General features: G+C 53.5%; 1 protein-coding gene and 2 long non-coding RNA genes across 9 annotated transcripts; 1 reads left to right on the top strand and 2 right to left on the bottom strand.

Moving 5' to 3' along the window:
• Window positions 1–35462: 35462 nt before the first annotated feature.
• Window positions 35463–104045, bottom strand: Chst15 (carbohydrate sulfotransferase 15). Of its 7 annotated transcripts, none has more exons than XM_078024693.1 (8): window positions 103905–104045; window positions 61609–62619; window positions 60592–60931; window positions 58275–58421; window positions 54709–54865; window positions 42472–42628; window positions 39607–39754; window positions 35463–37953 (listed from the first exon to the last, which is right to left on the bottom strand). In XM_078024693.1, the coding sequence occupies exons 2-8, from the start codon at window positions 62152–62154 to the stop codon at window positions 37763–37765; spliced, it is 1686 nt and encodes a 561-aa protein (XP_077880819.1). In that variant the 5' UTR covers window positions 62155–62619; window positions 103905–104045; the 3' UTR covers window positions 35463–37762. The 7 variants fall into 7 exon arrangements, with proteins under 7 accessions (XP_077880819.1, XP_077880823.1, XP_077880828.1 ...); XM_078024697.1 differs by lacking the exon at window positions 103905–104045 and adding an exon at window positions 103148–103380; XM_078024702.1 differs by lacking the exon at window positions 103905–104045 and adding an exon at window positions 86800–86971.
• Window positions 104046–104170: 125 nt separating this feature from the next.
• LOC144367636 (uncharacterized) lies at window positions 104171–108701 on the top strand. The gene is made up of 2 exons (XR_013427174.1): window positions 104171–104418; window positions 107181–108701. It is a non-coding gene; the product is annotated as an uncharacterized LOC144367636 (long non-coding RNA).
• A 2796-nt stretch (window positions 108702–111497) lies between these two features.
• On the bottom strand, window positions 111498–120697 carry LOC144367632 (uncharacterized). Its single transcript, XR_013427173.1, has 2 exons — window positions 117224–120697; window positions 111498–113401 (listed from the first exon to the last, which is right to left on the bottom strand). It is a non-coding gene; the product is annotated as an uncharacterized LOC144367632 (long non-coding RNA).
• Window positions 120698–141494: the final 20797 nt, after the last annotated feature.

Raw genomic sequence — 141494 nt, 5'->3', positions numbered from 1 at the left:
GAATGCACTTCAACCATAAAAAGGAACAGCCTCTGACCTAAAAAACACCATGCCAAGTGAAGGGAAACCAGACACAGGAGAACACATGTTGTGTGATTCCTTTCAAGTTCAATGATGGAGAAGGCACACTGGGGCTGGGAACGCAGCTCAGCAGTAGAGTGCTCCTGACATGGTAAGGCTCTGGGTTCTGCCCCCAAAAGCAGAACAACATCAACCAAAAAGAGATGGGCAAATCTACAGAGACTGCCTGCAGGGTAAGACCAGAGCTTAACAGGAAACAGGCACAGGGGACCTCACTGCTGGGTATAAAAGATTCTAAAACTGATTTTTGGCAATGGTGACGCCACTTGATAAAGCTAACAAAAATCTTTGAATTGTACACCTGACACAGTTAAATTCTATATGCAAAATGACCTGGATGAAGTTGTTTAAAAACAGAAGATATGAGGGCACCATCCAGGCCTGCTCTGAAACCCCCCCAGGTTCTCCTGAAAGCCATTCCCCTCACGCGGATGGATGTAGTCAGCATGGGAACCAGAGGAAGGACCCTGGCTGCCAAAGTCACTCGGAGAAGAAGGCTCCCTAGGCGAGAAGTGAGCCGCCCAGGAGCCATCCCTTGCCTGGACGTTGCTGTTAAAGCCGCTGCCTACACACACTCACAGGCTCCCGGCCCACAGGGGTCCGTCTGGATGGCCTCCTGGTTCTTTGGCCACTCTCCCCCTGGAACCGTGATTTTTAAGCCATGAGCTTTATCATCTTCCTCACTCACTGGTCCTCTCTTCCTCCCTACCCTCCCTCTCTCTGCCTCACCCCCTAGTGGATTTACTAGGAATTCACACTCCTTTCTGTTTCAGGAGATTGTCAGTATATCACAGGAGAGCAGAGAGCTGAAACCAGTTCTTGTAGTTCCCAGAAAGAAACTTTAAAACCAGACACCAAAAGCCATGCAAGAGGACTCTGTTAAGTGTGAAACTGAAATGAGGCTCGAGCATAGAGCACTCTCCAGGGAGCGAGTGGCTCACCTTGAGCGAGGAAGACCGAGGAAACTGCTGTCTCCCAATCTATCGCTGATTGGCGTCTGCTTGAGAACGGGGGTCCACCAGTCAGGGGTGCAACTCCACTTCCAAGTCAGGCATGACATGGACTCTAGTCGGTCCTCTCTGGAACTGTCATGGTGGCCGCCCCATTCAGGTGGCTTCATCTACAGTCAATCCTGTTAATGTGGGCATTGGGTCAACGGCCCATCAGAAGTTACCTCATTACACCCACATTACTAAACAAACCTCCATTCCAAAACACACGGAGACACCAGTGGCCAAAACTCCTAGCTGTGTCCTGACCTCAGTGGACCCTGTCCAGCGTTAGTCCCATTCACCCTTTCTTGACCTATTTCCCCAATTAGCTCCTCTCCTTTCAATCGGTTCTCATCTGATGTTTCTCTACAAGTTATCTGCCACAAATTATTTACTTATCTACCTTGACAGAAATTTAAATAAAACTTGAAGAGCAACTCCAAGAAAATCCGTGACCTTGCCACGCACATGGCTGCCCATGACTAACGACCCGACAAGTAGAGGAGGGGTACTTCTCAGGGTAGACCTGGAGGCAAGGGGCTTCTCCCTGTGACGTGAGGCTGGAGTGGTAGAGTGGACAGGTGGGAAGCTTTGGGATCAGACTGCCAAACTCCACTGGAGCTGCAGGCCCAGCAGGGACCCCAGCCTGTCCATGGGCAGGGGCCACGGGCAGACGGGGTCCTGGCAAACGGGCACCACAAGCCTGTTCCATCTGAAGCATCCGAGCTTTCCTGCTTCTCCAGAGCCAAACTGGTTCGTGGGTGGTAGGAGTCAAGAACATTTCTTTGAGTCATGGATGAGAAAGGTATTGAATATCAGCACGGAAGCGATACGGAAATGGAAAGGCCTCCAAGTGTGCGCGTTATCTCCAGCGAGCAAAGCAATTTTTCAAGCACCATTGAAACTGTGGAGGAGAAAAATCCTGGAAAGTCTCTGTGGCACAGGCAACGGCCGACAGAAGCCAGCTTTCCAAGCTCGGTGCTGCTCGGGAAGGTGTGATGCGTCCCAGGCATTTTCCAGGTTCCGAGCATTGGCACCGTGTGGCTCTGAAGTCCCAGAGTCCACCGCCCTCCCCCGCCCTCCCTGCCCTCTCTCTGCATAGCCCCGGCCACAGCCCTACACCTGGTGGCTTCCTCCTTCCTTTCCTCCACCCACCCTCTACCCGCAGCCAGTGTGACTGTCTTTAACCCACGTTTATAACCCTATCATTCTCCTACTGAAAACCTGTGGAAGGTCCCATTATCTGAGGAATGAGGCTCTTTGCTTGGTGGGACAAGGTCATCCTATTTGGTGATTTGGGGTGTGCCCTGCACAGATTTAGGGGCGTTCCCAGCATGATGCAGGTCAACCCCCATCGTGCTACAGGCCAGGGCCTTCTGAGAACTGAGCCAGGGCAAAGGCTCCCTTCAAACCAGGTTCTTGAGATCAAATTAGATTTCGAGTGTCACTCAGAGTAACAGGTGTGAGGGTATCAGAAGGACAGGAAAGGGGGAAAGGGACTCTCAAGGGAAAGAGTGAGTCCTCCAAAGAAGAGAGGCTCAGCAGAGCTCTCCTGCCCTCAGTCTTGTTAAGAGCCCCAGGGAAGTTTCCAGAGAATCTGGCACAGTCCCAATTCTTGATTTTTAATTTTTTTTTTTTTTATGGTACTGGGGATTGAACAGAGGGGTATTTACCATTGAGCTACATGCCCGACAATTAAAAAAAATATATTTTTTTTTGAGACAGAATCTTGCTAAGTTGTTGAGACCCTCACTGAGTTGCTGAAGTTGGCCTCAACTCTGTGATCCTCCTGCTTCAGCCTCCAAAGTCACTGGAATTATAGGCACACACAGCAACTATCTCTTCACTTTTGATTGACAGCCAGATGACATCAGACTTTGAAGTCCCCACAGTCATGACAACTCTAGGTCACTTTGGCCCAGGCTGATTGGTTCTAATTGGAACCCGTAATGTTACAGATTTTACGGTTAGGAGGAATTATCCTCCCTCAGTTCTGGGATTTGATCTGTGTAAGGGTCACAAAAGCCCCCACCCCAGGAGGGTAATTTGTATCCTTATCAGCATGTCGGAAGTGCAGAAGGAACCAGAGGGCAACAGGCCAGGGCCCTGAGGCAACTGGGCAGACCAAAATGCCAGAGTGGTCTGGGAAACAAGAGGCAAAGGAGGAAAGATGATAAATTTGAATAATTCTCCCAGTCTCCTCTCCCTCCCACCCCACCCACACCGCTCATCCCCTGCCCAGTCCTTCCCGGGCCTCACCTGTACACCCCAGGCTGATAAGACATGCTGGTTCAACCTGTGCCAACCTCCTGGGAGGGGCCTGGAGTGGCAGGGTCAGTGGGCTGGGGCCCAGTGGGAACAATGCGCAGGCCTCACACTGGCCCGGGAGGTCACCATGATATACAGCAACATTCCTGAGGCCCAAAGAGCCAAGCGGAAGGGTGCCTTCAGCCGCCTGAAGCCGAGCACAGAGCCTGCCTGGCCGGAGACAGCAGAATGCCTGACCCACCAGCCTTGGCTCCGCTCACCCCGGAGAGACAGTGGTAAATCATGTCGCCAGGGAGATCAAATGCCGCCACAGAGTCAGGCCAGAACATGGCTCTTTCACTCTGCCAGATGATTAGGATTCCCCAGACGGGTCTTCAGTATGGAAGGTCAGACACCTGTGTCCACACAGCACACACCCACCCGAGAGTGCAGGCCAGCAAGGCTGGGGGCGGACGGTGACAGGCTGGGGTGACCAGGGCTACACACAGAACCAGCAAAGAAGATGAGCTCTTTCTGTCTTTATTTTTCCTCCTCCTCCTCCTCCTCCTCCCCCTTTTTTGTGAAATTGCTAAATTACAAGGCCTTTTGTTCTATACTGGGTTTCTAAATCCTGGGTTTTTCTTGTTTTAAATGAGGAACAGACCATAACGGAGGCATTTTGTTATGGAGATTAAATGCAGACTCACCCAGAGAAATAAACCAAGGGCAGGCCTGGCCCAGGCTGCCACAGGGAATGTGCCTAGCAGGCCCTTCATAAGCCAGCTGCTGCGGCCGCCCATTATGCACAAAGGGGGGATTTTCCAAACACTTTCTCAATTAAGGGGCCAGGACTCTGGCAGATCTCCCTGACACAGCCCTTATTGCTGGACCTTTCCTTTGTGTCCCTGTCATTCCCCTATGGGTCCACTGGATCTTCCCTTTGGTATTTTACTACCATCAGTTGGAGGGGAAAAAAAGAATTGATATTTAAACGTGTGACAAATAAGCATTAATATAATGATTCAATGCAATAAATGGGGGGGGGGTTAGAAATTCCAGGTTCAAGTGTCTCTGACACTTATTGCTGGGCAGGTGACTTTGCCTCCTGGGCCTCAATTTTCTCACCCATATAATGGGAACAAGAATGAGATGACACTTACACAGGGACTGGCAGCGTGTGTCAGTGCCTGGGTCTTGGCATCCTAGGTATCGCCATTCTAAGCCTGTCACTGAGTCCCAAGAGATGCAGTTTCTTGGGTTGGAAAGGACCTGGAGGCCGTCTAGTTCAAAACTGCCACTTACAGACGAGACCCATCTCAGGAAGCTGGGAGTGGGGCTCACTGGGGCCAGGTAGCAGGGAGGTGGCAGCACCTACTATGAGCACCTACTGTGTGCCAAGCCCCACAGTTGTCATCTTGCCTGCACTTGGGGCTCCAAGCCTGGCCCCAGTTTTCCCTCTGCCTGGCTGCCCCTTCCCCTGCCAGTGTTCATGCTTCAGGCAAATGGCATGACCCCAGCAGGTTCAGCTTGTTCCTGTCACCAGGCCCTAGAAGGCATTCTCCGCCCTGCCTCTGCACGCCCATGTCACCGACATAGGAGTTGCCGTTGAAAGTAACAAACCCCCTTGCCATCAAGCTAGCAAAAGGGGCTTTTAGCACAGAATCACGGGTTAGATCATGAAATTCAAGGGCAAGACAAAATTTGGGCTTCTAGAAGACCTAGGACCAAGACCTGGTGTGCCCTGCACACCCGGCGATCCTCTAGTCTCCTCAGGACACCTCTGTCACTATCTTCCAGAAGCACTCCACGTGTCTCATCTCAGCTGATTCTCCCATCACCCAGTAAGGACGGCTGGGCTCCATTTCTCAGGGGGGATACTGAGGCCCGGTGCAGGGACTGGTCTGTCCAAGCTCACACGACCCACCCCTCAGGATGGGAGCCTTCCAGCTCTCCTCCCGTGCTCACCTCCATTTCTCTCTGCCTAAGCACTGGCTTGAGAGGACACAGGCTAAGCCTGGAGAAAGGGAGGGAAGCTGGCAGGTTACTTATCTGGGAGAATTTGACTCGCAACCCACATATCTGTCCCCAGAGAGGGAGAGGGCCACTAAAGTGGAACTTTGCAAATGGGTGGCCCTAGCAGTGTCTCTCTAAATGGGTTTTGGCTGACCATCTTCTAGGATGGCAACGGAGCTCAGTCCTTCCTCAGGCGCTGGCTGGGTGCCCCCTGAGGCTCCACCTCTGCAGAGCACGCGTCAAGGCACCACCACCATGGCAAGTCGTGGCTCCAGGCAGAGGGCCCCACCTGCCTGCAACCCCAGCCCTTCTCTAGGAACTGGATGCTTACAGAGCCCCTCAGCAGAAAACAGGGAGCCCCCCTCCCCACTTGTGCAAGCTCCAGACTGCAGCCCCCTGCTGCTTTCTTGCCCTGAGGACGCTGAGGGAAAGAGGCCTCTCAGAGATTCCGCCTCCTCTTTGTGTCTCTCTTTAATGAAGCAAACCAGATGGAGAAAACTCAGAAGAAATGTTTTAGGAATAATGACTTTTTTGTTGTTGTTTTAAAAAACCCTGCTCATTAGAAACAAAGTCAAGCAGTCTAAAAAGAACCCAAAGATCCCTTCAAAGCTAAGGGAGGAAGCCGTACAAGAATAGTGATAACCTGAGTTGCTCTAGGTGCCATGGCTGCGTGTTCCACGTGCCACGTCCTGCTAAGAAAGACCCATGAAATGCCCCCTTTCTCTCCTTTCCCTTCAGACGCCCTTACTGGTTCCTTTAACACCTGTGCTGTGTTCGATAGAGAACTTTGGGGACTTTTTGAGTCTTGATTCCAGAACAGAATGGATTTTCTCCACTCCCACTTCCTCCCAAGCACAGCACCTCACTTCGGATGTCTGCAGTTTGATTCCTCAGTGTTCCCTCAAATGCCTTCCCAAAGAGGGTTTCACATCACAGTGAGCCTGCGTGGCCCTTCCTTTGTCCCCAAACTCTGTAGAATTTGCCCTTTACCCTCAGGCACGGACACCCCCAGGTGGGGGGCGTTGCTTCCTCTGGTTTCATTTGACTCTTTCATTCATGAGACTCCACCTTTCGATCATGTCAAAAGCATTGTGTTTCGGCATCCTGTCTCTCTGCTTTTCTCTTTCTGGCGTACAATGCACTCCTCCGAGTTGAAGATTCAAGTCCTCCCGCTGGAAACCCCTCTTCTCTTACTCCCTCCTCTCCCTGGGAAACAGTCGTCTTGGCCTTCTGCAGAAATCATTTGCTCTACAATCATTTTTGCATCTTTTTCTGTGGATTTATATTCGTGTGACTTTGTCAAACTTGTGTGCTCGGGACTTGGGGGCTCTGCATGTGCTGCGTGTCCCTGTCTCTCCCCCCTGTCCCTGTCCCCTTCTGTTGTCAGAGCATCTCCGCTGAGCTCTTACCCGGAGCTCTGCTGGGCGCGGGCTCTGGTCCTTTGCCCGCTGTTTCGTGGCTTAGGGGCTCGGGATCTTTGCTCTTCCTTGTTGCAGCCCTCTTCTTTGGAGGGCGCTCATCCGGGTCTAGCAACGCTCCTGTCCTCCCAGCTTGTGGGTGGTCCGCCCTCTTCCTGGGTCTGTGCACAGGTTTGTGCTGGTTCCTTTCTGTTTCTCGCTCGGCTTGAACCAGCTCCACTCTCTGTTGACAAAATGGCATGAGTGGCAGCAGGAGACACGGATCGTGGAATTAGGCTGGCCTTGCTGGGCCAGGGCTCCCCCCAGTCCAGGGCTGCAGAAGGTGTGACCTTCGCCAACACCTTCAGGCCAGGGCTGAGATCCGCTCCCCTCCTCCAGCAGATGCCCCTCCTGCAGTTTCCCCGATGGTCACCCACAAGGAAGCAGTAAGTCGCCCGCTTCCTCCCCAGCCCCTTGGTCTGCTGAGCTGGGTCAGGGTTGCCCGGCATGGGAAGGGCTCTGGGCCTGGCCTTGCCACACCCTGTGTCCTCCAGAGGGAGGCAGCTCAGAAAAGGGGTTTGCCGGAACCTACTTGCCCTTGCACCACATGAGGATACGTGGGAAAGTGCAATCTGTGAGGCCGGGACCCTCACAGACACTGGGTCTATTGGCGTCTCGACCTTGGCCTTCTAGATTCCAGAACTGTGAGCTGTGAGTTTCTACTGTCTATGAATAACTCAGTTTATGGCATTTTATGCTAGAAGCTGAGCAAACTGGGACACTCTTCCGTCCAGCTCCCAAACACCCTTTCTCGTTCCTGTTCTCCTTGTCCTCAAGGGTCTGTGCTCCCTTTAACCCCTTGTTATATTTTTGGTGAAACTGGGGTGGGAGTCAAGATACACTCACCAGTTTGGTCTGCTGCCTGGAACTGGCCATCCATTCCACCTTGTTTCCAAAGTACTCTCCATAATCAGAGTCCACCACACCTGTCCTGCCCTCACTACGCCTCAGAATTCCTGCCCCAAGTGAAAAGCCGGTCCTCTCCCAACACCTCTAATTTGCAATTTCACATGATCAAGATCCATCCACCCCAACAGGACATTTAGGGCCTGGGCCGGTGTATGACTCTTGAGGACATAGCCACGTGCCTAGATGTCACAGTTACAGGTGAGGCAAACGAGCTGCCGAATACAGACCACCCTCCTACACTGACAAATGTGTCTGTGTAACAACCCACAAAGCCAAGTTCAAATGGAGACTCCTTGGCCTCCTTGGAGTTCTCAGTGGAAAGTCCAGGGCAGCAGCTGCTGGCCCCAGTCTGTTCCCCTTTTCTTTCCTACCTGGCTCACCCTGGACCACCCACCATGCACACCTGGGTTCCCCCCTCCAGCCCCTCATATCCAGGCTCTTCTACCCACCCCTGAAAATAGCCCACATGGCCTCATTTGGGGCCTAGAGGTACTCACACAATAGTGTGGCCCACCTGGGGCCCATGGGCCCGGGGCAGGGGGCAGGGGGACTGGCACAGGTCCTGAAGCACCTTGGACCTGGGCTGGTTAATTTTAATGTATGCCTGGATATTTGGTTAAATGCCATTCTGGGTTATCTGTGAGGGTGCTTCTGGTGAGATCAACACTTGAATCAGTGGACTGAGTAAAACAAATCGCCCTCCCCATGTGGGTGGCCTCGTCCAAGCCATCGAGGGCATAATAGGACCCAAGGCTGAGGGAGGGAGAATTCACTCCTCCACCTGCCTTGGGCTCAGACATTGGTCTTCTGTTGCCTTTAGACTTGGGCTCAGATTGGAACTCACACCATGCGCTCTCCTGGTTCTCCTGGTTTCTCCCTCGGGATGAAATTGGAACCCTAGCGTGGGCTCTCCTGGCCTCCATCTCGCCATCTGCAGATCCTGGCACTTCTCAGCCTCCATGACCACATGAGCCAATTCCTTATAATAATTCTCTATGTATAGAAATCTCTTTTATATAATATGAATCAATCTCTCTTCGTGTATGTGGAATTTATCATAAGTAATTATGTATGGATATGGAATTTATTATAAAGAACTAATATCTGTCTGCCATTGCTTCTGTTTCTCTGGAGAACCCAGAAAATTTGGGGCCATTTGGATGGAAGCTTCCAAGGTTCTAGAAACTGGAGCATTGTCTAGAAGGAAGGCGTATAGGAGATGAGAACATGCCACCCCAAAATATGCCTTTTTGGCATAGAGACTATTTTGAGCTGATTATTTTGAGAAGCAACAGACCCAGGAGAAGCTCTGAATACAGGGTAAAATTTGCCCTTCGGTAAGGGAAATTTCCATCCCAAGGGACATCTCCATTGGTCAGTGTGCCTCCTCTGCACCAGGGAGAGAAGGATGGTTTACCAATCTGCAAACCTTGCTCTCTGTGGGCCTTTTCCTGGCACCTCCACATACCCAGCCTTCTGCTGGTACCTTGCCTTTGTTCAGGGGACAATGGTGTTTAAGCCTGAGTTCCCAACCACCTCTGTAAGACTCACCTCTCCAGGGATTTTCCATGTGTGCATGAGGTTGCTGTGTCATTAAGCTTCCATCTCTCCAGGGTCCATTCCAACCGAGAAAGGTAGAGAGATTATTATTTGTCATTCCCTACAGGGGCACGGACCCAAGTAGGCATGTGGACTTGGCTTTTGGATTCCTGGACCCCAAGGAGAGGACATAGCTAGAGGAAGCGCAGCGGGGGCTTTCAGCGTGAAAGCCAGTCACTGTCTTGGGTGACTTTCTAATCTCATGTCTGGGACAAAGGAGATAAAAAGCTTCCACTTCACACCTGGCTCCAAGAAACACATTTCACAAAGATTTTACAGCTTCCAACCTTACAGTACCTTCCAGCCTTCCCCTAACTCTGCCACCTCCGTCACCACGGTAACGCACTTCCTCAGGGAACAGAGCCCAGGAGGTGGGAAGGAAGGCTGTGGGCTTGGCTTTGCCTGGGGCCTGGTCCTCTTGTCTTCTGTGTGGACGCACCACGTCCACCTCAGACCCAGTGGAGTCCAGCCTGGTCTGCCTTCCTGATAGCTAATGGCCATAGGCCAATGTGCCACTTCGTAGTGACATAGAGCAAGGCTAACCTTGTCTAAGTGGTAGTGCCCAGCCATTAGGATTTTGGAATCAGTGATGTTAATTTTCAGTTAATTCGGGGACAATGTTTCCCATTAAAAGGTGTCAGCTGAACCGCAACAGCATAGGGACAGCCTCCCATCAGTGTGAATGGAATGTCTTTAAGTTGAATCAACTTAGCTTTGAGAAAAACTCGTTACATTTTCTTCCTGTTTCTCATTGTGCCTTAGGCCAGGGGAAACTTGATTCTTTTCCCAATTTTTCCACATAGACCAATATTTGGAAATTACAACTTTAAAGCATGTAATGGGGGGAAAATTAAAAAGTCATTATGCGAACACAAAGGCGTGCCCATCGGCAGTCGGCTGGTGGGGAGTCTGCAGAGAAGGGAGGGGATTCCAGGCCCGCCCCCTTTCAGCAGAGCTTCTCCCAGTGCTGTTGACGCTGGGCGTCAGAGCTCGGCCCAACCACTGGCTGCCCTCCTTGGAGTCCCAGACCCGTCTTCCCAGGTAGCATCTAGACTGCACCCTCTCTGCAGTGACAGGGTTCGGTTTGGGTTTGGGTCTCTTCTTCCCTCCTCTCTGGCCAGAACCAGGGGATGCTCCTCTCACCTCTCTGACTACCGCAGGCTTGTCCTGCCACGTGCTGTCTCCCTCCTGCGCGGCCCTCACTTCCCTGACCTGGATGTTTGCAGCTTAGCCTGTGAGCCTCCCCAGACACTGCAGATCCTCCCTGTTCCCTGCTACTCAGCCACTTCCAGCCATTCCAGGTATGTCCACTGGAGAAGAGCTAATACTTAATGTCACACTCTGTCACAGCGCGTCAGCTTCTGTCCTACAGAGGAGCCTGCTGCCCCCAAGTGTGGTGGAGATCTCTAGTCCAGGCTCCGACTCCCTTCTCCCTTAGGAAGACTGGGGCCAAGGCTGGCCGTGGACTTGCTCTTAGACAAGACCAAGTGTAGCTTCAGATTTTACGCCATGTGGGGTGCATGCACAGAGCCCGGCTGCCTCTACTGCACTGGCAGAGCTCTGTCTATAAGCATGATAGTCCCGGGGCAGTGTGGGGATTTTATGTGTCTCTTTGTGAAATAGATTAATATTCAGCACAAAATTCTCTTCCTTTTGAAAACTGCCCTCTTCCCTGCCACCCATCAGTCACACCAGCCCTGGCCCCAATGGCTTTGGCCTGTCCTCAAGACTGTCCCCTGTGATTTGCAAGTTAAACCAAATTCTGTCCTTCAGGACAGAAGCAATCGGTGCTCTACCTTGCCTTCTGCTGCTACTGTTGGACGGGGTTCTCCAGTTCACTTTTCTGAGTATTGAGAGAGTTTCTAAATGGTGTGCCCTTCCCTCCCCGAAACAAGCTAGCCTCCAAATGTAATGGGGCTGGGAATGTAGCCCCATTGCCTGGCATGCGTGCAGCCTGGGTTCGATCCTCAGCACCACATACAAACAAAAAAGATGTTGTGTCTGCCGAAAACTAAAAAATAAATATTAAAATCTCTCTCTCTCTCTCTCTCTCTCTCTCTCTCTCTCTCTCTCTCTCTCTCTCTCTCTCTCTCTCTCTCTGTCTTAAAAAAAAAAAAACAAATGTAAGCCCCCCCAGTGAGAGTGCGAGACAGTGACCATTGGCATGGCTTAGCCCTGAGAGACCCACGTCTGTGACCCCTGGGTCTTGGGCAGACCTGGAGGATTAGTGGCCTAAGGAGAAGAGGTTACTGCTGAATCACCAAATATGAGAGCCAGGAGGTCCCCCAACCCTGGATCCAAAGATTTCCAAGTGCTTTTGAGCAGCACCACCCTTTTGGCAAATGGAAATTTGTATAAAAAGCATTGAATGGATCCAACTTGAGCTGCCAGGGGCAGAAAGTGAGGGCCTGTGGGAAGAGTGGGCACCTGCCTCACTAGGACTTCTTGATGCCACCTGACCCCCACCCGACCCCTACCCAACCCCCAGGAGAGGATAGCTCTAATTTACCCCAAACCAAAGCTCCTGCAAAGGACTTTAATCAATGATGAAAGCAGATGAGAAGCTGCAGGACCCCCCAGGGGGATTGAGGCACCTCCCCAAATTGGTGACTTCAGGGCTCAAACTAGTCATTTTCCAAAGGGCCACTGAGATGTGCAGCCACGGCTGTGGCAGAGCCTCCTTCTCCCTCTCGCACTCTCTCTTCCTGGATCCAGAGAGATCTCAGGGCCCCAACCACAGGAGGACACTGCCCACCCCTGGCCTTGCTGCCCCAGAGCCCCCAGCCCTGTGTGGTAGCAAGGACGTCAGCACCTGGAGTCCTGGCACTGTTCTCCAAGGGCTGTCCCTGGAGGACAGAGTCCATAGCTAGGGTCCAGGGTGGGGCTCGCTCTGCTTTAGAGCCAGGGGTGTCCTGGGCTTCCCACCTCGGCGCTCTCTCTGCAGCCCAGGGAGAATCACACCCACTGCGCCTGGCCATTAAGGGAGGCTTCTGGCCCCCTAACTAGGGATTCGGACCTTCAGGGCTGGGTTTGAACAGATGGAAGAAAATGCAGGGAAGTAGCTGTGGTCCCCGAGGCTACACTTGGCCCTGCACCCGCGTCCCTGAGATTCACCTGGACCTTCTGGAAAGGTCCATGGATTTGCAAGGTCTGTTCACACCTGGTACTCAGACTTTCATCATCTCATGAAATACAGCCTCAGCATGGTGGAGGGCTGATCTCCTTCCCCATCAGGAGAGGCCAGGCTCCCAGCTTACCCTGAGTCTGGAAACTTCCATGTTTACCAACCTGTACTTTGCTCCTGGCCATCCCTGCAGAGCTCTGGAAAGGAAGCACACAGCCACCGAACCCTCTGCCCTGAAGGTGGCCTGGGATGAGAGGGCTCATCAGCAAGAGCAGGTTTCCATGGAAACGTGAATCCAGAGTCAGAAGGACCTCTCAGTCTGCTCTGAGCCCCCCGCCCATCTCCACCTGGAGGCCAGTTCTCCCCACCAGGCCAGGCCAGGCCAGGCTGATGGTGGCTCAGGGCACAAGGACTCGGTGACATGATCCTTTTGTCCCTCACTCTAACCAACCAGACAGACAGGAACTCTGTCAGAGGACGGATCAGAGTCCCAAGTAAAGCTGCTGCCCAAGGTCTGCCTGCTGGCTCCCGGGGGCAGGGAAGGAGAACAGGTCTGACTCCCCCGCGTCAGAGGGCGCCTGCAGCAGCCTCTGCTCTGGTCTCCACCCTCCCCAGGAAGCAGCACCCTCACCGAACCACTGCCACTGCTCAGAGAGGGCCGCGCTCCCCTCCGACCCCAACCTGGGCCTCCATGACCAGCCCCGCCCCCACCGTCCCCGCAAGGCCCCGCCTTTGGCCCCCTGTGAGCATACGTTTCTCCCAGGGGCCACCTTTGTCACTGACCCCCTTGTGCTTGGGCTGGGAGGACAGCTTCTGGTCTGCTCAAGGACCTCAGGTGGTCAATGCCTGGGCTTTCCACACCCGGGCTGTGTCACTCTTGCTTGGCTGCTTGTCACTCAAACCACCAGCCGCCAGAGCCCTTTCCTTTTCAAATCTGAAGGGAACCCCTGTGGGTGACAAAACCAGGGTCATCCATTACCTCAGCAGAATAGGGGCTCTCGGGTCCCCCTCTCTTGAGCAGGGAGGGAGGAGTCAGACTGTGTGCCCTCCCCTTGTTCCACACCAGGGTCAGCAGGTGGCCTCCCCCCAACACCCCCACTCCCACCCCCACCAGTCCCGCTTCCCTTCCAAGGGGCAGGTCTTCAGAGCCTGCCTGCTGTGCACACGCCTCCTGAGTACAGGGGTCTTCCTCCTGCGCTGCCACCTCAGGGCATCAGTTGTTTGCCCAGAATTTCCAGAAATGTAAGTTGAGTCAGCAAGAGAGAGGAGAAAGCTGGGAGGACCGGGACTGGGCCCTGCAGGCCCCAGTGACCTGGGGCAAGTGTCCCCCTCCCCAGCCCGCTCCCTGCTCTGCTAAAGAGACAAACCAAACCACCTCCAGCTCCACTGCCCAGCCATCTTTTTGTAATTAATACATCAGCTGATTATATGCGTCAGAGGAAACCAAACAGAATGAGGAGGATGAAAACCAAAAGGGTTTGGGTTGGAATTCATACAATGCACACGCCCTAGGATGGGGCCAGGATGAAAAGCCTCTTAAAATATGAGCACACAAAGCAGGGCCCCAGCTCTGCTGCTGAAGCAGAGAGGAGCCTGAGCGGCTCCCAGGGCCTGCGTTGGAAAGAACGGCCTGCTGCGCTGGGCCTGCTGCGCTGGGCTAGGTGGGGTGGGCCTGCTGGGCTGGGCCTGCTGCGCTGGGCTAGGTGGGGGGGGGGCGGGGGGGGTGACCAGGCCTGCAGGGAACCTCAGGAGCCAACCTGGCCCCGGGGATTAAGCCCAACAAAGGAGCCTTGTACAGTCGGAGCTCAGTTTCTTTGTGCTGTGACCCAAAGGAAGGCCTTTGTGTCTGCCTCTGGACATCCATTCCTTCTACCCCATCCACGCCCAGCCATCTCCTGGCTAAGTGTCCACTGCCTGTTCTCATCCAAGGTCACCAAGGAGGGCAGCAAGGGAGGCTTTCTGGCTCCTGGGAGCTCTCAGTGAACTTGCATACCTCTGGGGGATTCTGGAATGATCCAGACCTGGGTATAATTTCAGACCTGTGTAACTTTGCCAGAGTCTGGAATAGAAACTCAACCTCTAAGCATTTGCAAGAAACAGCAAGAAAACTCAGCCCTCCTTCCTTCCACAGCACACAGGGAATGAGAGCTCCACACTGAGAAAATGCAGCAGAACACACTGGCTAGAGTGGCCAACAGGCCCAGGAGGCTCCAGTGGTCACTCTGTGCTCACTTGTGATTGGGGTGGCCAGCTCTCTCCACCGGCCCCACCTGCCCAGCATCTTGAGGTCCACTGGAAATCCCAATGGGGAAAGAAAGTTTTCCATGGTTTAAGAAAACTGGGTATATCTATGTCTCTCTCTTGCAGATCTTGTGTGTCAGGCTGTCTAGGCGTTTCTCAAATTGTCCCATTTTACAGATGAGGAACTAAGGCCAACATGAGAATCTAAGGCACAGGTGTGAAATGAAGGCACGGAGAGGTGAGGTCACATGGCTACCACGCATAGAGCTGGGAGCTCAGGTAGTCTGTCTCAGAAAGACCAGGCCCAGGCAGAAGGGGGTCAGCAGGACTGGCTGGAGGCTTCCAGGTCTGGGGCTGGTTCAGAGCCACAGACGCTGTAGGGAGCCATGTGAGGGGTCCCAATGGGCAGTACAGAGAGGAAGGGCACCAGCTTGTCACAAGACCCCTGCCCAAAGCCCCCAGGACACAGCTCAGCAGGGCCAGTTCCCGCAGGAGGGGAAGGGGAGCCAAGCTCGGGCCGGGAGCCTGAGATCTGACTTTGGTGGGGAGGAAACTGAGTCCTGGCCAGGCCGGCAGGGAGCAGGGCTTAGAAAGAAGCCCGGCCTCACATCCTGGGGATCTTCTGGAAGGAAAGGGAGCTGTCGCAGCACATTCCCGGGTCCAGGCTGCCCTCTGCTGGCCTACTCAGCCTCTGGTGGTCTGGTCTTGGGGGGTTCTCAGATGACTCCGAGTTCCATGCTTATAAACGGGGAGTGGCAGTTTGGAATGTCGGTAACCCAGAGTTCTGCGGATTTTTATTGTCCCTTCTGACCCCTTATTTAAATCAAGAACTTTCAGTTTCTGCAAATTGGATGAAATATGTGAGTGGAATATTTTTGGTCACTGCTAGGGGCAGGGAGAGGAATGTCTGGGCAGAGAGTAGAAGGACTGGACTCCAGTATATTGGGGTCCATTCAAGTTCATATGGACACGAGACTGGCTCTGCATGGGAGTTAGATGCCCTTGACCAGGGCTGGCAGAGCCTTCACATCCAGGACCTTTGATGTGGGGCAGGGCTCAGGCTACAGAGGCAGAAGCTGGAGCTGACAGTCCAGACCCCAGGACCTGGAAGGCTTGACTCAGTTTCCACCCTGCTGGGAGCAGTCTCCTGCTGGTTTGACTGAGATGTCTCCCTCTATTAACTTCATTAAGTCAGACGAGGTATTGGTCAAAGCTGTTTCACAGTCACTAGGAAACATACTCTGGTCTCACAAGGCAATCAGAGGATCTGAGTCCAGCTGATCTGCATCTGTTACTGACTCCCCACTCCACCAATCAGATCCCGGACTGACTTCCAATCAGCTGCTGGAATTTGAGCAATGGTGGCAGAAAGAACAAGGTTGCTTTCCCTTGTCCAGGACCCTGGACTCACCCCCACCATGGACTAAAATCTGAGCAAGACTGAATTTCCAAACCACAAGCCTAGAGGCAATTATTTTTCTCTAACTGGTCTTTGGAGTCCAGCCCTCATTTAACTAATGGCCGCAATACCCTCTCGTCACTATTGGGCACACCTTGGAGACTCCAAATCTCTTCTCGTCTTTAGAGACACTGGGTCCTTCCATGGTTTGTCCACTCCTCAGGATTAAGGATGCTGACCTGCTACAGATGCCTCCTGTGTCTCCCCACAGGCCAGACTTTCCCATGCATGAAGCTGAAAGAGAATTGTCACTGTCATCTGCTGCCCTGACCTACACCTTTGGTGTGGAGCCTCTTCCCACAGCCAAGATTCAAACTTTAGAGTGAAGTTCAAATTGAGTGCTTGAAGCCACAGGCAGCTGTGGCTACTCTGCAGGCCAGCACAGGTGGGGACATACCCATTATCTCAAGAAGTCCGGTGGACAGCCCTGCTGCAGGCTGGCTCAGGGAACAAGAGGTGCTATACATCTCCCCGAACCTACTCCAACACCAGTACCTTCCTGGCAGGCAGGGGATTCTCTCTGAAGTGTAACTCAGCTCAGATGGCACCTGTCTTCAACTCTCCCTTGGCCTGTTCTGGTGACCAGAAAAACTCAGCTTCCTCAGGACCCCACAGTCAGCCAACATTCAGCCAATATCTGTTGAACACAAATCAGGACCCAGGAAAATGTGAGCAGAAGTCACAACCTGGGAGCCTAGAGCCCAGATCTCTGCCTCTGAGGAGCTGTGTGTGGTTGGAGGTGTGGGGACCTGATGATAAATGAATCCAGAGGAGGCAGCAGAGGAGGGCAAGGGGAATGGGAATGCTCCGGAGGGGAACAGGTGGCCTCACTGCCTGGTGACAGGCAAGCCCTTCATGGAGGCCCAGGCTGGCAGCCTGGGTATTTGAGGAGTCATGGGGCCAGCAAGAAGGCCAAGGAGGGAAGGTAGGCCATGCAGGCTTTGAAGGGCCACCAGAAGGGCTTGGACTTTCATCTGAGCCGGTGGGGGTCACGGCGGGCTCCAGCAGAGCGCAACCCCCTTTACATTTGCAAGGCTCCCTTGGGCAGCCGGCAGGGCAGGGACTGCTACAGAGGCCCGTGGCCTGGTCACCAGAGAAGGGCAAAGGCCCTGTGGATTTTCATCACAGCAGGGGAGGTAAGAGGGGGTCCGTGGATCCCAGAGGGATGGGTGGAGAGGGAGGGGAATAGAGTCCAGGCTGGCTCTGTGCTGGGCCTGAGCCTGAGTGGGGAGAGGCAGCCCGAGGCAGGCGAGTGGTGGGCCTGCAGTGGGCGCCAGCTGCAATGCCCAACACTCCATAGATGGCCAGCTCAGGGCAAACAGGCAGACGCTAGAGCCCACAGTGCTGCCTGGTAGCTGCCCTGGAGTGCTGGCCACATAGTGCCACATAGGTAGGCCTGCTGGTCCCCTCTCTCCCTTCCCCATCTTCCAATCTGGAGCTCACACCTTCTTTCCCCCAGAAATGCCCAAGCAGCCCCTGCCGCAGCTCCTCTCTCATGCCCAGTGCCCTCAGTACCCCGGAGAAGACCTTGGCCGCTTGCATACTGCTGTCCAGCATCCGTAAGATGGGCATCCCCAGTGCTGGACAGGGCCTGACCTGCAGGCAATCAGGATCTATCCTGGCCTCCTTTGGTCCCCTAGGCATTCCACACAGGTGACCATGTGGTACCTGACAGGGAGGCCAGGGAGCCACACGACCCTGGGGAAGAGGAGTCCTCTTCCTTCACCCACAGGACCCAGCCCACACAAGACTACCACACCCACGCAGACACCGCACACACCCACGCATGACACACCATCACAAACACAACTCCACACGGCAACACGGCCTGCACACTCGCAGAGGACACGCCACGCCTCACACTCACGGGCTGGACCCTCTTCCTTCCCTCCGCCCTGCCCACTCCTGCAGGAGACCTGGAGCCCACCGGGTGCTCCCAACGTGCCCTGGCAGAGCGCAGCGTGGGAAGTACTGATGGTGAGTTTGGTTTGTTTGGGAACGGCTTTGAAACTTCTCTCTCGAGCAAGGAAACTGCAAAGTTCTCTGCCTCTCCCCCAACTCGAGGCAGCCCCCTGCAGCTCTCGACCGCAGCAAAACTGAGAAATGCAGCAAGGCAGAAATGGACATGAACTTGTCACCCAGGCTGCCTCCCTGGAGCCTGAGGGAGGAGAAGGAGAGGCCCCCGGAGGAGGCTCTGTGCTCTGGGCCATGCCAGGACTCCTGTCTACGCAGCGTCCCCCAAGCCTGCTGCCTCTGGGGCTGACTGCGTGAGGTGGAGGCCTCCTCTCCTCTGCTGGAGGGAATGGTCAGTTTATTTGTAGGCTAATTAAAAAAATAATAATAAGTGCCCTCTGATTCCCAGCCAGGAAGCAGTACTCTAGAGGTGGGGTCACTGTGCCCCATCCCCCCTGCCCCCCACTGGACACACTGGAGCCACCCTGCTGAGGACCAGGCCTCAAAGAACCCAACCAGCCTCCACAAGTCGGGCGTCCACACGCCCAGGCCAGCAGTTGTGCAGTTCTCCACCATCTGCAGCAACTGAGGAGGGGCCTGCTCACAGACACACCACTTCCTGCCGTTCTCTAGTTACTAGAAGGTTCCATAAAGTTCTCCTCCCTCTGAATACACTCAGAGCCAGATAGATTTAAGTCCAGGTGTGAGGAGGAGAGGTGGCATGCAACAGGCCAGGGAGCGCTCACTCTCTCCTTCTCCAGCCTGTAGACACTGAGGCCACCTAACCAGGGGCACCTGCCAGACCTCCACAGTGGCCCGTGGTCCTGGCATCCAGAATCCACAGCTCAGGCAACTGGCCCTCAGCAGAGGCAGGACAGGAGGGTTGGCCACAGCTCCTACTGTGTGACCTGCAACTGGGTGACCCTGACTGAGGCTCTGTGGTCCCCCTAAGGCCAACCCATCCTCTGGGGTGGAAGCAGTCAACTACTGTATTGGCCCTCAGATGGCGTGACTCCTCGGGGCAGGATCCCCTCACTCTTTCCTTCTATGAAGACTTCAGGACCATTTATCTAGTTCACTCTTTGTGTGTCTGTATTTGGACTTGGCATGCTCTGCTAGGGCAGGAATTAGCTTTGGATCCTTATAAGCCCAGAGTTGCTTATAAATTCCTAATTTGGGAGCAGCACTGCTCCGATTCGGCGGCTGGCACCAGCCCACCAGCTCCTGGAAAGGCAAGATGCTGCAGAGGCTGGGGACAAGGAGGCCTGGCGCCCTCCCCCTTCGCTCCTTCCAGTGTGTCTCATCTCTCACGGGTGCTTTTCGTTCCCCGTGTTCGTGGCCCCTTTGCTGGGCTCCTGTGGAGTGACAGCCCCAGTCCTCTGAGCCCTGCTGTTCCCTGTCCTCTTTCCACCCCTCGCCAGAGCCATTTCCTGACCTTGTGGGCTCACCTGAGTCCGGGAGGGAAGTGACTGTCGATGGAGGGAAAACCGTGTCTCTTCTGGAATCCTTGCTTATTCCTGGACCGAGGCTCTTGAAGTTAAAAACTAGGAATTTTCCTCCTATACACTTTATGTGTGGCTCCCGCAGGGGGCAATGTGGTCTCCTAACTCACAACTCAAAGGGCTCTGCAGAGTTAGGAGCCTCACCCTCCCCCCATCCAGTGCTGGGCTGGGTGCGGCAGGCTGCCTGGGCCCTGGCTGGCTCGCACGTCCTCTCTGCCTGGGAATGGACTGGACATCACGCCTGCTCCTCACCTTCCCCACGCCCACACCCACCCATGAGACACCTGCCCCGTCCCCGACCCCCACGTGACTTGCTGTGGAATGGGATGTCGGCAGACGGACACAGCAGAAGGTGGGCTGACTTCGTTGCTCTGGGCCCAAGATGAGGCGGAATCTGGTGTCAGGTGGACCCAAGTAGACCAGGTCTGCTGTCCTAGCCATGTGACCTTGGGCAAGCTGCCTAACTCCTCTTACCTCTGACATGAGCTTACAGAAGCTTATTACTATAAGTGCAATAGTTGCCATTTATTGAGCAAGTGTGTCTAGAACAATGTTAAGAAAGTATAGACCAATTATTAGATTGATACATAACATAGCTCTGCAAAGCACGCATCTGTTTTATAGAGAAAACTGAGGTTCAGAGAGGTTAATACAACACACAGTACATGCTAAATCATTTTATTTTGTGTGTGCTTTTCTTTGAATAGCATATGTAACTGACCATATGACATGATCTCAATGAAGCCAAATTAGAAATGTAGCAATGAAACTGGAAAAAAAAAAAAAAGGATGATGTATGAATAGCACTCTCCTCTATGTACTGGATGTTGGAATTTTTTTCTTTATTTTTTATTAACTTAAATTTTTATAAATATGTATTATCTTTGCAATAAGATGCAGCTCCTGGTGGAGATCTTGCCTAAAGCTCCAATGCCCTGGGTTCAATCTCCAGCATGGCAAAATAAATAAATAAATAAATAATAAAAGCAATAATGTTTTTAAAAATTCCTCTTGACCTGGTATCTAATGGAGCCCCTTATCTGTGGGTGATGACAACATCCTGCCTCCACCTTTGTAACTGTGGTCTGTGTCAGGCTTCCACAGCCTGGAGGGCTGGTCACAGTGGACCGCTCCTAGAGGGACACTGAAGTGCTATGTGATAGTGAGGCCGCACTAGGTCGAGGCAATGACAGGCCTGAAACCAGTGTGGCTCAGACACAGAAAGAGACTGCGTCGCTCAGGGCTTGCTGAGGACCAGTCCTCTGACCCAGAACAGCCCCAGAGAGCAGCTGAGGCCCCTGGCTGGGAAGACCAGGATTCCCAAGAGGGCTGAGGCAGGAGAAGTGCTCCTTTCCCCAGGGAATCCTGGACAGGGGCCCCTGAGCTGCTTGAGGGAGCAGGGAAACCATCCAAGGCCTCAGGGGGCTTCTAGGTCTGGAAACACCAGATTCCTGGGAGTGGGGAAGCCAGAATCCTATAAGATGGGACTGAGACTGAGCCTCAACTCTCAGCCAGTTTTCAAGACATTCAAAGATTTCTGGAGTTGCACAAAAGGGAAGGTAGGAAGGTTAACACTGACCCCGAGTGAGGCTCTCTAGAGCTGTGCTGAGGGCACAAGAAACAGAAGTCAGAAGGCATCATGGGGTGAAGGCCCTCGTGCACACCCCAGCCTCTCCCCAGGGAACCCCAAGGCTATGCTCCTGGAGCAGTGTGAGTGGGGGGCAGAGACACCAGGGTGAGGTCTCTCGGTCCATCGACCAGAGCAAAGGATGAACACTGTCCAGCAGGCAATGGGCATCTGCAGGCCTCCAGGAGACGGGACCAAACAGTCAAACACAGGGAAGTCAGACAGCAGAAAGGGCCAGGAGAAGCAGGGGTAAGATAATAAAGACCACAGAGGAGGGCTGGTCACTGTGGACCCTCCTAGAAGGGGGAAGAAACAGAGATTCATCTGAGACTGTAAAACTATGAAAGGAATCAAGTGGAAAATCTGAAAGCTAAAAAATGAAAAAACAGATCAAGAATTCAGTCGGTAGATGGAATGCTGATATGTTCTCATCAATAATCTACTATTGATAGATTGAAACTAGCAACAAACAGGATTCGTGAAGAGGAAGTAAATCAATACAAAAATGCAGACTGAAACACAGAGAAAAATAGGAAATCAGGAAAAGCACAAAGGTCGTGGTGAGGAACAAGGTGCAAAGACCTGATCTATATGTGACTCAGCCCAGAGAAGGGGAGATAGCAGGTAAAAAGACTCTCAGACAGTTTTCCAAAACTGAGGAAGACATCAATCCACAGATCAAAATCACTACATGCTTCCAGCAAGATAAATACAGAGTAAATCGTACCTCACTGTGGATGAACTGCTGAAAACCCAAAGACAAAAAGAAAATCTTGAAAACAGCCAAGAGAAAAGAAGCATTTCCTTCCACAGAGCAAACAGACTAAGTTTGTCTTTCTAACGGAAACATCATGTGTTAAGTGCTGGAGGAAGGGATGCCACCCTGGAACTCTGCACCCAGTGGAAACAGCCTCCAAAGATGGAGCCGAAATGCTGGCTTTTAAAGAAGGCAAAACAGACTTTGTCACTAGCAGACCCCGTCTAAAACAAGACAGAGGAAAACCTGAACCACGTGAAGCAATTAAGAGCTGCAGAAAGAGGGAGTATGTAATTATAAATGAATATGATGATACCATACACCAAAAATTATATCTTGGGACTGCGATTATGGCTCAGTGGTAGAGCGACTGCTTAGCACGTGTGAGGCACAGGGTTTAATCCTCAGCACCACACAAAAATAAATAAATAGTTATTTTAAAATTATGTGTTGTGAGATTTAAAAATTCGTGTAGAATTAAAACGTGTGACAACTGTAAAAAGAAAAGAGTAGGGGCAATAAAGTGTTTTAAAACTTTGTATGGAAGAAATAATAACAGCCCTAAGTTATATTAGACAGCAGTGATCACGATGCAGTAATATTCAAGGTAATTACAAAAATAAAAATAAAAGAATATATGAGTGCCAACTTTGCACAGGGAAACAGAAGAATAAAGCTGTCAGGAGGCTAAGAACCAAGTCACAGAAAAGCAACATGAAACAGGCGCAGCCGTGGTAAAATGTCAGCTGTGAATCCAAATAGATCGATGATTATTCTCAGTAAAATTGGACTGAATACTCCAAGACCCAGATTGTCGGACAGACTCTGGTTTCTTTTGTTTCTTTGTTGTTGTTGTTGCCAGAGCTCAAAACCAGGGCCTCACGACGAGGGCCAGGTGCTCTACCACTGGGCTGCACCCCAGCCCACACAGACTTCTTTAAACCTAAATGATATGTAGGTTACAAGAGGCTGCATTAAAAACAAGTTAAAAAAAAAAAAAAAGATGTAAGTAAAAGTTGGGGAAAGAACTATCCCAGATAAAAGAAAACCAGATATGCTAGTATCAAAGTAGACTGTGGGCAAAAAAGCGTTTTTAGAGATAAAGGAGATGCTTTATCGTGAGAGCAGTGTCTGTCCACCCAGGCTACAAAAAGTCAGTGACAGGTCCGCAGCAGCAGGAGCAGCAAGGACGAGGAAGCAGGAAGGACGCAGATAGGCCAGGAATCAGCCTGACCTGCCGGGCACCCAGTCCAGCCACGAGGGAACACACATTCCTCTCTTTTTTATTATTATTATTTAAATTTATTTTTCAGTGTTGGGGCTGGAACTCGGGGCCTGGCGCCTGCCAGGCAAGCGCCCTGCGAGGGAACACACATTCCTAACCACACACATAGCAGGGAGTCAAAGGAGCCAGATGCTGACCATAAAGCAAGCCTTAAATTCCAAGGGATTTAAATCATTTAGAGGTAAATCCTTGGGCCACTGTGAAATTAATCTAGGAATTAATAATGAGAATTTAATTAGAAAATCTCCTTCCCACCCTGGCAGCCAGCTCTGCCCCGAACACCTGCCGATCTCTCCGTGATTTATGGGAGAGTTTGAAGGAAGGAAAGGTACAGGAACTGCAGCCAGGGTGGGAAGTAGGAAGCAGAGCTACGGGGCCACCAGCCACCGCAACAGCCCGGTGCCCAGAGGAGAAAGAAATCGGCTTTGGCCACAGCGGGCAGAAGTCAGGGCTGGAGAAGGCTGGCCACCTAGAGGAGCACCAGAAAGAAGACCAAGAGAAGTACCCAGAACAAAGCCTGACCCAGAAAGTACAGGGAAAGTCTCAAATTCACCCCACCCTAACAAGAGGTAAAGTTTTAATTTTTACCCACAGCAAAGTAAGGAAATTCCAGACCCCCCCAAAAAAATATATATATATTTTTTTTTATATAAAATCTCATTTTGTCAGGGCAAATCCTTAGCTGCATGGCTACAGCAAACACGAGTCCTCTGTGAGGGATGCCACTGTCCTGGCCCCGTGGGACTCCTGTGGCAAAACTGGCAAAACCACCAAGAGACATGAAGGAGTTTCACAGCCGTGTTTAAAGCCCCTCACCCCTGAGTGTGAGAAACTGAAGGGCAGAATCCTATGGAAGGCAATCTTACCTGAGCCCATCTCGGCACCCTTTGGGCCTCATTGTCATTGACATATGTCATCCACTTTGGGGGAGATATCAGAGCTCTAGCCTCCCCATCCTGCCCAGAATGGGCTGGCACCTCCTTTCCTGAATCCAGGGTTATCGTGGGTTAAGCCAATTTTGAGAGAGGAGCCCTTGGCTGGACCAGTAGCGGGAATCCTGCTTCACGTTCTGAACATGAACGGAGCCCGTGCTCTGTTCAGGGCAAAGCAGCTGGGTACCGGAGAACAGGCCACAGCTGGGCAAGCATGTGACAGCAGTGACCCGCACAACCTCCATCTACCCCACAGCACCCTTCCCCTTAGGATCCCGTCCACTGGCCTCATGCTTTCCCAGAGTGGAACCGTTTTCTGGAAAGATCCAGAGCCGGGGGAAAGCAGCGGGTTTCCTGTGGATGCAGATTGTTTGAGACATGCTGCTTGGAACTAAAGGACTCCGCAGCCTTAGCCTCATCAGGGGTCTTCAGAAAATAAGGTGTGTGGGGGCCAGGACCGTGGGTCATGGCAAAGAGAGCTTGGGACTTGAGACCCACTGGCACCGGGAGGTGAAGAGGACCCAATGTGGACTACCATGATCCTATGACACCCTACATTCTGTCCAGGAGGACCTCAAACAACTCAGAGAGACCCAGGAGCACCAGAGGTATGTCCTGGTTCAGCTGGTGTAGACTTCTGGGACTGAGGGCAAGACGTGGTACCTCCTGCCCTCCATGCCACAAACTGAGGTGCCTGAATGTCCCATGGGCTGTTGGCTGTGGCCAGTAACCCTGTGCTCACCTGGATTCACGTCATCTCGTCCACTGGCCCCAAATGTCTTACCATGTAAGAGGGAAAGGATGAAACAACCCGCTCCCCTCCCACAGCACCACCCAGCAGCAGCCGGAAGATCCAGGTGTGGTCTTCTTTTGCTCAGGATAGACCAGGACCTTTAGCTAAGGTGCTAAGCTTCATAATAATCCCTCTGCATTATTGAGTCCTTTTATGTTTTATGCATTAGAGAGGATGTGCATTCTCTGTTTTCATCAACATAACAACATATCAAGTGTCCCAAACATCATTAGTGCTAAATATTCATTGGTTTTACGTGGTGAGAGAGGAGTGATATAAATGGTAACTCTCCAGGAAAGGAGTCCACGTGGTAGAATTTTCCAACCTCACTTAGTCATAAAGCAACTTGAGGCAGCTGGATATTTTAAGGATGGCAAATTGAAGCTTGAGCGGATGGCATAGGATTGCATCAAGAGAAATATGGTGTCCTGTGAGGAGTGGTCCAAGAGGCATTTGGAAATAGGTTGAGTTGAAGCCATCATGGGGGTGCTCGTGCCACTGTCCTTGAAAGTAGACACTCGTCATGTACTCAGGATGGCCAGTGACTCCTTGGGGAAGCTCTGGTTTATCCTTAGAAGAGAGGCATCTCCTTTACCACTCTCCAAAGAAGGCTGTGATGATTTCCCAAGAGCATGGAGCTTCACCTGCATCTCACTCCAGGCACATGTGCAAGGTAAAAAGATGCTTTTCCCCAGGTTTAAGGCTTAGCTTTGTAACACAAAGGGGCAGGTTTTATGCAGGACACATTTGCATTTGGTTCTCTGCCCAAACCACACACACATGAAACAATGTGTATATATTTTTTTCTATCTGAGTAAAACAGTATTTCATGGATAGGATTAAAGTAGGTCAAATGAGTGGAAATATTTAGACACAAATGTTTCAGTATATAATAATAAGGTAGTTATATGCTGTCAGACAACAGAAATATCTGGTTACAATTTATTATATGTCCCAGGTACTGCGCTAGGCACTTTAGATCCAGAAAGGAAACCTAGAATCTAGTGGCTGCTGAAATGGGGACACTTGCTGCTTCTCTTCTCTGCTGAGGCCTCTGTGGTTCTCTTTTGATAAAAGGGCACAGAGGCCAGTATTCCAGAGAGGGAAGGCAGGCAGAGGGGGCTAGGGCTGCCCTGAGGGCAGGCGATGGGTCCTCAGCCTGGGGGGCTGGGACAGGGGGCTAAGAGACTGAGGTCACACACAGCACTTTCCAAAAACGTCTTTCAGGAGTGACCAGTCTATTGGGGATTTTCTCTGACTATGGGACAGTGTTTCTTTGAGACTGTTTGTGGGGCCTGGCACGGGGATTTATCTGGGGCAGCTCAGGGAGTCTGCAGACACTCCTGGGCCTCACTGTAAGCAGCGTCTCCAGGTCCTCTGTCCCTCATGGCTAGAGGGGAGAGCAGGTGATGGGAGGGAAAAGGAGAGACAGGTGAGCAAAGCAGCTCAAAGCTGCAGGGGACAGGGACATTGGGTCTGCCCTGTTAGACTAGCACCAAGCAGGCTGACTCCCAGGTGCCCAGGTGGCAGTTCTGCAGCAGGTCTGAAATAGGCTGGACAGGGACTCAGGTGACAGGGACTCAGGTGACACAGGCAGTATGGCAAAGGTAGGCGTGGAGTCCCGCAGCCCCGGTGCCTGCTGAGTTCCTCCCTCCCATGGGGAACAGCTGCATCTGGACACTGAGGTAGACAGAGCCTGCCTGCACTGGACCAAGAGGCCGCACAAGCAAGTCAAGGATGTGGCCTGGAGACCACGCCATTCTGCAGGAGGGAAAAGGAGAGGCCAGGGCAGAGAGGATGCTGGGAAGGCACCTAGAGGGCGGAGCTTGGGCAGCAGGGAGAGGTGGGTGCCTTTCTGGGCAGCAGTGGAACTGGCCCTGGCCCCAGGCCCTCCCGTCCCACCCCCACAGGGCGGGTGACAGTTCCCTCAGCAACCCTCCTCAGCCGTCCACAGTCCTGGGAGGGTGCCTGAAGCCACAACATGACTGACCCAAGACTCAGTGTTCTGGGGAGAGAGCGGGAAGGGGAGGGCCCAAGGGAGGGAGGTGGAGGCTGGAGGTCGGACCATTGCCAAGGACACCAAAGGGTCTCGGCTCAGTCCATTTGTAGCTGTGCTTTGGGGCCTGAGATGGACAGTGCTGGACCTCAGAGTCAGGCCAGTCTCCTGAAGACCCTCTCCCAGCCTCCCTTTGCTATGGGCACTGTGGTTGGTTTGCCTGGCCCATAGGCTGCTGGGAACTTCTGCTAAGAGGTCATGTGGAGCAGCTCAAGACCAAGATCCATGTGGGGCCACTGCTGTGGGGTGGCCACAATAGCCCCTTCCCCTTCCCACATCTGGGCAGCTCAGAACCACACCCCTCATGAATGGAGACCTTCGTCCTTGCACCCTCAGACACCTTCTCGCTGAGGTTATTCTTAGCCCAGGTCAGAGGTGACTCAGAAATCAGTGGTGGCTCCTATGTGCAGTCCAGATGCCTGAAGAGCCTTGGTGCCCCATCCTGGCCCCAAACCAAGTACCAAAGGCTTCCTGTGTGCAGTTTCTGAATCCGCCACAAGAGGACAGCACAGGGCTGCCTTTCTGTGCCTCCTAGTCCCTGGGAGGTACTTTGCAGAAGGCCAGATGGCAGGAGGGGGCTGCCACTCTAGACCCCCACGCTCCTTTCCACACACTCTCTCTGAAAAACATTCTAGGAATTTAAGTGAACTGGGGAAATGGCTAGTTTTCAAAAGGCAGTAAAGAGGCAGGTCTGAAGGGGCCTCTTAATACCTCCATATTTTCACTCCATCAGAAACTGGGGAAACTGAGGCTCAGAGAGGTTAAATCCCTCGCCTGAGGTCGGTCAGCCCTTTCCCTGGCCCCCAGCTTAGTTCTCGCTTTGAGCACCCGCTGTTCCCTCTTAGGAACAGTGTGCACTGCGGGGTGTCAGGGTGGGGATGGGGCAAACCCACACAGCCCATACAGGAGGCGGTGGCCTTGACCTTGGCCTTGGGGTGCAGCAGGAAGCTGACTCCCTTGAACAGGGTGGGGTGGGCACTCCGGTGGAGCTAACAGCTCGGGCACAGGCAGAGAGGGTAAGGGTGGAGGAGACATCTGGGTGTGCCGGATCCCTGCAGGCTGCCTGGTCTCTGCCTTCAGAACCATACTGGCTCACTTGCAAATTTTCCTGAATTCCATTTTATTGAAAGTGCAGAATATGGCAGGAGTCTCTGGATTATCTCATGTGGAGGTGGAAGTAAGCAAGTGGTCACCATGGCCACCGTGCAGGCCAACTGCCCCTTTGCAGGCTGGAGGCCAACTCTGGGGAGGAAAGCAGCCTCATCCCATTCCTGTGGCAGCCAGAGCCGCTGACCTCAGGGGCTAGTGCTGACCTCAGGACTGTCTGTCCTCTGGCCGCCTGGGATTCCTCCAAGATGGCCTCATCTGGAAGTATGGGGACCACAGAGCAGCCAGTCCCACACACTCAGGGGCTCCCACCCGGGTCAGCAGCACACAGCTCAGCCTCCTGATGTCTGGGTGGAAGTGGGACATGGGAGGGACTTGAAAGAGATGGTTGAGGACAGAGTGGACTTTCCCTGGCACACAGTGGGGCCAGGGATGAGCGAAGCCCCGCTGCTGCAGTCAGTTCTGAAGATGCCACCCAGCCTGACCTCAGTGTCCACTGCCTGCAAGGGCCTCACTCACTCTGGCCAGCTCAGTCTGGAAGCCTCCACCTGTCTCCTTGGGAACTTTCCATAGACTCAGAGCTGAGAAGCCAAGGTCGGGACTAAGCCCTGGAGAACAACAAACCTACGCTCAAGGCCCAGCTCAGCCTCTCCCTAGCTCCGGCCTGGGCCACCGAGTCTCAGTTCTCCCACCTTTTCACCTCATCCTGGGACCACAATGAAGGTCAATGAAAGATGTACAAGTGTCCTTTGACGGCCACTTGGTCGATAATAGCTGGCACCGTAGCAACCCTCTTCCTCCCCAGAGCTGGCTTCCCTGAGTGACAGACACTTTCACGTCCCCTAAAAATTCTGGCTGATGCTGGGAGCATCCTCAGCTATCCTGGTTTGGGGCCATTCTGCAAAATGCCCTCCAGTTGATTTCGCATTTCCTGAAGTCAATAATGTCTGTCCCCAAGGCTTTCTTAATGCCCCTTGTTCTTAATATTACAAATGCACTATTTAATTAAACACCACATCCATCAGCAGTTTTCAAACCGTTTAGCCCCAAGGCTCCTTTACACCCTGAGCCACACTGAAGATGCCAAGGAGTTTTGGTACCGGTTCACATCTGTGGATAGTCACCGTATCAGGGCTGAAGCAGAGAGATTGTCAAGCAGAGCTGGACACTGCCCAGTCGTCATCAGAGCAGACCGGGGCCTCTGGAACACTTGGCTTGTCCATTCATGGGAAATGTAAGGGCAATGACATCTTAGAATGATCTTGAAAACAACCTGAACTTGCAGATTCTCCTCGAGGGTCTCCAGGGTCCCCAGGACCTAGGAGAACCACTGGAGAACTATCAGTGCAGAAGCTCAGGGAAGCCCCCGCACAGCTGGGAGAGAGCCACACAGACCAGGAAGGGCTCTGCCTCCAGATTGCTGAGCTGCGGCTTCCGGTTCAGATGCTCCTTTAGAGAAATGGAAACCGGAAACCAGTGCTGATTCAATATGATGTGGTTTCTGACAAAGTTCACCCAAAAATCCTGTCTGTAGACCCACGCTCAGAGAAAAGGCTTTGGCAATATACCAACAGACAGACAAAACAAATGGACTTTAAAGATTTTAAGTAAAAACGGAACAGGAAAGGTGGCTGTGGTTAAGCAGGGTAGGCCCCCTGCCCAGTGCACTCAACTCAGGGCATCCCCAGATGCTGCAGGGTGACAGTCCACTCCACCCTCAGAATGGACACCAGCCTAATCCCTGTGTTTCATCATTTTAACTTTGGCCTTGCCTTTGGCCTCCTTCGAGGCCTGCTGTATTCTTCACTTACTCGCGAGCATGGAACTAGAAGTCAGACTGGCTGGGTTCCCATGCCGGTTTCTAGCTGTGTCATCTTGAGGAAGTCCCCTAACCTCTCTGAGCCCCAGCTTCTTTCCCTGCCAGATGGGAAACTACAGATAGGCACTCATGCGTCCTGGCTCTAAGGCCAGCCGCCTGTGCACTTGTGGCCAGTGATGAGGGTCTTTGCCTTCTATCCTAAGTGAGTGGGCGTTTGGTCAGGGTTTCAGAGGAGAGAGTGACATGGTTGGGGGGATCCCGGGGGGAGAATGGCATTGGGGGCACGAGGGAGGCCCGGGGGGATATTCTGCGGGTGAGTGAGGCCAGCAGTGGGGGGGCTGGTGGCTCTGAGCTGTGGGTCTGTTACCCCCCCCCCCATCCACCACGCATGGGGCCCACTGCAGCACACGGGGCCACACAGAAGCTCAGGGAGGGCCAGAGGCAGAGGCGGCAGTGGCCCCCAGCCGGCTCCTGGGTTGTCATTCTGGGAGGAGCAGCGGGCGAGCCGGGGAGTCATGAGGGTGAGGACGGGCTGGTGCTCATTTTACCAGGCTCCAGGGTGCAGGACCCAGTGGTCTGGCCCCAGGCCCTGAGGGGCGGGGGAGGGCCCCACGAGCCCCACAGAGATGGTGGGACCTGGCTTCACTCTGGCCGCCTTGTAGGTGACCCGTTCACCGGGGTCCCAGCCAGCTCTGGGAGGGACGTCCCTCAGGGCCCACAGATCCCCAAGACATCAAAGCTCATCAGTATGAACAAGGACCAGGGTTGACTTGGGGCGATGGTCAGGATCAGGGGGCAGCAGAATGGGGGTCTCTCAGGTGGGAGGAGAGGAGCCTGGGAGAGGGGTGGGGTCAGCGTGGTCAGGCTGGGTGGACACTGGAGCACACGAGGTGGGAGGGAGGCGGGTGGGCTGCGGCTCAGAGTGGGGGAGCAGTGCTGGGTGCAGCTCAGGACTTGGGCTGCCCCTGATGCCTGTGGGGGCTGAGGTGGGGCCACGGGTGGCCAGGGGACAGGGACAGACACTGGTTCTGCCACTCCAGCTGGAGAAGCTGCCCCTCACTGCAGGGGCAGACAGCGTGGGGTCCCCAGCCAGAGGCAGCAGAGGCTTGGGAGTGCAGGAGACCCTCCGTGGACAGGCGTTCCTGCAAGAAGGCCAAGGCCTGGACCACAGGCACCTTGACCTTGAAGATGTGGAAAGAAGAGGAGGCCACCGCGGAGGCTGGAGGACAAGTCACGTCCTGAGAGGCTCAGATGTGGCGGGGGGCGTCCACTGGAGTCCCCAGGGACAAGAGGCTGTGCTAAGCATGGCATCTGCAGTGACACTGCCATCTGACGGGGTGCACTACTGACCACAAGTGAGACCCCCCAGGGGAATTCCTGTCTTCTTGGGAGCAGACCTGTAACCAGCCACTGTGCTCCATTATCATACTTAGAATGTCCTCGGTGACTCTGAGGACATTTCTTGTCCCTGCTGTTAAATTAGTACCTAAGAGCTTCTAGTCTGACCCACCGTCCGGCCCTTCAGGGGAAACCTCGACCATCTCAAGGCAGGAGAGAGTGATGGAGGCTGAGGGTGGATGAGGGGCCACGAGACCCCAGGACATAAAACAACAGCATGGTGACTTCCCCGAGGACCACAGCTGGGGGACCCAGGGGGGCCTAAAGCTGGGGCCAGCCTCGCCCTGCCTGGGGATGCTTGGGCCACAAGCTGCAGCCCTGGCCTCCTTGGTCTTGGTCCCTGAGGCAGACGGACAGGCAGACTCCAGTGCCTCGTGCACAGTAGGTGTTCAGGAAATATTTGATGAGAAAATAAATATTAGTTGTTCGTATGACTCCCAGCTGGGCTGTGTGCCCCGGTGCCTTTGAGGCTGCTGGGCAGGGCTGAGCCCAGAGGGTGGGGCAGTCTGCTTCTGTTGTGACTCGGGTCTCAGGGGACTCAGAAGCAAGAAGCAGCCTGCCTGCACATGAGGCTGAGGCCACTTGCAGGCAGCCCAGGGCAGGGACTGCACCTCTGCTACCTGGATCTCGGCAGGGAGCCTTGGAAGAGCAGAGTCATGTTCATTTCCGCCTCGGCTGCCTCTAGGCCACACCTAGACCCCTGAACAGGCAGAAAGCTTTGGCCCAGTAGAGCACTGGGCATTGAAATGGGGCTGGGGGGGGGAGGGAGTCTTGATATTCAAGATGCTGACAGGCTGCTGAGGATGGGCCCAGGGTGCAGAGGGTGCACCGTGCATGGAGCACCAAGGTTCAAAGCATTGACTTTGAAATTATAAGTAAAAAGGTCTGAGTTGACATTCTGCTCTTTTATTCTGGACACTTGTGCTATGGATCTCAGGGTGGTGTGCAACCCCTCTGACCTTCAGTGTTTACCTGTTACCTCTGACGCCCCCTCATGAGCACTGTAGACCCATGGGTACAGAAAGGGCCAGTGCTGTGCCCTAGGTTATGGGAAGGCCATACCAGGCCCTGCACTGGGGAACCTGACCTCAGCTCACCTGGTGCCAGACCCAGGTCTCCCCTTTCCCATGTCGTCCTTCTCAGGGCAGAGTTCAGTGGGTACAAATTGCCTGGCCTTTTAGGTGGAAGTGGAGGTGGTGGACCCCACCTACCTCTTCTCTGAGCTGCTGGGGGGTCTCCTTCCTCTGGTTGCCATCTCACGATGGCGCTGCCTGGGGCAAGTCACGTGTCTGGGGAGGCCCAGGTTCAGCGTTGACACCCACTTCTAAAACTGACGGGGACCTGCGTCTCGAGGGACCTTCTGGAGGACAAACAGCTGGGGGTGCAGCCCAGAAGGTCCCCCAGAGCCCCAGAGCCTCTGCACTCACCAAGGGCCCTGTGGGAGCCTGGGGTCCTGGATGCTGCCCCAGCCAGGGGCTTTCTAACCGGGAGAGCAGGCCCCTTTCACAGCCTTCTCTGTACCCCAGACAGCACTGGGCACTCGGGGGCAGCTGGCATGTGCTACCAGCATGAAATGGAGTCCTCCTCTGCTTCACAGGCCCAGCAGCGAGGAGGAGCACAGGGGCAGCTCAGGGCAGGCCAGGCCAGTGGAGGACAGGGGGCACCACTGCTCTGCCACACTCAACTCCCTGGGTGCACGGGTGCCTGCGGGTCTCCGCCTCTGCTCTCCTGCCCAGTCTACACCATGCAGGCTCCCCAAGGATGGCGACTCGCAGACCCAAGGGCCCAGACCGCACATAGCTCCCACCCTAGTCTCTGCCAGGAACCTGCCCAACAGCAAGTCTGCTCAGGGAAGGACAGGGAGGATCAAGGTGCTGGCCAGGGCAGCCTGGGGCCATCGGCAGAACCGATGCCAGTGAGCTTGGAGGTCAGCTTCGCAAAGCACGAGGCTGGGCCCAGGTGGTGGCAGGCCCTGAAGTTCCCCTGGGGACAGGAAAACATTCTAACTATTCTTGAGACTTTCACAACTCAACAGCAGCTTGAGAAACTAGAGACCTCCTGGGAACTGTTGGAACTTCGCAGAAAGTGAGGAACAAGACGGAGCTGCAAGCGCTCGGACATCCTCCTTCCAGAGCTGGGGAGAGTGCCGGGCAGCGCGGGCATCTTGCTCACCGTGCAAACCAGGCCATCTTCTGGGGAGTGGCGTACACCGAAGGCTTATGATGTGAACTTGAGGCTTTCTGATGCCAGTCATGGGACAGAAGGACACACACCCAGGAGCACACACCCAGGAGCTCGGCCCTCCAACATCAGCCATGGCCCACATGGCCCTGGGCACCCCTCCCGACTTGTCCTGCAGCTCACTGCGCCAGCCTCCTGCCGTGGGCTGCACGGTGGCCTCCGCAGATGTCTAAGCTCAACCCCCAGGGCCCCTAAACACCTCCCCTCGCTTGGCAAAAGGGAGTCTGCAGGTTGGATCCTGAGGAGGGGGATGAGCTCAGATATCCAGGGCCCAGGGTCATCAGGAGCGTCCTCCCAAGAAGCAGAGGATGAGTCAGGGAGGACCCTGTGGTCCCGAGAGCAGAGGGAGGCAGAGGCGGAGGGGGACACAGCAGGAAGACAGGGAAGGGGACAAGAGCCAGGCTGTGGCCTCCAGCAGCTTGGAGAGGCCAGGACAGAGTCTCCTCAGAGAGGAAGCCCGACTGAGCCCAGGGAGGCTGAGCAGGGACTGTGGCCTCCAGAACCTCAGGTAAGAAACCTGCGTGGCTTTAGGCCACCGAGATGGGGGTGACTTGTTACCGCAGCCACGCCAGGCGCTGCTCTCCTGTCCAGGCAGTACCCACACACTGGCCCTCTGGTGCCCAGCAGGGGAGCTGGCTGAGCCTCGTTTTCCTGCCTGTCCACAGAAGTGCCGGCCACACAGCGTCCCTCCCCACAGGAGGCCTGCAGCCTGTTGTCGGGGAGGTGAAAGGTCCTCCTGGGAGTCTTTCCTGAGCCGGTTGGGCGGGGGTGACCTCTGAGCACAGAGTTTCAGAAGAGCTCTAGTTGAGGAGTCACACACCAGCCCTCAGCCACACACCTGGCCTGTCCTGCTCCGGATTCCCACCGCCCTCTGTCTCATGCAGGTATACAGCAAGAAAAGCCTTCCTGGCCCATGCGGGGGCTGGGGGGGGGGCTTTTCCAGGCCCAAATGCCATTGGCACCCCACCTTTAGTGTACCACCATGGGATCAGTGCTGGAAAGAGGTGACAATCCTGTTGTCTTCCCAGAACTGGAGAATCACCCAGAGTCCTTGTCGTGCCATGGATGGCCCAGGCTATTAGAGCCCCAAGTGTGGGGCAGATTTGTGTCCCCTCCCCAGATTCACGTGTTGAAGTCCCAACTGATAGCACCTCAGAATATGGCTGTTTGGAGACACAGCCTTTGAAAAGGTGATGTAGTTGAAATGAGAACATTGAGGTGGCTTTTGATCCGATCTGTGTCCTGCCCAGAGGAGGAGGCCATGCATGGAGGGAGGACCACGTCCCGAGCCAGCAGGAGAGTGGCCTCACAACTATGGGAGAGAAGCCCCTGGAAAAGCCACCTGCTGGTGTCTCCACCTTGAACTTCAGCCTCAGAATGCTGTTCAGGCCACCCAGCTGTGGAACCTGTCACGCCGGCCCCAGGACACCCTGCCCTCCCTCAGGCCTGCCCACATCTCAGCAGAACACCAAGTGTCTAGTGATAATGACGTGCACCCAGAGACACCAGGGCTCTCAAATGCACAGCCCTCAGGGGCAAGGAGGGCTGAGGAGTGAGGCCTGTTGTCACCTGACACAGATTCCAAAGGAGGCTCACCCTGGATAGGGCCCACCTCTACCCTGACTTACCCACAGCTGGACCCTGGCAGGAGGCCCTGGAAACACCCGAGTCCTGGCCTCTGCCCCTGAGCTTTCTTCTGATCCTGGGTGTGGCCATGGCCACCTCTCATCAGCTGCCCTCCATAAGCCCCTTCCCACAGTGAGCAGGCACCTCCGGCCAGTGAGACGCCAACCTGTCCACCACTTGCTCACCCACACAGGACACCGTGGAAAGAACAGACGGCGTGCTGGAGACGGGGAGGACACGCACGTTGTAGGCACAGTCACATGGGTCCATCTTTAATTATGTTAAATCTTAATAGAAGCACAACACCACCGTGATTCACGCGACACCTCACACAACCAGAGGCTGCAGTGGGCACACCCGTGTGCCGTGTCTTCAGTACCAGGTCGTGAGGAACCTTCCATTTCGCTTTGGTCTGGGGTGATGGGCTGGAAAGCCACCGCCCAAGGATGGCATCTGTGCTGTCAACAGGAGCCAGGCCTCGACGGAGAGAGAGCAAAGGCAACAGTTGGCCCCTGGAGAAAGGCCTGGAGGGAAAAACCATGTCTGGATGGCACTGGGCGGCACAGAGAGGGGGCCTGCATATACAAAAGAGATCGGTAATGAACCAAATAATATTGGAAATAATACCTTCGTAATACTTCTGTAAGAAGCAGAGTTACACGACATGTTATTCACATGCATAGGAGTGCATAAGAAAGACCCCTTGTTGAAATCATGGCTGACATTGAATAGCAAAATATGTATTGGAAATGACAAGTTAATTGGCAGAGAAATTAATCTGTAAAGGCATTGTGTCCAGAGAGGAGGCTTCATCAGCAACAGGACTGAAGGGAACCCACTCAGCAAATGCGCCCACACACACGCGCACACACACTCTGTATTCCAAATAAATACACACACACACTCCGAAGTGATATCTCCCTAAAGCATCCTGTGCTCAGGCCAGACTTCCCCTCTGGCGGCTGCTGTGAGGGCCTTCTGCAAGAGAAAGGTGGGGATTGTCCCTGCAAGTGGTGATCAGGACACACAGCGCCTTCAGTAGCAGAAACAGCCCCGGCTGCAGCAGTGCTCAGAGCAAGCCGTACCCCAGGCCATGGGTGCAGGACAATGAGCTCAGCATCCCTTTTGCAGCGGCAGGAAGACGATAGCAATAGGGTCAGATGGCTGAGCAAGTGCACATCCTGGTGCCACCAAAGCCCAGCTGTTTCACGCCCGAGCGCCAGTTGGGTATGTCGTGTTTGCACTTTCTGACTCAGAAGATGGGACTTCAATCCGAGAACACGGGTTCACAGGAAGCTTCCCTTGACCACAGGAGTGCAAAGCTTCCTTGTCCCACCTCGGGCTGAATGCCAAGCAGGCCCAAGCATTCTTTTCCCCGTGACTTCCAAGAAGTGACAAGACCTTCGGCCCATCCATTGTAAACCAAAGCTGCCTAGAGTCCTGGAAAATTCCATTAAGAACATTGCTCCTAGCAATCTCATTCCAAATTCCAGCATACTACATCAAGCCCAAGTTTAGCCTGTGCATTGTTTCTGAATCAGGACACCAGAATCTTGCAGCTCCTTAATGAGAGAGGAGCCGGAGAACTCGGATAAGGAACTCGTTCCAGAGAGGTTCCGCGAGGGGCAGAGCCTCAGCCAGCAAGGACCCAGCACTTGAGCCCCTCCAGTTCTCTGAGGCCCTGCATGCCTCAGGACTTCAGTCACTGAGACTCCACAGAGGGCTCAGCTCCTTGAGGATGCAGGATTCCGGCATTCAGCAAAAATTCCCCTTCCAAACATAAACGGAATTTCTTGAGAAAACATCTAAAGAGGCAGGAGGGAGAGCTAGGGCTAGTCCAATGCAGGAAGTGGTTTGTTAACGCATCCATTTTCTAGTTAAACATGAAGTCTACAAGGGCAGAACGCAATGCTGGAGACGAACAGCTGCCAAAAACAATTCTTTTCTCTTGGAAACTGTGAATAGGGTTTATGTCTGATGTCACTGGAGAGCTGACTTGGGAGTAAGAGGAAAAGAAAAAGATTCCATTCTCAAAAGAGGTTCCATACTCTGCCCAGACGGGGTGAGCAATCCAATCAAGAGTATCGCAAAACCGCCCGTGAGCATGAGAAGTGTCCATTCCGGCCGGTCCAAGGCGAGAGTGCTGGTGCTCCACAGGATCCCAGGACTGTCAAACCCTGGATTCAGGCTGTCCTGGAGGTGGCTGAGCAGAGTTGGGCTGTGGCCTCCCCAGGCCTCCTCTCTGCACTGCAAGCCCATCCCTCCCCAGGGCTCCAGGTGCTCACAGAGCAGAACTCAATTCCTGCCCACCTGCAGCTTCCAGCAGCCTCCGGAGGGGCTCTGTGGGGTCAAGGGCTGAGCTACTGAACTTCACAAAGGAAATTCTGGAATGGTTCTAATTAACAGGTGCCTGGGGAGGAAAAGAAGATGGAGTCTCCCGGTTTTCTCCACACTGTGTAAAACAGTTCCCCACCGAGGGAGACGGTTCAAGTCATGGCAATGACAGGGACGCTGAGCCCCGTGCCTACGGCCAGGACTAAGGTCTCACTGTGTCTTCCATGCAAACGCTTCATCGGCGAGGATCTGCACCAGCCGAGCATTGAAAGGCCCATAGAAGTCCTGCAAGATCTTCTGAGTGACCGGCCACATGGGCCCCAGGTTCCGGTCCTCTGGACGCCGTGCATTGGACGCAGGGCTCTTGGTCATCAAGGCCTCTTGCTTCTCACTTAGGGGCCCTGGAATAAAAGGCAAAGAATCCCATGAGGCCAGAGGCAGGGCAAGCGGCAAAGGGGACTGTGCAAAAATCCCAGCTCTGCTCTGTGCCGAGAAAGGGATTTCCTTCAAGAGGAATGTGTTTGGGGCTTCAGATTCCTGGCTGGATCCATTTGGAGGAGATGGGGGAGGGAGGTGGAAATACCATTAAGAAACAGCAAAGGAATTCTGGGCTTCAGGACAGGCTCACCTCGGGGACTTGTCTCCAGCTCTGATTAAAGGGCTGCTTTCCCTGGCAGCAGCCTGTTCTGAGCACTGTGGACCCTGCCAGGCACAGTCCAGGGGCTTAGTGTCCTGCTGGCTAGCCGCTGGGATTCTGCCACGTGGGCTCCTGATGCCAAGGGCCCCTTTTCACCTGTGTGTCTGGCTGTGAGGTGGCCATGGGGGGGTGGCAGGCCACCTGTGCCCAGAGTCCCCGCTGGCTGCACCTCCACCTACAGCAAGTACATCATGAGGAGACGCCTGTGACGAGCTGGCAGTGCTGCCAGCTGAGGCTGCCACGTGGGACCAGCATGGGGACCCAGGATGCTCACTGGCTTCAACCCACCCGTCGTTGGTCAGGCCTCTGGAGCCCGGGCTCTCGGGATCTGGATAAGGTCCTTAGCAAATCCCAGTGCCCTAGTTATGCAAGATAAAAAGTACTTACTGTCCCTCTTAAGGACAAGACCTAAGCTCATTAAGGTGAGGGAGTCTTCAGGTGGCCAAATTTTTAAAAATGAATAACTGGTTCTAGTCCTTAGAAAGAAAAGTGACCACACTCCAACACATTACCAGCTCTCCCAAAAGGAGAAAGAAAATCAAACGACCCAGTGAGGCAGATTCATTTTAAGAAATATTCAATTAACAGAATTCCCAGGCAAGGTCCTTGGGGTCGCAGGAGGCACTCGGGGAAGGAGTCGGCCCGTTCTGACCCTGCCTCAGCTTTGGCCGCTCTCCTTGGGTGACAACACACACTCAAGGATGTGTATGTCCCTGCCAGCCATTGCCAAGGGAAGCAGTGTGGCCTGGGGCACAAAGTGCCCTGGGGACTTGGGCTGGTCTCCTCGAGCTCAGGGTAGGCTCACCCTCCCAGAGCTGCGGCCAGTGGCCAACCGTCACCAACTCTGGCTCCAGGGATCCCCAGCGACTCTGAGACGGTGCAAGGGCCAGTTCCCTCCTCCACACCCCGTGCCTTCTGCAGGGATATTCCAGCCACCAACACTGCCCTGTTGGTCCTTCAAAGCTCAAACCACACACGCTTTCTTCCCAGGAACCTTCTACAATCCTTCAGCAGCTGGGGTCCCCAGTCGTCAGCACACACCTCCATGACAATAGTGACCTTCCTCCATGTCACGCCGCCAGTTACTCAATGAGTACAGCAGTGGCCTCGTCCTCTCCTTCTGCTGGAAGGCCACCTCCTCCTCCCCAGAGACTCCCTCACCACGCCAGGCACAGTGCCCAAGGGGCTGGTGCTCAATGAACAGACACTGACCTGGCCTCTTTGGAATTCCCTGGGCTTCCCAGCTAGCCCGTCCCTGCCCGGATTTCTATGACTGTGCTTGACCCAGAGAGTTCCCCAAGAGCCAGCAGCCATGGGGCTCACACTGGGCCCCATCAGTCAGAGCCATGTCACATACCCAGGTTCAGGAACTGAAAGACCCTGTGCATGGTGTACTTGACATTGGATGCATGGTCTTCCAGGCGCAGAATGAGAAACTGATCCTTATTAAAAACAGTGAGCCAGTCCAGAAGGTACACGGCATACAGCCCGACCTGGAGCCTCACCTAGGACAGAGGAGGAGGGCATTATTCAGGAGGCATGTTCCTGGCTCTCTAAGGCACTTTTCCAAAAGCATTACGACCCTCATAATAAAACAACCCGGGAGAGTTAGCCGGGCCAACAGTCACCTTCAACAGAGGTACCTGAACACAAGGTGCCCTGGCATCTCCACACAGAGTCTGTACTATGTGGACAGAGAATTCCTACACTCTGGCTGCACTGAATCCTCACCACAGCCCCACAGTAGCACCATGTCTCCACGTGGCTGGTGAGCACTGGGTGTGGGGAAGAGGTCAAGGCTGCAGCAACCAAGGGAGCATGTGCTCTCTGCATGACAGCCCAGCCCTCTCCCTGCCCCCTGAGCAACCTCTGTGTCTAGCACACAACAGGCTGTGGAAATCCACCGCAGACGCTCTCAGACAACCCAGGCGCCACAGGGACATCCGTGGCCATGAGCGTGAGCACATGTGGACATGACTGGTGCAGAAAGAAGCCCACAGGCCCCAGGCCCTTCCCCTGTCCACCTACTCACTTCCTGGTCCTCATCCTTCTGTTCCTTTCTCTTGTGCCAAACTGCAAGCGGTGCAGCCAAGAGTTAACCCAGAGAAAGGTCTGGCCTCCGCCCTTGGCTGCTGGGAGGTGATCTCAGGCCCTGCAATTCGCTGCCCACCAGGAGTATCTTGGTTTGTCGGAGCTTTGCCATGGACAGGCTAACAAAGTGACTAACGACGGGGCTCTGGGCTAGGTAGGTATCACTCCTGACCTTTAGAGGGACTGGAGACCAACAGTCACAAGGCAGTGAGTAAGAGAGTCCCAGGAAGAACTCAGGGCACCAAGGCTTGGTGTGACAATAGTCCACAAGTGCCATCACGCATCCATCATGGCTGGGGGGCAGGAGCACTGCCCACGGCTCCCAGGGGAGAAGAGGACAGGGCTCTGCACTGGAGCCCCTGGCCCTGCCCATACCCTTCTTCCCTTGGTTGACTTCAATCTGCACCTTTTCCCTGAAATAAATCGTGACCACAGAGATGGCCACCTTCAGTGGGCCCTGTGAGCTTTTCTAGAGCATTAGTGAACTTGGTGGTTTGGGGGTCTGCTCCAGAACTTGCAGTGGTATCAAAGCAAGGGCAGTGAGGGCAGCCTCCTCCCCACCTCCCTGTCTACACCCCTCTCCCCTTGTCCATGCCCGTTGCTGCCCTCCTGATACACAGCTCCTGACAGGGCCTACACACCCACCCCTTACCTGGCCACCAGCATAGGCTTCTTGCCCTTGACCTTGAACTCCCTGAGTGCAGGGTCAGTGGCTTCAAGGAAGGCCATCAAGCCTTCTTCTGGAAGACCTGTGTCGGTGCCCAATATGGTCCTCAGCAGAACTGCTGAGCTCAGTTAACAATCAGACGAAGAAACATTTGAAAAATATGTGCAGATGCTATCAAGTTTCATATCTTGCTATTCTTTTTCCATTTCATTATTTTTCTAACGATGTAGGAAGATGGGGAGGAAGGAAAGCAATTAGAGGGAATAGAGTGTTGTCTCCAAAATTCATTAGCTGCCTCCGGCCCACAATTCCTCGCTACATATACACCAGCTCATAAAAGAGACCACAAGCTGGGCCGGAGCTCCGAGGAACGAGCCTGCGTCAGCCTCAGAAACGAGACCGCGTGGCCTCCCATGCAAAGGAGCAGGCCTCACGGAGCTTTTCAAGCCTCTCTCCCTGGCATCTCGCAGGCTCCTCCCTGGGGGAAGAACAGACTGATGAGGTTTATCGCTTCCAGAGAGCCTGGCTTTGCAACTAGAGAACCTTCTGGAAGGAAAGTGGTCAAGTGTTTGTGCAGGATGCTGTCCCTCAAGAGGACCTATAGCCTGTCCCTGCACCTGGCCACAGTGGCAGAATACTCTCTGAAGGTTTGTGCCCATCTGGTCAGAGCCCATCCAGTGTCCTCAGGGGGCCAGAGTCCTGGGGCCGAGTCCTGCAGTGGGGCCCTCCTGATGGAGCTAGGGTTCAGGCCTGCTATCTCTGTGCCCCACCTTTGGATAAGGCAGTCTGGGTGACAAGGCAGAGGGCACGAAGCCTCTCCTGTGAGTGCCACCGCCCTCCGCAGCAGTCTATGCCCCACATGGCCGTGTCAGGCAGAGGCTGGCCCAGCCACGCTCTGGGCGGACGGTGGACTGACCTCACCCGGGAAAGCCACCTGCTGAGAAGCACCTGGCCTCCTGGGACCCAGCTGGAAGGTGCCCAGGTCGCCACCAACAACTGTTAGTGCAGGAGAAAGTCTGGGCCCTCCGGGATGGCGCCTTGAGGGAAGGCAGGGAACAGACGAAGGACCCAGAGGAGACCCTGTCAAAGATGGTTGAAGTCACCGGCGGGGAATCCCAAAACCAGAGGGACAATGTGCACTGCAGAGAGGCCCTTCCAAACACTCTCCCTGCTGAGTCATTGCTGCCTGTGCTGTCAGGGCCTCCCTGAATGACAATCCTGTTCTCTCACACAGGGAGGGGACCCTAGGTGACGGGGTGGTGGGCAGGGAGGAAGCATTGTTCATCCAGCCTCTGCAGCCAGGATATTGGCTCGGCAGCAGCCTCTGCTCAGAGATGGCCGAGTGCATTTCCACATTAAGACGCTTCTCTCTGGGTTTCTGTCCTAAAAATCCCCTCCACAGTGCGCCCCCGCATAACCACAGCCAAGTGGCCGCTCTGCACGGGGTGGGCGGGGCGTACGCACAGGCATGGCGTTGTTGAGGGTGTTGTTGTAGACGCAGGCGCGCAGCGAGTAATCCAGCATGCAGTTTTCGAATAGCTGCAGAGCTTCTGTCACTTTCTCATGGAAGTCGTCCGCAGATTTATTCGAACTTGCAAAGTAGAGATAGTCAGAGTACAACCTGTGAGTACAAGAAATGGATGATGTCACCGTCCGCCCCTGTGAAATCACGCCTCGCGGGTGATAAAGAAAATCGATGTGCAATTACATTATCTGGTTTTGTTCATTAAGAAACAACCATTTCTCTGCCTTTCCTTGCAAAGGACCCCCTCCCTGGTTCCCTTCTCGCCCCACCCCTCATGTGCCACCCCTCCTCCCCAACCAGACAGGTCTACGCTGGCCCCAAACCACCACCAGCAGGATTTGCAAGGCTTCCCGCCAACCCCAAGCCCCCTCAGGCCGAGGCTCTGATTTTACAACACCCCATTACAGAAATGATCAGTAGCAAAAAGACACCATGAAAATGGTGACGCTCCTTCCCATCCTCTCCTCTTGGAGGAACACAGGGCGCTTGCAGTATCACGGGCCCCTCTGAAACTCCTAGCTCTTCTCAAAGGCATTCCAAACAGTTTTTTGAAAGTATTAAATGTGTGCTCCTAGGTTCACAGGAACCTGTTTTTAACCCAACTTCCAGGAACTTGCACATAGCAGGGGAACACCTGCAGGCTGGGTATCCACGCAGGCCTGCTCTCTCCAGGGACTTCACCCACACCCCTGCCCACACTGGCCACCGGAGCTGGTGTTCTTCCTTGACCAGACTCCACTTCTGGCCACCCATCTCTGTGTGCTTACCCTATCTTAGTAAAACTCCTCTGTGAAGGAAAAGACAGGGGAGGCCATTGTTTGGGGCTAAGCTTCTGCCCTCGGCTCCACAAAGACCAAACCAGAATGCAGTCCTCCAGCCAGCGGCCTGGTGATCAAACTGGGCTAGAAAAGGCTGGTTTTCCAAAACAGAGTGGAAAACCAGCAACCAACCAAAAGCAAAAGGGGTCCAGTCAACCTGAGCCTGAGCAGAAAGAGTCTTTGGAGTAACCAACCCCCTTCCCACTTCTGCTGCTTGGACACTCTTCTTCTGCCTGTCGTACCCACCCCTGGGCTCAGCTTCTCGGGGAGCCTGGCTATTACCAGAACAAACGCTGCTCCATCCGTGAATTCCACTCACAAGAGCTGATGGGATCCTTAAACCCAAGCTGCTGAAATTTGTTTTTCAGGCAATGCTGAGCTGTTTTAGCCAGAATCTCCCAATCCCTACACTGAATCACCCTCTTCATACCATCAGGGTCCTCGCCGCCGGATGGATGTCTGATCTCCTGGCCTGTCTTCAGCAAGATTCCAACCGGCGACTTGGGGCAGAACCCGTTCCCTTAAGTTTCCCTAGTGACTTTCCACCCTCCGCTCTCTGGCTGTAAAATCACCTTTTCTGCTGCATTCCGGGTTGAACCCCATCTCTCTCTTCCCCTAGGGACTTCCAGCCTGGCAGAAGCCCTGGTGGAGCCTCTCTCTCTCCCTTACTGCAGACGGCCGAGGAGCTGCCTCCAATGGGAACGGCAGGTTGTGAGCTTCCTGATCTTTTTCTGTCTCTGCTGCAGAGAGGGCCAGGACATCCCCTCTCCGGCCTTCACGATTCCTGCTGTTCGTTCCCCCAGGGGTTTACCCTCCTCTCTTCTGGCACACGCCTTCCAGTGCCCGGCAGCTCTGCCTGATCCTTTGGCCCCCACTGTGGCTCCCATCTGGGACAAGTGGCTGGCTGACCTCAGAGTGGCACCAGGGCTGTGCACAGGGCTTCCCTCTCCTCAGCTCCCTGCTTTCTACGCCCCAGCCCCTGTCCTGGCTCGCCTCTTCCCAGGCAGGCCAGCCAGCCAGTCTCGCTATGCACATGTGTCTGGGGGTGAACTGCTGCTCTGCCAGCCCCTCTCCCCCACTCCCACCTGGACTCACACACCCCTGCAGAAGCAGAAGCCTCGCTGGCTGGCCACAGGGCTCCTTCTCACTGCCCTTACTTCTCCCCCACCGCCATGGCCTTCTTGGGGGCAGGAGCAGGTCTTTCTCACCTCTGAATCCCCTGAGAGCCCCTCCCCCTCCAGCGTCCACAGAGGAGGCCCCTTTGAGGCCTGGAGATGCTTGGCAGATGCCCACAAGTTGCCGAGAACCCAAGCACACCCTAGCGGCATCTTATTGATCTTGGTCTGGTCAGACCCAAACCCCAATAGGATTTGTCTCAAAATGAGACATTAAACATGCTCAGGAACTGGTGAAAAGACTGGCCCACCGGATCCCACAGGCACTGTCCCATGATCAGTCCACTGCCACATCAGCTGTGCTACTGTCCTTCAAAATCATGACACACAACACCCCTGAAATCCTGCCCAGGACCCTGCAGGGTGGGGCACAGGTAGAGCCTTCAGGCTGACTGACGGAGGCCAAAATCAGATTTGCAAAGACCCCAATCAGTCCCGTGTCTGGGCGCAGCCCAAGCCACCATGTCAGTGAAAGTTCACAGACGCCTCTCAAACTGTTAATGAAACTCCACGTACCAGCCTGAGCCTAGAGCTCTCACCAAGGATGCCTCAGAGCTACCCGGATGGTTTGCTGGAACTAGATTTCCATCACTTAAGTCCCATCACAAAAATGCAATCACTGGCTCGAGGTTTCCACACTGAGAGGTTTTCCCCTTGTAGTAATAACATTTCTTGTGGACATTGGGCTCATAAATAAAACAAGAGTATGCAAACCGGCCTCAATTTTAGATACAAAATAAATTCATGAAAAAGCTTCTGATTGCATACAGTTCCCCAGAGTCACCTGGGACATGTCCAGCGTCCCAGGCGAGTGCTCCCCCAGGTGGGACTGCAGGTTTTCATCTGCCTGGGGGGTGCTGAGGTGAACTCATAACCCTGACCAGGCAGGGCACTACCTCCTCGGCAGGGTGAGAAGCCCTGAGTCCCCTCCCGGTCTACCCACAGCTGGGCTGGGCTTCCAGAGTCCCTGGGCATCACTGCTGGGCCCACGCCGGGGTCCTCCGCACCCAGCCCCATCGGCAGACACCCGAGCAGACGCGAGTCCCCATAACAGATGGCCACCACCTCCCAACCCAGATTCTGTAGCAGGTTCAATATAACTACAGACTCGTCCATGTCCTAATCCGGGTACCTGGGTTTGTGAGCTTATTTGGAAACAGGGTCCTTGTTTGTGTAATTAAGTTGAGGATCTTGAAATGGGATCATATGGGTTCAGGGTGAAACAGAGAGGGAACACCATGTGGGACCCAGGCAGACAGCACGGTGCAGCCAGGAGCCAGGACATGGAGACCACTGGAAGTCGCTGGCAGCAAGGGGCCTGGGGGAGGCACTCCCCAGAGCCGCCCCAGGGAACCAACCCTGCAGGCATCTTAATTTCAGACCTCCAGGCTCCTGAACTGGGAGGGGACACATTTCTGTTGTTTTAAGCCACCAAGGTTGAGGTGATTTATTAAACAGCCCTAATGAATGAATAGACTCTAAACCCAACCTCAAGGGAAACAAAGGATTGTTGATTCAACAGCACCCTCCCACCCAAGACCTGGGAACAGCGGCCCAGGTGTGCAGAGGACTCTGGCCAAGTGGCCAGACTCCCCAAAGGAGGCAAGCACAGAAAAGGGCCCTTCCTTCACAGAGCCCTCTAGGTCCTCCTGGAGAATCGGGCTAAAGAGCCAGGCGCGGTGGTGCGCACCTGTAATCCCAGAGGCTCGGGAGGCTGAGGCAGGAGGATGGTGAGTTCAAAGCCAGCTTCAGCAAAAGTGAGGCGCTAAGCAACTCAGTGAGACTCTGTCTCTAAACAAAATACTAAATAGGGCTGGGATGTGGCTTAGTGGTCGAGTGCCCCTGAGTTCAGTCCCCAGTACATACCCTTCCCCACAAAAAAAACAAAAAATGTTGGGAAGGATGGCAAAAAGCTGGAGCAGACACAGGCACAAACAATTAATACAAAGAGACAGACCTAACATCCACAGTTTAGTCTTTAAAATCAACCGCACAAAGATGAACTAGGGGAAAGAGACCAATGTGGAAAATACACAGGGGTACAGCCGACTCAAGCTCCTGATGAACCACCACGGCATGGCAGGAGCACCCGTGCACCCTTGGGATGCATTAATAGAGACACAGGCGAGGAGAACATGGGAGGGTGGAGGCAAGTGACAGGCACTAAGGGGCCCAAAAGCCTGTGGAGCTGGGTGCCAGATGGTGAAGGACAAAGAGAGGATTCCCCTGGGGAAGCAGAGACTCGGCAGGAAGGAGACCCCCTCTGTCCTCTGGAAGGACTGACCAGTGGGTAGAAGATTCAGGAACAAAGACCCGTTTCATAAAAGGCAGTGGCCCTTGGCGGTGGCAGCAGCAGCTGAGGTTGGACGGGTGAGGGCTCTGGGGCAGGGTGGAGCCCAGCGGAACTGACGCCTGGGCAGCCCTGAGTTTGGGGACTGCCCAGCCCCCTCCTGCCAAGCCACCCCTTTTCCTTCTCCAAGCCACTGGAACAGATGGTGTGACACTTGGCCAGGACTGTTTCCAACAGCGATTCCAAATATAAGCCCCAACCCATCCCCAGCCTTCTGCGCTGTGGTTATTTTAGAAGCTGTGGCAGGGGCCTGCGCTCAGGCCTGTGCGGCTTGGCCCATTCCTGTGTGGTGTAGGGGTCCTGGGGCCCAGAGGGTCTTGGGAAGGAGAAGCTCCCTTTAAAGGTAACTATGTCTCTCCTCCTGGGGACAAAGGAGTGGCAGCAATGTCCCCCGCCTCAAGGTCCCACCATGGAAAATCCAGGTGGGTGCCCAAGGCCACTGCTGAACTCACTCAGTGATGTTTAAGGACCACTGCTGGGAGCCGATAGGTCAGCTAGTGATGACCGTTAGAGCAAAGCCAGGGGCTCAGGGGGCAGCTCAGTGGTAAGCACTTTCCTGGATGCAGGATGCCCCGGGTCCTGTGTCCAGCGACTCCAGGGCTGAGAGCTGTCCAGCTGTGGGCTTGAGTGCCTGCAGCCCTGGGCTTCCAGCCAAGTGGATGCTAGTGGCCCAACCTGATGCCCTAGGCCAGCACTGGGCACCACGCATGTCCTCACAGCCACCCCAAGATCTGCCAGCCCATCTCCCCCAGGAGACGGACACCTGGTGAGGTTCAGGAGCAGCCCCCGGAGCTCACGTGGCCCAGGAGCAGCCCAGGCCGCCCGACCCCAATCCTGACCCTGCAGGCCGTGACGTTGGCCCTCGTGGTTCAGGGGAGAAGACAACTCCATGGCTGAAGAGCTCGGGCCTGTGGTTCTTGGGTTTCACTGGATGCTTCTGTTGCTCCAGGTACACAATGACTCGGAGGCCAAAGTCAGTTTTCTCACAGAACTACTCAGAAAGTCTCAGGAGGCTGATAAACAATCACCATGGGTAACAGTGCAGCAAACAAGCATTCGGTGTGAACGTGAGGACCTCCGTTGCCACCCACGGTCAGGAAAGGCAAGTGGGTCTGTGGAACTGCGCACCTGGAAAACTGGCAGCAGCCAACCGTGGGTGTTCCGGGGCCTCACAAGCCAAGGCTCCTACGCACAGCTAGGCTCCTCCCGCACCTGTGCCTTCCATCACATCCAGTGGAGACGGAAACTCTCTGGCCGTACCAAGCATCCCTGTACCTCCGAGCAGCTCGTGGGTTGCAAAGCACCCCTCATGCTGACGATGTCTCTACAGGTGAGAAAACTAAGATGCATGGAGGACTAGCATCTCCCCTGGACCCCAAGTCTGGCTGGGACCTCCCAGCCAAGCTGTGGCCACTGCACTGCAGGCACCCCAGGTCACCCAACTCTCCCTGCTGCCCAGAGTCCCCTGCCCAGCCCTGGCCTGTCGGAACACCTCTCCCAGCTCCGTGTCTTCTCAGGTAGAGGAACAGTGCGGCTCTATCCCCATGTGGCAAGCCTCACACCTTCCCGCAGGGAACCGCCCTTTCCAAACAGTTACTGTGGGCAGACACGGGGTGGCCCAGGGCTTGGCAAACACATCCCCAAAGGAGCAGTGTGGGACACTGGGGGGCTCCCAGCTTGGTGGCTTCTCTCCCACCAATACCCAAGCAGGGCCCCTTACCATCCACCCAGAGTGGTCTTCAGAGGGGAGCCTCCTCACAAGGGCCCCGGCTGTCTCTGCGGCCTGGTTGCTGCTGCCCGTCACCCCTGCTCTGTGGACTAAGGCCACCCCCTGGCCCTTGGCAGCTGGACAGTTCAGCCCTATTAAAGTGATTTCAGGCCATTTCTAGGGCCCCTAGAGAGGAGTATTGGTGACACCCAAACAGGCAGTTCCCAGCAGCCAAACACCCGAGCTCACCAGGAACTCAATGGGCAGCAGCTAAGACAGTGCCACGCTCCTTCCAGATGGTGCCCAGCCGCAGCGGAGGCCCAGGAAGGGAGCACTGGAGGGAGGCAGCGAGGGAGGCTCAGAGTCCGTGGGCCTCCTGTCTCCACCTTTCTCTCCCAGGCTGCCCTCCTAACCTCCTTTGGAAGGACCAGGAGTTAACTGGCAGCCCTGGGAAGAGCCTGCGTTTGAGTCCTCGGCAACTCTGCCACAGAGTGAGGGCTACAGGCGTCGGGGGGCCGGCTCCCTGAACCAGGACACATCTGCACACTCACTCGGCATTTCCAGGCCCAGAGAGGCCCCGCTGCTGGAGGAGGGCTTCGGCACAGGCTGCACAGCCAGAGGGTCTCAAGTCAGAAGTGTGAACAGCTCAGAGGCACCATCCGCCCAGCTCCCTTCCGCCCATGCTGGTTCTTGTCCTGGGGCTGGCTGGCATCTTGCTCCCTGCCATGCAGAGCCCAGCAGATGAGGCTGGTCCTGGTCAGGCACCACAAAGACTGGGTCTTTGCTGCCCACCACAGTCTTTGCAAAACTGGAAGGTCATCCTGCTGATGGCTCCCAGTCCAGTCCCCAGGAACTGCCCTCAGCTGAAAAGACGTGGGGAGTGTCCCAGGCAGCCCATTCCAGGGGCTGATGGAGAGGAGAAGCCTCAAATGGGGGCAGCTCAGAAGTCCATCCTAGCCCCCACAGTGCCACGAGGGTTGACTGTGGTCTCCGTTGTGACTGCATCAGAGCCCCACCCAGCTTCCTCTGTCCCCAATGCTGCTAACAGGGACTACCCCAAAAGTGCCCCCAGAAGCCCCCTGCACAGGAACAGTGGACCAGAGTGTGCATCCTGGCCACCAACACAGCCCACCCAGGGTGAAACGCCTGGGTGGTGGAATCCAGCCTCGCTGCACATTAACGGTGCGATTCTGGGGAGGTGACTTAACCCCACTGAGCCCAGGCACCTCACCTCTGGGCCCATCATGACTGCCCTCTCACCTGCTGGCACAGCCCAAATGAGGACAGGTCCAGAGGGCAAAGCCAGGCCGCAGCCCAGCTACATGGGTGCTGGGTCATTTATTGCACAGAGGACTGTCCTGCCCCTGATTGTCGCAGACGTCATGAAGGTGGTTGGTATGGATGGCAGTGCCCAGGTACCTAAGGCCTCTGGCACATCAAGGGCACTCAACAGAGACTCAGGGAGCATCCTGTTGGTTATTATTACTACTATTACTGATGCATAACAGTAGCTAATAATTATATAATATTTCCCATTGGTCAGCACTGTTTAAACACATCACTACATATACTAAGTCATTTCATTCTCAGTCCTAAAGGTAAAACTATGCCTCCCCCATTTTACTGAGGAGGAAATGAAGCTCGGGAGGTCAAGTAACTTGCCCAGGTCACAAAGCCAGTGAGCAGGAAAGCCAGCGTTCCAGCGCAGCCCGCCCGGGCAACACGCCCCTCTCATCTCCGGACCCGCACACCTCCCATGCACGCAGGCTCTCTGCATCAGAAGCTGCTCCAGCACACGCCTACAGCTCTCTGCAGACCCCGTGAAATCAATGAAACTGGGATTCCTGTCTAAATACCGTGTCCCCAAGAACAATGGCCTATAAACAGATGCACTTCATTAAACCCCGCCTTCCCTTCCTAGAGTCTTCTCATACGTTGATTAATCATTTAACCAACCAGGGAGCTGTCTGAACATCAGTGTTTGTAAGCAGACCAAGAAAAACAGCCACCCGGTTCCCAGGCTCGAGGGACTGGGTGGAAATCAAGTTCTACTTCCTAATGGAGCTGAGTTCTCCTTCCTGGTGGACCCATCACCACGGAACGAAAGACCAGTCATTCCTGTGGTGGCCCTTGCTGGGCACTGTGCGGAGACTATAAGCAGAAGCAAAATGTCGACACCATAACCCCCCTAGCAGGTGGGGGTCTCTAGAACGCAAAGGTCTCTGGAATGGAGAGGAAAGCAAGATTTCAGGGGCGGGGGGAGGAGAAGCATCTCCCAGCTGTTTCTTCACATTGCATGGGCTGTACCCCTCTCCCCAGTTAAGCAAAATCTACCACCAGCTCACAAATGAAGAAGCAGGAGGCTAGGAGAGTGCATTTGAAAAGAGCCATCTTTACCATTTAAGAGAAGAATTAAATGAAGAAAATCTGCTTGTAATTGGTGGCTTCTTTTTAATTAAGTGAGCCAATTTAGCATAGGAATGTATTTTTTTAGTTCTGAATTGCAGCAATCTCTTATGGAGAGAAGCTTGGAACAAGAATTCTTGGCCGGCCTCTGCCACATGAACCATCCTACCCACTTCCTCCCATCATTCCTCTATTTTCCTGGGGCGGGGTGGGGGGAGGCCTTACCCTTTATATTCTTCTCCAGAAACTTAAATGTGATTCAGCCTGGCTCCCAAGTCCAACATTTTCAAACTCCCTTATCTTTGATCAATGATAGAAATAAAGGCTAAATGTGAATCTAAAACTAGACATAATCCCCTCCCCCACCAAACTGATTTGCAGAAGGAAAAGAACAATCTGGACAGATCCAACTGCCGTCCAGCAGCCCAAGGAATCTCCTATTGCAGAAGGACAAGTTCACGGGATGACTGAAGTGGGTCAACGGCCCAGGAGCCAGTTAGACTAATGGGAACTCGGCTCTGAGCGTTTGTTTCTTCAAGAGTGACCTAAGCACTCGTATTTATCATCCTTTCTGGCCAGGATGGGGACAGGGCCAGCCACTTCAGATAGCCCTTGGGTCACAGGCTCAAAGGAGAGATTCCTACTGTTGCACATTTTATAAATGTCTAAGAATCCAAGAGACAGCTGCTGCTGTCAGTAACTCACAGGGAAAACGTGCACATGAACGTCCAGTCCTGCTGTGGCTGAAAGTCACTCTTCCCTGGGCTGCAGAGCCCTGCACCAGCGTCCTGAGCATGTGGTGGGGAATGCCGAGAGCCAGGTGAGGGGTGACTGACCCCGAGGCATGGAAGTGTGACAGGACAGTGACTTGCATCTGGCCAATGAGATACAGCTCCCCGGAAGGGCTGTCACACCCGTGATCAGGTTGCAAATGACCACCACTTCTGACTGGCCACCTTGTTCCTTGCTTCTCTCATGAAGCCCATGGCCACAATGGAAAGCCTGGTGGCCAGGGCCTGGGAGCAGCCTCCAGTTAACAGCCAGCAAAGAGCAGGGGTTCCTCACAGGGGGCCAGCAAGGACCGCTGGACATCACCGCTGCCCCACCGCCTGCCCTCCTGGCCTTGGCCCCGTCACAGTGGCCATGCCAGGGTCCATGCCACTCCTCTGCTCCCAGGGGGCAGGCACAGGACCACCACGCAATACTCAGCACCCAGCATGAGGCAGGGTTCGATAAGTGCTTAAACTGACCAAGTATTTCTATCAAGTTGAGGACTAAGGAGGGAGAAGCCTGTGCCTCCCGTTCCTAGAACAGGGTGTTTGTTGTTGGTATTGGTGGTGGTGGTGGTGGGGTTTTTTACGGCTTCTGGAAGGACAGCGTGGGCCCGAGCCTCCTCCAGAGGCCGACTTGGGGCTGGGGCGAGTCGGTCAGGTCCTGCTCCTGCTGAGCCTGGACAGCATGGCTGCCCTCCCTGCCCAAGGCTCACCGTGTGCCCACTTCCCCCCTGGCTTCCCCGTGGCCCACCTTCCTTCCTGTTCCCATGACAAGCCCTTGCCCAGCCTTGAAGCCCAGCCTGACCTTGGCTCCGCCAGCTCCATGGCCCTCGCCACTCAGGGTTGCTCCCTCTGTCCCCTCCAGCTCCTGTTGAGTCTGCAGGACCACGACACGCCCTGGCCATGCCTGTCTGCAGGGCCAGCCCAGCCCGGGAGCACCAATCCCCCCAGGCCAGAGCAGGGATGGCACACACTCAGGCCAGGCCAGACCAACTGTCCAGAGAGCTACCCCCACCTGCTGCTCTCACTCTGGGGCCACAAGGCTGGACACAGTCTGACGGTCCTCAGAAGGAACCAGGAGAAGTGGCAGGAAGACACATGGTGAGCAGAGGCACAGGCCTGAGAACATCCCACCCTGTGAACTTGAACAGGGGGCTGGGCCGCATGGGGGCCAGAGAAGGAGCAGCTGTGAAGACACCTCGGGACCTGTCCTCGGAAGGCCCATGGTCAGGCAGCCCGTCTGCAGGACAGCACCGCCGCTCGTCAACCGTTCTGGGCCAGAGAGGCCGGCCTGCTCCCTGAGGAGAGGAGCCCGATTCCTGCCTCGGCAGTGTGGGGACTGGCAGGTGGGACATGGCCCTCCCAGATCTGGGCAGACTGGCTCCCAAGGCTGGGAGGTGTGCAGAGAGTGAACTGCCCCGTTTACAACAGGCTCCCTCCTGCCCAGTGCCAAGGGACGCACAGCCCAGCTCTCCCCTGACCGCCCACTCAGAAGTGACTCCGCAGGAGGGATGTGGAGGTCTAGAGGATGTGGACGTCCACTCAGCAGGGTGGACTTCCGAGCAAGCCCTCGAGTGGCACCCAGTGGCCTGCACAGAAAAGAAGTCGGGGCGAGAACACACCAGGATTTAGATGGTCGTTATCTTGGTGGGAGACTATAGGTGATCTGATGACAGTTTTTTCTTTAAAGTGCTTCAATGTGATTTCTAGCATTTTCCACAACAAACATGACTCTTGTTAGAATCGGGGCCAGGAGGTGAGAACTCCAGTGTGCGTGTTTCCAAGGGCCACTGAGCCAGATCGCCATACACGGGGGGCACCTGACAACAGGAATCTCCTCCATCTCTCAGGGAGCTGGAGCCTGGGGCCAGGTGTTGGCACAGCTGGCTCCTCCTGGGGGTTCCGAGGAGAATCAGCCGCGCCTGTCTCCCTGCCTCTGCCTTGCCCACCATCCTTGGCATTCCCTGCCTTGAGGCTACAACACTCCCACCTCTTACCTGGCTTGCACCCTGTGCCTTAGGGAGGGACAGCGTCCCACCAACACTGTTCAGTCTGACCTCATCTGCAAAGACCTTATTTCCAAATGAGGCCACAGCTGCAAACACTGGGGCTCAGGACTTCAGAATGCCTTTTGGGGAGCCCGACTGAACCCATAACAAAATGTCGTTGGCCCCAAGGAAAACAAGACATGAAGGGCTGTGACCCCATCTCCAAACCTCTGGCAGGTTCTCCCCATTTGGAAATAATAGGCCTGACGATGTGGCTGTAAGGAGAAGAAATGGGACCAAAGTGTAGATGGCCCCAAGATGGACCCACTCTCAAAGCCAGAAACGCTGAGCGGCCTGGTGTAGACTGGCATCCCAGGAGGGCAGGCCGGAGGCCCACCTTGTGCCTGATGCGGTGGCATTTAGAGGGAACGCTGGACTAAATACTAAGGTCCAGGCCTCCCAGCAGCAGGCAGGCCATCCCTGGACAGTCTGTCCACTATGGAGTGGGCTCTGCCTCATTCCAGTGACCGACCCCTGACTGCAAAGGCAAAGCTCGTCATTCTTCTTCCTTTTGGTGTCAAGGACAGCTGGAGAGCTCCCAGTCAGGGCTATTAAGGAAAAGGGCATCAACAGAGTCCGAAGAAGTAAGACCACACAGAGGACACCAATATCCCTGATCCCAAGCTGTGCCCAAGCCCTGACAGCAGAAAGCACCCCATGTCCCCAGGTCAAAGTGTCAGGGGCCAAGGCCACAGACCAGGGTCAGAACTGCTAAGAAAACAATCTATGGTTTGTTTAAAGGCAGGAGGCTCGCCCTGGGAATAACATTTACATAAGAAATAGCAGTGGCATTGCGAGTTAAGCTAGTTTATTTTTTTTTTTTAAGAAGCAAAGTCTTGTTTGTGCTGGGGAAATGCTGCTTTCCCAAGTGCCTTTTCACTTCACCCCAAAAGCTCACCTCTCCACGGGGTCCCTGAGCATGACAATCAGCTTGGCATGTGGCTGAAAGGCGTGAATGAAGTCCTGGGTCAGGAATGGCGGCTCCCCATCCGTGCTGTTGTCGTAGAAGAAGGTCCAGGCATTGTTGTCCCACATGGTGGAGGCGCTGGCCTCCCCTGGAAACGGAAAGCCCCGCAACTGAGCAGCTGCCGGCTGGGGTACGGGCTCCCAGCGAGTGAGCCAGAGGCCCAGCCAGGCTCGCCTGCCTCCCTCTTCAATAGCCATGACAGATGAGCCGGTCAGCCGTGGCCAGCAGATGGACTCCAGGGAGAGGAGAGCCAGCGCCCCCCACCACCACCTGGCTCCTGCCCCCACCCCAAGGACCTCTGTCTGGAGACTCAGGCAGTCCACAGAACACTGAGCGTCCTCCGCCCCCAGCCCGTCTTCCAGGGTGAACAGAAATACAACCATGACCAGCACTCAGACCCTGCCTTTCACAGCGTTTAGCCGCTGGCAGCACACAGCTCTGTGGCATTTGGAAAGCCTCTAAGACACATCAGGGAGCAAGGAATAGTCTGGGGACGCCAACCCTCTACAGGGAGTTGGGCACAGCTCGGCTGTCTTCCTGACTCCCCGGTGGCTGGTCGCGGGTACACTCTAGGACCCAGCACGGGAAGACCACCAGAACCTCAGGGGCCTCAGCCTCGCATCTGTCTCTGAAAGACCATCTGTCCCTGCCCACCCCCTCCCCTGTCTGCACACAGCTGGCACTCACTCAGTGCTGGCTGGTGAACAGGCCCCAGCCCGGTTATCACCGTCCATGTGACCAAAGGATGAAAGAGCTGAATGCACCCGGAGGACAGAGGTAAGGCCAGAGCAGGCATTTGGACAAGGCTCCCTCCCACCGACACTGAACCGATCCCGTTTTCTGGTTTGTTTTTTCGAGTCTGTTAGGACTGTCTTCCGAGATTGAGAAAGAAAGGCCATCAACGCGTTCTATGCTCGCTTTCCTGAACGGGGCACAGGCTTCTCTGACAACCTCCAAGCCACCTCCTCGGGGAAATCCGAGTCAAGGCACATGGTCTCGTTTCTGTTCTGGCCTTTCCCCTCCCTCTCTGGTTTTTAAGTCATGACACCCTCAGATACAGAAAAGACCAGTCCATCGGGAGGCTTCTGAGCATCTACTCACATGAAAAAGAGAGCGTGAAAGACAGGTGCAGCATCTGAATCTAGACTGGCACCAATTATGTCAGCTCTCCAAGGGAACTGGTCCAGAGCCACAGAGGCATGTGTCCCTGTGTCCCTCTGCCTGTCTGCCATCTGTCCGTCATCCATCCCTCACCCACCTGGGAACCATCATTTGATGTCTAATCGGCACCCTGCTTCGTGACAGGTGCTGGGACAGAGGGAAATGAGACCGGCATGGCCCTCCCCTCTTGGCCCTCACAGTCCAGGGAACAGTTCAAGAAGCCATCGGTACCACTTGAGGGTGCTAAGAAGAGTTAGGGCCAATGCCCCACAAGTAGTCAGGGGCCTTCCCACATGCCAAAGCCCCTACCCGTGGAATCTATCCACCTGGGTCCTGAGCCCTGGGTGCCTCTCACTGCAGAGGAAGGACCCCCTCTGACCCGTAGCCATGGTGATGAGACCGTCCATCTCTGCTGAGGACCTAACAGGGGAGAAGGGCCGAGGCAGAACTGAATCCTGCATCAGAGTTGGGCAAAGCCTAGAACTGGCCTGGCCCAACAATCCCATCTCACAGATGTGTCTACTGAGCCCAGGACAGAGGCCTGACTCTTCACATGGCACAGAGTGGTGTCACGGGTGGTGACAGGCAGGACCAGATGTCCACTCTGCCTCTGCCTCTGCACCTGCTTATCATGCCACAGGCTGCCACGAAACGCACCCAACTCTGCTTGAAGTAACTATCAGTGTGGTATTTTTATTTCTTCTTCTTCTTTCTTTCTTTCTTTTTTTTTTTTAAATATAGCCATAACTAAAATTAGGAAACCAAACAAAGGCTTTCCTTTTTCATTCATTACCTAAGTCTCTGTTTCCTGGCCCTGTGTGAATGTTTGTGGCTCCTTCATAGAACCTGAGACTTCTCCCAGAAGCACACGTCATGTGCATTGTGGCAAAATATTAATTAGACTTACTGTTTGGGGTGTTCGCCCTGATTTTGCAATGCATAAATAAGTAACGGCCAATTCATACTGCAGGTGGTGTAGGGGGAGGTGGGCTGGGTAACAATCTCACTGGCTCCCGGTGACTTATTTCTGACTTTGAAAAAAAAATCGATCCTTCAGGTTTGGGGCACATATGCCTGCTCCCTGGACATGGGCATGCAAGGAGGAGTTCTCATTGAGCGGCTGATCTGAATTCATCCTGCTCACTCAGAGGCTCATTTAACCTGGAGAATCAAGATATAATAGGTCTAGGAAGACAAAAAATTAGACCACTGCCACAAGTAACCAGCTTCAGCAATATGTAAGATTAAATGTCCATCTTTCAGAACACATCAGCCAGCCTCATCCAGTTAGATATGTTGGAAAAATAAGTCCAGAGACAGAATGCGACCTGATGACCAGAGTTGATGACTTGTATGGGATACTGGAAATTTGCCAAAAAAAAAAAAAAATTTTAGGTGCTCTTACAATAAAAAATACACAGACAACTATTCAAGGAGACAAACATGCTAATTTGCTGGCTATGGTGATCATATCAAAATATCATGTATAAACCTAAATATATGCAATAATCCTTAAGAGCATAGACATATTGATTTTTAATAAGACACACTTGCATTTAAAAAAAGAAAGACTTAATCAAAAAACCTCAATTTGAATGCAAAGTCATTTGGTGGACCAGGCAGGGTCTTTTAATCAGCAATTAGTCCAAAGATGCTACACTGAGTTCTGTCCATGTCAGGGAATGCCGTCTCCAGCCTCATGCAGCCCCAGCAACCCAGTTATCAAAGCTAAAGTATTAAATCAATGACTAATTGGTTGCAATTGGGGGAGGGGTCTTTCCAGGGATTGAACTCAGGAACACTCAACCACTGAGCAGCATCCCCAGCCTTATTTTGTATTTTACTTAGAGACAGAGTCTCACTGAGTTGCTTAGCACCTCACCATTGCTGAGGCTGGCTTTGAACTTGCCATCCTCCTGTCTCAGCCCCCCAAGCCGCTGGGATTTACCACCATTTAGCACCACTCTGCCTGGCTAAATGGTTGCAGTTATGATCCTCCAAACTTAAATCAGTAGATTATACAAGAAGCCATGTCACATACCCCTACTTAATTTAAGTAAAAACAGACATGGAAACTTAAAAAAAAAAAAGTCATTTCAGCCATATTGAGTCTGCTTGGAGTTACAAATGGACTCGGCTTTTCTGCTTTGTACTGATGTTTCAAACGAGGTGAACATTTTACACAGGCCTAAGAGTGATAGCCAGGTGGGGAGTTGGAGGCTCAATGGTCCCTGCAGCCATTGGCAAGGGCTCTGCAGGTGAGGCAGAGCTGAGCCAGGACCCCAGAGAAGACCCCCCAACCCCGCCCAGCCCTGGGGGCCACGCAGACACCGTACCAATAATGATTTTGTTCATCTCGCTCGGCTCCCTTGCTGAGCCGGCCTGCAGGCCCTGATGGATCTGCTGTGCGGCCAAATCAAAGAGGTCCAGGTAATCTTCCACAGGGTAGCGGTCTCGCAGCCCATCTCGAAGGCGGACAATTCCTACAGGAGCCAAGAAGCCAAAGTTACTCAGGACAAACTGTCACTGCTAGGATGGCGGCTTCCTGGAGAATGACCTTAGACGGGTTAAGGGCCCCCGGGGCCCAACTGCAGCAGCCAAAGGCTCGGCCCAGGTACACATCAGAGGGGGACCTGGGTGGAGGATGCCTCAGCCAACTGGCTGCCCGGTTCCAAGGCACACATGCTTCATGGGGTGGAAGGCACCAAAGGCTGGGGACCTACTGAAGAGCTACAATGTGTCTATGTGGTGGGCCGGAGCTCGGGACTGGCTGCCGTGTGTACCCGCTGAGATGCTAACGTGTCCAGGCAGCTCCAACACCCAGGACACACACAGGGTAGCAGTCAGGAGGTGACACCCTGTCCTCTTCCTCTTGGTCACCTACGTGCCATCAGTCCAAATGTCAAGAGCCATGATCTTGCCCTCGATGGACACGGGTTCTGGGATCAGCCAACTTGGCCCTTGCTTTAAAAATGGGAAATTTCACTTGTGAACATTTAAAACACACCCCCAGACACCATAGCCGTCCGGGTGAGCATAAGTGGAAAGAGTCGGGTCAAAACAACATGAGCTTCAAGGTGTCCAAGCAGCACCAGTGTCCCAGGCACACCCTGTCCTTGCCTGTCCTGTCAGTGGCCAGCTGGTTTGCATTAAGGGGAACAGTGGCCCAGAGGGGAGTGTACCCAACAGCGGGGCGTGGGCTCAACATGGTGAAGCCCTGGCTGCCATGCAGCACTGGGAAACCACAAAAGAAACACACCTTCACCCGCCCCAGGCTGACAGCCAAAGGGTGAGCCCAGGCATGGGTCAGGAAGCACTCAGAAGCTGGTCTAAGGAAGACCCTTGAGGCTCTCTCTAGGCAGCCTGGTCCTCATGCAGAGCACGCCCTGGGGCCTCCCAGACTCTGGCAGACAACGGGCCGGGTATGGCCCCTTAGCTCCATGACCAAACGTCTCCTGGCAGAAGGGAAAGGTCACCGAGAGGAAAGAGTGACCCGAGGGCCACAGGATGCTTGGGGCTGGGTCCATGGTCAGCCCTGAGGCCAAGCGGCTAGAAAGCAGGGTCTCGGTGGTCCCAGTGGCACTTGGTACTTGTGCGGCAGTCAGGGCAGGCCAGAGGAGCTGGGCCCAGGGCAGCTGCGTCTCCTCCACGTGTGGGGCTCCAGGAAGCAGCCCAGAGCAGGTGCTGGCTGCCACTGCCCAGAGCTCTGCTAGGCCGGGGCCCGGCCCTCCCTGCTCACTGCAGGGGTCACCTGCCAAGACGCTTTAGGTTGGGAAGAGCTACCCGATCTGCACTGTTCCCTTGCCCTGCCCTCGGCTGGCCCGTGGCTGGGGACGGGTTCCAGCCTGGGGGTGGTGAGGCTGGGTGGCGGGGCCCTTCAGAGGTGCCCAGGTCAGGGAGGCCCTTCCTGGAAGGGATCAGCGGGGGTCTCGCATGAGAGTGTGTAAAGGTTAAATTTAAGTTTTTCTCTTAAGTTTTGCTTTTCTGTAAGTTTAAGTTCTGTCTTCCTGGAACCCGGAACTTATGTTAAAAACAGTTACTTATGTCAAAATGTACCCTGGCCCAACACCCCCTGACAAAACCCATGATTATTCTGTAATGGTTATTTTGTAACAACCCCACTCTCGCACCCTAACTGCCGTATGAACTTCCCTGCTCAAACGCTGTATAAAAACTCTGCTTAAGCTGTACTCGGGGCTCCAGTTTCTCTCAGGAGAACTCTGGGCCCCAGCATGCTGGTCCCCCCCCCCCAATAAACCCCTTTGCTTTTGCATGAGACGAGTCTCTTGGTGGTCTCTTCCTCCGACCTTTGCCCGACCCTGACAAGTGTTCTTCAGGAAGCCAGGCCATCCCATCGCTTGGCCTCTGCGGCACATGGCCAGTTCCCTTCTATTTCCAGGCCATGTCATCGTGCAGCCAAGGGCTCTCCCAGAAGACCAGCACCATGCTGTGTGGACCCTTCAACCCTCAGAATCCTGAGTCAAATAAATCTCTTTCCTTGTAAGCTACCCAGCCTCTGGTATTTTGTTACAGTAACACTAAACTGACGGAGGCAACTGTCTCATAAATGGCCCACCTCCTCAACGGCCCAGCCCTGCCCACTTCAGGGGAGGAATGAACCAGAGGGCAGCTGCAAGGAGCCACCAAACGCACCAAAGCGCTTCCGGGTCCACCAGTGCGGCTCCTTGATGGCCGAGAACTTCACCTCCGGGTGCAGCCGCAGGCGGTCGTAGAGGTCAGTGGTCCCGCACTTGGGCTGCCCGATGATGTAGAAGTGCGGCAGGCAGCGCAGGCGGAAGTGCTTGCCGTGCGCATGCGACAGGTGGCCCCAGAAAGCCTTGCGCAGCGCATCGAAAGTGGAGCGGAAGCGCTTGGAGTAGAGCACGTAGGAGTTGGTCAGGTAGGGGTCAGTGGTGTTCCTCCCCGAGAACTCCTCGTACCAGCAGGGGCTCTTGCTGTTGGGCAGGAACTTAGAGGGGATGACCGAGAACATCTGCAATGAGAAGAGAAAAGGGAGAGCGGCCCCCAGGGAGGAAGAGTTAGCAGAAAGATTGCCACCACCATGCCATCGCGCCCCAATCCCCGTGTGTGCTCCAATCTGAACTGTGTTTGACAGCGATTAACAGCTAAACTTGGTAGGCAGCCAATGACTATGTTTTCTTTTTCCAAAAATAAAAACCAAAAAAAATGGAGAGAAAAGGAGATTAAATGAAGATAAATGTAGATAAAGACTTAGTTAAAATCCATCCTATCATGATGTATCTCTCCCACACACACAGCAATCTAAATTAAGTAGTTGGGACCTTTCTTGTTAGTCGTACATTTAAATAGCATCGAAACATCGATAAGCATAGAATTATTGAAAGTGAAATTGAGCCTAACTTTAAAATTCCAAATGATGGCCACCTACAAAACCGACGGTGGCCACCACGGCTCTGTTTCAAGCAAGAAGTCCTAGAAGGCAATCATGAGGGGGGGCGGTCCTTAAATATCTCTAGCTGAGCTGCTCAGGACTTCAAACCCCCTTCCTGGTGTTTCTCACATGAGCAGACAGTGCGCCCTGATCAGCAGCCTGTCAACTCATCCCCACTCTCCTCAAGAAATGGGGCTGGAAAAGGAAGCAACCCTCTCTTAAAGTCCACCAGTGGAGGTGGGCGAGAGGCTACTCACGTGCAGCTCCTGCCTCCTGAGGTCTTGCAGGTCGGGGAGCTGCCTGGTGGTGAACTCGATCCTGGCGGTGATGCTGCTGATGACGAGCTGGATGCTGGGATAGTCCTTGACGTAGGACACGTTATTCACGGGGGGCTGGTGGTGATGCTCCTTCAGGTCGCTTGGGTTTTCACCGTCCAGCAAGCTGGGGTTGCTGGGGAAGCCCCCGTAGTGGAAAGGAGACGAGATGAGAAGCTCCTGGTGGGCCCCAGAAAGGATGTAGGAAGCCATCACCAAGGTCATTATGACCAGTCCAAACACCAGGCTGCATCGCTTCCCCTTCTTAAAGCGCAGAAACCCGCCCCAGGCCTCGTTCCCTTCGGTCCTCACTTCAAGAACAGCGAGCAAGTTCATCTGTTTACTGTCCACGCGAAGCAGGATCTTGTTTTCTCCTTTGCATGCGGGGCACGCCTGGTGACCCTGGTGGGGGCCCCCTGGGCAGCTGACCTGCTGTCTGTGTGTGTCGTCGGCTAACAGCTGTAGGCAGCGGTTGATGCAGGGCCTCATGGTAGTGCCCTTGGACTGAGGCTTAGCCAGCCATGGGTGAGCCCCAGGGAGTGCCGGGAAGCCTTATGGATGTCCTGCGATTACATCAGATGGTGGGAAGGCAGCAGAGACAGACCGAGACGCAGCAGGAACCCACGAGGGAGGAGCGGGAAGCACATGCTTTGGCTTGACTCTGCAAGACAGCAAGGGGAAGTGACCCCGATGGTCATGTTCTACAGCAGCCACGACATCGGGAAGGCGGGGAGCGCTTCTGCCGGTCCCTCAGGTTTTCCCCATCACACCACGAGCAGTATCGCTGGGGAGCGTGGGGTCACGCCGCACATCAGGAGCGCTCATGATCTCCGGCAGCCCCGGACTGGCGCGCCACCCACAGAGTTGCCCATGAGGGTTTCCACGGTCACATCCTGTGTTCCTTTGGGATGTTTCCTCTTCGTGGGGAGAAAGCTCTTAAAAATGTCCAATTACCTAAACATAAAGAAAGAAGACTGACTGGGTTACATGGTAAGAGCAAGAGCCCAGGGACGCTCTTCCAGACAGGAATGGCTGTTCGTTTCTCTCCTCCTCTTCTCAATTCCAGCCAAGCCTGCTTGGTCTCAACCGAGTCGCAAGATCCTATAGGAGAAAGGGAGAGGTTTCGAGTCCCCGCACTTGGCTTTGGAATTCAATCTCTGCCAACAACTGTGGCCCAGCCACCAACACCAGCAGCAGCACGTGGGACGCCTGGCTCTGGGCTGTCCCCCACCCCCCAGTGTCTCCGCCTTCTCACTAAGTTAAGGCGTCTCCGCCCCAGGGTTCTGCAGCCGTTCCCAGCCTCTCTCCAGCCAATGACTATGAACTGGAGGGACAAATTCAGATATTAGTGCCTTCAAGTCAGTGGTAAAAGCTGAAGAATAATCAGGAGAACCGTTAGGATAGGAACACAGAGAAACAGAGCCTTTCCCTCCCAACAGTATCCACCGTCTTTTGCTGGAGCTAACCTTTACTATCAGCTTCGGAAGCAAAAGTTAATGAAAATTTAAAACAATGAAATGATTCTCTCCTTCAGCGGAGTGTATCATATAAAAAACCATTTGGCTTTAAGTTATTAAGCAATTAAGTCCAACGTACAGTGTTCCCCTGAGCAGCGAAACACTTCAGGTCCTGAAATAATTTTCCACTTCCGTCATCCTGGGGAAGACATGATTCTTAAAGATCCATTAACACAGTCCTGTGGTTGTAAAATGTATTGTTGCCCAAAAGACATTTCTTTGTGGATGTCTTAAAAGGAGCACCGAGTGAGCAAAACAAAGAGGCCTACTTGGTTTCTCACCTTGGTAGATCCTCTTACTGGCTGCGTGGCCTTGAGCGAGACACCCAACCTCTTGGAGCCTTGGCCACTCTCTTATAAGTTTGTAACAAGTACTGAATTAGCTATAATATGTTTGCATAAAGCCCAACACAGATTTAACATCCCATAAAAGTTACATAACATTGATAACCATATCATCAATGATGATGATAACTATTATGATTTAAAATTGTCATGAACGCCATGGATATTTGAAATGCAATCCCAGAAGGAAGACCCTCGGCCACATGAACTTTCCTTAGTGATTGACAATCCTCTCCTCACACACCCCTCAAACAATCCTGTCCCCAGAGGTGGCATCAATCTACCCTTCATTAGAGTCTCCTTGTCCTGGCTAGAGGTCGGACCAATCAGAACTTTCCAGAAGAAACCTTCCCTTGCACCGAAAAGCCCAGGTTCTGCGTGCTGTCAGTAAGTATTCACGCTCCCATTATTCGGAGAAAAGGTGAGATGGACAAGATGACATGGGATTCGTAAAGCGGGGCTTTACTATGCTAATAATGTCTATGCCACAAGGAAGAGAATTCACGAAATTTGCAAAACAGAATTGACCAAACAATGTTCATAAAGTCTCAAGGAACCAGCATGAGAAGAGCTGGTGAGCCCGGGCTGAAAGGCTGGGGCAGGCGCGTGGGCCGTGAGGTTGGACAGAGGGAAGGTGGGAGGAGCTGGTCTCAGAGCCAGGCCAGAAGGCTTGGGCTCTGGCCTTTTGCATCCCCCAGGGAAGCTGGAGGGCATGTGGGGGACCTCAAGCCCAGACCTCTGCTTCAGCTGGCTTAATCACCCCTGACCCATTACTTGGTACAAACAATTCTTCCAAACCAAAGAAACAAAAGGGCAAGATCCCCTACTCGGAAAGTCCATCACTAAAGCCAAGAAAACATTTTCTCACATGCCAAAGTCCAGGCCACGTGGGGTCAAAATGAGACTCAACCAGGAGCTCCGAGGAAGGGAGTCTGCACCCTGCAGCCTCTCTCTGCAGAAGGCCTAATTAGATTCTTTTTTAAAACAAACAAACAAACAAACATGGGCTTTGAAGCCTCAGGACAGGAATGTACATAATCTGGACCCGAAAGAATGGGCAAAACATTCTAACCAAGAGCAAAAGGATCTTATTCCAAGCAACATAAACAAACTTGGGGAGTCAGGGGCGCGACAGGCGGGCGACTGAGGGACCAGGCCTGCTGTCTGCTGGACAGCTGCACCTTGCAGCCAGCGCAGCTCCTGCAAGGCTGGCCTCTGACCACAGAGAAGGCCCACAACTGGAGGTGTGTTGAACCCCTGGGAAAACACTCAGATACAATGTACTCTCTGCTCCTGTCAATCATTCATTCATCCATTCACTCCCTCGTGGAAAAGACTCTTCTTCAGGCATGCTCAGGGGTGGGGCCTGAAGCCACTGCAGGTTGGGGGTGTGTATACATAGAAATACACACTTGGCCTCCTCCCAGCCAGTTTCTGAATCCTTGGAGTGCTCAGCGCCCAAGAAGCTGGAAGCATGTTTTGTCATTCACAAGCCTCTTCCAAGAACACGTGAACCTATGCTAATGAGGTGACCCTCCGTGAACATCTAGGTGTCTTCAGGAGAGGGACTGGTCACCAAAAAGACAAGCCTTGGTTAGAAGCTTGGAACTTTCAGCCCAGATCCCCCACGTTCCTGGTAGGAATTTGGGGATTGAGGTCATAGCAGCAGCCAGTGAGGTGATCGTCAACTCGTGCTACGATAATGGGACCTCCACAGAAGCCCCTAAAGAACAGGGAGCCACGGGGTTGCTCGGGGACGTGGGCATGCAGAGGGACAGCGCAGAACCACCTCCCGTGTTGTGAGACGGTCCTCCTGGGCACGCCCTGGTATCTGTCCCCCTGTCAGCTCCTGAGCTGCCACTTCTGTGATACACTGTGGATGGCGGGAGGAGCCCTTTCCTGAGGACCCTCGGTCACTCAGGGGAGTTACAAAGTCCACACAGGCTGCCGTGGGAATCCCCCACCTTGCTGGCCATTTGGACATAGGCATGTGCCCTGGGGACCCAGTACTCCTGACTGGTGCCCAAAGTGGGGCGCACTTGAGCCCATGAACTCCGGGAAGTAGTGACCTCCAGCTGCAGTCAGGAGGTACATAATTTGATGGTGTTGGAAACACCCCTGGGTGTCCTCTTTGAGAAAAAAAAAAAAAATCTTAGATTTTACCAAAACACACTGTATAGCACGTAAAATATGCCTCCGTGCAGGTGGGTAAACTCCCATCTCACAGCCAGGCCGGTACATGGCTGGTGCCCGTGGGAGCGAGCGGGAGCCCTGAGTTGAGGCTTCCAGACAAGCCCTCCCATGATGAGCTGGTGCAGAGGTGGCCCAGAGGGGCACTTTTTCCTGGCTGAGCTCTGTCGCACCTGGGACAGGTATAAAGAAGGTGCGTGTGAGGACCGACAGGTGGAACCCAGGAAGTCCACAGGCCGGGTTCTCACTGCACCCTGCCTGGGCCAGCCGATTCCATGCCAAGGGCACTGTCCCCCGCACTGCAGGACATTGGGCAGCACCCCTGACCTCTACTTATAGATGCCAGGAGCACCCCTCCCCTTAGATGTGACAACCAGAAACGTCTTCAGACGTGGTCACATGTCCCTTGGAGGGGATAGTCAACCCAGGCAAGAACGGCCACCGGAGGGGAAGGAATCCAAACACAGGGTGACCAGAGAACTAACATCAGGGGGGACGCCCGAGCTAAAGCCTGAAGGTCAAGAAGGAGCCAGTCCCAGGGAGACCAGAGGAGGCGGAGCCTGTGGAGAGCAGCAGGGGGTCCAGGCCACTGAGTACTCCTGGAGGGCAGGCCTTTAGGGGCGTGGGCTGGTGGGGCACAGGGACCAGATTGGTGAGGAGGCAGAGGCCAGAGCTTGGCTTCCCTGAGAGCCAGAATGTGGAGGGAGGCACACTGCATGTTCTTTCAAAGCGACCTGTACAATCCGTGTAGCTATTAAATAACTCGGGGAAGAAAAATTAAATCATCAAATTACCACGACTCTGCAGGAAGGAAAGCAGATTGCAATCAAGGTCCGTAACTGGCCTCTTCCACATGCCATGGATTATCCCACGGGCCATTGTTCAGAAAGCTGGCACTCAAGGTGTTCTTCCTTCAAAAGTACGCAGTGCGTACCCCTGCGCACCACCTGTCTAGAATGTCCATGTTGGTGCCAGCGGACCCACAGTACACGGGGCACTCGGCATTCCCATGCCCACATCAGCTCCCGTCCTCAGGTGTGCATTTCAGCTCAATGGCTGCCCAGCTGGGCTCCATTCTGTGCCCTATGGGTGCAGGCCCCTGCTGCAGGAGCACGGCGCCACTGTGAGATCAGATAGCTACTCCCCAAATAGAAAGCCTCCAATTACTCACCTCTGCTTGGGTGCCCCTGTTAACCTGTGCACCCCAGGCATCATTAGCAAGCCATTTATAACAAACTTGTAATTGAGAGACCCAGAAATACCACTTCAGATGAAGTAATTGAATGCCCCCTCAGTGGAAGATCGATAAAGGGCGTCCAATTTCACCCCAGGAAAAACTTATTAAATTATTGTAGCTATAAGCTGATAAAGCAGAAGAAAGGTATGTGAAACTTCAAAGGAAATCTGGACAGATTTAAATAAATAGCTTCATTTAGGTAGAACATTTAAATCCGCCCTTGGGGGAAAAGGAAAAAAATAGCTAATTATATTGTTTTACTTTTATATTTTAAGGGGGAAAATCCGATGGATCTTAATTAACCTTTACTAAAACACAAAGCCTCCTTCAGATTGGGACGTCTGGATGCTGGCGTCTCTCTTCAGGCTATATATGTGGAAACACATTTTTCTTTCAAGGAATATTAATCAAAAAGTGGAGCAAGGAATTTTTTTTTACATTTAGCTCGAAGATATCAGAAGGTTGTTGCTGAGACCCAGAAGAAAGCTAACAAAACCAGAGTTCTGCCCAAAAACCTCGGCAATTTCAATCATATACCTGGAGTCTGACAATTTTGAGCACATCATGGTCATTAATCAGAACAAAGCCACACTCCCTGATTGACACTCACCAGCCTCCGCCTGGTGGAAAGGACACAGCCATCACCCAGGTCTGAATTCCAAACTCCCATCTACCTAGGGACCTCAGACAAGTCACTTAAGCTATCTGGGCCTTTATACTCCCAGATGGCATCAGGGACCAGCAGCAAATCCCCCACAGTGTCTGAGTTAAGAGCCTGAAGTTTGGAACCAAGGTGCCCACGTTTGACCTTGAGCAGGACATTCAACCTCTCTCTCCCTGTCTCCTCAGACGTGACAGGAAATGATCATCAGATCTCTATTGTCACATTAAATGAACTAATTCATGTAAAGTGCTTTAAAAAGTGTCTAGCCCTTAGTAAGTATTCAAAAACGTTAGCTAATATTACAGAAGCATCGTCCTGGCCCACACGTATTAGATAAACAGTAGTTTGTAGCTATTTGCATTACGGAGCCCCGTTTATTACTCCTTATCGATTCAGGCCCTTTGCCACATGAATGGCTTTGTAGTTCCTTCAGCAAAAGGAGAGAACTAGCCCTTCATCCTGTGGCTTGGCTTGGGCGACTTGCTTTGGCGAACAGAATGAGGTGTAGGAGTCCACGTTGCCAGTTGAAGCCCTTAACATGGGCCCTGTGTGTCCACGTGCCCTCTGGCCTCTGTGCTTGGTTGGGCCGAGAGGAGAGTGAGAGGTGAGTGGTGCAGGGCCACCTGGTTGAGCCCGACCAAGAGCTGCTGGCCCCCAGCCCACCCCAGGCCACCCCTATGGCCGTGGAGAAAAACTGAAGGACAGCTGTTCAGAGTCACTGAGCTCGGGGGGTGGCTTGTGACGCCATCAAAGCTACACCATCTGCTCTCCTCCAGGTTATGGAGACTCTACAGAGTTAACCTGCAATCATTGTAGGTTTATGAGTTCCAAAAAATGTGTTTGTATGGGTGAAACACAGCAGGAGCAACCCAGGCCAAAGTGATTCACCCACGATGCAGGGACTCCATGGAGCCAGCGCTTGCTCCCTAAGGGAGCCGCGTAACACCAGAAGCAGGCGATGCTGGAAACCGCCATGGGAGCCAGTCCCAAATCAGGATGCAGCTGCCCAGACCCTCACACCACATTATCTCCTGACAAGTATGTGTTTAGGACAACCGCAGCTGTTTTGTGTCAGTTTGGGGACAACTGACCCCACTCCCCACCTCCGCCTCTCTTCAGAGTTTCTGTCACTTCCTCCTGGCTCCCTCTCCTTGAGCAAGCCCCTCCCACAGTCCTCTCCAACAGTCACCTTGCCCTAGATCATTCTTCCTGACGCCTGGGACACCTTCTCTGTGCTCTGTCGGCAGCAAGGACTCTCTAAGCATGGTTGGCGAGACCTTCCCCGCTGGCCCAAAATGAGCGCCAAAAAAAAACACAAGCAGATTTTTAGCTATTTTTAAAGCACCCTTAACTCTGTAGTGAGTTCATCATCAACCTTATTTTTGTTAATAACAGCTTTTCTGCATGCCCTACAGCACAGGAAGCGTGCTCCAGGTGACCATCCCATCCATCACCATTGCTATAAGAAAGAGCCATTCATGGAGGCCAAGTCGCCAGGATCTGCAGCCACCTCCTCCCTGGCTGCCTGCCTACGGAGCCCAGGGAGTCTCAACTGGGCAGAGAGGTGGGGTGCAGCAAAAATGCTTTCCCAGCAGTCAAAGGTCCCCAAGGCTTTGGACCTGCCCTTCAATCCAGCTCAACCTGCCAGCGTCATGACCTCAGGCCATAGACTTAATGATCTGTGACCTGATTTTTTTTCATCTGCAAAATGGGAACTAAACTATCATGGCCTCCTGGCCTGAACATGAAGAACTGATACACACTCAAGCCGGCACTCAGCACGTGGCCAGCCTCCATGGGGCAACGTGTGCTTTGCACAGTTACTGGTGAGTCCGTCAGGCCCTGCTCGAAGGCTATGAGCTCTCAATGCATAATCCTGGGCAGAGCTGTCCCACTTTCCTGTCTGCCACTAACCTGAAGTAATGACAGGGAAGAGGCAGGTGGCAGCTCAAGGCAGGCACACACACGCAGGAAGGGGCCCCGAGCTCGGCAGGGGAGAGGAGCCAGTGAGGGTCAGAGGTGATCAAGATCATTTTGAGGCTCTGGAGAGCTCCCAACAGCCCTGGGGACAACTCTGGAAAAGTTCAGCCCTGCAGAGTGACTGTCCCCTCCAGAATCTGTTTCATTGCCAAACAGGAACAATTTTCCAGAAATGTGCCCATCCCCAAAGATCTGGGGAAAAGCCAGCCACTTATAAGACGGAGGAGAGAGGCCGCAGAGGGAAACTCCTGAGGGACCCTGGGATTTAACTGCAAAGCCATTTGCAACAGGAAAGCCCTGGAACATGGTGAAGATCATGGTGGGAGCAGTCAGAGCCAGGTCCAACCTGGACAAGCTCCAGAGAAGCTTGCCGCGGGTGCCGGCTGGCAGTATGAGCCAGCCAGCACTCGCACCAGCCCTGCCTCTTACAGGGAGGAATCCAAGGCCCTGCGTGGCCAGCAGCTCCTGGGGACAGAGGGGGCCTGGGTGCTGCGCAGCAACAGAAATGACCATCCTGACCTCCGATCTGACCTCAGGGTCTAGCAGCTCATCCAGGCCAGAGCATTCCTCTCCCTCCGGGTCCAGGGTCTCCACAGGAATTCCTTTCCAAAAAAAGACCAGCTGTGTGGTCTCACAGAGAAGGGGAGGAAGGGAGGCCTGCAGAGGCAGAGGCTGGCCTGAAATGGGGCTGCCTCCTCTGGTCTCCTCAGGGACCCCTGTGGCCTGGGCCATTGGTTCCTAACTTGTCTGGATTCCAACTCTGCGTCACCCAAGCCTGTCTCCTGCAGCTCCCCACGGGGGACGGGCGACAGGTCCAGCCAGGGTGAGGCTGGCCTGCTGCCAGGCGTGAGGAAAGGGAGAAGGAGGGACAGAAAGGACAGAGGGACCAGGGGCTGAGGACAGGGGAGGAGGAGGAAGGCTGGCCCCACAGGGGCGGAGAGTGCTGAGACCAAGGAGAGGACTAGAGTGCCTGGTGCAGAGCCAGTCCCAGTGCAGCCCCTGCCCTGTTTAATTCCTGCACATCAAAGGGACAAGCCTGGGCGGGTCCTGTGTGACTGAACACACTCTGGGGAAGCAGCTGGGTGAGGCACCCTGTGGGGGTGTCCTTGACAGTGTGCTGAAGCTTGAGAGCCTCAAAGGGGCACCTTCCTGGCAAGTCAGGGACCCCTGGGTGTGGCACCGAGCCCAGCTTCCCCCTGCAGCAATCCAGACGGTATCAATCCTGGCTGGTAACCCTGGGTCAGTCACCTCCTTTCTCTGGGCCTTTTCCCATATGTAAGCAACAGACTTAAAAGTAACCCTCTCAGCCCTAAGACATGCAGGTTTCTGATTTGAAGTTAATATCTCTTCAATAAAAACCCTCTGTGTGTCTTCCAGGGCTGCTCAGCCACCTGTGGTTTTTAGTGAATGTTGAAGATCAGGTGCAGTACTTGCTTTATTAGCTTCCAAAGAAGCTGGCCAGGCCCTCCAGGAGGCAGAGCACATTTCCTCCTGAGGAGTGGCCCATGCCCTGAGGCACACAGCTGTCAATCACAGGCGATCACTTGGTGCAGGGCCTGCCTAGGCGGGGGCTGTGAACATGAGGGACACAGTCCAGGTCTCAAGAGCTAACTTCAGAGCAAAGGCTCCAGGGTCTCCAGGAAGGGGGCCACCCTCAGAGTCATACCCCCATCTCAAGGGTAGCCTCCAGGGCCACCTGTCCCCGAGAATCTGCAGAAGGACTGTTCCTGCTGAGGGCCAGAGGCATCAGGAGAACAGCAGGGGTGCACTGCTGGGGCAGGAGGGGGCGTGGGTCTCTCCCGCTCCCCGTGCCAGCAGACAGGCCACACAGCTAGACACCTCAAGTGCACCTTATGACAAGGTTTCCTCTGCAAGGGGCAGGGTAGATAAGAGGCTTCACCCATGTTCAGACTGCAGCTGTCACCTAGTGATTTCAATGTGCACAAAAGACTCTAAAGTTCCTTGTGACACAACCAATAATTTTCTTTTTCTGAAACCAATGGAGGAGAAAATGATTTCAGAGCACTCGTTTTATTATTTCCAATGGTCACTCAAAGTGGTGCAGGCACTGGATTTTCCACCCGAGCCTGTCTGTCCCCAGCTAAGGTTTTCTGCTAAGGAGGAACTTCCTCAAGAAGAGTGTCACCGTGTGCTGGGAAGCCTGCCTAGAAGTGGCCCTGGGTCACAAAGCAACCAAAGCCACACAGCCAGAAAGCATTTCAAGGTTCGTGGACTCCGCTCAGGCTTTTCAAGGACTCCAGAGACAACAAGAGAGGGAGATGAATGCTAGCTCAGAGTCAGAGCCCAGCAGAGCTCCATAGATCAGCCTTCACGACAGCAGCTCCCCGAGGTCAGCATGGGGGTCCCCCAGTTATATATGGGAAACTAAGGCCCAGAGGGGTTAAACACATGCCCAGAGCCACATAGCTAGCCAGACGTGAGGCCAAAGGCAACCACAGGTGGTTGGCCACAAAGTCTGTGATCTTTCTCCTGTTCCACACAAATGAAGCTGTCACTGCAGAAGCTGGCAGAGTCATGTGTGAGCCACCACCAAGCCCACTGACCCCTGCCTCCCAGGTGAGGAGCGAGGCTGGAGCAAGCTCAACAGGATGGCGACGGGCAGCCAGGAAGAGCACAGGGCCTCTCTCAGGGCACGTGCTCCAGAGATAGTGTCTAGATTAATGAGTGAAATAACATAACCAGAAAGCACAGAAGTTCCCAGAAACTATGCAGAGCAGGGCTCTGGGTAAGCCTTGCTGATCCTCATGGTTTTAAACACTGTTTTGTTTCTAAAGATAAGCAAAATAATAGCCTGCTACTCGTAACAAGAATGACACCAGCTAACACTGACAAGGCTTCCTTGTATCCAGGCACCAGGCTGGATTTATAAGGACTATGCTATTTAAGTGTCACAGTAGCCCAAGGGAAAGTGCAATTGTTATCTCCAGTGTACAGATGAGGAAACTGTGGTCCAGATAATTTGATGGCATGCACCTTCTTCCCAGATTCCTTACAAATCAAGACAGAGTGCAGGCCTGAGACTGGGCTGAGGAGTCACCACCCTGGATTAAGCACTGGCCATGCCATTTAACTAGCCACATGGCTATAGGCACACCCTTTCCACTGAGACCCTCATTCTCTTTTTCTCAAAGTGATCCGGAAAGTTCAACATCACCCCAGGAACCAAGGATTTCAGGAACCCAGGACCTTTGAAAAACTTTTTTTGCATGCTCTGGTCCAATGTTTCTACAACCTCAAACCTTAACTACCAGGACAAAGTGACACATTTTTCAGACCAGGAATCACGTGCACTCTCATGCAGCTGGACCACAAAGATAAGTGGCATATTCTATCGCCTTCCAACAGTTCTTCTCTAACACAACGGGGAAATGAATGAGAAGAAGAAGCACACCGAGACCACATAGGAAACCCAAAGGAGCAGGGCTGCTCTGTCCACCCTGGTGCCCCAGACCCCTCCTGGCCACTGTGACCTGACTTCAGGGACAGTGAGAAGACCGCTGAGCAGCAGAAATGCCCAGATGTCCTTCAGATGGGTGGAGACAAGGGCTCACATGTTCAAAACCAACTGCGAATAATGATTTTGCAGATGCACCGTGGAGTCCTAGGATGAATATATTCGAGACAGCACAATTGAGGGGGGCAGCTGCAATCCCCACCAGATGGCCGCTGATGATCGGAATAGTTGGAAACATTGTTTCATTTCTAAAGATGAGCAAAAGAAGAGTCGGTTAACCCTTGAAGGAGAAGAACTGCCTGGAAATCCTCGGTTGGACTTTCTTTGTGACGGGCAGCCTGACTGGCTGTCCTCTGACCAAGGGCAGGCAGGAGTGAGCACCCGAGGCAGCCCGGCCCATAGCAAGTGTGGCCAGGACAAGCAGATCACCTGAGCACCAGCCCTGGTGGGTGCTGGGGACCCCAAAAGCATGCAGAGATGTCGCAGCCTCCCTCCGCAGAGTTGTAATGTCCCAGCAACTTCCCCCCGAGGTGTGCAGGGGGCTGCATGAACCGGCAGGACAAACCAGAGCTTCTGTGTTTCAATGATTTAAATATTAATAGTGTCATTTTTAAATTGATACCCAGATTCATTCAATCTGCAGAGGTCCGGCTCACTCTGCCGGCTGCAGGAACGTCAGAACATACATCTCTTGCACTCAGAGAAGGAGAGCTGGAGAGGCCCGGAGACAGGGTAGGCGAGGCGCAAACACAATCTGAGAACCTGTCCTGCCCTTACTCTGGGGCCTACTGCTTCTCACCCACACCTGATGGTTGACACCAAGGTAGGTGCAATGACTCCATGGTGCAGACAGGAAAACTGAAGCTCTGGGCAGGCAGCAGCTTGCAAGCAGGAGGCAGAGCTGGGTTTAACACGCACTGAAGCCCCAGCTCCCGGCACTCCCTCCAGGATGGGAACTGGTAGGCTCATAAACCCCTCAGTTTCCCAGTGCTGACTGTGGGGTAGAGCTGGGCGCTGTGCCTTCCACTTACACCAGTCCATGTGACTTCCAGGCTTGCTCACCCAGAGCAGGCACCGCTTTGTAACTATAAATATAATGAAGAAGAAACAGTAAATACTGAGCAACAGATGTAGCATATACAACTGGCCTGGGCCCAGGGCCCCACAACACGGACTCACACCTGTGCATGTGTCTCTGGGCCTAGTTTGCCACCTGCTCTCCGCCAGCCCAAGAGAACGGGAGACGGCAGGGAGGCTGTAGGGCTCCAGGATGACCAGGCGAAAGGCCTGTGAGAAAAGTGCAAATGGGAAGTTCAAGTGCAAATGGGAAGTTCCATCCAAGGGTCACTTTCCCCCCTTATTTCTCAAGACATTCAAAAAAATTGAATTAATCACATCTTCCCACCCACCACAAAGGGTCCTAATGCAAAGGGTCCTCGTCACCATCGTCGTCGTCATCATAATTATCATAACTCAATTCCATTTAACTCAAAATGATGTACCCGGGAGTAAGCCAAAAGGACACTGTCCCTTGCCTTCTCTGTCAGGATGATGGAGAGCCCAGAGCAGACCACAGAACTCCCCAGAGTGGGCATGCATCTTTATAAACGTGCACAGGCCGAAAAGTACCAAGTCCAAGGACAAAAGGGACAATGTGACTCTGGAGGACACAATTTTGTATTTGTTGATGTTCAAAGAGAATGTTTGAGAGAGACAGGAATCTTAGATCCAGAAGTATGCAAACACACACACACACACACACACACACACACACACACACGCATGCACGATACCTCTTCCTGGCTGTATCCTGGGGCCCACTACTTTTCACATTGGGCCTGTTTGCTCCCCTGACGCATGGAACCGTAGCACCCACTGCACAGCGCTGTGGGCATTGAACAGGACCAGCCATGCCAAATGCCTCTGTGGTGCCCACCGACTCCCAGTGCTCATAACCCAGCCACAGCCATCATCTCCGCCTGGTATCCCCACATACCCAGTCTCTGCAGACAGGACCTCAGCCAGCAGCACGGCCCAGCCTGGCCTGACTCTGCAGCAGAAGACTTCAGGCAGGACAAAGGCAGCAAGGTCTGAAAGAGATGGTGCAGAAGTGCCCCCTCCCCGACTGACTGGCCAGGGCTCCAACAACTGCCAGGACACCCGGAGGCAGGAGCTGCCTGGGGCGGAAAGAGGGCCAGGAAGGAACTCTGCTTTCAGACTTCCTCTAGGGTTTGGAATATAGAACCAGTTTCGGAGAACCCCACTCAGATCTGGAATCTCGACTCCTGACCTCTGTAAACTAGGTCAAACACACCTTCATTTAAAGACACGTCACCTGGGACGTGAACCTGAATATGCCTGGTCTATCAAAAAAGGATTCTGTTTTTCTCTTCTCTTCTTCATTAGTAAAAACAACCTAAAAGTGTTTTAGGTGAGCTACGATTGTTTTAGAAAGATCTCTCCAAGTTTCAATATTTGAAGCAGGAGAGTTGAACATTCAATAAATATTATACCTAAAGAACATTCTCCAAGAATGCCATCGATGTCCACCCTGAGCATAGCTGAGATACTGCTGGCACAGGGCTGTGTGTGCCCGTCTTGTCAGGGGCAGCGCTGGCTCTGCAGGGAAGCCCCCGCCTCCAGCCAGGGTTAGCAGGGCAAGAAAATCGTCGCAGAGTCAGACGCCGAGCGCTGGGAGCCACTCGATGCTCGCAGTTCTATGTAAACAAGCTAATAAAAGAAAACTTGTTCAAAAATTAATAAATGGGTCTTGGCTCCAGCAAACCAACTCCCACGGAGCAAATGATCTATGATAGGAGAAATTTGTAACCTTTTCAAATTAACTACAGAGGAGTGGAATCTCTTTTGCAGAGATTTGGAAAGTTCAGGGATTCCTTACAAACTTGGGACTGATTCACAGAGAACAGATTCCCTCCTGGGCTAAAAAGCAAGTCTCCAAATTTAAAAAAAAAAAAAAAAAAAAAAAAGGTCTTGTAGCAGACTTCCTATCCAGAGTTGCTCTGATCTGTTTCAGAAAAATAAACATTTGGCCAACGCACACAGTTGTTCAGACCTCCAGTCGGCACAGGAGGAATTCCTGTTGACACCACCCGAGGGCCGATGGGACGCCACACCCATCCTCCCAAAGGCAGAGCAGAGGCCGCAGAGCAGACTGGACTTGGAGGCCAGGGCAGCTCGGAGCAAGCGGAGCAGGACCATTCCTGGCTGTGTGGCCCTGACGGCCACACAGGGCAGCACAGCAACCGCACCTACTGGTGACTTCCAGCAGTTCGCTCAGCCCCTCCTCCAGCCTGGGCTTATAAATGGGGAGGTCCATCTCTCCTTGCAGTACTGCAGGTGCCTGCCTCTGCCCCTCTGGCTGTGTGTCCGTCCCTCTGTCCCCCAGCCTCCTGGCTGTCACCATTTCTCCAGCACCTCTGGCCCTGCTGGACCCGTCACTGCTGTCCACCCTCTGGACTCAGCCAATATGCCTCACCCCAAAGCCCAGACCCAGTCAGGCCACGCTGTCCTCAGACCCCACAGCACCTTTGCGGGCGCCTGTCTGACAGCATCCTCCTGAACCACTAGGTGATGAGCCCTGTGAAGCCAGCAGAGCTCCACTCGTGGAAAAAAAAATGCAGAAGGAAGATTAAAAAGGGAGGCAATGAACAAAAACACCGCACAGTCGTGAACAGAAAACTCCCAATAAATGGGGGGGGGGGTTGTTGTGTATTTAAAATTCTGCAAGCGAAAGAATCCTGCCCCACTACACTCACTCTGCACTGAACACCCATTTCTTGCTGTCTCTGGGGCCAGAGGCCATCACCTGCCTCTACCGTGGGACTGTTGGCGGGGGATGCCTTCATGGGCCTGGGGAGCTGAGGCTCTTGGAGAGCCACCCCTCAGCTGGTGCTGCTGGAGCCCTGACAAGGGGGTCGGAGGCCCCAGGGTGCGGAGGCCCCAGGGTGCGGGTCACTGACGAACCTCAGGCACGCCCCCCACCTTTTCTAAATTAGCTTTCACACTCAAGAAAACACCAAAATGACATGTCTCCGTAAATTACATGACTGTGTCTGAGGGCAGAAGTTTCCTTGTCTCCGGTGAGTTTTGTTTTGCCCTTTGCAGTTCTTATAACCCTCTCAGGCCCATTCTCAAATGTACTGAGTCGCTGCCACATTTCACCACGTGTTAGAAAATCCCAGCATTGAGCTCAGGACAAAAGAAGGGGAAAAACACTCCTCCCTCTGGACTGTGTTCATCTTTGCTGTAAAGGAAATTTGGAAGTGTTTCAAAATCGCCAAGCCTTCCGAGTCGACCCAAAGCCCAGTCACCCTCCTGCTTTGTGCCTGTTCTGTTTCCCTCAGCTACAGGCCCCTTCTAGACTTCAGAAGGGTACAACATCACATCATTTAATGAGCTTCTCCAGGCCATGAACTGAGAGGTTTGCTGGGTATCTCGGGGGAAGGATTTGGGGTTCAATAATTGCTCACCTCTCACCAGCAGGGGAGAGGGAGTTCCCCTTCCTTTTAAAAAAATTTTTAAGTTTTTAAAATTTATTCTCAGCCTCTTTAGCTAGCGCAGTGGCTGGGCCTCGAGCCCAAGGCTGTCCTGTCCCTCTCCACCAACAGCTGGATGTGCTCTGTCGCTGCCTCTGCTGCCGTTTCTGGGCCTACCCCTCTCCTCTTGTGAGGCTGGTAGAGAGAAACAAGTCCACGCTGTCACTAGACAATTTCTTTTTTCCCTATGTTTATAAGCTGTGACTATCTGCACCTTCTGGTGGTGATAAAATTGATGACATCACTGGATGCTATTTGTTGGAATCTTTTTCTGAGTTTCCACACCCAGACCTTGATCAAAAAAGAATGATCATGAACAAATCCCAAACATGCTTTCCCCTGGGAATGGCCAAAAGTGTTCATTTTATACCTTAAAAGAAATGAAGACATTTCATCTTGGGGAGGGGGCACCTCCACCTGGGCTGCCAAGCACCTCGCTGCTGGGGGAGGGGGTCCAGACCAGAGGGCGGCTTGTTCTCTGGGATGCTATCTCCCTGTCCCCATCAGCTGAGCCCTAACCCTGCCATAGCTTTCTGAGACGGTGCAGGGACACTTGGTGACAGTAGGGCTGTGCTGACACCTACCCTGTGTTCAGCCTCCTCTTTTGTCCCACCCCCCCCCAATCCCATTTGCAATCTGACCTGTCCCAAAAGGGCTTTGCAGCTAGAACAGGGGAGCAGCTGCACATTCCAGAGGAGCTGGCTGGACTTTTAGAGCATCCCGGGGCATGCAGCCCCCAGCCCAGGTGACGATCGCACCCGTGCCTCCACTTCCTGCACGCATGTCACAGGATGTGATTATTAAAGCAGGGCACCTCAAGCCCCCTTCTTAAAGTTTTCTTTGGGGATCATAAAGAGGAGATCAGGAACATTTTCCAGAGGCAACATGAAGCTTTTCCATATTTACCTCCTATGGATTTATTCTGGCTAGTAATTTATATTCACATCATTCATTGAAATAGCTTGCATCTTTTGTACTTATTCAAGAATATTTGTTCAGTAATCAGTGCTAGTCCTTGAGGAAGGAAGCAGAGAAGGGCATGCTTCTGCCCTGCTTCCTGAGTTGCACGAGCCAGGTAGGCATGGAAGTTGCAGAGAAGCCCAGATCAGACTGAGGCACCCGGGAGACCGTCTTATTGGAGCCCTCTTTTCCCAGTTAAAGACCAGGGTCAGGCAATCTGCCCAAAAGCAAAGCTGACTTTCTATTCCACTGAACAGGGCCATTGGACACTTCTGTGGGTTGAGCAATTGAGCTTAAAACTCGAAGCCTAGCCATCCAGTATGTGGGGACAGAGTTAGAAACAGAAGGTGATATCATTTCCCCAAGTAGAGCTGGGTTTTCAAATTTCATTAAGAGCTGCGGCTAAGCATGCAAAGTGAAAGTGATGCACGGAGGCAATTACCCAGGTACTTAATGTCAAAACTCCCACAAACTTTGCCTCAATTAGTGAACTAACTGAAGCAAAAAATAAACATATGGCTAATTCTGGGAATAGCTGGCCCAAGCCCTCTCCTTCTCAGGGACAGAGGCAGAGGCTGGGGATGGCAGAGCTGGTCTCCACCCTGGAGCGGTTCATGCATTGAGCACTCGGGAGCAAAGTGACGGTGACAAGGACATGGGTTCTCCAGACGCCTGGGGTTCTCATCCCTAAATGTGCCTCGGCGCCTCGCCCTGAAACAGGAGAGCATGATAACACCTTCCCAACAAAACTGCAGGGAGGCCTGCGCAGGAGCGGCCGCCCCATCATTGCCAGAACAGTTGGCAGCTGTCTCCATGATGATAATGTTCACTGTCACCCTCGTCCCCATTACCACCTGCTCAGGTCTGGGGCTAGTGAGGAGCAGGGTGAGTCTCTGGTCTATTCTGTGTCATGCAATTCGGTTTTATTCTGGCTGCTCTTCTAGAAGCCTGGCTTGCTGACAGGCACCAGAAATGAATTACTTTACTGTCTGTTGCAGTAAGTGATTCCTCGGATTCTAATGCAGAAAGAGGAGATCAAAACGCATGCATCTGAATGTCTTCTAAGGCAGTTGTGAGAAGCATCGCTGTGCTCTTAGAAAACAATTCTTTCATCACCTGTCTTGATATCCCCGCTCTCAAATACAAGAGAAAAAAAAATCAGAACGACAGAGGAGACCGTTTCTTTTAGAGGGAGACCTTGTCTCATGAATAACTGCAAAATGTTCAATTTTAGTAAGAAACACAATTCAAATGGTAAAGACAGGATCGTTCTTATTAGAATGTTCAGTCTCACGGCATTTGTGGCTCTTCTTTCTTACACAAAGAGAGGGTAGCCAGGAGGTCATCCCAGCCATGAAGCGTGTGTCAGAGGGAGGGCGCCTGAGCATGTTCTTCTGGGCTCCCTGCGGCAGGCAAGGGTGGGAAAGGACCAGGGAGGTGAGCCCTTGGCCTCTCGGCAGGGACGAAGGCCGTCACCACTCAGGCACCTATGGACTGAGCACCCCCCCCCCAGCACCCTCCCCAAGGAGGCAGTGAGCCCGAGCTTCAGGATTCTCTAGGCCAAGTTACAAACTCCCACAAACCAACATCTCATTGAGTCGCACTTTCTGGAGCATTCCAGAATACAGAGAGCTGTGCTTCAGCTGAATGCTATGGGTTCCGCTCTAGTACAAATCAACACCACGTGGCCAGGAAGCAGGGGAACCTTCCAGAGCTCAGCCAGCCACTCTGTGGGGGGCTTCTCCCACCCATCCCCATCAGCAGGGTGGCATGAATCATAATGTGCAGAGGCACGATGACAAAGTAACCCTGCAGGGCTCATCAGGGCTGGTCCTGGGGCCTTGGGGAGAGGAAGTCTGGGGTCTCTGGCAAGTCTCAGGGTGTCCCCACCCCACACTGTGCTGTCACATCAAGGTTACCGAGCATCACAGGTGGCCCAAAGTGGGCAGCATGAACGAGGAGAACACTGTGCCGGGTCTGGGCCAGAGGAAGGCCAAAGCAGGCTACAGAGTCCAAGTTGAAGGTTGCAGAAATCTGAGTCATGAATTTAAACAGGGGAGGTGGAGCAGAGGGTTCATCCACAAGGCCCAGGGCATCTGTATGAGATCCTGGTGTGGGGCACTGGGAACAGAGGTCTGTCTGAGACCTGGCCTCCCCAGATAGGCAGCTTGTCCTTGCCAGAGCAGACCCTAGTCCTCCTGAGAAGAACAGGGACACAGACTCCTCTCTCACTGCCTGACCCCAGCATTTCCTGTCACCAGGCCTGACCAACCAGGATTTTTTGTTAGGTTGCACTAAATGAGGAATGAAATAAGGGTAAAGCAGTCACCCCGAGAAGGGCGTGCTCCTGAACCTAAGGCTCAGCTCTGTCCCCCACTAGCTGTAGAACTTTGGACTCTGGCCCCTGCTCCTGCCTGAGGCATGTGAAAACAGTGATGTGGCCCAGAGTGTTTTAGTAGCAAGGGACACAGGACAGTCAGGGGAGTGGTTTGTAAAGAGAAAAGATTGCCACAAATGAGGTTTCTCTCTGGGGTGGTACTGGCCACAGTGTGTCCAAGAAAGTCCCTGGACGAAAAAGAAGAACTTGCTCCAGGAGTTTCAGAATAAAGCACCCTGTAGACCCAAGATTCCCGGCCCATCCTAGGCCTCCATCTCTCCCAAGAGAAATGCTCAGTGGGGGTGTGACGTCAGGGAGGTCAGTGGCCCCACTCCCAGGGCCACTGTTGACCCTTAGGTTAAGACAGCGTGCTCCGAGTTAACCCATCCCAGGCTGCATTCAGAAGCCAGTCGGGTGGGCTGAAAGAGACGACAGAGCCTCACGACACGCTGGCGTGCTCACTGGCAAGTCCCTGCCCGCCACAGCCTCTGCAGGACGCCCCTGCCCCTCCAGACCCAGGAGGCAGAGGCAGTGGCAGAAATAAAACCCAATTCATTTCCCGGGGCCACATTTCTGCTGCTTAGTACTGGGGGCTGCTTTCTACCCCCTGGGGTGGAGAATTCAGTTACATTTGGACTTCAAGGCAGAGCTCTCCCCCTGACCCAGGCTGGTCTTGGCCCACCTTGGCGTCCCACCCAGTGTCTGGGCATAGACCGGGTGAGACACGCCCCTCCCTCTCTCTTTTCTCTTCCTGGCTGTGAGCATTGGGCAACTGGGATAAGTGGCAGAAGGACAGAGCTTGGACTTGGAGGATTAGTCCTCTTTGACCCAGTACCCATGGGCCAGCCAGCGCCCAAGGGACCCAACATGGGCAGCCTGGAGGCCCTCTGCACAGCCAGGTGGGTAGCTGGCCCCCAGCTCGACTCCCAGGTGAGGGACTTGGTGGGAGGCAGAGGCTCTCCTGCACCTCCTCCAGTTCCCTGGTGGGATTCCAGCAGAGCACACTCAGCACAGCCAGAAACAATGGGAGCCACGCACCTGAGAGGAACGTCCAGGAGAAGTCAGCCTTCATGTGTTCATGCAGCCCAGTCCAGCCATGGTTCAACATGTGTCAACACAAAAGTTATCGATGAAAGTCTTGCCTCTTTTCACACGAAGTTCTCAAAATCCAGTATCTTACACTTACAGGCATCTCAATCTGGATGCTGAACTTTCATCAGAAGTACCTGATCTGTATTCAGATTTCATAAAACTTTGTCAGGAAAGGAGTTACACAATTCCTTTGTGCCCAAATTGCTCCAGTCTTAAATCTTCCAATAACTGAATTGAGAATGTGTGTGTGTGTGTATATATATTTGTGTGTGTGTATTTTTAAGTTAAACAATATATATTTTAAGTTAAACTATATTTATATATATAAAGTTAAACAAAATGTGAGACTCCACTTCCTTTGCTGTGTTCATCACATCTGAAGAGCTCCCCGGCCACATGTAGCTGGCGTCTCGGGGAGGATGGTGCAGGTACGTGGTTTTTCCAGCATCACACAAGTTCTGCTGCTCAGGGGTGCGGGGTGCAAGAGCTCCTGCCAACCTCCCAGCAGAAGGCTCTGGAAAGTCAGCTCCCAAGCTGATGTAAGCATCCCCTGAAGCACTTGCCCAGGCCTGCTGCCCCTGCAAGCAGAGGAAGGGCAGGTGGCGACAGCCCCAGGTGGGACAGTGCAGAGTGCTTTCTCTCTCTATTTCCTGTCTGTGCTCAGAGCTGCTGTGGACTGCCAGACTCTGAGTAAATGCCAACTACCTCTTCCCACGCTCTGGACTGCTGGGCACACTGGACAGCCTTGGAGGCAGGAAAAGCACTCTCCCCACCGAGAACATGGGAAGGCCTGCTGGCCAAGCTGCTCAGAAGGGACTGTGCAGAAGAGGTCACTTCTGACCTGGGATTGATCTGCAAATCAAAAGCTTTCTTGACGGAGCCATGAAGCATGGTGACAGCTTCCTGCAACATCCTCTCAAGAGAAAGTTCCGTAGGCAGGCCAGCCATGGTCACCACAAGGATTGGCCTGGAGAATTTTCTTCAATGCAAAAGAGCACAAGGACCAAAGTGCTGCTTCTGGGCTCTTCTCAGAGCCCCATCCAAGGGTGGGACACAGACTGGTTTTTCAGGAAAATGTGACTAGGGTACCATGGGGACCTTCTGTCTACACATTCCCCAGTTTATCCACTCAGCAGCCAACCCTCGGGCTCTTCGCTTTGGCGAAGGATGAAGAGGAGTCAATCTCACCATTCATTTTCCCCATCTCTTATTTCATCTCTTGGGAGAGTTCTGGGCTGCCGCTGGGGACAGTGGCATGACCACCGGGAAAGCTGGCAGTACCCGCTGAAGTTGGGCACTCCCATCGCAGACCATCCACTACTCCTGGGCCTGTGCCCAGCGAAACACGTCCTGTGCTTATCAAAAGACGCAAGCTGGACGTCCCTTCAGACTGATTATAGAGCCCCCAAACTGGAATCACACAATATCTACCATGAATCTAACCTAGTATCCACCAGGAACTGGAGTCACACCACGTCGGCTCTGAAAGTGAACAGGCAGCACCAGGGAGGAGACTCACAAACGTGGGTTGAGCGAAGAAGCCACTGTGAAGGGACAGCCCACGGGGTTCCATGTCCATAAAGGCTGAAAACCAGAGGAACCCGCTAGACCAGGGCAGCCAGGAGAGGGGGATCCTGGGGCAGGGTGGGAAGTGCTTAGTAACCTGAACGCACCGGGACTCCTGGGTGCTGTTTACACGCCTGATCTAGGTGCCGGCCGCACAGGTGACTTTGCCGGTGAAAACCCATCAAGCTGTACACACAGGATGGATACTCTATGCATATTTTATTGAAATTTAAAAACAGTCCAAAAGCAAAGAAAGGTAGATAGTGGTATTAAGTTTCTGCCATATAAGAAACGGAGAGACGGAGGGCCCATGTCAAGTTCACCCCAGATGATGGGCCAACACAGACAGTGCACTCAGCCCTGCACCTTGACCATAAGGTGAGTGTTCTTCCCTCGGGCCAACGCCCATTTCCTTTCAGAGGTGCCAAACCAAAGCTTCCTCTGTCCACATACTGTAAATCAGTTAGCAGAGCTCGTAACTACTTGGGGCTTATTTTACGACCCAGCTTGCAGTCAGACAGCTAATGACCTCCAGTTGCCAGGTTTGATGGGTTTCCAGGGTTTCAATGGCTCCTCCATGGATTCCACCAGGAGGCCCCGCACTCGCTCCACACGGCAGCCACCTGCAGGCAGGGCACACAAGGGCGGGAGAGGTCCCAGGTGAGGCTTTAAAGGGCTCTATTCTCTCGCACCTCTGTCCACAGGTGGCTTCCTCAGGATGGACAGGGGTGCAGTCCACAGCCGGCCCAGGCAGGCCTGCTGCACCCCAGAGAGGGCGTCTGCCATCTCACCCCAGGATTCTCTGTCACTCTGCAGAGTCAGGACCCGGGGGCCAGGAAGACACTGTTGCCATGGAAAGTTTCCAATCTGCAAGTTGCTTCCAGATAATTTCTTAAATCTCTCAAATTCTCCCCAAAGGAGAAAGAGAATGAGTCAATTCCTGGCATCTAAATGTGGCTGAGGAGGCCAGTTCCCACGCACAGCAGTGGGCAGGGGCACTAAAAGTGGCATGCCCTCAACTGCTGGGGGCACAACTGTGAGGCAGTGAGGGGCAGTGCCAGGGATCCGCCAGCTCTAGAAATCAATCCAATACCCAGGAACAAGGATTCTGGCACATTCTGAACCTCAACAAGAGAACCACAGGTCCGGGTGACTCCCGGGTCTGTGACATCTCCCTGAGGCTCCCTCGATCCACCTCTTAGATCTCACAGTGTCTGCGGGCTCTGACCCGGGAGGCCTTCCAGTACCCACCACCCACCCCGCCGCTCCCTGGGCTCAGAGCCACCTAGGTGCCCTGCACTCTAGCCACCACAGCACACCATCAACAGGACAAGCTCGCTTGCAGACCTGGTCCACCTCATGCTGCTCCTTGGTGGCCTTCCTCACAACTGAAATGAGGGGCCATCACTGAACTCTGTGCTGCCACAGGGGCTCCCCCAGGCTCTGAGCTCCATGAGGCCGCGGCCAGGCAAGACGGCTCATCCTGCCTTCCACAGCCACCGCTATCTGTATCTGTGTCTGCACCCCTATGTGGGTTAGGGCTCAGAGTGGGGTGCCAAGGCATCCCAAACACCCAGCTGTCTGGCAATGTTATTCTCTCCCCCGCCCAGTACCTCCCATAACAGAAAGAACAGAGCACAGCACTGGTACAAATCCTCCAGCCAAACATTGGTCTAGCCTCCGCTCACTGGGTGACCTGCTACCAACCTCTCTGGGCCCCTATCTGCCCCTCTGTAAACAGGTATCATGTAGCCTACCATTCAGGTTTGGAGAGACTGGCTGAGTTATGTAAAGCTCAGGACACTGCGTCTCCAAAAGGACAGTGTGCTTTTCTTCTGTCTTTACAGTTTCCTCCCATGTGAGGCCACTGTCCCAGAATGCCAACTCACAGGCCCTACTGGGAATCAGCCTCATTCATTCATTCATTAACAGACCCACTGACTTTGCAAGTTGGTTTCCATGATCAAGAAACAAGCAGGGTGACCTACAGTGGTCCCTGAAATCCTCGGCCCTCTCCAAGAGCTCCCCTCTTGGCAAAGAAGGACAGAGGACCACGCAGAAGGCATCAAAGAGATGCAGCCGTGCTGGACACAGACAAAGTGCGAACAGGACAGACAGGATCCCTTCCCTGTGTATTGCTGAAGTTTGGACCACCGCCCACCCCCCATAATACTACTTACCCAATAGCCTTAAACAAGACTTATTATTCAACTTGTCTTAGACTCCTACATCAGACGGTAAAAGTATTATGGGGTTTCCGCCTCTTATTTTCTTTTTTTCCAAATAAAAACAAGGATTATGAATGTCTCGATAGGGAAGATAAAAGGTAAATAAAACCAGTGTTCTCTTGGGAATCCAGGTGCTCTATTTGTTATATACAGAATAAGTGAAGGGCCGGCTGAGCACTTCATGATGATGAGCATTGTCCCCCACAACCAGGTACAGCACAGGTTGCCTCTCCCTGCACCATGGGGCCAGGCGGCCCCAGAACCACTGCTTCCTGCCCGGCTCGGGGTCCTGCCTTGCTCTCTCTCCGAAGCCAGGAGGTATAAAAGATGGCTCCTTTCTTTCTTCCACGGTCACAGCCCCATTCAGACCCATCAACTTGTGACAATGAGGGCAGAGCACAGAGTCCTGGCTGCCTCGGAGCTCACATGTCCACTGGCCTCTGTACAAACTGAGGACAAAAGGAAGAAACCCTGGCAGCAGCTCACCAGTCCCCACGTGGCTGCTGTGGAGCAGCTGACCCGGGCAGCTGGACCTATGCGTTCCGAGTGAGCGTCCACCCCAGGTCCCACCCCCACCGCCCCAGCATAAAGGTAACTTCAACCTTCATTCGAGATCCCCAGTTCCTATTTAAAACCTGAAGTCTGGCTGTCCTTGGCTGGAAACGTCCCTCTCTGGCAGCCAGCCCTGGATGCTACTCTCGCCTTCTCCTGGCTTCCAAGAAGAAAAGGGCACCCACTGGGCTTGGGCAAGTCCGGGCTCCCCACACTGGGTGAGAACAAAGACTCAACACAAAGGAGTCAGGTTCCTTCCAAGCTCTGCAGCCACTTGCCCCGGGGGAGAGATGCCCTGAGCTGGTCTTGCTTCATCTCTGAGATGCACTGTGCCCCTCTCCCTGCCTCCCCGACTTTGCAAGTTGGTTTCCATGATCAAGGAACAAGCAGGGTTACCTACGGTGGTCCCTGAAATCCTCGGCCCTCTCCAAGGGCTTCCCTCTCGGCAAAGAAGGGTGGAGGACCACGCAGAAGACATCAAAGAGATCAAGAGCTGAGCGGAGCCGGGCTTCCCCCTCTTGGGACTGAGACACACGTCAGCTATGCTCAGCTCTGGATTGTCACTGACAGTCTTTTCTATCTTGCAGGGAAAAATCGCACGGCCTTGAGAGTCAGTCTCTCTCTCTCTCTCTCTCTCTCCCTCTCTCCCTCTCTCTCTCTCTCTCTCTCTCTCTCTCTCTCCCTCTCTCTCTCTCTCTCTCTCTCTCTCACACACACACACACACATACACACACACACAGTCTGGAAGAGTTTTGTATTCAGGTTTTCTCTTTTCAAAGCAGAACTGTTGAGACAGCAAGTTTCAATAGAGAATTCTGATCCTGTCCATTCTGAACAGCCAGGAGGTCACTCGCCCCAGATTCCTGAACCTGAGAGCAGGAGAAGCCCCAGCAGAGACCAGCAGAAGCACTGTATGGGTGGATTCAGCTCCACAAATATCTCCTGAGGGTGCACTTAGCCAGGTGTCCTGCCAGACTCCCAGGGCACGGAACAGGCAGGAGCAGCTGCCACAGGCCCTGCCTTCAGAGGCTTCCAGTCCCTTCCCCAGGTGCTGTGCACCAAGTCACTCCAGGTCAGCATCAGGCAAGGTCCAGAGCCCGCTGCATGGGCATGGACCCTGCAGTCCCATAGTGACAGTCAGTCACACAGTGGGCCTCACACTCAGACCCTCCCTTACTTGGCTTAGTGCCCTGCTGTCCTTATTCTCAAAGTCTTACTTATTTTTAAATAAAGGACTCACATTATCATGTTGCACTGGGTCCTGAGAAGGACATAGCCTGTCTCGGAGAGCCCAAAGGAGTGAAATAACCAGGATTAAAGGGAGAGAGAGAACACACCCAGGGTGTATGTTACAGCTGCAGAACAAATATTCTGAAACCGGGATCAGGCCTCGGGTTTCTGTCCCCCATGGTGAGCAGGGACTTCCCCAGGAGCATTTCAGAATGAGAAACGGAATCTTCCACTCCCAGCAAGCCCGGAGGAGGTTAGCAAATGCTGCTTCTGGGAGCCTGTTTATCATAACTCTGATCTCGAACAGCATCTCTTCTAATGCAGCTCAGCCTGATGATCTAAAAACTGCGGGGGCCTCCTTGGATTTATCACGCTAATGTGATTACCCATTCATCCCCAGGGTCCAGGCCATCTCACAGCACTCAAGCAAGGCCGTCAGGGAAATTTACGAGCCGAGGCTTTCGAAGCTCAGCCCCTATAAATGGGAAAACCTTTACCTTCGCAGAGTCCGCAACCTGAAGAGAAAATTAAGCCCTCCAGCCAGCGCCCTGCTCTGTTAGTTTTTACAACTCGTCCCCAAGCCTGCACAGTTTAAACGCCGTTTACAAACAAGCTTCCTCTTAACCTTCCTTGGTGGAGAATGCAAAATCAATTAGGTGTACACAGATAAAGCCCTGGGTCCCATTCTGGGGGCCCCTCACAATCAATGCTGCCCGTGAGGCTGGCAGGGAAGGGCATGCACACGTCCTCTGCTTGGGACCAGCACCCTGGGCTCTGGAGCTAAGCATGTGGGTGCAGGGTGCAGCCTGCTACTCAAGGATTTTGCGTCTTGAAGAGATCAGTTTGTAATTGGTTTAACTAAAATACACCAGAGCACAATTCAATTGGAATTGAGGTTCCCATCAAATCTAATTAGGCTGCAAAAATCTCCCCAACCTTAAAAACACCTACAAGGGGTGGGGTAGAAATTTTGCTTGCATCTTTGAGCATCTCCAGCTCCATAGGTGAAAGTGTTTCGTCAGGAAATATGCACTGACAGGGAAGGGTTGTGGCAGATGTTCTCAGACAAGCCCCTTGCATCATAAGTGGGACAATAGAGGAGCAGAAAAGTCAGGCAAGAAGGCCCAGGACACACAGCAGTCATGAGAACTAGAGCCAGAAGAGTGCAGGCCTGACCCAAGGAGGGAGCCCCATAAGGAAAGCACTGGTGGTCTCTGACCTCAGGCTGCCTCGCTCCAGCCCTGACTCCACCACCAAGCTGCAGGAACTTGGGCAGGGTGGACCCAGTTTTGCTTCTGTAAAAGCGGATGTTATGCCAGGCACAGCTGTAATCCCAGCTGAGACAGAAGGATCGTAAGTTCAAGGTCAGCCTGGCAACTTAGCAAGATCCTGTCTCACCAAAAAAAAAGAAAAAAGAAAAGAAAAGAAAAGAAAAGAAAAGAAAGAAAGAAAGAAAGAAAGAAAGAAAGAAAGAAAGAAAGAAAGAAAGAAAGAAAGAAAGAAAGAAAGAAAGGAAAAAGGGCTGAAGATGTAGCTCAGAGATGGAGTGCTTGCCCAGCAGGCTCAGGGTCCAGAATTCAATCCCCAGTACAAAAAAAAAAAAAAAAACACCAGGAATGTTAATTGTATCCACCTCAAATGTTGCTGAGAGCATTGAACAAAACAAAGTAGGTGAAGCCTAACTCACACTAAGTACTGGATACCCATTGGTTCCTGTGATCAGAACCAAATTGCCCAGGTCCCGTCCTATGTTCTACTACACCAAACTGCTGTCCTCCATCCCTCACCTCCAAGAATCTCTCACATCTAGGGGCAAGAAGGTTCTCGTGTGCGCACCAAACACAACAAAGCACCATGCAGCCCCATGAAAGGCACAGAGCCCTGCTCTCCCAGTATTTGCTGGTCTGATGGAAACTGCAGCCGACTGCCAACTGGAAAGGACCCAGACAGAATCTAAAAGATAAACAATGCAGAAATTTATGAAATTCTCAAATGCTTCCAAACAGCCATGGATCCCCAGATTTAATAAATTAGGAGACAACAGAGAGGATAGTCTGCAGCTTGGTTGATGGTACTGTGCCAGCATCAATTCCTGGCTGGGATGTCCTAGGAAGATGGCATTCCAGTGGCTGTCACTGATGACAAGGGCACGCAGGAGCTCTGCACTATTCTTGCAGAGCTGTGAGTCTGAAATTATTTCAAAATAAAAAGTCAAAACAAAATTATGAGGTGGTGTTTTGGAGTGCTAAAAGATTAAGGGGACTCCCAGAGAGGTTTCCCATGGCAAAACAGTTTGGGGCAGTGGCGCAGCCTCACGGACTTGGGAGGAGATGCTAGGTGAACATCTGGAATGATTCTAAATCAAACTATTAGGAAAAAATTATTTCCTCTTATCTCTTGATTTATCTTCTTGATTCTAAAACACAGAAAGATTTATGTTTTGTCCACAGCCTAAAAATTTAATTATAAACAACATTAAACAGAGCTGTGTATTATTGCTATTGACTACAGATAAACATTCATCAGGAAAACTATGCAATGCTCCTGTACCCCCTAGGACGTCCAGGGAGGACTAGAGAGAGCTGCAGTGTATGGAAATAAGATAGGAACAATCCGTTAAGGATGTGCAGAACGTCAGCTGCCAGGATGCTCAAGGAGGGGCCAAACGTCCATGGTTTCCTATGTGAAGTCCCTGTCCAAAGGGTCTCCTCTCCTGGTGCCTGGACGTGGCACCATGCTGGGAAGGCTAATGTGGCATTCCTGCAGGTTCAGGACATTCTGTCTGCAGTGTCCAGGTATGGACAGGGTCCAGGAGGCCAGAGTGCTACCTCACGGAGACCACAGCTCCCAGGTGATTGCAGGACCTGGGCGTCTGCTCCCAGGAAGGCAGGGGCTGACTGCAACATGGACCACCCCCTGCAGGACCCTCCAGAGGTTGAGGTCCTGGATGAAGACATCCAGAGGCAGCAAGGAAAGGGAACAAGAATTTCCACCCGAGAAGGATCCAGGGCAGGTAAGTGATGCTCAAGGATGGGACCCGCCAGCCAGGAGTTTCCTAGGTCAAGTCTCTCTCCAAAGGGTCCCGCCTCTGGGAACTGTGCTGCTTGAAACTGTCACCCAACTCAAGCTAGCAGCCTGTGCTCACCTCTGGGACTTCACGGCCTTTTTCAGTCCTATTCTGGGGAGTGTGGTTTCAGCTGCCCACCCCAAAACTTCCCCTTCAGGCTTGTGCCTTTGTAAAAATAGCTCCTGCTCACAAGTCAAACCCCACGAGAGAGGACAAGGGCACCGGGGTTTCCTTGGTTTCTGGCTGTCCCTGTCTTCTGAAAGTGCAGCAGCTGCGGCCAGCGAGGCTCAGACAAGAGCCTTCACCCAGGGGGAACAGTGAGATGGCAGAACTGCGATGACAATTTGGAGGGCGTAGAACAGGAGAGAATTGACCCACGTGTGCCACAAGCTAGTCTCTCCCAAACTCCAGCCACGGACGGGGAACCTCCTGGGGGTCTCGGCTCTGGCTGCTCCTCTGGCAGAGACTCAGTTGGTGGCACTTTTTCATCATCCAAGCCCACTTTATCAGCTGAGATGTCACCTCCTTGACGAGGTTGTCCCCAGCCCCCCAGTCACATGCTTCCTCTCGTGGCATGCAGGACTCTCCGTTCCCCGGTGTCTGTGACTTGTGCACCTTCTCTTCCCATGAGCACAGACAGTGTGATCCACCTCTGGGGACCCGAGGATGCGCAATCTGTTCCAAAGGGCTCCCTGGGAGTTCCAAGGCAGCCTCTGACTGACAGCCGCCCGCGCGCTTCCCTCTTATTACACTAGGTGCCAACCAGAACTGACACTGACCCCCGAGGACCTTCTTGGGAGACAGGCTTTGATCCACCTTCCTCTTCCTCTTCCACCTTTTCCCAGGTGACACTGGCTGGCCCCTTGACATCGTCAAACTTCCTTTGACCCAGAGTCAGCCACATCTTCCTGGTGCCTCCCCTCAGCTCCGCAGCCTCGGGAGTGCACGCTGCTTCTCTCGGTCACTCACGTGACTCCACATCTCACCCAGCTGCTTTGTCACATCTCCATAGAGATGCCTCGGTCTGTGGGCTGATGACAGGGAGAACTCTGAACAGAGCAGGAAGCATCCACAGGGTGGCCTTTCGGGGGCAGCAGGGACCTTCTTCCCTCCCTGAGCTGGTCCATGAAGCCTTTCTTCCTCAAATCAAGGAGTACTTTATTCACCTTTTCCATCTCATCAAAGTTAGGCTTTTCCTTCCCAGACACCATCTTCCTCTCAGAGCACTTCTTAGGAAATTCCGCATGTCTGGCAGGGACCGGGTCTCTCTGCTGTGCTCTTCTCTGCACATCTGCCCCTCTAAGGAGTGGGATGACATCCTGCCTTCCCATTTCCTGTGGCCAGCATCAGACCTGCTGTCTTGTTCTGCAATCTCGGGCACAGGGCACAATGTGTGGGCCAGCTCTCACCCCTCTCCGAGAGGGCTGCACCTGAGCACGTCTCCTGAGCCCAGAGCATCGGCTACCAACAGGTCACCTACTAGTGAGGGCCGAGGGAGACCTGGAACAAAGCACTTGGAAGGCTGGTCTGGGGACACAGCCAAGCCCCCAGGACTGCACCCCCCCAGCTCCAGGAGGCGTCCAGCGTGGTCCCCATAGAGTTCTTCCAGTGCTTTTAGCCCAGCACAATTTTTTGAAAAACAACTTCATAATGTACCCTAGAGTCACCATCATAGCCCCTTGTTTATGGGCTTGGCCAGATCAGATAAAATTTCATTCTCTGAATTGGTTCCTAATTTAATTACTCCCCGGATAAGCGGTTGGCCTCCCATGGCTGCAGGGGACGAAGAACTAGAAGATGCTGGAACCACAAGTTACAGTTCTTGTTGGCAGCTGGGGGTGGACGAGACATTCTCTGGCCTTTGTCAGGTCAGGGAAGGCTGACCAGTGGGCTGGGGCCGAGGGCCACCATCTGTCCCACCCTTGACCTGTGCTCCAGGTCCGTCAAGAAGCAGCCTGGGGGTTTACTAAGAGCTTGGGCAGAACCTTCAGAGTCACTCACTTGTGACTCTAAAAGCCTGGCCGAGTGGGGTCTCTCTGGGCCTCAGTTTCCCCACCCATAAAAGGCCTTGGAGCTATGTTCATCTGAGGTGCTCCCAACTCTAAAACTCCAACTACTCAGTGTCTCCGCCAAGGTTTTGATTCCCACCTGGGAATCCAGAGTTTTCTAGGACCAGGGAAAGAGAAAGAAATCAAAGAATCTTATTATGAGGAAAAAAGGAAAAACTTCTCAAAAATTATAACCCTAGAAACGGGAACATGTTCATACAAACAAAGCCTGTACACAGATACTCCCCGCAGCCCTGTGGATGAGAGCCAAAATGTGGAGACAAACACAAACATCTACTGCTAATGGACAGACGGATAAAGGAAACTGCGGTCTAGCCATATTGTGGGATATTATTATTCCTCTTACAGCCTCTGCCATAAAAAAGGAGTGCAGTACACCTGGGCCACATGGATAGCCTGTTTATCCAAGTGAAGTAAAAGAAAGCGAGTCACAAACGACCACACGATTCTGTTCCCATGAAGGTCCAGCATGGAGGAACTGGAACTGGCAGAGGCTGTAAGGAGATCTGTGGTTGCCCAGGACTGGGGAGCAGGGGTGGAGGAATGAGGATTTGGGAGGGTATGAGCTAAACGATACAGGGTTTCTTTTTGAGAAGATGAAATGCTCTAAAATTGGCTGTGGTGATATAATGCACATCTCCATGAACATACAAAACCCACTGAATTGCAAGCTTTAAATGAGTCTATTGTCCGGCCCGTGAATCATATCTCAATAAAGCTGCTTAAAGGAAGAACAGGTTGAACGGGCTTAGAAAGTCTCTTGTGTAATTTTTAAAGCAAATCAGAGGACAGCCTTGCTTTTATACAGAAACTAGCCAGTTCCACAGCTTCCTGGTGGATCCAAAGGTGGTTTTCAGTGGGCGGATCTTCCTCCTATAAACCAAAAAATCACTGACTCAAAACTGGGCAGACTGGCATTTTTCTATTGATTTGTTTCAGTTTTAACAGCTGAGAGCAAATTTATTTTCTACCACTCAGATGGCAACTGGAGGTGGGTCTGCTTCGAATACATCATTTTTTATTCTGAGCTAAATTGTGCCCGAGGCCAAGGACCCATGGATGCCCAGAGGCCAACACACGAGCAAGTGATCTTCTGATGTTTCTGGTGGGGAGATCACAGCCACTCGCTCCTGCCCTCCTCCTCTGCATGGCCTCCTCCATCTCATTTCTCACCCAAACTGCTGTCGAGTCGGTATAAATAGCTTCTTAGAGTTAGGATGACACAAAATGTCAGGCTGATGCCATTCTCATTAATGGGCTCGACATTTGTCCCCTCATTTATTCTTACTGATAAACAACCAAAGCAGCTCTTTCCTCTGACTTTCAGTATAATGCACTTGGTTACTGGCCCAGTGTGGCATTGGATGGGCCTTTCTGGAACATATGATCTTTATCAAAATCCGTGACAGACAATAAGGAGGGTCACACCATCGTACATCAGATTAAAGGTAACCACAGAAAAGAAAATGACGTGTTCCCACAGTGAGCAACACCCAGAACACTGGAGAAGACGGCCCCCTTCCTCAGGCCCCATTTCCAGGCCTGTGTAGCATGTCCTTCAGAGAAAGTGTGTCCACTGGACCAAACAGGAGCCGTTCCATGCTGGACAGTGGACGTCCCAAGGTGACCCTCGAATTCAGATCTCATCAGTCCTCTCCCCTTGGACCCTTCCTTACCTGCTGCACTTCCTCTTCTGAGTGGAGCTCAGCATCCTGGGAACCCAGCGAGGGAAAGGTTGGCAAGAAAAATGCTGGACACTTCTCTACTCAGGACACCATGAGGGTCACAAGGTAGTGATGGGGAAGGAAAGATGGGATCCCTGGTCTTCAGTCACCAGCTTTCAGTGGGATGGAGAAGGAACTGTCCCCAACCAGGCAAAGGGACATGGGCAACTGGGAGGCAAGAACATTGGTGGCCCTTGGTTCTAGCCTCTGCTGGGGACCAGAGCTAGGAGCGGGGGTCCTGGGGATCCCTTGCCAGGATCCTGGCTCTCATTTGCCCTTCAGTCTCTGATGAGACGGAGGCTGCAGGTAGAGGGCCAGATCACCCCTCCCCCAATCGAGCCAGCTGAACTCCAGTGCCCCAGCCTTCTCCTTTGAACCTGTGGGCCAGAGGGTTTGGCTTTTGTTTGTATTTTTGCCCAGGCTGGTCTCAAACTCCTAGGCTCAAGTGATCCTCCTGCCTCAGCCTCCCAAGTGTCTGGGGCTAAAGGTGCACACCACCATGCCCTGATAGGATGGAGGGCTTTGAGGAATTCAGCAAATAGCACCCAAATATTCCACTTTGTACGCTGATTCCTTTGAACTGAGGCCACTTGGGGAAGAAGATGCAGGCTGAGGCTTTCTCTAAGCCCTTTATCTGCCTAAAGAGTATCCTCCAGCAGAAACCCAATGCCATGAGCCCCCTCCCTGGCTGTCACCAGCCAGGGAAGATTAACTGGGATCAGGAAAGCGGAGGCCAGAGGTTACACAGCCCCCGGACACTCTAACCTATTCTTCTGAGGGCCTCTCGGGGGACCACTTGGATGACCTGAGAGACTTCATCTGCATAACAAGACAACCATTGTTCACCCTCCCACCCCCCAGAAGCCCTAGCCCCTCCTCCTGGCCGGCTCAGGACCCCCGTCACCCCCACTCTTCTTCCACTCTCCTATTCTGCGGGACTCTGTGTGTGTGTGCTTGAGTATGTTCTTCCTCCTGTTCATCAGTCTTCTGTCCGTTTAATGTGTGTCCCAGTCAAGGATCCCACAAGGATGGAGGGAAGCCATTTTTCACCCAGCTATGGTTTCCAGCCAGGGCCTCGCAGAGAGTCTCAGGAATTCCATCCCAGTACAGGGCAGAGGGCAGATCCCGGTCTCCCACCCAGGGAGCAGGCAGGCGGGCAAGCCTTTGACAGGTCTGGGCTATTCTTCACAGGACAATTCAAAACGAACTGTCCCTGAGAATCTGACGGAGGAAGACGGCACCCAGAGGCCCTGGCCCCGCAGGGAGAACAGCTCCTGGCCACAGAAAGCGCCCTGACACCTTCTCCTCCGCTTCTTCCAAGAGCAGCAGCAGCAGCAGCTCTGAGAAGGAGCATCCGTCACAGGGCACAGAGGTCAGCCAGTGGCAGCCAAGCCCCACGGGGATGTCTAAGAACCCGGCAGAGGAGTCACCTGAGGACCCCCAATCCCCCGCATTGGGTGACTTAACAACAGAAGGATCAGCATGGAGGCTGGGAAACCCCTCCCACACTCGCCCCGATTCCCGGGCACCCTGGAGACCCCTCATGCGCACAAAGCAAACATGGTTTGGTGTGTGTACATTTGGAAGTCTCTTTATATAAACAGGTTCACAAATCAGGAGAAAATAATCCTCTGTAGACCAATAGTCTGATTTGGGGTTTAGAAATTATGGTCACTAAAAATACACACCAGGACATACTTTGTATTTGTAATGCAAATATTTACATTCCAAACAAAGAAGCCTGGAACATAAGGACAAGCTATTTATACCAGCTATAAGAAACAAGAAGAGCCCCACCTCTGGCCCGAGTAGATGGCTCCTGTTCCTATTCTTGAAACACGAACCAAATTTCCACAGTATTTTTCCCTTAGACTCTCAAGACACAAAAAAGCTGTGGTTACTGCCTTTTAATAGCCCCAAAACCTGACGCCAGGAAGTCCAAGGTCATTACACTAGGCTCTGGCCTCCTCTAGAAGTTTAATGGCAAGTGTTAACTCTCCGTGCAGCTCCCACACCCAGGGCTCCTGTCCTCTGGGTGCACCAGAGACTCTCCAGGAGAACCAGCCTTTGGAAGGACCATTTTTGATGGATGAGTCCAGTCAGTAAATGACACACTTGCACTAGAAGTGGCCAGCTGTGCAAATACGTGGCGAGCCCGGACACCCTCCTTGGTGCAGCGAGGCCCACCAGGCCAGGCGAGCAGGCTGCACCCAGGAAACGGGAACACAGTACCCTGTGGGACAGGCTCAGGGTTGAAAGATACAGCAGAGTGGAACTGCAGAAGCCCAGGGAGGAAGGTCACCCTCGGAGCAAGGCAGCGATGCTGGGGTTCATGATGAGGGGACGGGGGACCCAAATGCAGCCAGGTCCAGGCCCAGCTGATCAGAGAACTCACTGCCAACATGGTCCAATCTAGCAGAAGTACAGGCCAGGTGGGGGGGGGGGAGGCCAAAGGGGCAGAAAAGGTTCCTGGGTGGCAGTCAGCCATTAGCTCCCTCCAGGTAAACTGTCATCAAGTTCAAATGCAGCCTTGAGGGCCACATAATCGGGATCGTTATCTGATTTGACTAATCCATCCAGTCTGCCAAGGAGCGAGAAACAATCTTCTTTAATTTAAAGCCAGATAATTTCCCACAGCAGATGACGACACGGAGTTGACACACTGTGTACGCCCTGGCTGCCCTACCCACGGCACACCTGAGAGATGCCGTTGATCAGCCCGCGCCAGGGACCAGGCACTGGGCTCGGCACTTCCCGGCTTCCCGGGAGCGGGAGGGGGCTGCACCTGCAAACTCTCCAGGTGTCTAGGCCTGGTGGTGTCTGCACCTTCCCAGGCGTGGTGAAGGAGTTCCCAGACCTGAGCAGTGAGCAAGTTCCCCACTACAAGCAAGCCCTTCCCCTGCCGGTCGCCCAGTGGAGAAAGGGGCCTACCCTGGAGAGACTATGGGGTCCAACATCACACTGGATCTACCTCTGCCTGTCTTCCTCCTCAGCTGGCTCTCTGCAGGTTCAGAACTGGGCCAACACAGTGGGTGGATTTGGAGAGCTCCCCTGAACCCTTAAGCATACCATGTCTAGTTCTTCACCACCCCACAAAGTAGAGTTTATCCCATTTTATAAATGAGCAAACCAAAGCACAAGATGAAGCCACTTGTCCAGGATTAGACTCAAGCCCAAATCATGACCTAGGCAGCACACAGGATCCAACCCTGGTTAGAAGGACATCTGCCCCAAACCTAGCTGAAGGGAAATGCAAAATTCTGGCTGAGCATACTTTCCTCAGTGTGGGGAGGCTTGCAGGCACGACGAAAGGGCAGACAGGCTGCCATTCCCCTTTCAATGGGGGCGAGATTAACAGTGCACCTCCACTTCTCCATCTTTCCTTCTTTGCAATGCGGGTTCAGATCTCAGGGCAAAGGTGCCAGGGGCCCAGACCCACAGGGCAGCTACTTACAAGGACACAAAAACCAGGACAGAGCTCCATGCTGGCCCGTCTTCCTTCCTGGCAGCCACTCCACTATCTTTTTGACCACAGGGAGCAAAATGGCCCAGCAGGCATACATTCCATTTCAAGAGAAAATGTTGGACCCCCAGGTTCCAACACAGTGTACGAAAAGCATAATTGGGTCCACCTGCACCTAATTATTTGCCCATGTTGGGGTACTTTCCAGGCACCAGGAACGGGGCTGCCTATTTCAATATCCTCACCACAAACACAATTCTGGAAAGTGTCCAAGTTTCCATTATAATGACACCTCTGCTTTTGAGGATCTGCCAGCCTTACTTTCCTCACAAACCTAAAAGGCCCAGCCCAGGATGAGATCTAGAAATGAAACACGGGTGTCAGGAGTGCCTGCCCTGGCCAGGAGGCCCCAACACCCCCACTCAGGACCCTTTTACGCTTAGAGAGGGACTCGAGACATGACACCCAAGTGAGCCACGCCAGCACATCACCACGAAAAGCTGACTGCTCTCCTCTGCGTCAAACAGGAGCGCGGTCAGCCTGACCCCAGACTCAGACAGCTTCTCATCTTTGCAGAGCTCCAAGGGATGTGGAGGAAAGGGGAGGTACTCATCTGTGCTTGCAGCAGCCATCTGCAGGGTGTGCATGTTTCCCTAGGCACAGCCCTGGGCCAGGAGCACGGGGCAAGAGTCCCAGGTGAGGAAACAGCCCAGAAAGGTAAAGCGACCAGCCTGAGGACCCCAGCTGAATCCAAGGCAGCCAAAAAAAGGCAACAAGCAAAATTCTATGCTGGCCCAAACCAACATCTGGCCTCATGCTTCTTGAGATACAATATCTCTTTACCTCTCCTCCTGGATGTTGAGACCAGTCAGCTCTCCATCCCCTACAAGAATTAGATAGATAGATAATTTGGCATGTAATTGGAAACTCGAAGACATTCTTCCAACCCTGGTTATGAGCTCCAGAGCCACAGAATACCACAAGAATCAATGTTTACTGAGCACTTATTGTATACCAGGTGCTATGTCAAGTACCTGGCAGGACTTCACTCTTTTATGGCACACAGGCATGAGAGCCAGAGGGTAGTGAAACCGTCCCAGAGGATTCCAATCTCCAGGTCGCCAACTAGCTCCCACTTTCCCGAGGCCTCTCCAAGGCGCCTGTGAGCAGCATTATATAATTCTGACTTGCACAAGTTCGGCCTCGCCCACTGAGCTGAGTGCTATGCCACTGCGTGCTGAGTGCTGCCTCTCGGCCCCCGTGCACCTGCCCAGGGCTGCACTGAGGGGGAACACATAACCCTGCAGGTGGCTGCTGCAAACAGCAGCCACCATTGGGCTCCCTTTCCTCCACATTCCTTGGAATCCTGCAAAGATGAGAAACGGCTTCCCACTCGCCACCTCTCCCCACCTCCCTGCTTGCTGATTCACGCCTGCCTTTTCCTTCTGGAGCCAGGATCATTATTCTCCTCCCACCCATCCCCATTCCCACCTGCCTCTGCCGTCAGCCCTTGCTCCTTCCTCCTGCACCTCTGGAGGGCCACAGCAGCCTCACAGCCCTCTAAGCTTGGGAGGCAAGGGGATACACCCGTGGCACCTGTCCAGCACAAGGCCGGCTGTGAACTTGAAGGGACACAGTTAGTGACCGCTATTATGATCAACCACCTTCCTTCTCAACTTTCATATTAAAGAAAAAAATTCTTTGCTGGCCTGAAGCCACACAAGCCCTTTACCTCTCCACCTGGATGTTGAGACTGGACATGCCATGTAGGGAGCCACCACATTTCTGCCTCGCGTCACATCTGTGGGGACACGGGTCTACACATCCATACACATACTTTGTCCCTGGCACTTTGTTTTAAAAGGGAAGCCATCTCAGTAGTGAAATCAGACCCTAACACTTGAGAACAATAAAGAAATACATCATGCAAGTCCAACCCCTGTCTGGTACTTAGCCAGCTGCAGGAACATGATCTCTTTATTCGCTGCATGGGAACAAAGTTACCCTTTGAAGTAACAATACCCTACCTGAGCTCCCCAATTACAGAGCAGAGGGGAGAGGGGTTGCAAAGTTCTCACCACTGGCTGAAGGAGTCACTTCTAAATCGTAGTGCTAAAGACCTGTCCCTTGGCTGGTTGCTCAAAGGAATGACACTCTCAAGCCAACTATGACTTTTAAAAGTAGTTTCTTTTAGAAATTTAAGACAACTCCTCTCTTCCACAAATGGCCTTCAGGGCACCTCTGCCATCCTGTGCCTGCTGAGGCCCTGAGGAAGAGGAAGGGTCAGGAAGTGTGGAGAAGAAGATGGTCAGCTCCCAACTACAGGGAGCATCAGTTCATCTGGGAGCAGTGCTGAGGGGGCAGGTCTAAGAGGGGGACCTGGGGCTGGGGCTGGCCTTCTGTTATCAGCTCTGTGAACCTGGGCAAGCCGCTCTGCTGTTCTGAGCCTTCGTCCCTATGTGTGGCAAGAAGAGACCCCTCCACTCAACGCACCTTCTCCGGAACCTTGCTGTGCTTTGTCCTCATCCTTCTTCTCAGCTTTGTCCCTCCAGGTCTAACTGCAACTCAGGGGCCACTCATCGTCTGATGCCGTCTGATGCTAAGTCCCCCATGGTGTTAACACGAAAGGTGCATACCCCAGGTGATGGTCATCCCATGCTGAATGCTCCCATGAACGCTGGGTCCCTTTTTATCTTACCCTCACAGTTTCCTCCCCAGAAGCTCGACCATGGGATCCATGTGATGGCATGAAATTATATGAGCGGTTTTGTGCAGAGTCTTGCTGTCCACACAATGGGGTTCGTGGATTAGCTACTGAAGGCCCAACATGCAGGCTTGCCCATGAACCCAATGGGCACCTCCCATCCCACCAGCCACTAGCATGACAGGCAGCCTTCAATTCTCAGTCACCTGGCCCATGGGGGGTAATTCCCCTTGTCCTCTAGTGCGTCCTGCCTCTATACCATATGACACCCTCCTGACATATCCACAGGGCCCCATGTCAAGCTCTAGACTCTAGGAAGGGCTCTCGCCCCTGCCCTTCTCCCATACTTCTTGAATTTGAGACCATACCTCAATATGGAGGCCTGGGAATGGTACTGAAAATTGACAAGACCTGTAAACTCTGCTTTCTCCCAACTGGTTGGAGCTGAGTGGAGGGTGTCCCCTGTGAGTGGACATGCACTGGCCTGTTCAAGATACCTCTCTGCCAGCCTCCCCCAACCCCCTGAACTGTAGCTGCCTCAGCCCAGTGATCTATAGATGCCCCTCATGCAGCCCCACTGTCCGGCTCTGGGGTCAGTTGGGGTTATTTTCCTGCTTCTTCTCAAGTCGCCAATAAGCAGAGTCTGCTCCCACCTGCCCGACCTTCCCTGAAAACATCCCTTCTTCCCCAGGCAGGGCCTTCTCTCTCTCTCAGACATGGGGAAAGCCAAGAGGCTCTTCTGACACCTCACCTTTAGAGGAGAGGTAACCATGCTAGATCTGGTCAGGACAGAGGTCCAGGGGTCACATGCTTTAACCATCAAAGAAGAACAAGGCAGACCAGCCTCCCTACCATGATATCCTGGATGCCACTCGCTGGGCCCCATCAGTCACTGCCCACAGGGAGAAGGACACCATTCAGTTTGCCTTAAGAGACCCCTGAGACTTCTGCCCCAGGAAGGGGGAGGTTGGCTGGAGGGAAGACCAGCCCTGCAGCTCCTCCTCATGCGGCCTGATAGAGAAAACAGGCTCCGTTTTCTCATCCAGGAGGTAAGGAAAAAAAAATTCCTCCCAGTTCTTCATCTGTTTGAGAGGAGAAAAACTTATTTGGTAAAAAAAAAAAAAAAAAACTACCTAATTAAAAGGCATTTTTCATGCTATTTTGGACAAAATCCAATCTGTGTGCCTTCATGTATCAATCAAGAGATCCTGGTTGTGCTGCACTTGTGAACATCAGAAAGTGACCTATTCTGAGAGGAAGGGTGACTTATTTTCCACTGCTGTGGTGGTAGAAGGCGGGTTAAGAAAGCTCTGGGTGCAGAATGGTAAGGGAGGGTCCAAGAGAAACTTTGAGCGAATCTCTAGGCCTGTTTGCTCCTGGGCAACCTCAGGGTGGGCCTTTTCAGGCGGCTACCCTAAGCCAGAGCAGAGGCCACACCATCCAGGAATCAAACTGATAAAGGGGCTGGGGGCAGCCAGCCCCACCCCCCGAAATGCTGTCCACATGCCTTAGCGAGATCTCCTGGAGCCACAACTTCATTCTGGAAAACTCCATACCATTAACTTACCCACGGAGAACATGGCGACGAAGCCCAGCTGTCACGGGGGACTCCCGTCGGGAGACAGGGAAGCCCCCCTCCCGCAGGCGCCGGTCCCAGCCCCCAGCCTCGCTACCTTCTTGGGGAACAGAGACGTCTAGGGCTGGGAGCCGGCAACCGAGCCTTGGGCATCTACACCCGCTGCTCCAGCAACGCCAACCTCTCCCCGGTAAGCAACGTGGGCACCCAGACAGCGACCCGGCAGTCAAACTGCGGTGCCTCCGAATCCCACACACCACCCTCTCTCGCGCGCGTCGGCCAGTAGGTTCTCCCAGAGTGGGAGTCGGAAGGCGCTTCCCCAGCTCTCCATTCATTCCCGGGAAGGCCGGGCTCCCTCCACCTCGGCGCCTCCCTCCGCGATCCCAGGAGCTCCGCCGGGTCAACTGCGCCACGACCCGCCACCAGGCACCCTCAGTCGCCGCGTCCTCTCGCACTGGCAGGCACAGCCCAACGGACTAGCTCTCCATCACAATTGCCAGCGTCGCCCCCGCGCCGGGGCCGCTGCCTTCCCGACTCGCCGCCTGCAGCCCCGGCTCCGAGCTGCCGCCCCACAGCGCGGCTCAGACCTCCTCGCTCGGTTCGCCGCGCCCAGACTGGCCGAGGACGGCGGAGAAGCGCCGGCTACTCCCGAGTCACGCCGCCTCCGGAGACGCTGCGGGGCGCGGGAAGAGAACCGGGGACGAAGGGCGGGGGCGGGGAGGAAAGGCGGGAGCAAAAGTTCAGGCCGCGCGGGGCTCAGATGTGCCCTCATCTTCTCCCAGGCCGGTCCTCGCGGTCCCCTCTCCCAAGAGCGTCAGCGCCAGACACCCTCTGCCTTCCCGCCCGGAATGGCTGCAGGACGAGCTGAGATTCTGAAGGCGGCTCTGAGCCGGAGCCCATGCCTACCTACCTGCCCTGGGCCGCGCCGGGAAACTTCCCCGAAGTGAACTGGGAGCGGGATTCGGGGTGAGGAGCGCACGGCCGGGGGAATTCAGTCCCCGACACTATCCAGGGCGCGCTTGCACCGTGAAATCACTCTTCTGTCCGTCCGTCCGTCCTCTGCAAGTCCCAGACGGTGGCAGCGCAGGGGCGCCCCGATTCCTGCTCCTGGGCAGGTTGGTTCAGCCGGACAGCCGGACAGTGCGTGCCCCGCAGCTTGCGCCCTCCACCAGCCTCCAGCTATACACAGCGCCACCACGCCACCGCCAGGTCCCCAGTCCCCTAGCTCCGGCCACATCCTCTCGGGGTAGGGAGGGGGCGTGTGAGCCCCGGCGCAGCCAACGGGCAGCCCTTCCCGCAGGGTCCCCAAGCGCAATGGGCTCCCGGAGCGCGGCCAACACCAGTGGCGAGGAGACGCCTCCCGCTGAGGATCGCAGAAGCTTCGGGGAGGCCAGGCCAAGCGGCGCGGGGCCCAAATCTGCCTCGGCTCCGCGCGCTCGCAAGTTCATTGTCTGCCTGGGCCGCCGCCGCCTCCGCGCCGGGAGCGCCGAGGGGAGTGAGACTGCGCGCAGCCTCCGCCGCCCGGACTCCGAACGCCCAGCCCAGGCCGCCGCCGGCGCTGCCCAGCCCGAACCCGCAGAGGGGCGCCGGAGCCTTGAGCCCGAAGCCATACCTTCGCCCGCCGCTCCCTGCCGCCCCCACCCCGGCACCTAGCACCCAACTTGTACCTGAAAAGCCCGAGGTCCTCCCGGAAGCCTCCTCTGCAGCTCCAGCTCCGCGGGAGCGCGCCCAGCACCGCGCCTGGAGCCCCGCATCCATCGAGCGTCAACCTGACTCCCAGAGCGCAGGGAGGAAAAGTTTGGGAGTGACGTGCAGACGGCGAATGAAACATCCGAATAGAACCCTCCCCCCGCCCCATGTCGCGCTGACACACATCAGCTCGAGTCTGGAATGTGAGATCAAGGCGTGTGCGCCAAGCGGTGGGTTTGGTCTCCGCCCCCTCCCCTTCCAAGTAAACATTGTTTGTGTGATGTGGTGGTTGCAAATAGCAAACCGAAACCCCGAAAGTCTGGCAGGGACCCCCGCCAGAGACATTTTTAAGGAACTTGGCGGTCTGGAGCCAGCCCATACATTGATATTCAAGGCCATGGCGCTGGTGGGTTCGGCGCCCTCTGTTGTATTTTTGCATCCTGTGAAGGCTGGTCTGGCTCCTTGGCCCAGTGTATCTGCTTCTTGGTGGAGGTAAGGCTCTGCGCGCCCTGGAGCGCACTGCCTGCTGCAGTGACCCCAAGGCGGCTGCTCTAGGGAGCCACCTGGATGGCCCCGGGGCAAAGGATGGCTCCAATGGAGGATTTCCCCCAACTCTGGGCTGCAGACAGCATGGTAAATGGAAAGACTCGAAACTGGAAGACTGGCTCGGGCTCTTAGAACACCAAGCCTAGCCTCCCAGGGAACTGAGGACAGAAATGAATCTGCAGTCCTCGGCCTGGCCTGCCCATGTTCCCATGGCCGGAGGCCAGCACCCTGTTACTTAAAGCAATCAGAAAAGTGCTTCCTAAACTGTAGAGTGCTGGCCCTGGTGTGAAGGGTGGCTCCTGAGGGTGTTTTTCCCCACTTTTCTGTTTACTGCTGAAGGTTTCATCCTTCCCCTCAGAAGCTATTAGCACCCTGAGGTGGTAAACTTCTGCTCAGCATCCGTGGCAAATAATTCAGAGGTCACAATCAGAGGATTATAACTGCAGATGGGAACCCTGGAGGAGACGGGAGTTCTTTAAAACCCTGTCTTGTTCTCCTGCAAATAATGCCTCTTACATAAAATCTGTGAAGAAGGATTAATGCAGCAATGAGACCTGCCCTAGAATCTCAGACTAGATTGCTTTTTCCATATAGACTCCATTTGGTGATTTTTGTTCTTTATTATTTTTTTTAAACAAAAAGCTTTTTCTGAAAATACAATGAGCTGTTTTTGCAGGGTTCACAATTCCCAATAGATGATGATGCCATTTTTCTAGGTCTTACACATGTTGTGGCTTTGGGGGTTTATTTATTAGCTCCCAAGAAAAGCCTGCCTTTCAGTGAGGTTTATGTGCTCAGTAATTGCATTGGGGGACACAGTGCAGGTTGCTGTTAAAGAGGGTGAGTTGTGCAGGCATCTGCCAGGAAGGCTCTGGGCCACGCATCTGTCAGACCAGAGCGTGCAGCAGGTTTAAGCAAACACAGGGAAGGTTCTATGGAAACAGCAAGGAGGAAATCCCCTCCTGTAAGGGCGTGTGGAACCTTGCTCTGTGGCCACACATATGGCCGTCTTTCCTCTGTTCTCTCCAAGCAAACACATGCCCTGTTATGGAGACGGCATTGGGCCCACCCAGAGGACTTTCAAATTCAGGTGTCAGAAATCACGGCTGACATGGAGCAAATTGTTTTTAAGTAAAATCTCGGTGCCGCTTTGATATGAGTTCCACCAGGGACTTTCCAAAGGTATTTATACATGTGGCTAAGATTAACTGGAGGGTGATTTTTCCCCCCTCAACATTAATTTCAAAAGCTTATCCAAGAATGGCACTTGGACCTGTTATTCTGCAGAGCTGAGAGAAAAACCCAAATGCCAGGCATGTGTGAATGGGTTGAATAGATGGACAGATGGATATGTAACCATGAGAGGGACTGGTGCTGACAGAGCACTGGCAACTTGTGGGGGGGAAAAAAACAGACAATTTAAGAAAATAAACATCCTTTTCCCGGGGTATGACTCCGTAGGCCTCCATTATTATGGAGTTACATTGCCTGGGTTTAGTCTTATTTCTGTCACTTACTGAGTAACCTTGGGCAGGTCACTCTTTTCTGTGCTTCAGTTTAGGACTGACAGTAGTACCAACCAGTGGCACATTGAATTATTGATCCTAGCTATTCATTCTCCCGTGGTGGTTGCATTAGTCCATTTTGTTACTATAACAAAATACATGAAGCTGAGAGCTTCATATAGAAAAGAAGTTTATTTAGCTCACAATTCTAAAGACTCAAGAGTCTGATCTGGTGATGGCCTTCTTGCTGGCTCAGGGAATCCAAGAGAGAGAGAGAGAGGAAGAGAGAGAGAGGGGTAATGTTTTGGTCTCTCTCCCTCTTTTTATAAAGTCACAAGTATTCAATCATAGGGGCTCCACCCTGATGACCTTATCTAATTCTAATCACCTCCCAAAGGCCCTGCCTCTAAACATTAGAGTAAGAATTAAATTTCTACCCTCAATACCTCACATGGGGATTAGATGTCACCACACGAACCTCCGAGGTACACCGGCAAACCGTACCCACACACAGCAGAGACACTATGCATCCACATCCTGTCACATCCCTGTGGCATGGACTGTGAGTCTCCGTCCCTTGACTTTTGTCTTGTTTACATAATAAGATATTAAGGAAATATGTTTGAAATTTGCTTGCGAGGCTGGGCTTGCTGTCTCACATCCTGGTAGTACATCATGAGAAAAATGCACCCTGAATAATAGCCGTCCCTTCCAGCAAGGCTCTAGAATCAGCACCCATGGAGCAGACGAACTCAACTGGTAGCTTGGAATCAAGTCACCCCACTTGGAGCTGGACTCAGAACCACTTCAGCTGGCCTGCAGGCACATAAACAAGGGTGGAAAAAAATGCTTCTTGTTGTTAAGTCGTTGAATGCCAGCATTTTGTTACACAGCATTATTGTGGCAGTAGCTGATTGATGCATTTCCTCAGTGGGCTGATGTGGAGAATAATGATAGAGATTTAAAATTTTTTGAGCCCTCATCAGAGCTTAAAATATTTGTTATTATTAGTAAAATATGAGTATTATGAGTAATCATTATTACTAAAAGTAGTTTTGCCCATAATAGTCACATATTAAGTGTTTGTTAATCAGTTGAGTCAGGGAACAAGTATGATGTGAGTGGAGATTTTATAAGAGAGTGCAGGGACATCAGAAAATTAGAGGATCCTCAAAACTCATGCTGACTGATTCATTCCTTCAGCAGGTTGTCCCTGAACACCTGCTATATGCCACGTGTTGGAGCCACGGGGATGGCGAAGACTCCGTACCCCCGCAAGGAAAGAGCCCTAGGAAGCGCACGTGTGCGGAGCAAGCTGTGAAGCTCTTTCCCAGGCTGCGCGTCATCACCTTCACAACAGCCTTCTCAAGCCAGTCTTGCTGGTCCCTATTTATCAGGCCACGAGACGGAGACTCAGAAACCAAACACTTAGGAAAAGACCAAAGGCCACTCCCATGCCATCCGAGTGCTCTGGTGCCAATGAATTCCAGCGAGCGGTGGGTAAACTGAACCCTCAGGGACGTTCGGTGGGGCAGAGGGAAGCCTGGACCAGCCGGTCACCCTGCCTCCCAGGCACAGGGGCTCAGTAAACACTGAGGCTCATGAGACCTGGGCTTGCTTCTGCCACCGCATGACCTGGAGGTCATTGCATAGACTCTCAAATTCATTCTGACAGCCCTGGCTTCGGATTTCTGCCACCTCTGCCACCAGCAATGACCTGCCTCCCAGCCCTGTGACTTTGACAAATTTAGAATGCTCGGTAACCTGAAGTGCATTTCAATTTCATAAATTTAGAAATACTCTGGTTAGGCGGATCCCTCCTGCAGTAATGCATCCATTAAGTGCACTTTAAGCCAATTTTGGTATGCTAATCCATCACAAATCGACGTGAAATTTGGGTTCTCGTGAAAATTTCCTACGCCCGATCCAAAACCTCTACAGGATCTAGGATAATAAGTAGCAGTCCCTTAAAGTGGCAGACTCGGTCTACTCTGGGTCACACATTCAGAGAGGACAGGACAGGCAGGTTTTAAAAACGTCCACACTCATATATTCACGAGAGCTGTCTTCTCCAGTGGGGGGCCTGGGAAGGGCGGTTTGCTTATTTCAACGATGCTGCCAAAACTCTTGGGGGATGAGGGTCATGTTTGTCTCTGCATTCCCAGCCCCTAACTCAGAGCCTGGCGCTGTAGACACGCCCTGGGGTGTCTAGCAAATGTCCCCATTGGAATCAGCTAGCTGGATTAGCAACTTGTCCACCAGAGTTAGGTTCCCAGGATTTCCCTAGTTCCTAAAATTGAGTATTCTCCCCACCAGTGAGACTGGGCATCCTAAAGCAGATGGGGACCTCCAGTGACAGCACCGTGTCTGGCGGGGCCCCTGTCCATCTTAGAGTCTCCAAGTGACGCGCAGCACTAATTGGCAACACAAAGAACCCACAGGTGATGAAAGAGACATAATGTCATTGTTATCACCACCCAGGACTCTGTTGTCACCAGTTGTTGAAGGGCAGCACCTATTAACTGATGTTTTTAGCTGGGTAATGGACATTTTCCCAATAAGATCAAGTTTACAGCCGGCAGCGTTTCACTTGCCTGATTCTGTCGTAAGATCTACAACCCACCCAGCAACAAAAATGAGCTATTGGCTTGATTAATTTAGAGCAGCATCGCCTGTGCTGGATGTGAAACACATGCCCCTTCTAAATAAATGTCACTTACCTGGTGAGGCTTTATGCAGTCAAATGCTAAGAATTGGTGCCTAGGAGGACAATGGGAGTGAACACCACAGGCAGATGCTCCGAGTGGCTGGCTGAGATTTGCACTCCTCTCCCTGCCCAGCTCCGCTGCTGGCTGGATGCAGACCTGCTTCACCATGCCGTCCCTCGCCCTGTAATGCCTGCACATGCGCCTGCCCGCTGCCTGTGGAGCATCAATCTTAGCTCCTGGTGCCCCTTTATCTCCACTCCAGCTTTACAATATCCTCTCCCCAAACCTGGCTTGTCGTCTCCTCCTCCTCCTCCTCCTCCTCCTCCTCCTCCTCCTTTTTTGGCACCAGGCATTGAACCCAGGAGCCCTTAAGCCCAGAGCCACACTCCTAGCCCTTTTTAATTTTTTCATTTGAGTCAGGGTCTCAATAAGTTGCTTAGGGTCTTGCTAAGTTGCAAAGGCTGGCTTTGAACTTGCAATCCTCCTGCCTCAGCCTCCCGAGCTCCTGGGATTACAGGTGTGCCTCCCTGCTCCCAGAAGCCTGGCTCTTCTTTGAAGCACCCGTGAGTTTTAGACGCAGGTTCCTGGGCCCCAGACCAGAGATTCCACTTCTGACCTCTGGGCTGGGACCAGGAATGTGATCGGGCCTCTCTGGGGTGGCACCGGGAGTGTGTCTATTTCAGAAGCTGCTCTGGAACCCACAGCTGGGGACAGCTGGTCTGGACCATGTCCTCTGCCCCTTGGGACTGACCTGCACTCCCCTGCCTCCTTCCCTGGACCTTCACCCTGGCTTCTGTCTGCAAACATAGCCAAGATCTTCCCCCAACACCCATGCAGCCCCCAGCACCTCCGCAGCACCACCAGGAGGAGTCGGTTGGGGTAGCCGGCAGGACCACAGCCCCATGGTGCCCTGCCTCTTCTCTGGGCCCATCTGCCCCTGGATCGCATGCTCCCATTGGCCCCATCTTCTTGGCTTCCCAAGGTGCCTAGGGACAGCCACACCATAACTCTGGGAGGAGGAGCCTGTGGTGGCGTCACCAACTCCAGAGTTCATTTCCAGGGACTGTTGGCTCTTGGAAGGGCATTGACTAGAGCAAGTTTGGCTTCCTCAGATTTGCTTTGAAGAAAGTCAAACCTGGCATGGGTGCGACTGGCCGTGGGTGGATGCTGCCCCCACCCCCCACCCCTGTGACCTCAGTAGGGACCTTGGGAACGTGGGATTTGTCCCGAGGCCCCAGGTTCAGAGCTCAGCCCCCCCCCCCGTTTGCTGTGACCCCTCTCTGGGCCTCACGTCCCTCTCCTTGTGACCTGGAAGGTAGAATTCGAGCACCTCTTGGGACTGTCCTCTCTCCAAACTTTGACACCCATCAGGACAAGTGGACGCAGGAGGATTTGCTTACTCTCCTGTACCAACCTGCTATTTCTGAATAACAAATAGCCCCAGATGGTTCCCAGTCATGACACTGGGGGTGAAGTTCAAACAACACCCTTCACCAGGTCACAGCCTGTAGCTCAGAAGTCTGGTGGGTCCTCTGCTCTGGGCCTCACAAAAAATAAAGCCAAGGTGTGGGTCAGGCTGAGCGCTACTCTGCAGGTCCTGGGGAAGAACTCAAGTTCAGGTTGCGGGAGGAATTCTTTCTTTAAGGTCATGAGGCCTCTTTCTTTGCTGGGGTTCACACTCTGTGCTGAGAGGCCACCTCCATTTCTTCTCAAGGGCGCCCTCAACCTGCAAAGCAGCAGTGGCATTCCAAGTCCCCGTCCTTCTGCCTGCCTTCTCTGCCTGCTGGAAAGGCCCCTGGGACTCGGCCACCATGATCGGGCAGAGGAGCCTCCCTTCCTGAAGGGCAACTGATAACTGGTCTTAGTGACATGGAACCCAGGATATTCACAGACATGGCATCGGGGGCAAAGAAGATCCAGGTGACGGTGGCAAAGGTCAGAATCCTCCAGAGAAAGAGAAGCGATAGGAGGTCAGAATGTATTGTATGCACAGAACCCGCTCCGAGAAATCAGACCCAGGACGGTGGACGGTGCAAGTCTCAGCCAGGGTCCAGCCCAGAAGGCAGAGGACTGATGTCCCAGGTGGAAGACAGGCGGGGAGACCACTTTCCTCCTGAGCCTTCCATTCTAGCGAGGCCCAGTGGACTGGGTGGGGCCTGCCCACATTGGGAGGGCCATCTGCTCTCCTCCGTTTTCACCTCTTCCTGAAACACCCTATAGACACCCCCAGAACAGCGTCTGACTAAGCACCTCGGAATCTTGTGGTCCAGCCAACTCAACACGTAAAATACACCATCGCAGGGTCAGGGGTCGTGGGAAATCAGGCCTCCCTGCCTCCTGTGTCAGCCATCCGGCCAGCTAGCACCTGTCTTCAGCGAGTATTTCCTGGGCAACCTCCGGGAACACCACTCCGGAGGCTCCAGGACCTGCCCTGCCCTCAGAAGGCCCACAGTCAGCCTATGCCAGGGCAGGGCAGTTGGATGCCACCCTCGGGTGCCAGCTTCTTGTGCATTCAGTAAGAAACTGGCCTGAAGGAAGGTCCCCAGCCCCAAGCCCCCGGCTCCTCTCAGGAGCTTGCTGTACCCAGGGCCTCCTCGTGCCAGGGCTTGGCTCTGCTCACACACTTCACACCAGCACAGCCGTGAGCTGTGTGGCAGCCGTAGCTGCTGCAGTGACAAGGTGTGGGGACAGTTGGGGTGCCGAGAGAGACAAGACCAGCCGCAGGCAACCGGGGTGAAGCTGGGACCGCATGTCCCCCGTCACCTCTATTTCACCTGTTTGGAAATATCCATGATGATCGGGGCTTTAAGAATATACTTAAAAGCAATTTATGTTTTCATGGCAAATAGAAAAGCCACAATTTCTGTAAAACATTGATCACACAGTACACAGAATTAAAAGAAGTCGCAGTGACTATGTCCTGGCTGGGTGGGGACGAGGGCCTCCTCCCTACTACCAGGGAGCTGAGTGGTGTCAGGGACTAAGGTCAGGCGCTGGTTTTCTTTTCTTTTTTTCTTCCTTTTTTTTTTTTTTTAAACTAAGAAGACTTAGTTTTCATTAAATCCTGCTGATTTTAAGAAACCTGGTGCGGATGTCTTTCCAGGGCCTGGTTCCTTTGTTGTCCACAACAGGCAAGCGCGTCCCCTGGAAGCCCCAGATCTGAAGGCTCTGACGCCCCATCCGGCCCTCGGATGCCTCCCCCTGTGACTAGGCCCTGGGCGTGCAGAACAGAGGACCTGCAGGCCCGAGAGGGCAGGGTGGAGGGCAACGGCTGGAGCAGCCAGGAGACTGCACCTGGGCAAGGGCAGCCGGGCCTCCTCGTCCTTGTCACCGACCCTCTCTCTGATTCCCACTTCCAACCTGTACTCTGAGACAGTATTCACACTCCACCCTCCACCGGAGCCTGCCCTGGGAACGGGCCTAAGGGGCCTCCACACCTTGGCTGACCATTCAGCAAAAAGTCCTTCCCCAGACCCTCCCCTCTCACCTTCCCTAGGTCTGAGATGGCACCACAGGTGGCTCTGTTGCCTGCTAAGTCTCAGGTGTCCTGAGCATCAGAGGAGGCAGAGGTGGGTGTGTTCAGGGCCTACCATAGCACCCCTAGGACCCCGGAGGGGCCAGCTTCACAGTGGTCTCCTGGGTGGTGGCGAGGTTGGGCCTCCAGACCTCTCAGAGGTCTGGCCTCCCACCTACTCCCAGCCTCCAAGGAAGCGGACTAGGTGGGGTAGCAACTAGCTGGCTGTGCCGAGACCAAGGGAGGGGAGAAGAGGGGACAAGGGGCAGGCGATCAGTCCCCCAGAGCACAAGGGCTGCGGGCCTCCCTGCAGAGGAGAAGAGATGCTTAGCCCACCCCTGCCTGGGCTGGGCGCTGTGCTGGGGGCCCTGCCCCTTGCCTCCTGCCAAGATCCTGCCACTGCCCATCGCTCCTCTGGGACCAAAGTGCGAACCACATTCCCAAAGTCCAGAGCACTTCAGGCCAGGGGGGTGAAATGAATGGAAAGGACCAGAGGCCGCCGGGGGGGGGGGCAGGTCTTTGGGGTGCCACAGAGCACACGTGCCTTTCCCTCTGAGTGGAGCACAGGGGGCAGATCAGAGTTTTATCATGAAATCGTCTGACTCTTAAAAAAAAAATCTTGGATTGGCAACTAAATCAGTGCTCTGTGCAGAGGACCACCCAACCCAGAATGGAGCAGCTGAGGGTCCCACCCAGTGGGTTAGAGCCAAACTGGCCAGGCACTCAGGGGTCTCCTGCAGGAGCCCAAGGGCCCCAGACACCTCACTCCAGATTTGTGTCACCTGCTCAGTCCCATATGCCAACAAGGAAGGCGAACATTTCCAGGTGACCATGCTCTGGTTACAATCCATGGGAAGTTTGTTATTTCCAGTTTCTCCTTTCATCCTCTGACCAGGCCATGGTAGAGGCGGCAGCAGAAGCGGATGATAAGGGGCTCGTGGGGGAGAGACTTGCAGCAGACGCCACCTTCGCATCCCACCGCAGGTGCCCCTGGACTCCAGCCTGGCATCAGGGTGACTTCCAGCCCCGTTACACTTTTTGAAGAAGCTCCAGGGTTGGCATGGGATTTTTTCCTCCATGCCCGATGGTGCCGCAGGGGAGGTGGACGTGGGCTTACCGTGTGCCTCCCCCTGGACACTTCTTCACCCTGAGAGACATCGTGCGGCTCTGGTCCTCCCTGTGTCCATGTCACTCCAGGAGGCCTGACAGGAAGAAGGTCATGTTCAGTGTGCAGGCCAGTGAGACAGGGGGCAGGCGAAGCGACCAGCCCTGGGAAGTGACAGGAGGAGCTTCTGTAACGTCCGGATCCCAGAGGGAATACGGCAGCCACTCACAGAGCCAAAGGAGGAGAGGAGCCACTGGGCCACAGGAGCTTGGCCAGCACGGGGGCAGGAGGAGGGCAAGGTGGGCCTGGGGGCCTGAGGCCTTCTGGGCTCCAGAGCATCCCCCAAGCAGGCATCCCCCCACCCGGGGGCGTTCCAACTGGTGGGTTCAGAGCCACCCAGGCCAAGTACCACAGGGCCATGCTGTGACTGACGGGTGCCCCTGGGCCCGTCGGCAGAGGGGTGTGGGTGTGAGGGCCAGCGGGTGAGTCTGGGAGGTGTGTCCCCCATCCCAGGGGGAAGGGTAACCAGGAGGCCTCTGCGTGGACGGATCTCTGCATGAGAAACTGGAAGCTGCGTCAGGGGGCCGAGCCCTGCTCCGGGCATGAGAAGACAAACGTGTCTGCAAAACAGGTGCCAAGAGCTCGCTAAGGTGGGGATCTTGGCCACTGTTCCCCTCCGTCTTCAGCACAGACCTGGCCCTGCCCTGGGGGGCCGATTTCTGGAGGTGGGAGTCCCGACTGTGATGTTGACAAGAGATGTCCTGGGCCCCAAAGGTCCCTGCACTCTGCAGCCCCCTGGGGCTGGGCTCTCCTCCTAGAGCCAGGAGGACCCCTGTCTTTGTACCAAGGTGAGGGCAAGGCCTGGTCACCCCTGAGGTGGCTCTCGACTGCCTTCCATAAGTGTTCCCAGAGGTAAGGAGGGCACCAGAAATGACGCCCAAAGCTCTGGCTCCCCCATCTGCCCATCTGCCCATCACTTCCCCTGGCCTCTGGCTCTCCTGGGTGCCAAGCACCCACCTCTTCCCACCAGGCAGTGCACCTGGAACCAGCCTCTGAGCAGGACCCCTCCTGCCTCCCAGGGCTCGCAACTCTGAGGTGGGTCCCCCACCCTCCCCTGCAAAGGACCTGGTGGTGCTTCCCACCCTTCGGGACCCACCAGGGCCATGTGTGCCTCCTGGTCCTTGCATCAGCCAAGCTGAGTCATGGCTTCTCAGCCTGGGACGAGGGGTCACAGCTGCCTCCCAGCAGAGGCGGTTGTAAAAACAATTTCTTCTTTGAATGTGGTCAGAGAATTCAGCAGACTGCTGAGCAGCAGAGGAATCAAATTTTCACAGAGTTGCACCCTTTGGGGGAAACATTATTTATGGGAAGGGACCCACCCACCCAGTCCTTTGCTATTAAATCCCAACCAAGGAGCTGCCCCCAGTCTTGTCTAAGGGCCTAAAAGAAATAAACAAGGTCTCCAGCTGCTCAGAACCTGTCCCGGGCATAGTGCCGCAGTAACAGAAGCACCAAAAATAATAGCGCCTTGAGTTTGTTTAGGGATTTACGGTTTCCAAACACTGCATATTCGTCTGGTCCTTTGGGCTGGGTACTTACTTCTAAAGATTCATGTAGGATAAAAATGAAGCCATGGGATGAAGAAGTGGACACCTCTTGCCCAGGGACTTGCAGAGAGTCCTAACAGCAGCATGAAGGATTCCAATCTAGCATGCACAGGGTCGGGTTCCACCCCCAGCATCGAAGGCCGACCAACAAATCCAAGTCTCATGTGCTCCCTACGAAGCCCCCTGTACTTGGAAAACCTCAAGCTGCGGCAGCCTGAGGAGTGCACATTCTCCAACCCATTTCACAAATGAGGAAAGGAGCTAATGGAGTTTCACTTCAACCCCTTCCCAAGTCCCCTAGAATGTCTGTCCACAGCCCCTTCACCTCCGCGGGCTGTCAGTGCCCAGGGATATGGGACCATGAGGGTGGCAGGTCTGTGCGTGTCCATCAGTCCTCGGGCTCTTCAGCACTGTGTTTTAAAAACATCAACACGCTGGAATCACGGAAGGCAAGGTTTTCTGCACCTTGGCTGATTTCCTGCTGACTCAGCCAGGCTGGGAAGCAGCCAAGAGTGCTAACTTCCTGGCCCTGCGTGAGGAGTACCCGTTGCTGAGCCGTCTTCTGTTTAATAAAAGGTACCTGGGCCTTGTCTGGAAGAGACCCACCAGAGGCTGCGTCCCCAGCCTGCCACCTTCCAGTGGGCTTGTGCAGTGTGGCCTCCTCCTGCACAGGACCTGCAGGGCTTGTGCAACCAGGATTCACCTCTACAGAAACGGGGTATGTGGCTCCTCTTTTCACCCTAACGTGGTGAAACAGGCCCATGACCTAGCCCTGCACCTCCATTTACCCCTCTGTGAAATGGCTAGAGCAATATGTGGGTAAGGACTGATTCATAAAGAATGCTCCTCTGATTCATCATCTCCAAATAACCCTAATCTTCCCAGAGGAAGGTCAAGGGCTCCAGCTCAGGGCTGAGGGCCCTCTCCCCCAAGGCTGAGCAAGTACAGCTGAGGCAAAGTGCCAGAGTTCAGCAGAGGAAAAGCGAAGGTCTTTGGGACACACGAAATCTTCCTCTGCATTCAGTGATGCCCCAGGCATTGAGGACTGGGTTCTAAGTCCAGGCTTATCCTACACGGCTCACTCCACACACGCAAAGCACGATATTTATGTGACGCGCCAGGGCCCTCCGGGTTGAACATACTGCCTCTTGCTGCAGTGAGCGCCTAGGTGTCTACACCCAGCCCAGCCACTGCCTTGGGGTTGGGTGTGTCCACACTGGGAATCATGGGCTTCAGAATTGCAGTTGCGGGATAACACGGGGCTTTCTGATTCATCTGCCTCGCCTTTGCTCCTTGGGGACTGGCTGATTCCCAGGCTCCTTTAAGAGGAGGGGATCTGAGGGGAAAGTGGAGGACTGCAGCGTGCACAGGACTCTGAACACCAGCCACGACCCTGTAGCCCAGGTGTCTGTCTCAAGACCTGGAAGGCTGTGCCTGCTGCCTGCTGCTCCACGGCTGAGCCCCTCCCCTTCCCCCAAGTGCCCCAGCCTCTTTAATCCCCAGCTCAGGAACGACTGTCACCAGGTGTAGAGTCTGGGAATTGCCCCTGTCACTGACTTGATCACACGGTTGACAGATCAAAGGCCTGTCTCACTGCTTTGGCCCCCGTGGTCCAGATCCCGAGGACAGCCTCCTGAGGGGGTCCTTGTCCATGGCCTTCCCTGCAGTCCCGTGCACTGGCCCACCGTCCAGCCCTGTGCTTCCCTGCTATCTGCTCGGCAGACTCCCTCAGCTGCTCCCAGCTTCCCAAACACCCTCCATAAGACGCCCTGCCCTACCCTGTGTGGCCATGTCCACTGCTCAGATTGCCCGCTCCTGTGTTCTCCCGCCTCTCCTGGCCACCCTTGCAGTGAGATGGGCCGTGTGCCGAGTCCCAGGCAACGGATGGCGGTAGGATGGCGGATGTTTCTGGCTGAAGCATGGAAGGGCAGAGGGAGCTGCTGCCCGGCAGTGCTGTCTCCCCTCTCATCATGGCTGAGCTGACGGACCCAGGACCCAAGGAGCCTCCATTACTAAGGCCCCGCAAGAAGGATGCCTAGATGTTGGTCCACGAGGAGTTGTGTGTGACGCTGCTGAGAGGCCAGGGTGTTAGTGCCTGCAGCAGGGGCCCTGTCCACCCACATGGCACCCCGAGCACCCCTCCAGTAGCTCCCCGTTAACTCTGGCGCCAGCCTGCACTTCTGGAGCACCCTGTGATCCCCACGAGGGGGGAATACCGGGTTTCTGTTCTCGGGACTAAAGACTCAGGGGTCACTCTAGTTAAACTGGGCTAACTGGGCTGCACGAGATAACCACACAAGAGACACACATACCTTTTTATTTGGGGTCGCTGTGACGGCTCCTCTGACCTTAAGGGTCCAGAGCGAGAGCGAGACCATGCGCTGACCTCTTTTGTTGAGGAGAAGCTGTTCAAATGAGGCAAGGGGTCAGGTTTCAGGGGGCTGAGTATCTTCATGATGTCCACTGTCAGCAGGTTGACTGACACCTGGGTAGGCCACACCCAAGGGCACAGTAAGAGAAGGGGACATACACAAGGCACTTCCATGGAAGATTCTATCCTAAACAGGGCAAGGGGCTATATTACAAAGGAACAGGTCCGTAACTTCACCCCTGGGGCTGTAGGAAGCCACGCCCAGGCACAAGACCCCAACCCTTGGACCCAAGAAGGGTAGGGAAAGCTCTGCCACATTTCTGCGACTGAGCGCCTCAGCACCCAGCCGGGGAGTGTAACTCAGTCACGTGTACAATTGGCCTCCCACAGAGGAACTGTTTCATCATGTGATCTGTCATTCCCTAACTACTGCCTAAACGCTTCACACAGACTTTATCCCTTGGGATCCTCGTGATCTGGGCTAGGTACTGTTGATCGCTCCTGTCTCACAGACCAGAAACTGAGGCTCAGAGGGAACATACAGCTTCAACTCGGTTGCTGAGGGGCAGCCTGTCCGAGCCCATGACTAATGTGCCTTACTTAATGTGACTGATGCTCTGCCCTCTGTTGTTTTCCAAAGCGGAGTTTGTAGGATGAGTGGGGCTGTGGGCCTGAGCAGGGCCCGGGCTGCTCCCTCGACTTCACTTGTGGAAACGTCTACGATGGAGCCTGTTTTCTACTTTTGAAATACAACTGGGGCAGGGTGGGTGGACATCAGCTGCGGCAATAGCCTCAGCTGGAGCTCGGGTCCTCTGGGCTCAGGACCCGGTCAACAGGGGCAGAAGAGGTATGCCCGGTGGGACCTGAGTCCGCCCAGTCCCAGGCCCTGGGAGTGAGAGTGGAGAGGGGAGCTTCTGGCAGCTCCGGCAGCCTTAGCTTTGGTGTCACGTGCGACACAAGGGAGCCCTTGTGCTGACTGTCTTCCTTCCCAGGGAAAAGGAAACGTGAACCCGGGGTAGCCAGGGAGAACACCACTGGGGGACCGAGGAGGACAGCCTGGGAGGGTGATGGGAGGAGGGCTGAGAGGCCAGCACACGGCTGAGGCCAAGCTCTGGGAGAAGGGCTACTCCGTGCTGTCCTTGTGGTGGGGGCCTGTTGGGCTGAGTGTGTCCCACTGACTGGTCCCTGGGCTCCAGGAACATGCTGAAAGTGGTGGTTTATCTTTTGCCACTGGCTGGGCCCAACCTGACAGCCGGGTGGGTTTGGAGTCGCATTTCACCATCAGCTCCGAGGACTAGAAAATGCACATCCAAAGCCCGTGTGCCGCCCCACTGTCACAGGAAGGAGCAGAGGAAGAGCAGCTTCCCCTTCTTCTTTGGGACAGTGTGTGTCTGTCTCTGGCCATGGTGTCTCCAGCTTGAGGATGAAGCCCGTGAGCAGGATCAGACAAAACGATGGGATCAGGGACAAGTGAAGCAGGAGCTCTGCCATCCTGGCTGGAGGTCCCTGCTCCACACTTCTGGACGGTGAGATGACAGACGTCTTTATGGCCTCCTACTGCTGATAGCAGATCATCCTAAATGATCGTACCAGAAGTCTGGACCTCACTCTGGAGGGAATGGATGGTAGATAGTGACTGCTGGTGGGTAGGTGGATGGATGGACAGGTGGATGGATGGACTGATGGATGGATGAACAGCCACTGCCCAGTCAGAAGCATGAGGCTTCTGTAGAGAAGATGGTCTCATCAGAAGACGACTTTGAGAGCCAGAGGCAAGAAGGACTAGAAGCAGGTAGGAGCTGGGGACATCAGTCCACGCCACCCTGACCCTGGCTAAGAACATTTCCCAGGTATACAGGGAGGCCACCCATACAGCATCCCACCCACCTAGCCACAGAGACTGTGCTGTGACCGAGAAGGACATAGGATACAGGCAATAACTCCCCAGAGGCACAGCACGCATTGTGTCTCCACCCTCGGGGACCAGCGCGTGTCTGCCTGAGTTGACACACAGTCATTAGGACGCCTGGCTAATGAGGTCCGTCATCACCTCCTTGTTCCCCTCACCAGTAAACAAACCAGGAGATGTCAGACCTGGAGCCCGAGAAATGTCCATGCAGGGACTTTGGAAAACAACAGGTGACAGAATTGGGGCATTTAGCCTCCTGCGTGCTGCCTGAGGTGGCTGTTACACCTTGGGTTCTTGGTGGCAAGGTGAAGGGTCTCCTATCCTGAGGGTATCTCCACAGGCTCAGGGAGGCTCAGGGAAGGCAGGGACCAACATCCCTAAAATGTGACCACCACTCACCGCCATCCCCCTGGGCAGAGTTTTCTATGAGTGCTCCCGGGACCTGCAGCATGACATAAAGAGGGACAGTCTGAGAAAGTCACACGGATCGCTGTGTCTTCTGAAGGACTGTCTGTAAAGGATGCGGGCAGGGGCTTCTGATGAAAATGGAAATGGATGCTCTGCTCTGGTTTTGAAAGTTCCAGAAGTGAATAGCCTGCTGGAGAGAGAGGAATGCTCTGCCGGGTGATATTGATCATCTTTGGGGCCAGAGATTGTGTTGGAGTTGTTGCTGATTGAAAGGTTTTCTATGAATTCCTCCTGGCAGTCAGGAAGAGAAATATCGAATATCTAATTGCCTTTGAATTAATTACACCCCCAAATGTAAGATCTTGACCAACCCATCGTGCCTGCAATCAGTGCTTTGCCCAGTGATGGTGGCTCAGGCAACGGAAGGTCAGCACCAGGGTGATGGGTTAATGCAGGTCACCGCCCACTCGAGTCTTTTATTGTGTTGTGGATACGAAGTGTCCTCCAAATAAGCTCAAGTGATAGACAACGCGGGAATGTTGAGGTGAAATGACTGGATAGGAAATCTGTGACCTCGTCAGTGGACTAACCCACTTGATGGATTCATAATTTGAATGGATCACTGGGTGGTATGCCAGGTGGGGTGTGGCTGGAGAAAGGTCCCTGGGGGCCCTTGGGGAATATATATCTTGTCCGTGGCTCATCTCTCTCTCTTTGCCTCCAGTCTGCCAGGGGCTGAGCAGCTTCCCTCTGCCTCACCTCAGGCTCAGGGCCATGGAGTAGCCAACCAGGGGTTGAACCTCAAACTGTGACCTCAAAATACTTTTCCTGCTCTTACGTTGTTCTTGAAGGTGTTTGGGCCACAGTGAAGACAAGCTGACTGACACATCTGGGTTCTGTTCTCCGCCATTCTTGATCCATAAACAAAGTTGATGGCACAGAGCTCTTCCCGGCAGGGACCTAAGAAGATAGAAAGGGGCCCTTTGATGAGGCGGCTGTGGGGGAAGGACAGGCGTCAGAGACCAAGTCAGAGATGGGATCCTCACTGTTCTGACTCCGTGATCCTGGGGACATTAATCATCTTCCTGTGCCTCCATCCTGTTGCCTGCAAAATAAGATCATCCAAGACTCACTTCCATTGTGAAAGTCCAGTGAAATAACTTGCTGATGCACATGAGGGCATTTTGTAATCTATGAATGTTTGTCCATTTGTTTAAAAGATATTTATTTAGCCCCAATCTACATCAGCACTGGTCTAAGTACTAAGGTTAGGGCCGTGAATATACCAGATGGAATCCCAGCCCTCAAAGAGATTAGCTTCTAGAAGGGAGGCAGGTGAGAGTAAGATAAAGAAGTTCAGTCAGTCCCTCCACATCCACAGTACTTCATCCAAGGACTCAACCAACCACAAACCGAAAATATTTGGAAAAAATAATTGCGTCTGTTCTGCCACGTGCAGACTTTTTTTCTTGTCACTGTTCCCAAACATCGCTGTGAATCAACTGGTTACAGAGTTTACGCTGTATTTGTTACCATAAGTAATCTAGAGATGACTAAGAGCATGTGAGAGGATATGGGTAGGTTTATGGAGATGCCATACAGCTTTATGTAAGGGACTTGAGTATCTGTGGCTTTGGTGTATAAGGGGGTTCAGTGTCCTGTGGATACTGAGAACAATTGTAAAACGTGTCGCATACTAGTAACCAGTGTTTGGAAGAAAAATAAATCAGGGAAGGATGAAACAACAGTGGGAGGAGAACATGGAAGACAGCGAGTGTAATAATGTCCTCAAGGAGTTCAGCTGTGATGGGAAGGAGCCGAGCAGGGTGTTGAGGGGAGGGACGCGGAGTCGGCAAGGGGTTTTGTTTGACAAGTAGAAAGCCCTGCGTGTTTGGATATTGATGGGTGTGAACCTGTAGAGAAAGAATACCTTAATTCAGGAGAGTGGAAACTGTTAGGATAGGGTCTTAGAGCAGGTGAGAGAAGATGGGGTCTGGTGCCTGAGGGTTAATCTCAGCTGGATCAGAGAAGGCTAGGAGGGTCCTGATCTGCCAAGAAAGCCTGAAAGATAGAGGGCGGCTGGGTATGGGGAGAGGCACGTCAGTACAGGGAGTCCTCTCCCCGGGGAGCAAGGAGGCGGGCACAGTGAGAAGGTGCAGGACCCAAGCACAGAACCTTCTCATGCTCTAGGGTGGTCCAACTAACCAAGGGTGGCGGCCATTCAGATGCCAGCTTCACGCAGCTCTCTGAATCTTTTTATAAAAAGCACTTTTATTTTGAGATTTTGCCCTGGGTGCCGTAAGTACCCCCTGACAACTCAGCGTGGCCCGGCGGTCCCTAGGCTCCAGGTTCCGCAGGTCCTCGGGAAAAGACACCTGGGCACTTTCCAAATCCACTCGCCTGTCAGGAGAGCATGGCAAGGCGGGCTGCAGGGATCACACCTGTTTACCCTTGCTGGCACAGTTTTAGGGGCACAGTGGGAACCCCTTAATTCCCAGACTCAGAGAGAGACAAAGCCATCGCCCCCTTCCAGGGATTCTGCAGCAGTACATGCGGCTTGGGCAGGGAGGTTAGGATTTGCTCTCGGCCACAAAAGGCAGTCTCAGCTGAACTTGTGCCCAGGCCACCTGACGCCAGTGAGGCTCTTAACTGCTGCCCAGAACCCCTTCCTCAAGGGGGATCCCCATCCCGCTCTGGCAGTGACCCTGCTTACAAACCTCTCGGGTGGCCACCCAACAGACCCATCTTACAGGTAGGAAAGAGGAGGCCCAGCAGAGGAAGGTTTCCCAGTAGAACACGCCTGAAGCATGGTGAAGGGAAGCCCAGCAATGGGAAGTCACAAGTCTAGGTTCACGTCCGAGTCTCCCCTTCCCAGGAGCCCGCCTGAGTCACTCCAGCTAACAGTTGCAATCAGCAACTTGACAGAGAAGTCGGCAGTCTGGTGCTCAGTCCGTGCACCAGGCGGTGTGGGGCTTCTCCTAAGGACAGAGCTGGCTCGCTTCTCTGAGGGATGTTATGACTTCCTCCCCACCTACTGCCAGGGATGTGCCAGTAGCATCTCCGCACTGTTTCCTTGGAGCATCTCCGCTGCTCTCAGGCCGAGGGCACCTTCCTGCCTCTGTGATGCTTTGGTCCTGCCTGGCAGTCAGAGCACCCCCCAGCAAAGTGTCTTTGGGAATCCCACTGGAATTTATGATTCCATCCAAACCAGCACATCACTTTCAGAGCAAGAACTGAGGGGGATTTTTGGGGGGAGCCAGTAGTGGGTATTGAACACAGGGGTGCTCCACCACTAAACTAAGTCCCCAGCCCTTATTATTTATTTAAACATTTTTGAGACAAGGTCCTCCTAAGTTGCCACTGCTGGCCTGGAACTTTCGGTCCTCCTGCCCCAGTCTCCTGGGTTGCTGGAGTCACAGGTGTGTGCCACCACACCACTGCTGAGATGGAATTTTAAAGAGACTGCTGTAATGCAGGGGACTGGATCCACTCCCTGAGTACCGAAGGAAAAAAACATGCTAATAGTCACAGAATTTGAAAAAAGAAAATGAAATCATACTTTTTTTCTTCTTTTTATAAAGAGCACCTTCATTATGAGATTTTGTTTCGGCCTGAAGACAAGGAGGGCCGGGCCAGACCTGTAGCCAGGGGAGGCTGCCCAGGGAGGATATTTCCCAGGTGACCTGGGCTTCTGAGCAGCCCAGCCAGACCTCTCTGCAGATAACAGACTTGGCTCCGATCCACCCTGATAAAACCAGCCCTTTTCTAAAGACGCTTCAGAGCGCTCTGTGGCTGGGCACCGGGAACTGCGCAGGGAGATCCATCTTCCTCTACGTCCCTGGGGGGCACCTTCAGAGAGAGCCCCCAAGACTTCAGCCTTGGGCGGGGCTGACTCAGAGGCCACGGCTCCTTCCCCTCCCAGGACCCCCAGCTCAACAGTGGCAGAGACTGAGGGGAAAGAGCCCTTCTGAGGACTGGCATGATACTGCTGTCCTCTGCTGAATGAGGACCCTGGGCATTGTGGTGCGAGTCCTTTGGGACACAGCTACAACAGAGGCTCCTGAAGGACAGAAATGAAGGCCCCTCTGGCCCAGGGTCTGAGCAAGCAGGACCATGACCCCACCAGCCCTGGGTCCTGAGGCCACCGAGGATCCCCAAGCCCCCATGCACTCCTGGTCCTGGTTTGCCCCTCGGCAGTAGCTGTTACATGGGGCCACCCTCTCTGCCTGGTCTGCCTCCTGCTGCTCCAGCCATTGCCTCTCCTCCTGCCCCGCCCCCCTGCTCTCTCCAGATCCTCTCCCAGTCTCTCTCCCTTCTCCACACCCAGGCCCCGCAAGACCCCACCCAGCTTCCAGCTCCTCAGAGTCAACACATATTTAAGCACCTGCCACATGCTGGGTGCTGACAGAGGTGGCCAGACATTGAGTTTATGCTGAAGTTGGGGTGCAGACGGGGAGAGAGATAATGCACAGGCCTCCAGGTCCAAACTCTTTTCCCAGCCCCTCCAAAGCGAGGATTCCAACAGGAATGCTAGGATTCTAAGCCACTAAGCTCTGAGGCCACAGAAGCCACTGAGCCTCTTTGGGCCTCTTTCCCCATCTGTAAAATGACCTCTAGTCCAGGGCAGCGCCATCCAGTGCTGAAGGGGTGTCCTGGCCCTGTGCTGCAGTCAGTGGCCCTAGCCGCGTGTCGGTATGGAACCCTTGAGGAACTGGTTTTTTCCTTTGTTTACACTTGACTTTGAACAGTCACGCCTGACTTGTGATCATGGTCCTGGGCAGCACCACTTGAGCTGCCATAGCCCTCCAGGTCAGGTGCCCCAGAATTCCACAGAAGCACCAGGTGACCGTTCAGGGAACTCACCTGCAAACTCTGAGTTGATCTACAAGCTAAAGCAGCAGAGGAATAGCAGCAATGCTGCCTTTCAAACAGCCGGCTGCCCTCCCCAAACCAAGGCCTCGCCCCTCATCTGAGCCCCTGAAGAGAATGGGAGCAGGAGCCCAGCCCTGGGGTGTCCACCTGGACAGTCAGAGATGCTAGGACATTCTTAAGGGCTTGGGTCCCACCCCAAACAAAAGAAGTCAGAAGTCAGGCTAGAGGGGGCCAGCCATGTGTTGCAAGCTCCCGGGGGACTCAAATGTGCAGCTGCCGTCTCAACCCATGCTCCCTGAACCGGTGGGAAGCTGAGGCCGAGAGGAGAAGTTCACCCTCAGGTCGCAGGCAAGTTCATCTCAGAGCCTGTCCTGGGCCCCAGCTCCCAAAGTGCCTGGGCCAGCTGTAATGCAGAACTGGTTGGACCAGACAGGGAACTCTGAGGTGTCCTGCAGAGGACCCTCTAGACTCCTCTAAATCCAACAGTAGCCCCTGCTAGGGACCATCTGCGAGTGTCCTTGAGCAGCCCGGCTTCTCCTTGGACAAGCTTGACGGAGCTGAGACAGGCAGCTCCCCTGGCCAGGTTGTGAATGAGTGGTCTTCCAAGGACATGGACTGGCACGTAAGCGCTTCCGGTCACTGCTGGACAGACCTGCTGTCAGGGCCTCCTATTGTCCTTTGTTTTCTCCCAGGGGCACAGTGGGTGTTCTGCCATCTCAGCTGAAGGGCCCAGAAGAGAGGACCTCGGATCGCCTCCTTCTGTTTCCTACCCAGGAACTAGGATGTGAAGCCACCTTCCAGTCCCTGATAAACCTGGCAAGCCCAGGCCACCCTGCAGCCTTCCCCCTTAGACACACAGGCTGCAAACACGTCCCCTCGAACAATAGGAGGAAATGAGGGGAGCTGGGAACGCAGCCTGAAATTGCTGAATTGTTCCAAAGCCTGCGCTTGGGATGCTGGTGGCATCAAGAGGCAGAGATGGGGTGGGTGGCTCTGCAGTGAAGGACAACAGGAAATGGTGCGGGGTGCTGGGGGGTGGGGCATGGGTATGTGGAGGTATGAGTTTGGTGTGCCTGCATGGGTGGTGTGTGCAGAGTGTGTGGTGTGTGCGTGTGAATGGAGTGTGTTCCATGGTGTGGTGTGATGTGTCATGTGGTGTGGCTGTGTATGGTATACATGCAGATGTGTTAGTGTGTGTGAGTGTTGTGAGACATGGAAAGAATGTGGCATCATATTTGTGTGTGTGTGTGTCTGTGTGTGTGTGTGTGTGTGTGTGTGTGTGTTGTGGGGGGCATATGGTGTTTGTGGAATGAGGTCCATCTGTCCATGGGGACAGACCCAGGCCATTGTGGCCAGGTGTTTCTCCGGTGGAGCACGCAGCATCCAGGTGGGAGGCGGTGTCACCCTGTGAGACACAGATGTTTGGGTCACCACAGAAGGCCCAGAAGCCCAGGATGGAGAACCCTCGCAGGAAAGCAGGTCTCCATGTCCAGCACGGAGGAGCCCAGGCATTTGGATACGGCCCCTGACGGAGTAAACGAGGTGAAGGTTGACAACCACTGATTGGCAGAGCGAGCCCTGCGGCCGGGCTCTGGAGGCCTGGGCCCTGATCCTTGCCACACCACTGCCTTGGTCAGGCGAGCTCAGAAGCAGAGGTTATGCTAAGTAAGAGTCCGCAGAACTCAGGGGGACATGGGACGTCACTCAGGCTCAATCTCTCTGTGTTTATCTCTGGGTGCCTCTGCTTCTCTCTGTCCCTGTCTTTTCTCTGTCTGTGTACCTCTGTCCCCATTCCTGTCTATCTCCCTCTCTGTCTCTGCATCAGTCTCACTCTCTCTCTCTTTGTCCCTGACTCTATCTCTGTGCATCTCTCCCTGTCTCTGTGTCTCCATCTCTCATCTCTCCAGAGCACACACCCCTCTCTGGTTCTCTGATCTGCTGCAGCGCATCGGACCTTGCAGTGCTGATGTCCCCGCACTGCCTCTTCTCCCTGTCACCCTGGCCAGTCCTCCACTGGTTGAGCATCTATCAGGTACCGCTGTGAGAGCACAGCAGGCACAGGGGGAGGAAGCAGCTTGACCCTCATGTGCTGACTTTGTTCCCAATTCTCGAAGGAAAGAGAATGATTGGCCACTGGCCAGACCTGGTTCAACAGCTGCAGCAAGAGCCGTGTGACACCAGTGACTCTGTTTGAACTTCAGTGGACTTGTAAGCAGATCAGACTGGACCTGCCACCCGCCTTTGTAAATGACTGAGAGGAGCAAGGCCATGGCCGCTCGTCACATGTCGTCTGTGTTTGCTGCCACATGAGACCAGCAGGGTTGTGTGGCATGACAGAGACTAAATGGCCTGCAAAGCTGAAATTATTTACTAAGGCCACTGAACCCCCAGGTGGGACAACAGATGTGAAAGTGCCACAAAGTACTGTAGAAGTGTAAAGAATCACAGTGACCATTATGTTGTCCCTCCTCCTGCTGGGACTCCAGGAGATTCTGCTGGACCCTTAGATAAAGCATCTAACATTCTAGATATGGTTCTCCATGGTGCCAGAATCCAGGCCACTTGCAGACAATATGATTGGATCTGTCCTGGTCCCGCTGGTTGTGAACACGACCCCTGCCAGGGCTTTGTCAAGACGGTGGAGCCCGTGTGAAGATGGAGGGAGAGCCGACGGCTGGCCCAGATGCTGCACTCAGCATGTCACGGCCGTGGTCTCATTACTCCCTGCAGCAGCCTAACAAGGTGGGTTCTTGTTGCCCAGGCTTCCTGACACCAGGCCAGGGAGGGCCTCACAGAGTGAGCCTGACCAGGATGAGGCCTGCGGCTGCAGGCGTTAGGCCTCTGTCCTTCTCCCCCAGGAGTTTTATAAAGTCAGGTGTTTAAGCCATTCTCTCAGGCGACATGTGAATCCACAATCCGTGCAAATTCATGGGTTGGGTGCTTTGGGAACAGGAAGTGTGTGAGTGGGACCGGCCCTTGCTCGTAGGCCCCATCTGGGCTGGAGCAGTGCTCGAAGGTGAGGTAGAAGAGCCAGCTCCACTCAGTTGCTCCCACTGAGGGCTGTGGCGCCAAACGGGATGAACATTCAGGGTCTTTGCTGCTGGAGGGGCTTAGAAGACAATGCATCCGAGCTGCAGCGGACTGCCAGCTGTCACCTGGACTACCTCTGGTCAGCCTGCCTGTGTACTGCCTTTCCCAGGAGGCCTTGCAGGCCTCTCCCAGCCGGTTCTTGTCAGAGGACGTGAGTGGGAGAGAAGTGTGCTGCTCCCGCCCAGCCCATCAAAACCTTCCACTAGCATCTTCCCTGCCCTAGCTCCTCAGAACCCCAATGAGGCCACAGAGATGGGTGACGATGGCCTCAAAGAGGACAGAAGAGAATAGGAGCCAGGGTGACCGGATCATCGCCTGGAGATGGCTACTGGGGGGACATTTGCATTGGTGGTTAAAAGCGTGAGAACAAACTTTGATCCCATTGAGCCCCTGGATTTTGGGGCATCATTTGTTAAAGGAGCTCGAATATCTGACATGACTTCTTCCCGGCTTTGGCTGAAACCACAAGGGGCACTTATTGGGCTGCCAGGTGCCCTGAGCTCATCCAGGATGATAAGACAGAGGGCCCTGGTCAGTTCCACAGCCACATACCTGGAAACATTCGTAAACCTCCGAGGGTGCTGTTGGGACGTCTGTGAAAGTATCTTTTGTTGATGGCGCTTAAATGCATTCAAGTTGCACAGAAACATTTGGAGGAAAATTGTTATCTGACTTCGGCCTCAGAACAGAATGTCCGCTTGCTTATGTCTTTCCACTTACAACTCCACCTTTCCAGCTCAGTCCCATCCTCTAGCCCGGAGCTGAGGCTCCCCTGAGCTGGGCGGTCCTGGCCCCAGGCTGCAGGCCTGGCTGTGGGTCTCTTCCTGGCTCTTCTGGCTGCAGTCTGATGGTTCAGCCTGAGATGACTGCACGGCTGTTGAGGAAGGACCCAGGGCTGCTCTTCCCAAGTAGGTGCTGGGCTTCCCAGAGCCTTCCCTCATAGTCCCCAGGCCCAGATCTCCAGCCTGCTCCAGGTCCAGGCTTGCCAAAGTCTGGATTCTGGATTGGTGAAGCACTGGAGAGGGCCTGTGTTGCAGGCTGGCTTGTCCTGGTGCTACGCTGCCCTCCCTGGTGCAGACTTGCCATGTGCACAGACTCATGCTCAGCACCCAGTGGCCTCCAGCGCGCAGTAGGTATTTTGTAATGCCTGTGAGCTGCGCTCTCAGTTCCAGCCTGGGGCAAGCACTGTCAGGGCTTATGTGAGCTTTTTCTGAAAGAATCATTCAAGCTACAAGCTGGGGAGCAGCCCAACAAGCACAGTAGTCACCGCTGGGAGCAAAGTCCTCCGTGCACGAGCGGAGATTCATTAGATTTCTGCATTTACCACAGAAGAAAATTTACCTAGGGGGCTCTGAAGAAAATTCCATTCCATATTTTAAAGTCACAGCTGAGATTTTTAATGTCCTAATGGATTTATAACAGGAGAAAAATTACCCCTCAGCATGATATTCTTGCCAGACACCAAATCTATTCTCATTATGAATTGAGCTATGTGACCTCCAGGCTACAGAGCTCTTGTCTTCTTTTGGCCACGGAAATGAGCATGTCCGTGGGACCAGAGCTTGGAGTTGTGTTGCTGAAGAAACGGCCAGCAGCAGCTCCTTCCCCAGGGTCAGCTGTCCTTCTTGACAGGAACCCTGTGATGCCCATGGGCCAGACCTTCTAGCCAAGGTTCCCCAGGACACTCTCCAAGCACCCGTGTCTACACCAGCCCACACCTTCTGGGAGGCAACAGATACCTCTCCAGGAGGGTTAGAGCCTGTGAAAGGAGCCTATAAGATAATCTTGCTGAACCATCTGGTGCAGGACAAGGAACTGGGGGACTTTGAGGATAGCAAAGCCAAGACTGGACTTGGAAGCTCTCCCACCACCACCTTTCCATCCATCCAGCACTCACTGAGAACCTCCCTGGGTGTAGCAAACTGGTGGCCGTGAGCTCACAGGCTAGCCCTCTGCCTCCTGGCCACAGACCTCTTGTGGTGGTAGAGGAAGAAGGAGCGATGGACAGAGAAGAACAACTCTGCTAGTATTTGCTGTGTTTGCCAAGGAACTTCTCTATGGCAACATTGTGCCATAGAGAATCAGCTGTGTTCCCAACCATGTACCTGGAGAAGGCATTTCCCAAAGAAAGGGGCACAGTGTTCTGTTCTAAACAGAGGTGCCCGGTATTTTCCTTTCTAAAATAGGTCATCTAAGATTCTGAGATCAACAAAGGCCAGACATCTGGTATGTTTCTCGGCTTGGGCTGCAATAACTAAACATCAAGACTGAGTGGTTTAAACAGCAGACATTTATTTGTCACAGTTCTGGGGGCTGGAAATCCGAGATCAGGGTGGCAGCGTGGTGGATTCTGGTAAGAACTAATCCTGACTTGCAAATGTCACCTTCTAGATGAGTCTTCATGCGCAGAGGACAGACAGTAAACTCTCTGGTATCTCTGGTTATGAGGGCACTAATCCCACCAAGGGGCCTCACCCTCACGACTTCATCTGAACCTAGTCACCTCCCAGTGTCCCCATCTCCAAACATCACCACAAAGAGAGTCAGGGCTTCAGTGTATGAATTTGGGGGACACACAAGCATTCAGTCCATATCCACTGGCGGGGGGCAGACCTAGGACAAAGTTCCCCTTCCGACAGCTCAGTGGTCCTGCTAGGAAGGTCAAAGGCCACCCAGCCTGACCGAGGATGCCTTCCCTCGCCCTCTGCAACTACCTCTGGAGGTCTGTTTCCAGAGGTTTCCTTTTTCCTTCCATTCTGAAGGATCTCAGGCTTGATCCAGGATCTGACGACCTGGTCGTCTGGCCCTTGAGCTCTTGGACCTTCTATCCCACCGTGGGAGAACCACAGGCACCCAGCAGCGCCCGGGAGGCTGCGTGCTTTCTCTCCCTACACCTGCCAGGTGGTGTACACATTGTGACCAACTAGGGAGACAGCATTAAAACAGCTCACACGCCGGACGGAGACCCCGGCAGCTGGGGTAGGGGCAGGCACAGCTCCTGCTGCCGCCCTGCCTGGTGGTAAGGGGGTTAAAGAGGCTTTCTTTCTTCTTCTTTTTTTTAATTTAATGTTCATATTTGGCATTTTAAGTTTGGGTCGTTGTATGAGGACCTCCTCCCCTCCTCTGAGCTCTGCCAACAGAAGTCACCTCTGGGTCCAAGTGGGCTGAGGGGGCTCCTCTCCTGAGCCCTGGGCCCCGGGGCCTGGTCTTTAGCCCTCCCTCCTGGCCTGGGGGCTGTGGCCTGTGGAACATGAAACCAAATCTGAAGGAAATTTACAGCCTGGACTTCCAAACACAGGGCCCATTTTTCTAACTGGTCACTCCCTCTGAGAAGTTCCTCTTGCTGGCTGAAGGTAGATGGGCCTCCTGCTGCATCTCCAGCCCTCGATGAGAAGCCTAAGGCACCGTGGCCCTGGGGAACACAAGTGTCCTTGAATAAGCCCAGGCCACAGGGGCGCTCTCTGAAATAAGTGCAGCCCTGTGGTGGGCGGTGGGGCTGTGGCTGGCCTCCTCCAGCCTGCTTGCCACCAGGAGGCACACTCAGCAGCACAGCTGGCACTGGAGGAGTGGCGTGGTGCCTGCAGACCAGACGTAAATGTCAAGCTTTGAATTATTTATCCAATCTGCAGTCTGTACCCTGCAGCCTCAGAGGGCACTGCATTTGGGCACACACCACCCCACCATCCCACCACTGTCAGCCCACCACTGTGACACCAGCTGCTCTAGCCCTGGAATGGCATCTGTCCTGTGTCTCAGCACTGTGCACACTGGAAGATTCTCAGACGGCTGCTCAGCCTCCTCTCTTCTGAGAACTTACAGTCCTGGCCCCTCTGTGTCCCCGTCTCTGCCTGGGTATGGAAGATAACTTGGATGCCAGGGCTGCAGCCACTGCTCCTGGCCCCCACCTGGCAGGGCTCTGTTGCCTGGAGCCCTGGCTTCTACCTGGGCCAGCTGGACCCTCAGGATGCCGGCTAGACTGACCTCATGGAGGGCTGGGAGGAATGGGCCTGCAGAGCACCATGGGCGAGGGGGGGGCTGGGAGCCTGTGGGCTCCTCCTCTGAGGTGGGTGCTCCTTTATTGAGCTCTGTCCCACCCCAGAAAGCTAGAGTGTCAGGTGGGATGACAGAAGGATCGTGCAGGGCACGTCCAGCACAACTTGAGAGGTACTGGACGGCGACAGTTGGACAGGCACTGAAGCCCAGGCGGCGAGGGGTGAGGGCAGAGACAGGGCAGAGACGGGGCTCAGGCCGGGCAGCTCTGCAGGCAGCCCCAGGCCACGCGGAGGAAAGCTCCGGTAGGTTTCAGGCAGGAGAGTGGCTTGTTCAAGTGACCAGGTGACACATTCCTTCAGGAAGATTGAGTCCTTTGGCCAGAGTAGCCCCAGTGCCCACTTCCTCCCCACCATCTTCCTCTCCAAGGCAGCAAGAAGCCCGCTCAGGCCTTCCGAAGCCCTCACATACACAGGCCTCGTGGACCCCATGGCCATGCCGGAGGACAGCTGGCCCCTCACCCCTTGCATTCGGTGGAGTGCAGAGTCTCTGGCCCACAGTACCAGGTGGTTGGCAGGACTGAAGATCACTGTGGTGACAGAAGACCGAGGACAGCAAGAGTGTCCGGCCTCAGCCAAAGGCCCCCAGCTCAGCCTGGGGTTCCCAGGGAAAGACTTGGGATGGAGGACTGGCTTTGAGCCCAGCCCTGCTGCCCAGCTCCCTCTGACCGGCTGGTGGCTGAAGTCTCCAGGCCTGGCCTTCCTCCTCTTGGGGGAAGAAGATGAGGAAGTGGGCCTCCTGAGTGGCTGTGAGATCCGGGTGCCATGGGCAGGCCTGGCCTGGAGCCTGCACAGGTCACCATCCTCCACGCCCCTCACTTCCCTGCAAGAGAACCTCCGCCTCCTCGCCACCCGGCAAGTGACCCTGAGTAGGTCACCTTCCCTTTGTGCACATCCTCCTTGTAAGTCCAGGGTGTGAACTAGATGCTCTGCAAGGCTCTTCCACATGAGCCCTGTAAACACGCCCCCTCCAGGGTCCAGCACGGGTTCCAGAAACCCACAGGAACAGCTCTTCCTATGCCACATGCACCCCGCTAACCCCATCTCCCCGCTATAGTGCCCTTTCCCTTCTAACCTTCACACTCAGGTGACTTTCTGTCACTTCCAAGTAACACCTGGGGAAGGCATAGCCAGCAGGAACTGCCAAGTGGGGCGGCCTGAGAGGTGAGCCTCAGTCCCTCCCTCCCGCATGGGCCCAGGGTCGGAGCCGCCTGTCAGTGCGGAGCCTCTCATGGCCGCCCACACGGCCATGCATAATTGACGAGCCTCGTTCTTCTCCAAGCAGGGCTGAGCCGTCGGGCCGTAATGCAGGATGTTAAAAGCTTCCTGGGAAGCCCCTCTCTGGCCTCCGTCAGGGTGATTAATGAAACAGAGGCTTTCCCCATTATGATTCTTGCTGCAACTTAGATTCCCCCACAAATCCTCCTGAGAGGTTTCCAGAAGCACCGGGCCTCTAGGATCTGTTTCCCCTACGCTCACATCTGTTCCATTTATCAGTCGGAAACAGACCCTCATGGAGGGGTCCAGGCCTATTCAGCAGGGGCAAGAAGAGAAGGAGACAGACTTGCCCTCAACAAGTCCCCTGAGACATGGGCCACGTTTCTCGGTCCCCGTTCTTTTTATATCAAATTATTCCTGGTCTCCAAAGGGGAACCTAAGAGTTACCAGATGGCCGGGTTCTGAGGTTGGAGGAGCAGGGGTGCAGCTCTGCTGTTGGGGGGCACATCAGGGATACAGAAGGTTCAGGGGACCCAGCTGCTCCCACCCATGGCTTCCCGCCCTCACAGCAGCCTGGAGTGATCAGCAGCATGGTGCAGGTGTGCACCTGACCCCCAGGAGGCTAGAATCTCACCCACATGCAGGAACAGCAGGGCCAGAGCTCAGAGCCGAATGCTCCAATGCCATTCTCTTCTCGGAACCCCAAGAACCACAGAATCACTGTGAGAAACTCATCTGTCATTGCTGAGAGCCTGCCTCCCCTCTGAGCCCTTCCAGAGAACAGAAGAGTGGCAGCTGTCTTCCCTGGCTGGGGAAGGCAGTGCTGCTCGCCCGGAGTAGGACAGATAGCAGGGAGGGGGTGGAGGGACCAATAGCCCCATGTGCACACGCCCACACCCCACACGGACAACAGGCTCCGAGGTGACATGCGCAGAAAACCCTGGACCCCAGACCAGCTTGCTGCAATCCAAGGGACTTTGGGAATTGATGGTGTTATGAGTGCTCCCAGCTTGGGCAGGAGGTACCTGGGCAGTAGAGAGGCCTGCGGGGCCGAGTTTCAGCCCAGGAGATGGCAGTTCAGGATGGGTCTCAGTGCCCAATTGGGGTTGGTCTACTGAGCAAGGAAGCCAAAGCAGCTCCCCAGGAGTGCAGAGCACCCCACGCTGTGGGATGTGTGACCGTCTGTGTGACGGCGCAGTCACCAGGACCCACGGCCAACACAGAGAGACCAGGCTGGGAATGTGCTTCCAGTGCTGCTCCAACAGTGGGTTGGGCTGGGGTAGCAGGAGAGACGGAAGTGACCTGGGCAGGGCAGGGGGTGGGCTGGCAGAGGACACCTCCTCCTGTCCCTCCCCTCACTTGCTCCCTATCCCTCCTTCACTCCTCTTCCAGGCTTCTTTTCTGTCCTCCAGGTTTCAGGTCACAGCCAGGAAAGTGGCCAATGCAGTTGAACCCCAAGGAGACTGAACTGAATCCAGGAAATAGGAAAATAATGAGGCTGAGAGGAGCCCGGGGTCCAGAGCCACAGGGTGGGAGGAGAAGGAAGGGGCAAAATATCCCTGGAAATGAGCTAAGAAGAAAAGCCGGCAGGGGGGCTGCTGCCAGTGGGGCATCCTGAGGCCACGTCACGGATGGCATTGACTCGGCGTCTCGGGATTTCCCTGCAGACCTCCGGGCGGAAGCCATTCCTATGCTGTTCCTCCTGCCACGTTGCCAAAGCTCCCCAGAGTCACTAACCTTCCTAGTTAGCCTCGGGCTGAAACTCAGAGGTTCCTAGATATTAAAATTTAACATGGTCTTCTGTACTTTTCCTTAAAGGAAGAACAAGCTAAGATAGAGAATGTAAAAAGTCAGCTGCAGTGTGATCATTGTTCCTGACCCACAGTTAAGAATTGGACGTTTTTGTTCACTCAGGGCCCAGCTGTTTGTCGAGCTCCTACCAGGAGCCTCCTTGGTTTGGAAGGTGTCGGTACCATTTAAACCTTCCCTGGTACTTCTGTATAATCCTATCATTTGTGCATTTCCCAAATCATGGGTTCATTGAACCTCACAATTTATTATTTCAAGAGAAAACGCAAAAGCATTGTCCCAGTAAGAAAAACCCAGACACAGGCAGCCTGGGCAGGAGAGGATTACCTGCAGTGAGCAACGCTGAACCCCTCGGCCACACGATACCGTGGGAGGAGGGTTTCCTGACCCCACAGCAAGCAGTATGCAGCAGATGGAGGGTCCTTTTTAATTTTGTTTTGTTTTGTTTTAGTAGAGAAGAATTTTATTTTGAATATGATCATGAACTTCATATTGGTAATCCGGTCGCCGATAGGCCACGGAGACAACAGTGGCCTTGTAAGGTCAGATGGCCTGGTGACGTCACAGCCATCTTGGTCTGTGTGAGCACGCTCTGTAACATTCCCTGTGGGATGACACAATCACCCGATGATGCAGTTGTCAGGACGCATCCCTGCTGTGAAGGGGCAGGGGACTGAAAACACAGTCCCTGATGAGCGTGTTATCTAGAAGAGATTAGCAGGTTCTGAGGTCTGAAAACACCTACTGACAAGTGCACACAAATGTCTGAACAAGACATAATTACTGTTTAATGTAATTTAAAAGTTTGTTTTCCAGCCCAAGCGGGGCTGGCCTCCCTCATGAAGCATTGGCCCCACGTGCAAACGCCCCAGCACAGAAATGCACTGTGACGTCAGAGGAAGGCTGTGTGAGCAAAGTGGCCGAGAACGTCACTGGGACACAGCTAGGAAATGAGGAAACCCGAACCTGCCCAGCCAAATTCAAATGCCATCACTGTTTTGATGACTCATCTCGGAGGACACCCTCCCTCTCCCAGGGTCTAGACCAGCCAGTTAGTGCTGTCAAAGGCTGTGAGCAGGAAGCAAGTGCTCATGCAATCTAAACGGCTTCAGGTGAGGCCACCCCAGATCTGGAGGAGTTGGAGAGGGTTAGGATGCCCCCAACCTCTGTATGGCTCGGAGCATCGTTGGCTCCTGTCCTGCCCTCCACCCAGCAGCCCAGGAGCTGACCCACCAGGGGATCTTGGTCCCTATTTGAATTCCTCTCCAAAGCCCTGGGCCAGGGAGGATCCACACCGGCTCTCACACCACCCACCTTTCCATCCCAAGGGCACAGCACTCTGGGTTGGTGCCCTCCCGCACACCACCTGGTGTGCCAGAGCTGCCTGGGGCCTGGACTCTGACTCCCCTCTGGACTGTGACACCTCAAGGGTGGGGTCGACCCAGCAAAGCCAATGCCAGGCACCCTTCGTATTTGATGAATAGAACACCACTAATTGCATTATAAACGGATTCTTCCAGATAATTAATGGCAATTTTCAAGTGTTTTTCAATTCTTACTTGATTTTTTTTCTACCTACCTGTGAAACACACATTTGGTGAACATCTGTGATGTGCCAGGCATGGTGCCCTGCTGGGGACACAGGTGTACTCAAGGGATCTTTCTTCAGGGAGCTCAGAGCTTCCTGGAAAAGCCAGGAGGTGAACACCTTATTTCAAAATGGCGCCCTGATCCAATGGCTTCCTCCTGGATTCCAGCTCCAGCTTCAAGGCCGCCCTTTCCAGGGTCTTCCCCAAACAGCCTATTTAGACCCCGCTTCCTGCTATCTCTGTCAAAGCACCTACTGATTTCCTTTACCTGTGGCGATCCTATTTGTTTATTTGATCATATACTTATGTGTCCCTTGTCTCTCCCTAGAATACAAACTCAATAAAAGAAAAGAAAATGTCTATTTAGTTCTTCCTTGTAATCCTAGTATCTAGCACCTGGTAAGTATCGATAAATATTTCTTAAATTAAGGAATGTAGACAGTGACCTCTTTGAATATTGTATTAAGATTTGCAGCCCTGGCAATCTTACATAAATTTTTCTGGAGAATAGAAAAGACAAGACCATTTTGTGAAGCTTGATAATAAAACCAGGTAAAGACAGTACAGAAAAGAGAAACCAGGGCCCAGCATCTCCTACAGGATGTAAAAATCCTAACAGGACATCAACAATACATGTCTCTCAATGCCTATAAGTAATAATACCTCATTATCAAATTGGGTTATCCTAGAAATATGATGGTGGTTGGTTAGTAATAAATTATTAATAATTTCACTATTTTAAGAGTTTAGAGAAAAATATAAACAACTCAATAATGTAAAAAAAAAGACATTTTCATTCATGATAAAAAATGCATAGCTCTCTAGAACTAGGATAGTAATTTACTTAATCTGATAGAAAAAAATAAATTTAAAAATCTACATAAACATCAATTTGATGTCAAGAAGCATTTTTGAAAGCATTCTTCTTAAAATCATGAGTGAAGCAAAGATGTCTAAGGTCACGTTCCACTCAGCAGAGAAAGTTGACTGACTCTAAGGAAAGGATTGATTACGAACGTGCTGGGAAATTTGGCCTCCGTATGGAACATAAGTTGGATCCCTTCCTCAGATTGTTGCAGCAAGTGGGGATGAAAAATTAGCCATAAAAGAAAAACTAGAACCCTTTAAGTAATTAAAAAAAAAATCTGTCAATCAAAGATTCCACGACCAGACCAAGGCGAAGCTGGACGGGGAGATTGGGGTGGGAAGGAGCAGAGGCTCCTGGGAGCTGGGGAGGGGTCAAGACCAGAAGCCAGGGGTGCTGGGCCGAAGGGTGGCAAGGGGTATGAGGAGCTGCCTAAATATCAAGCGTCCACAGGGGGACGACCACCCAGCATGTGGCTGCCTTAAGGTCCCAAACGCAAGGTCCCAGCCTTCCCTATGTTTGCCAGAGGTCCCAGTGAACTTGGCTGAGTCCCTTGTCTGCCTTGGCCTTGGTGACGAGTGTGTTGGTATTTGAAGGGACGTGCAGGCCCCGGGAGTCAGGTCACTGCTGACCCTGGGTGATGGCGCCTCTGTTCCCTTTCTTCCTCACCGGCACAGGCACTTGAGCACTGAGTACAGGGCCTTCCAGGAGCATGGACACTTGGAGGAGTTGGTGATTTCTGACCTTTACTAGCCAAACTGGCAACTCTGAGCAAGGAAATTAGAAATTTTGAGTTATTTCCAGTTGGCTGAATCATAATAGTAATTGCAAAGCGGAGTCCCAGAATCCCAGACGTTTAGCTCTCGGTGTTTGACAAGCCCCATTCTTTTTGACCATGAAAATATGAGATCTTGGGACACAAACTAACTGATTTCCTAAGGCCACACATTAGATCAGTGGCATCCAATGGCAGTTCCCAAACATTCATTGGGCACCAACTCTGCCAAGCACTCAGTTGGGTGCTGGGGACACAGTGGTGAATGAGACAACACGCTTGCCCTCAGGAGTCAGCTTTCACATTGTGAGAAAAAGGTGACAAGTGTGTAAGCAGTTATGTGAAATCCATCATCCCAGGCGGATTCTCGGCCAGATTTCCCCCTTCCTTGTATGTTTGCCTCCTGTGTCTCCACAGCCACATGCAGAGCTGCCCTTGGAGAGCTGGGGACTTGATGGGAGGGCGGCTGCAGGGCAGGCAGCCCACACTGCAGCGGCTGAGCCAATTCAGGGCTCATGACCTCACCTCCTCCACTGATGCGGCCAGGAACAGCATGAGAGTTAGGTGACCGTCACCTCGTTTGCTTCTGATGTTACCCTGGGAGAGAAGGTTTGTTCTCCCCACTTGTCAGATTAGGAAAGTGAGGCTCAGACTGATTAAATACCAGGTCAAAGGCACATAGTAAGTGGCAGGACTAGAATTCCTTCCACTCATTCAATCTGTGAATATTTAATAAGTGCTTTTTCAGGACTGGGCTATAGGGATAAAATAGGAAAGACACAAGCACAGAATATGGCCTTACATGGAAGACAGCTGTTAAACAATGATTATGATTGTGATGCATCTACTAAAAATCATTTATGTCAATAAAAACTTTTATAAAGTCCAGAATGCTGTTCATAGATTTCTCAAGTCTAACAGCGATTTTGTTTTCTATTTTATCACTCTCAACTCGTATTTATCATTGGGTGGGGGTACTTTCCTAGATGCTTGACTTCAAGCCTTATCTCATAGCTGAGGCTATGCATTGTCCTCTGAGTGCTGCTTTTGTTGTGTCTCACAAGTTTCACTAGACTCTTCTTTTATTCTTGTCTCATTCTAGACACTTTGTAATTCCCATAGTGATTTCCTTTCTTTAACCCAATAAGTTATTCAGCAATATTTAAAAGCTTCCATTAATACTTAAAAGCTTCTATCTGTCTTGATTGTTATCACAAATATCATCTGGGTGATTTATAAATGAGAAATTTATTTTTCACAATCCTGGAGGCTGGGATGTTCAAAAGCATGGTGCAAGTCACTTCAGTGTCTGGGAAGGGCCACTTTCTGAGTCCCAGATGGCATCTTCTCACTGTGTGCTCACATTGGTAGAAGGGACAAGGCCACATGAGGACTTCTCTCTCAGGCCTGGTCCCATTCCTGAGGACTTTACCTCCATGAGCCAATCACCTCTCAAAGGTCTTGTCCCTTAAAACCGTCACCCTGGGAACTAAGGTGTCAATATCCTGAATCTGGGGAGACACCAACCATAGCAAACCTCCAAACATACTTTTATCTTTTTACTGTTGGTTTTTTTTTTTTTTACAGATGCACATAAATACATTTCCTCACTTAAAACAACCTTTTGAAATAATTACTCAGAAAATGAAAGCAAAAAATACTTTATTGATAATTATCTGGATTTTTTTCAGAAAAAAATTATTTCAGTGAAATGTCCTACCTATGATAATGAACCCCCTACAGGTATAAAATATCTTAGATTTGCATGGTAAATCTTACTTTTCCAAGAAAATTCACAAATGTATGTGACTAAAACTTCACATGTTTTTTTTTAGTTTTGTTTCATTTTGTTTTACTTTTCCTGGTTGCTGTTTTGGCTTCTTTTCTTTTTTCTTTCTTTTCTTTCTTTTTTTAATTTCCGAATGCATTTTGTGGTAGACACTATCTGTTAGCTCCCAGAACTATCCCAGTCCTTCTAAGGTCTCACATGACCAGGAGCCAGAAATAAATAAAAGATTGTATTTTCCAGATTCCCCTTTCAGAAGTCTGTTTGGAGTCCACCAATAAGACACATTCTCATGAGATGTGGAAGGTTGAAGAGTTTACTGTTGATTTTTAATGTAATCGCTTGTGCTCAGAGACAGTTAGTATGATCTTAATGCTCCGGTATTTGTCGAGATTTACTTGAATAAAATGAATTTGTTCCCTTAATAAATTATTTACACTATAGATTTTTATGAACATCCATACACCCTTAAACTTTTGTAAATACATCTTGGCTACAGTTTGCATATTCCTGTAGAAATCAAACTTACTCAATACCTGTGCTGCTTTTGCTTGCTGCCTGATTAATAGAGATGTGTTCAACTATGAACGTGAATTTCTCAAGTTCTGCTTATATTTCTGGGTTTGTCTTAGATGTTTTGAGATCGTTTTAAATTGGCTCTGCAGTTCAAGATGCATATTGTACTAAGCCCCTTATTTAATGATTATGAAGACCTTCAAGACAACTGAACATTAAATCAAACCAGAGGCTCTTGGGCCCTCTGTCCACCCAAGAAGCTGGCCCTGCTTGGGCCGCTCGGGTCGGCATGGCTGAAGGAAAGGACCTCCACCCACTTTGTGACCCTTGGAGAAACGTTCCAAGTTCACGCCTGATTGGCAGGTGTCTAACCAGCATCAGCTCAGTCAAGGGTTGGGAGGTGGGAGCCCGTCAGTAACATGGTCATATCATAAATCTCCAGGCATGCTCTTTGCATTTTAAAACGTACGTTTCTGGAAGTGTTTATGTTTCCATTTACTTTGGGCGGTTGGTAGATCCCCCTCCCTTGGAACGGCAGGCTCTGGGGGTATCTGTTAGACGACAGTCCACGTTTGCAGCAGATAGTGGGGTGGCCAGCATGGAGGTTTACCCAGGAGGGTGGAGAGAAAGATCCCAGTTCTGGTGCAGCCGTCCTTGCTCGTCTCGTACCATCCTTGGAAAGAAACCGCTGGGGACTGTGAAGTAAGTGGTTTTTGCGTCTGGGGTTTTGTTCTGAAACCCGAAAGGAATAAATAGCCTCACTGAAAACACAGTCCTGCCTGACCATTTGATCTTGGGTTGGCAGCTACGGCAGGGCGTGTCCGCCCACCCACCCTGGGTGGGCACAGTCAGTCCAGGGTCACTTGCAGCCCTCAGGGCTGGGATGGCCATGAAATCAGAAAGCACAACTCCAGCAGAGGCCCAGAGAGGCAAAGTGACCACCTCGGAGTGCTGGCTCGGCACCCGGAGCAAACCAGCAGCAGAGCAAGGGCCTGCTGTCCGCCGTCTCTCCTGACCCCTCTAGCCCTTGGCCCCCCACCTGCAGCCATCACCTGCTGAAATACAGTGGGATTTTGGTCAAGGAAAGGGTTTCCTGGGCTGCTGGGCCACTCACTCTGTATTCCCAGTCACTGGTACTAGGGGTGTGCTCAGAGGAGACCACCTGAGAAAGGGGGAGGAGGGTGGGAGACGAAGAGACGGTCCAGTGCAGCACAGTGGCCCGAGTCGTGCTGCTGGGTCTTGCTTGGCATCTCCTCCCAGCCTCCTCCTGGGTCTTGGAGCCCCTTGCCCATGTGCCCATGCCCTGGCTGCTCGGCCCCACCTGGC

Source organism: Ictidomys tridecemlineatus, chromosome 1 (assembly GCF_052094955.1).
Source record: "Ictidomys tridecemlineatus isolate mIctTri1 chromosome 1, mIctTri1.hap1, whole genome shotgun sequence".
NCBI lineage: Eukaryota > Metazoa > Chordata > Mammalia > Rodentia > Sciuridae > Ictidomys > Ictidomys tridecemlineatus.
The sequence above is the reverse complement of the archived record's forward strand: the minus strand, read 5'-3'. Positions and strand labels throughout refer to the sequence as shown.

Bases quoted from the DNA above. Each gene is read 5' to 3' on its own strand.
- Chst15 (XM_078024693.1), bottom strand. From the start codon at position 62,154: ATGAGGCCCTGCATCAACCGCTGCCTACAGCTGTTAGCCGACGACACA. The intron at 54,866-58,274 runs GTACGGTGTCTG...TTCCGTTTCCAG, and splicing joins GATGAACAAAATCATTATTG to GGGAGGCCAGCGCCTCCACC. The intron at 37,954-39,606 runs GTATGTGACATG...CTTTTATTCCAG, and splicing joins CTTTCAGTTCCTGAACCTGG to GGCCCCTAAGTGAGAAGCAA.